Source organism: Sturnira hondurensis, unplaced genomic scaffold (genome assembly GCF_014824575.4).
Source record: "Sturnira hondurensis isolate 20B ecotype Veracruz unplaced genomic scaffold, ASM1482457v3 Scaffold0000648, whole genome shotgun sequence".
Lineage (NCBI taxonomy): Eukaryota > Metazoa > Chordata > Mammalia > Chiroptera > Phyllostomidae > Sturnira > Sturnira hondurensis.
In genome coordinates, this window is record NW_028073279.1 from 8,891,092 (window position 1) to 9,015,470 (window position 124,379).

General features: G+C 41.8%; 1 protein-coding gene and 1 long non-coding RNA gene across 4 annotated transcripts; both read right to left on the reverse strand.

Moving 5' to 3' along the window:
- Nucleotides 1-490: 490 nt before the first annotated feature.
- AK4 (adenylate kinase 4) lies at nucleotides 491-69,393 on the reverse strand. 3 transcript variants are annotated; one of them, XM_037043307.1, is made up of 6 exons: nucleotides 69,336-69,393; nucleotides 68,543-68,816; nucleotides 30,298-30,417; nucleotides 6,795-6,967; nucleotides 4,844-4,962; nucleotides 491-3,238 (listed from the first exon to the last, which is right to left on the reverse strand). In XM_037043307.1, exons 2-6 carry the CDS (start codon nucleotides 68,685-68,687, stop codon nucleotides 3,124-3,126), a joined length of 672 nt encoding a protein of 223 aa, XP_036899202.1. In that variant the 5' UTR covers nucleotides 68,688-68,816; nucleotides 69,336-69,393; the 3' UTR covers nucleotides 491-3,123. The 3 variants fall into 3 exon arrangements, with proteins under 3 accessions (XP_036899202.1, XP_036899210.1, XP_036899219.1); XM_037043315.1 differs by lacking the exon at nucleotides 30,298-30,417; XM_037043324.1 differs by lacking the exons at nucleotides 68,543-68,816; nucleotides 69,336-69,393 and adding an exon at nucleotides 67,916-68,291.
- A 7,488-nt stretch (nucleotides 69,394-76,881) lies between these two features.
- Nucleotides 76,882-84,770, reverse strand: LOC118985020 (uncharacterized). Its single transcript, XR_005066035.1, has 3 exons — nucleotides 84,760-84,770; nucleotides 78,229-78,234; nucleotides 76,882-77,132 (listed from the first exon to the last, which is right to left on the reverse strand). It is a non-coding gene; the product is annotated as an uncharacterized LOC118985020 (long non-coding RNA).
- Between the last annotated feature and the right edge of the window lie 39,609 nt (nucleotides 84,771-124,379).

Genomic DNA, 124,379 nt, shown 5'->3' on the forward strand with positions numbered 1-124,379 from the left:
AAAGAGCGGGGCATAACCTGGCTGAAGCTGGAGCTCCTCTGAGTTTGGCTCCTGGAGGGCGATGGGGAGTAACGCGGGTAAGACAGGAAGCCAGTCTCCCCGGTTCTGCCAGAACTGTGCATGAGAAGCAGCACCACCACATCAGATAGCAGGCAAAGGGGCGAACCTGGCATTGAGAATCATATTAATATGTGATGTAATATAGAGAGATGATATAAAGTCGGGGTTACCCTGTGTTAGGTGCACAATCACCACTGGTTCATCTGCCAGAACTTTAAGAAGGATCAGTTATTATCAGGGCCTTGTTTGGGGTGGCAGCGAGAAAGTGATTTGTTCTGATCTCAGGAGCTCAGACCTACGTGTGAGCACCATGGTTGAGGGTTGCTGAAGGGTAAAGGTCCTTTTAGAAGCACAAAACCATGGACACAAAAGGGTAAGTGAGGCACACGAGCTCACCTTCTCCACAGACTAGCCCAGACTCAAGCCAGCCTACATTGACAGCCTTTCATTTTATTCATAAATTAGTAGTTACAGAGAAGGGCCAAGGGCTCAGATTTTTCCTGTAGCAGCTTCCTTTGCTTAAGCGAAAGGAATAAGGACAGTATCATATAAACCTAGATGTCACCACAGGGAACTCTGTTACATTTGATGTGAGGCTGCTCTTAAATACAAGCAAAACCAAGCAGGTTTGTGCCCTGGGCTACATGGGACAGGAAACAGGAAGTTAGCATCCAAGAACAAACTCAGGCAGCAGAGTCAGGAAAACCTGAGTGTGGGTCCTGGCTATACTAGTTATAGGCAGCAGGAACCCGGGCAAATCACTTCGCATCTGTGACCTTGCTTCTTCCTTGATAAATGTGGGGCTGTGCCTATCTCACAGGATAAAATACAGGGCAGGGCAAAAGTAGGCTTCAGATGCAAGTATGCAAAAACAGTTTATTCTTGTATTATTATTTATTAATTATCGTATTATTTTCCACATAAGCAACTGTACCTACTTTCGTCCTGCCCTGCATTTACAAAGGTCCAAAAACTGCATATATCACTCCGTAGGCCTTTGATAAGTGGCACCTATTTTATGTTTGCAAGGGCATTAAACACGGCAACATTTTCAAGTCTAAATAAGCCTGTCAGGATAATGGAGAGCAAAATGAATTTAGACCTGGTTAGAATCACAGACTGCAAGGACAGGTATAAATCTTAAGAGATCACCCAAACTATTCCTACCTAACAGGGAAGGGACCACATGTGTGGCAGTAGAATGAAAACCAAGAAGAGCTGTTCCTGGAATTTTGCTTTTTTCATAATATTTACTTTTCTAAAAAATTTTAATCTTTTTATAAAAAGTTAATCTTTGTCAAAATCATTGAAAGAGTTTGTTGAAGAAAACCAGAATATATATATATATATATATATATGTATATATTTTTAGGCCACTGAACATGGAACACACATCGTCTTTCAAAGACCATGGAAAAGGTGTTTGTATTTTACTGGTGTCACCTAGCAAAGGGCGCCTCAGTCACTGGGCAATCTCAGAAACAGCAAACACTGCTGAGACACACGGAGTGACCCTGACACTGACTGAAGCTGTCTATTTTGCTGGAAGGGACAAGGCAGAGAGTGAAGGGTGGAGGAGTAGAGTACAGAATTGGGGATCGGGCCATTTCCCATTTACTACGCCTCTGCCCCAAACCCGAAAAGCAATGATTACACTGAAGTCACTCCCAGGAACAGTAAAGGACCCTTGCTGGGGATAACCTCAAAGCATGAAGAGGAATACTTATTTTTAAGGCAGCAGGAGTAGATTTCATTGTCCTTCCCAGAGGAGAGCAAGAATTAATTATACAAGGTGGCCACCAAGTCTGGAAACCAAGCAAATCCTTAATAAATGATTTATTGACATTACATTGCAATGAATGACAAAATAGTGTTACCTGTATTTTTAGACTTTATGGCCACCCTGAAGAATCTTTGGAATAAAAAAAAATTAAGATTTTGTTTTCTCATAATTGAAAAGCTGTACACTTGGTCTAGGCACAGCGAGTGCAACACGTCTCCTCAACTGCACAGGCTCCATTCCCTTTATGAACCACTCACAACAAGCGTGGGTTACTCATAGGAGAACACTGTCAGCATCTACATTTAGCAGCATTTTCAAACACATTTTCTTTATCTTGAGTAAGAAGTAAACTATTATTTTAGTCGGGTAATTCCATATGGCATTATTGCATCTATACAGAAAATACGAGCCTTTAACATTTCTGTAGGTGAATATTTCTTACTTTTTGAGGATTTAAAAAAGACTCTGAGGATTTTATTTTTGCACACGAAATAAAGGAATGATGTCCACCCACGAGCATCAGACCAGCAGTGTAAGGAGACCCTCCAAGAGCCCGGGTTCTGGTGCATGAAGTGATTTGACATCATCCCCTAGCTCTCAGTTCTTAGAAAGGAATTTCAGAGGGATAAAAGCAATAAGTATCCATGTAATTTAATAGCCTAGGAAGGGAAGAAACAGATGTAAAAAAAAAATACAGCCTAATAAACGTAGCAGAAGTCAAATCCTTTCACTCCAGGATGTCTGAAAAGGAAAGAGTCTACGGTGTGTGGACTCAGAAGAGGAGGCTCTCCTAACAGAAAAAAATATATGTGGGTACAGTCACTCAAAATCAGAGAACGTGGGACAAAGCCCAGGTTACAGCCCCTGGCATTCCCAGGCCTGCTGGTGCTATGGTTCAACAGCCTTTAGGGGATAGGGAGAAACAGAGAGCACCGCCATCAAGGGTAAAAAGGCTGCTGCTATGGCAACAACATGACTGTCAAAAATCAGCTGGAGCTAGGGATACACACTGTTTGGAATCCAGCCTGCACTTGCTTTCTTGTGAAGGGCTTGGCACGTGTGCAGAGCCATCTTCAACATGTCTAGAGGACCCTTGTTTTGAAAGTCAGAGAAGAGCCTCTTCATGAACTCTTTTTACTCATTAGTTTTTATATCAGATCACCACTTACACTAGAAAAGACGCAAGCTATCTCAGCTAGCTTCTAATTGAAACACGGCACCAGTACTACACACATAATTGAGAGAATGACCACTTCTCATGGTTCTTCCTCCAGGTGGGCTCAGTATGCTTCTTTGGACTGTACAGGTGTGATCTTGTTCGAGAAAAGTGTGTAAACATAGGGCCAGATTTTGTTAGTCTCCGTTCCAGAAAATTGGTGGAGCACTCCTCGGCTCCTGAAAAACAAAGTCAAAACCACAAAGGCAAGTTAGGCTCCCTTTTAAGATAATATAAAAGCCGATGAAGGTCCTGGATAAAATGCAAGCACAATCTTACAGTCTATATCACACACCACAAAGAGCCTAACTGGCCCCTTCAAATGCATCAATACCCCCCACTGGGTGTTATCTAAATAAGACCACAGCTTTTCAATCGTGGCACACTTGCCAGGGTGCCACCTTTTACTCTTCCCTCTAAAACATATCAAAGAAGGCCCCAGTGGCTGCTGTTGAAACCGGCAGGTTTATGAAACTCAGGAAGGTAGTGCTGGTCCTAGACGGATGCTGCTTTGAGTCATTGCAAAGAACACTGATGCTGGCCCCTCAGACCATCCCTACAGCCATACTCTGGTGGCTGGAATGGACTGCTATCCCCGCAAAGTGACAGCTGCCATGGACAAGGAGAAAACTGCCAAGATGACAAAGATGAAGTCTCTTGTGAAAGCTTATGATCACTTCATGCCCACAAGGTACTCTGCGGACATCCCCTTGAACAAAACTGCTGTCAAGAAGGACATCCTCAGAGACCCAGCTCTGAAACGCAAGGCTGGACAGAAGACCAAGGTCAAGTTCAAAAAGAGGTACAAGACTGGCAAGAACAAATGGCTCTTCCAGAAGCTGTGGTTTTACATCTTTTTTTGTTCCAGTCATTAAGAAAAATTTTTTTAAAGAACAAAAAATATATGACAGAATAACATTATTCTTTGAGGACAATCCAAAATCTGCCTCACCACACATTCCTGAAAACCAAATTACTTTCTCTAAAACCATTATTTCAACAGTGGTTGTAAAATACAAGATGAGTCACAATAATCTGACCAGGAACCTCTGATTCAAAGGCCAACTAAGTTTGGAGGTGACAAGGTCAGCAATGGACTATAGCAAAGGCTATAAACTGCTATTTGAGCGCAGATACACATGTGGGTTTCACTGGGCTGACACGCTGTTAGAATTTTAAAATTTGTGCCTAATATAAAAATTGGGATTACTTTTCTCCACACAAAGAGCCAGATTTCTGCTTCCCTCTTGAAAAACAAGGATCATTGGTCGCAATGAGCCTGAGTGCCCTGTGGTGATAACTGACGGGAGCTGCACAGAAGCTGCACAGTTCAACCGTCCCTCAACTGCCCCCTATCAGGCTTGACACTCCTTCCAATACCTGCCTGGCCCCCGAAGCCATTCAAATTTGTAATCTGCAGCTTACAGTTTTCCAGACACACGTAGGACACAAGTCCTGTCTAATCTTCTACCCAAATAAGATATTTATGTGTGGCAGTGTCAAAAGGTAAACCATAATTTCAACCACTTAAAAAAAATGAGAATAAATCTAGATGCAATTTACAACCAGAGATGATCAGGTTTCAGAGTTTATAGTTTTAGCATAAAAGTACTGGGCATTATCTCCCACGAACAGCATTTCATCTGACTTCTGGGAATGTGCTGGGGCTTTTAGGGCTCATCTGTCTGAAAGAAACACTACCCCTCCTCAACCCCAGGCCCTTCTCACAAAGCTCCACACCTTCCCATTGGCCGACTGTCGTGACAACACTGAAGCACACTCACTTGTACAGTTCAATGACTGGCTTTGCCACGTCCTTGTACTGTCTCAGCCTGGCAGCAACTGCTTCAGGTTTATCATCCTCCTGCTGGACCAACGGTTCCCCGGTGACGTCATCAACCCCCTACAAAGACCAGAGGAAACAGTTAATATGGGCAACAGTTGGGCCACTTCACCGGTAAAAACTGTGCAGTGCAAAAGCATGTGTTCATCTTTGATTCCTATCACATAATGACTTAGGCCTGGACAACCATGATAATCATGAAAGTATTTGAAGAAGAAAAGGCACTCCTAACAGCAATTTAACCTTATTTCATGAGAGCTGAGATCTTATTAACTTTCTAGATCCTTGCAAACATGTTCCAGTGCTTTTGATATATGATATCTCCAATTCAGTTTAAATTTTCATTGCAGCCTCCTTCCCCCAGTAAGCAACCTTCAAACAATGTCATTCTGGCCCTCTAAATATTCTTAAAACTGACATGCTTTCTAATGCCTGAGTTCCTAATGTAGAAAATTCAATGTGTCAAAGAACCAACTGGTTTATACTTAGGAAAAACACTAATCTAGAAGAAGATATTTCAGTCCCACCTCAGCTAACTTCCAAATTCTCTACCATGTAGCTTTTCCAAGGTTAATCCTACTCAGCTTATTTTACTATATCAAGTAATGACTTATCTAAAGTTGCATTAAAACAGGCATATCATTCACCCATGATAATCAGGAACAAACATTCTGAAAACTAAAAAAAAAATTTTTAAAAAAGAAAACCTTATTTTTGATATATTTTAACCTCCTAGGGAACCATACTTACAAATAGCAAATTCAACACATCAGAATTTTGCCTCCCAAGCCATGGCTATAACCCACCAGGGGAGATAATCAAAAGAAATAAATCTGTCAAAAGGCAGGCTAGAGCAGAACCAAAGGCTTAGGCAACTCAACTGGATAATCAGAAACTGGCTCTAAATTGGAAACGCACTGCAATTCCATTACAGCTCAGGGTCTCGGGTACATAATTTCCACTCAGGATTTATTGGTGAGCCACATAATTACTGTGTGTGTGTTTCATGTCTGTTACCTTACACAACAGGAGTGACAGGGATGGGAGAAGCTGTACTTCACCTATACCGCCCCCCCCCCCTTTTATTTTACTTTTGGCTGCAAAGTTCAGAAATCTCTCCTGGGACTTCAGAGCTCCAGCAAATACAAGTGTTCCCAGAAAGAGCAGAATGATGCAAGGGCAACTGCATCCTCCTTCTGGGGGAGCTAGACCACAGCGGCTGGTTGAGTTGGACCAGACAAGTACTTTCACTGCTGTCTTTGGGAGCAGCACTGTAACTACAGGTGTTCTTTTTGAGAAACCCACTCTTTGCAAAGCAAGTCAGTGTTAAAGCTTCTCAAATTTTACGAGAACCTTTTCAACGGCAGGTCTAGGCAGACCAAAATGTGAAGCATTTGTGTTGGGCTTCAGGGCATATTCAGAATCCTCTTTTCTACTGAGCTCATCCATTTCCCCCTATTCTAAACTTCTTGAGATGGCAAGGAGAAGAGATCTAATAAAGAATTTCAGATCTACTTACATTTTAAAAAGAAGTCTTCGAGGGGCCACTAATGCTCAGTTCAAATAGTAAGACTCACTGGAATTTTACTGAACTTGTGGCACCCAGGAGTCATCCTTAATGTTTGTTGCTAGTTGCTTTTTAAAAAGATTATTAATGTTTCATATACCTAATAAAGATGAGAATACCATTTTCCCCGGATCCCATCCAGGAATTGATGTTACAAATTTTAATTTACACTCCTTGACTACTAGCGAATGAGCATTTTAACTATGTGTTGGCTATGCATATTTGCTCGTTTTTTAATGGTCTCTTCCTATCTTTTACCCACTTGTCAACTAAAGTGTTTTACCCCTTTCTTGTCAGTCTGTGAGAGTGCATTGTATTTTCTTACGTGTACATTAGGTGGATTGAAGTCCAGGTTATAGACCCTTCCACTGGGAGGGTGAATCCAACGGCGGCTGAGACGATCTTTGAGCGTTTCAAATGGAATGTTCAAAGTGATCACGAGATCCAGGTCACAGATTCTGTCCAAGGCTTCAGCCTGAACTAATGTCCTAGGAAAACCTAAGTGCCAACACACAACAAATGCAAGACATTTCTCAATTCCAATTATTCAATGAAATGTTATCTAACCCCCATATTTAGTGTCAGAAGAAAATTGCTACTGCATAATGTGGTTCCAGCACTGGGAACACTCAGAGATTAAGGAGCCACATGATAAAAGTAGAAAGTGCACTAATCTAACAATCACGAGACAAGTCCCAGCTCCAGTCTCCTCTCTGCTCTTGACTACCTGTGTGAACTTGGACAAGTTATATCACCTCCATTTCATCTTCTTTCAAAGAAGTGAAGAGTCAAAGTTGTATTTGTGTCCTTTTTGCTCTATCAGTTTGAGCTAATATTATTCTTGGGTTGCCACAAAAAAATTGTGTATGCTTTTAAGAGGCTAAATCAATTAAAGTAGGATCCTTCGCTCAGGCTACTTTGGAGCCTGCACCTTAATGAGGTGGGCAAAAGTTCAACCCCAAAAGAACTAGTGACCTTAAAACTATCTCAATACTGAAAAATGTATAAACTCAGCCTGGTTCTCCACGTGTAGGGAAATAAACAGCAAGACTGAAATTGGGGCGCATGAGTATCTCTTCTTTTTTTTCTCTAAGTGTAAACTGTTAGTGACTCTGTTGTTCCCCCCAGGGATTAATCTGCTTTAAATGTAACTCCAAGTTTAGCTGGGATGGGACTACACAGTGGTGTATTTCTCTAAAAAGAATCATTTCAGGTTGTCTGCTCTGTTAGGAAAACCTTCCTGTATCGAATATCACTTTTTTAACAATGTCCTTTAAATCTTAGGAAAAAGTATCAGATAAACAGAAGGCTGGAAAGCTCATTAGAGGTATAACAGGAAGTGCAACACTCAGAAGAGAAACCTTTGAATCACCAACCTATCTCCACTTTTCCATCTTGGGAAATAATGAAGATGACAATGCAAAGATGGGTCTTCATGGCCCTAAAACCCTTCATATTCAAAGAACTCCTTTTTCTACTGCAAGAAGTCAGTTGTTCAAACATGAATGAACATGAATGTCCCATGCTCTGTGTTGAAATTCTAAAGTGGCATGAAGGTCAAATTGATTTCAGAGTGCTTGTCGAGTTAAATGTGACATATTCCATCCAAAGGCTATCGCCACGCCCCTGCTTCAGGTACCAACCACTGCTGAACACTCCCCAATACTCCCTTCCAAGTCTTCCTCATCACCTGTCCATGAGGCCGGGCCCCTCTCTCCACAGCCCATCCTTCCCAGGCTCCTTATCTTTTCCATAAAAAAAAACAGGCCTGGACTCCTCACACTGCAGGACTCTGGGCTAAGTCATGGAGGAAATTCCTGGTTTTCCTGGGTCCTGCATGTTACCCAGTTGCAACCCAACTCACCTATTTGCACAATTTCAATTTCACCTTCAGGCTGCCCATGATACCATTTTCTTGATCTACATTTCTCTAATTCATTCTTCTTTTATCCATTACCAAAAGACATGAAGCCCAAAGTTGACTTTGGCAGCATCAACTTGCGTTCAACACTGCTCTCTGCAGGCCTCATTAGCTCTTTTCCATCATGGAGCATTGGTCAGGTGCCTCGGGGCCTTGCACTTGCTGTTCTACACCCAGAATGCTCTTCCTGCAGATCTTTAACTATCTGACTCCTTACCATTTGGGGCATATGGGCATATGTAGCTAACTTCCCAGGAAGGAGACTTCTTGAACTAGTATATTTAAAATAGCCCCGCTCCCCTCCCATTTTCCATCTTATTACTTATTTCATTTTGTTATTTTTACTATAAACAATTTCTTAGTATTTACTGATTTTCCATCCCTACCTTACTTCCTGAGAAAAGGGACTTTGATTTGATCATTGCTATCTCCTTTAGCACCTAAAAAACATCGACACAGTTGGGCAATTTAGTATACGGCCTTATTTCCAAAGTTGATGCACGGATAAACTTGCTTATACTTTACATCTGAGCTTGCAAGCTCATCAGACATTATTTCCAACTCTTACAAAATTCAACATGGGGTCTGCTGTTCAGTGCAAGTCTGGGTCACAGAAAGCAAAGAAACAAGAAAAAGCATTTAGGAATTTCCTAGCAATTCCAGAGTAACTCTATGCCTGTTGAATCTAAAATTTGGGCTTCAGTTTGTTTTTTAATTTTTCTAGGAATTTGTTTTTATTGTATTTGACAAAAGGATTGTTTGGCAATGGATTGGGAAAAAATAAAACTGGACGTTCCCTACAGATGATTTGTTCTAGGTTTCCCTCGGAGCTTACTTTCTAATTTCTCCAACAAGGGAAACTATCCAACCGCCCCAGTATGTAACTTTTGATAGTGTTTATTACAGAAGAGGTATAAATTAAGTAGCATCTCCTCCCAAGAGGACACAAGAACAGAGAGAACTAAACTTACAGTAACATTTCAACTCTCCTCTTATGACCAGGAAAGAGAGAATAAGTTCAAACAGAGATGGGAAAGACTTATCTTGCAGGTAACATCTCAGTACAATGGCTATCACGTGCTCAACCTGAGGTATACACATGTTCCCACTGGGCAAAAGGATTGTCCCAGCATTACATACACATCAGAACAAACTGCTTTCACGTTGTCAGAGCTGGCCTCTTCTGATCCACTTTGCAGGCAAGCTGGTTTCAATGAAGAAATTCAACAAGGACTTCAGTATTTCTGATTTTGTAGTCCAGGCTCTTATGCTAACAGTCACCCAGCCACCCTTCCTCCCACACTCACTCTGGCTAAGCAGCCCCTTCATATAAAGGCACCCAAATGTTATGAAATTATACCAGAAAGTATGTTCATAGTGAATCTCTTTTGCAATAAAAGGATGTGTGATTCCTTTCTACTCTTCTATAGTTCATAATTTTTTTCTAATTGAGCACAGAGTTATTTTCAGAATGGAAAAAAAAACTTACCTTTAAATAAAGAATTGCTGACTACTAGATTTTTCCCCCAAATCTCAACGTAATTTCTATTACACTGGGTTTATGACCACTTGACATTTGGGGAAGTGAAATGTCTTATTTGCCCAAATCACCCAAGTATACCATAGCAACCTTGGCCTTGGCCTTCGAAGGCAGCAATGCCTGGCATACAGTGGGCAAACATTTAAATGTAACACTAGGGTAGTTATCTTCTAGTTTTCCATTCAGTGACCATATTTATTTGACTAGTCCACCTTATTTTAAAATCCAAGTTTAAATCCATGAAATTTATGACTCTTTTGAGCTCTATAAACCCAATATGTAAGCTTCCTTCTATTATGGAATGGCTTGATTGCTTTAATATCAATTTAGTAAATAAGCACCTTCTCTTTTGATCATTAAGTTTAAAAACAAACTGAATTTTGTAATTGCAGCTTTACAGCACTTCGGTGTATTCTTGAGCCCCAAATACATAATAGCTACCAGGTAGCTAACGATATGATGTTATCTGAGTCCCCAAAGAGCAAGGTTGGACCCATGTGAGCCCTCAGGGCTCAATTCAATATACGGCTACATAAAATGGAGGGTAGGAAGGAGTCTCAGGAGAGTTCAGATAGAACCATGCCTCTTTTATCTTTCCCATTAAATACCTTTAAAGTACTACACACCCGCAATCAGACCCTTTCCTCTGCTTCCCTTCCCCTAACAGCTCACTGTAGATCACAACCGGGCTGCGAGAGAGAGAATACTGGGAGCAGGCCTGGGCACTGCGCTGCGTCTATTAGTCGTCATTAGGGCTTACTTCCCCTCCACTGCACCAGAGCTTGGCCTAGAAGATGAACTTTCTGACATAAGATTTAAGGCATGCCTTACTCCCGTTGTTATCCTGTGCCTGGTACATTCTACACTGAAATTCCAGCAAAGACCGGGAAGTGCACCTTCCACATAAAGCCACTCTCTCACTGGGCACCAGGTGCTGGCCAACTGGAATTAGAAAGGTCCCTGCAGCCAAAACAACCCAAGATCAACCTCTGCTCTCTTCCCAAATCTTAAAAAAAATTGTTTTCTAAAGCAGTAGCTTCCAGAGAGCCTTACTGGAGCATACAAAACAAATAATAAACATCTATTGTATTTTGGGGGCGTTCATTCATGTTAAGCTTCTATTTTGGAGGATACATTTTATAATGTACATAATAAAAGTGTTGGCACACATAATATATACATAAATATTTATACATTGAAGATGAACACTCAACATTTTTACTGCTAAGTGTGTACAAAGAATTTTAGAGATCATGCCACACTGAAGTTCTTAGTTCTCCGCCACAGGCCCTAGTCTTGTATTCTTGCCACTACCCTAACAAGAGAACATTGTTCACTATCCTTGGGATAGAGGCTGGGAGCTGAAAAAAGTAGTAGGAAAGAACAGGAAGCTCTAAAAGAGAACATAACCGTTTTTCCAACAAATAAAAGCTCAAATATTATTATTGGCTAACATTTCCTTGCAAGCCAATCTGCTCAGCTTCCCAGATGCTTCTGAACTCTGGGGCCCTCTGGAGGAATGGGCAGAAAATGCAACCGTGCACAAAATAAGCTGAACTCAGAATGAAACTATTTTGGGTAGTCCCTACCTATTCATCTCTCACATACAGAGTTGCTAAGGGCCACAAAGAATAGTTAATTCCAGCGGCTTAAAGGTCTTCTGTTAGGACAATGGCTCTTAGCATGTCCTCCCAACCTCACAATAGGTTCAAGTTAAAAGAACCATGCAAAATGCATTAGTCCAAGGAAAGTTAAAATTAAAGAGTTAGATTGAAGATGTTCATATTGTTGGAATGCAACCATTTCAACAGTTTAGAACAGTGATTTCCAACCAGTGTGCTGTAGTACATCAGTGTGCCACAAGTATGTTTAAAACATGTAACATCTGACTGTTTAGTCAGGGCACTGACCTCTTTTTTCCCTTAGACTGTCAAATAAAAAAAAAAAAAAGACAACAGCAAACACAATAATAGCCATCCGGTGTGAATGAATCAAAATCATACCTGTTTTGTTGTCAGATCAGCAAAAAATATATTTTGTGTGTGCGACAGAATTTTAGTAATTAGTACATGTGTTCCATGACATACAGAGGCTGAAAATTGCTGGTTTAGAAGCACCAATAAATAGAAATCAGTCATTCCACATCTTTAAGGGTTTCCCAACTGATGTACTAAGTCAAAATTATCAGAGAAAATTTAAAGGGGAAAATAAGGGCTATGAGTGCCCAGAATCCATCCCAGATTTATCATGATGAGCTTTAATTTGAGTTTAAGTTCAACAGACTAGCAAATTAACAAAAAGACTCAGCCTTAAGTTGCTGATAGCACAAGAGTACCACAAGGCAGGAATGAAACACAACTTCCAGGAACCCGGGCCACATGAGCATCCAAGTCAAGAAAGGTATAGCTTCGCAGTCTTTCCCGTTCCTGAGTGCCCCGTTTTCAGGAACATTCATACAGACGAAGCAGCTCTGCTCAGGAGAAGCTGGACTAGATGGCTTCCAAGTCTGCCATTCAATAATAATTCAGCAAACACAGAATAAAGGTGAACCTGAGCTTTTACAGAAGTATGAAAGATCAGCAAGGGGCTAAAGATGGTTTATTCAATAAATGGTCTTGGGAAAACTGGACAGATACGTGCAGAAAAATGAAATTAGACCACCTTCTTACACCACACGCAAGAATAAATTCAAAATGGATCGAAGACTTAAATGTTAGACTCGAAGCCATAAAAATCCTAGAAGAAAACATAGGCAGTAAAACCTCAGACACTGTTCATAGCACTATTCTATCAGATATATCTTCCTAGGTAAGCAAAACAAACAAACAAACAAAAAGTAAACAAAAAGGACTACATCAAACTAAAAAGTTTTTGCCCAGCAAAGAAAAACATCAACAAAATAGCAAGACAACCCACAGAATGGAGGAACATATTCTCCAACACACCTGATAAGGGGCTATTGTATTTTGCTGTGTACAATCCGCATTTTTTGGCCCAAATTTTTGAGGGAAAATTAGGATGCACATTATACTTGGGTAGTATCTGAATTTCCTTGTATCTGTTCTTGTGTTTTATAATTATTTGTTGTATAAAATTTCCTGTACCATAATATGTTAAAAATAAAATGCTAAAATTACTTTACAATACAAAAATCCAGTATTTAAATATAAATAAATAAATAAGTTTTAAAATTAAAACAAATTTTTTTTTTGCTGGAAGTTTGGCCCAAAAACATGGTGCACATTATATATGGGAGCACATTATACATGGCAAATACAGGTAATATCCTAAAGTTTTAAGAACTTACAAAACTCAACACCAAGAAAACAAATAGCCCAATTTAAAAATAGGTGAAAGACCTGAACAGACACTTCTCTAAAGAGGACATAGAGATGGCCAACAGACATGAAAAGATGTTCAACATCACTAATTATCAGAGAAATGCAAATCAAAACCTTAACCACATATCACCTCACACCTGTCAGAATGGCTATCATCAATAGATCAACAAACAACAAGGGCTCATAAGGATATGGAGAGAGGGGAATTCTTTTGCACTGTTGGTGGGAATGCAGACTGGTACAGCCACTATGGAAAGCAGTATGGAGATACCTCGAAAAATTAAAGGTGGATCTGCCTTTTGACCCAGTGACCCACTTCTTCGAGTCTGTCCAAAGAAACCCAAAACACCAATTCAAAAGAACATAAGCACCCCTATGTTCATTGTAGCATTACTTATAATCTCCAAGATATGGAAGCAGCCCAAGTATCCATTAGTACATGAGCAGATAAAACAACTATGGGACATTTACACAATGGAATACTACTCAGCAATAAAAAAGGAAAAAGTCTTACCCTTTGCAACAGTATGGAAGGACCTGCAGAATATTATGCTAAGTGAAATAAGCCAGTCAGAGAGAGAGACAAGTACCATTTGATTTCACTCATGTGTGGAATCTAATGAACTAACAAGGAAAACGGGGACAGACTCACAGATGGAGAACAGGATGGGAGCCAGCACTGGGGCGGTGACGGGGGGTGGGGGGGGAGGTAAGAGAGTAGAGGGACTGAGCAAAAAGGAAAAAAGACTAATGGACATGGACAACAGTGTGGTGATCGCAGGGTTATAAGGGAACGAAATGGTAATGGGAAAAATACAACAAAAATTATTTGAAAAATTGTTTTAAAAAAGGAAGAGGCAGTAGGGAGACAGAATATCATCAATCACCATCATCCAACATAGGTTTTCATGTGGGAGAATGAGTCTCCTTGACAGCAAAAGAGATAAACAGCATCCTAAGGGGAGACCAGGCTTCCTTTAAGGCAGAAGGAGAGCATTCTGCATAGAGTATGTGGAGAGGAGGGTGGAAAAAAAGGATAAGGAAAGAGGATTGCAGAGATAAATGAGTCAAGAATCAGGGCAAAGGAGCAGCAGAGTCAGTAATAGAGAAAGAATTTTTTTAAAGACATTGAGGGAGACTTACCTTTCTGTTAATAACGAACCACCTCAGAAATGAAAGGTACATATAAAGTATTTAAATGCATTCCAGCTAAGAATTTATCCTTTCTTAGATTAAGTGATTTAGACTAGGCAGACTTTGATTACATTGATGGGCCCAAGATTTTGCCACTCTAGCTGTGGGTGTGTATTCTTTAAATACACTTGCTTGTAGATTCTATTAAAATCAGGAGCTCTCTGCGGGCTGGGACTGTGTTTATTCCTGAAGTGCCCAAGCAGACCGCGAACATTGTATTCCCGGTGGGCAAGGATTACTGACCAAGTGAGCCAGATGCACATTCAAATTCTACCAACAGGTGGCAGCATTAATAATTTTTCCTTTTACAATGAACCTCAACCAAGTTCTAGTATGCTTTTATTTTTACTGAAAGTAATCCTCAAAGACTTGCTTTTTTCATGACTAGCATATTCCAGCTTCATTAGATGGCCTATTCCAAGTGAATATATTCCATTAATTGTTGAGGAAACCAGAAAATGCAACAGGCAAAAGTAAAATAGAGACCACATTTTAAGCACAGAAAGCTGATTTTTTCTCTCCACTATAGACTCGAGACTGTTCCATCACTTGATTTCTCACCAGGAGTACAGAAAACCCGCCTCCTGCTTCTCCATACGAGCCTACCCCTACCTCTCGTCTCACAACCCCGCCTAGAAAAGCCGCTCTGTCCTGTTGAATCAAACAGCCGACCAACCCTGAAAGCCAAAATTTTATGTAGTTCAATTTCTCCCCAAATCTGGCATGCTATATCATGAACTGTGGTTGCCAAAGGTTGTTTTTTACACACACACACACAGGCGCGCACGCACGCACTCACCCTGCCACCCAAATAAGATTTACTAGGTGCAGGGAGATGTCACTGAATTCCTGACTGGTGCTGTGTTCCCAGCAGTGCGGGCCACTGGGCCTTGGCACCTGCTCCTCTCGGCCGTGCCAAGAGCCTGAGAGAGGGCAGCTGGTGCCACAGCAACAAGCCGTAACGGTGGCAGGGAACTAGGACGCTTCTGTTTTTGTCATTTGGAGTGCATTCACGCCAGAGGAAGGGCGCGGAGCCAGAGTCCACTGCCACACTCCCGAGCAGAAAAGCAAGCCCTCCACTTGATGAAAATCGAAGGGCAGCTCTGAAGGGCAACATCTGCCTATGACTGGCAGCTTATGAAAAGGCCACACAACACCAGGCCCCCTCTTACAAGCAACTAAGAATGAAATTTTACCATTGGTGCCAACATGGATGGACCTAGAGAGTGTTATGCGAAGTGAAATGAGTCAGTCGGAGAAAAACAAATTCCAGTATGATTTCACGTATATGAGATAGCTAAAGAACAATATAATCTAATGAACAAAACAAAAACACAGTCACAGATACTGGGAACAGACTGATGGCTACCAAAGGGGAGGAGGGAGTTGGGTAATCTGGCAAAAAAGGTGAAGAGACTGAGAAGTTCAGATGGGTAGTTACAAAACAGGAATGGAAATGTAGAGTACAGGATAAGAAATACACTTGATAACATTGTAATAACTATGTACGGTGCCAAGTGGGTACTGGAAATACCGGGGGAACATTTTGTAAAGTGTATGACTGTCTGTCTAACCATTATGCTGCACACCTGAACCTAATACAAAGTCACACTGAAAGTATAGTAAACTGTAACTGAGAAGAATAAAAAATGAACAAGATCTGGGGCCAACAAGGAAGCGATCATCTACCTCTTCCCAGTTTGTTGGGAAAGCAAGAACCAAATCACAAGTGCAAGCCATGGCGCATCAGAATTAGTCACTGAATGATTAATTAAATCTGAAGGCAGGCAGTGCCGTAATTCTTCCAGCCTTCCCTAATCCAGAGGCAGTCACACCGTCCATGTCATCTTCAACCAGAAGCCTCAACAGCAAGTTAAATCAATCACCAACAAAATCTGTTTCATGAAGGCCTTTTCTCTCTCATCTTATGATTACCTTACCTAATCTTTACACAGTGCTTATTTGGATGTGTATCTAAGACCCCCATATTGCACTCCAACCAGTTTTTATTGACAGACGGTGAAAACAGTAAGCAGCAGCTGTGGTCCAGATGTTGGCAGACAGAGCTGAGGCTACACCACATTGTTTTGAGTTCCCTATTCCCCACTGTGCTGAGAGCCCTTGGACACACCCCCTCCTCACTGAACCCTCCCTGGGACACTTGGAATTCCTCAACAGTATATCCTAGAGTCTAAGAGATTTGTAATAAATGGGTCCTGCTCTCCAGGAGCTTGTAGATTAGTGGTAAGTGATTTTAAAACCTACAGATAATCACTACCTTACTGATCCACTGATAAAGAGAAGAGAGATATTCCAGAAAATCTGGTTTTAAGCCATATGTTTGCCTCTTCAAAGTGCCTTTGTGAAATACAAGATAAATTCCTAGGAGGCAGACATTCTTGGGAAAACTTGTAAATGGCACTGAGATCCTCTGCCATCAGCGTGATTTTCCTGCGTAAGTGCTTTGCTTATAACCTTTGTTTTTAAACACGCTATGCTAAAAATCTCTGAGCCCTTTTCCCAGGAAGGGAGAGGCATGTTGCATTAAGGAAGGATACGTCATCTGCAAATTCCTTCCTCAAAGGCTCTTCTTTCTAAGAATTCTGCTTGTTTGTTACAGAAAACTCTATAAACAAATTAGGGGAAGACTGGTCCCCCTGTATCACGAAAGGAATTTATAAATAATTTTACCATAGGCCCATATATTTGCTCCAAGGAAAATACAGAGGCTGAGTATCCCCTACCTAGGTTGAGGAACAGGGTGCAAGGGAGACCTCTCTATCATCGGACATATTTTATCAGCCTTTTCTGTGTGTCAAACACAGTTGTGGCTGTACCAGCAATACAGCCACGCCCCAAACAGACGTCATCTGCTTTCTGAGGCCCACAGCAGGGGTGAGGGTATACGAAAGGTGGCAAAGATCAAACACGCAGATCAATGTGCAGCGCCACGTGATGGTGAGGTAAGAAGAGACCACGGCACGGGTGGACAGGACGGTGTAGGAAGGGCCCTCGGAGCCGACCACATCTGAGTAGAGACCTGAACGCAGCCACCCACATGGGTATCGGCAGGCAGAGGGCACAGAATGTGCGAAGGCTCTGCAGCATGAACGTGTGCGGCACACACAGACAGAAAATTACTAAGTAGCTATAGGATATAAACAAAGCTTTGCTCAGCCCTGCCCTCCAGTAAAAGATCTGAATGTGACAGAAGGCAAAAGGAAACACAGCAGAAAAATTTAAACGAAGTTCTGAAGGGCACAAGGACCATTCAAGAATATCTCAGTCGGCTAGACTAGCGAACAACAAAAAGACGTTTTCCAACATGCAAACTCCTGGAATACACAGCACACACCTCACAAGCCCTCTGCAAGGAGGGAGGGAAAGAGACAGAAGGGAGGAAAAACCACCTAAAACAAATCCAGTCAATCAACTGGTAAATATTACACAAAATTCACTCATTTATAAAGTGAACAATGCTGTGGTTTCTAGTAGAGCCACAGATGCACAACCAAGAGATTACTCAAAATAAAATGAAGAGAAATGGTAGGGGGAGGACCCTGCAGAAAACTCATTTAAATTTTTTAAATGTGAGATTAAAAATGGAAAATAATACACAAGAAAATTTATAATAAATATTAATAACAAAAGCCAACTAACATTAGGAAGGGGAGCGGAGACAGTGTAAGTATAAGGTATAGTCAGAGGTTCACTGTAGAAAAACAATATATCCTGTCTAACCTGAAATGTGAAAATTAAAAACGAAAACAAGTATGTCTATCTCCTAATGGCTTTCACAGTCTTAAAGAGCTCCCACCGGGATTAATATCCTGGTGCTAGAGAAAGGTTTACTGAATTCAGTAATGATTCTTTCAGGTTCACTTCAGCTTTGGCTGCTGAATTTGAGTAAAATTAAATATTTTTCAAAAGTGGGTAAAGTATGATGGCAATCTTATACATTTCTATCTGCACTTGTGCATGGAAATGTGTCTGGAATAATGGCTCTCAATGATTAATCCTGGTTATTTCTGGCTAGTAGGATTTGTTGCTTTTCTTTTCTTATTTCCATTTGCTTTGAATGTGTTATAGTGACTGTGTAGCCCTTTTATAAAAACAATGTAAAAAGATAAAACTAAATTCTTTGCATTTTTCTACAACATATTCAATTTTAACCCTAATCAACTTGTTCATCTTTCCAAAATCTGGATTTTCTTTTTGTTTATTTGGGTTTTTTTGTTTTGTTTTGGGGGGGGTTGTTTGTTTTTGTTGTTTTGGAAAGGACTAAACACTTTATTTTTTTTTAATTTATTTATCTTTAGAGGGGAGGGGAAGGGAAGGGGAAGGAGAGAAATATCAATGTATAGTTGCCTCTTGTGAGTCCCCTGCTGGGAACTGGCCTGCAACCCAGGCGTGTGCCCTGACTGGGAATCGAACTGCGATTGTGTGGTTCGCAGGCCCGCGCTCAATCCACTGAGCTACACCAGCCAGGGCAGTGGATTTTCTTATTAGTGATAGTACAATCAACACAAATTGATTTACATTTACATTACATTACATAAGATTTAATAAGGTGAGTGGCTTTATTTAGTTATTTTTCCCAGAGTGTACTTAAGAAGGTATGAACTCTTCTGTGACACTAGGAGCCTCTCCTGGCACCTCAACCCCATAAAGTTTTTTCTATTGGTGCTTTTAAGCTTTATTTCCTGGTGCTGGGGCCCTGGGTTGCTTGGTCTGTTTCACTATCCGTTTTTTCACCTGGTTTATCTGCGTGCGAATGTGTGACCGCGGTCAGCCAGCTGCCTTGCGTTCTCACTGGGTCCGCCTGTTGCCACCCCACACCTGGGATCTGCCAACCGCTGCCTGAGTACTAGGGTCAGTCCAGCAGCCACCACCTCCTCCTTCTTGGACCCCTCCACAGGCCGCCGACTCCTCCCCTCTTACCGGTCTGGATGAATGGTTCGTTGTTATCAGGCTTTGGTACAGTTCAATTTTCTGTCTGTTTTGGTTGTATTTTTGTTTCTAAATCTTTGTTTTCCTTAAATTTGGTTGTGCGAGGAGGTACAGTATTTCCACCTACACCTCCACCTTGGCCAGAAGTCCTAACTGTTCAATTTTAAACTAGCAAAGCATACCTCAGATGCTTTGTAATAAGCATTCATCTTTGAATGAAGCTTTGTAATAAATTTTCTTAGTTTACTCAATTCCCAAGATATCTATTTCATAAATTAGGGAAGCAGGCTCTTCTACCACCTAAAATTGGGATTTAAAGATAGTCTCATCTTGTCTTTATAGACTTCTAATTAACTAGCAATAACAAATGGTATTAAATGCAACTACAAGTATGTGACAAGACATGCTCCAGTGTCTTGGCCAGTGTGGCTCAGTTGGTTGGAGCATCATCCCATATGTCAAAATGTTGTGGGCTTGATTCCAGCTGAGGCCACATACCTAGGTCGCAGGTTCGATCCCCATTCAGGGCACTTGTAGAAGATGGCCAATTGATGTTTCTCTCTCACATATTTCTATCTCTCTCCTCTCTACCTCCCTTCCTCTCTCTCAAAAAAGAGCAATAAAAGGGTGTCCTTGGGTGTGGATTTAAAAAAAAAAGACATGCCCCAAATATAGAGAAACCACAGTTTAAGGTCTAAAGTGTATCTAAGTTTAAAATTTTAAATCAAGTTAAAAAATATATTCACCCTTTGAAACTCAAGATATTCACTCTTTTAAACTCAATGTTTTACATTTTAATCTTCCTTCTAACTCATATTTAATATTAACTTTAACATGCATGCAACTCCCTGTTTTTGAATCCGTGCAGTATTTAACTTTTGCCCCACCCACTTTTCTGGCCTCTTTGCTCATATTGTTGGTTGTAGAATTATCCGACTACTTATGGTTTCCAGAACACATCATGTTGGCTCATGCCCCTCTACCTTTTGCATATGATGTTCCCTCTGACTAGCTGTAATGTCGCCTTCTCCAGGGGGCCTTCCTAATATCTGTCTCTCTCCCAATATAGAGTCGCAGCCACTTTGTCCTCTGTGCCACCTCTCCCCTTTTGTCCCTTCACCTGTGCTTCTGAGACCCTATACTGCAACGGTATATACAGCATTGCTCCTCCTGAACTACGAGGTCGGGACATGTGCTATTGCCTCCAATTCCAAACACATCATGACACATAAAAATGTACACGCCATTCATTTTTTGATCTCTGAAACAAGTTTTTCTAGGGTGTGCTCAAATATCTGGATACATATGTTTTCCACATGGCCTTTAATGCTTACATATTAAAATCTAGTCATCCTCGGAAAAAGAACCAAATAAACAAAGTCAGGATTGTCTGCTATATTAAGATTGCTCCTCATCCCAAGGCAGCAGTCAGATCAATTAGAAGAAGTCTACCAGAAATGGACATGGGAACAGGGTCTCAGGAGGGAACCCAGCCAAATAAAGAAGAGACGCATACTCTTGAACGCATATTGACAACACTGATAAAAGAAAAAGAAAAGAAAAAAAAAGTTCCTATTGGTTGGATTTAAAGAAATAAAAAATGACCCTCACTGCCTAGGGTAGACCAAAGGTTGAATCATCACTAGACTCAAACTCCAAGAGGGCCAGGCCCTGCCCACTCTGCTGCTCCACTGTGATGTCTGGGCAGTGATCAGACCCACAACCCTTTGGTGTACAGGAGGACACTCCACCCAACTGAGCCACCCTGGCCAGGGCAGGAGTTGTCACACCTTTAATGGAATCAACAGCCAGACATAAAATCTGAACAGGCTATACACTTTGAATAAGGTAAACCATAAATACTAAATTTCAACTCAAGTGTCATCAAAATGACTCTTCATAACCTAACCCCACGGAGTAACTGTCTTTTTTTTGTCTAACTTAACCAACAGTGCTTTATTTGGAATACTTAGTCTAATTTAAATACAGACAATATTTCTTCTTTTTGCCCACCTTCCCCTGGGGAAGTCATGTGTTCTTTCTCAGAATACTATTCAACCTGAAATTAAATACATGCCCATAAATCCTTCCATTTAAGAATATCCAAATACTTAATCAATGTAGGAAATATAATCAAACATAGGCCTTAGGCTTTATATTTCTTCTTCTAAGAATATTATTTTAAAATGAGAAACTTATTTAAAGACGCACAAATTTAAAGACGCAAAACTTTTGGAGATTATTATGGCCATCTTGCTATAATAACAACTTTTTTAATCATCCAGACCCAATACACAGATGTTGATCCTTCACGAGGCCCAAACATACAATAAGCAAACACTGTGATCAAACTCAACTCTCAAGGCACTAAAATAACAACAGCCACAACAACAGCAATAACGTGCCCACACAGAAAATGAGCAAAACGACAATCATTTAAGGGCTGCTGCCCAAACCGTCTCTCAAATAAGAATTTGGGATGTGGAAAAAAAACAAAGAAAACATTTGTCAGACAGTCACACTGTTTGGGGGCACAGAGGGGGGTCCAGCGATGCGGCAATTAGACTGATTCTACACACACCCACCTTTGTCCCTGCTGTCACGTCACCGAGAATACCACTTCTTTCTTGAAGAACATCTTTCCACTTACCTCTCAGAACAGATGACATCCGCACCAGGACTGGCTGAATCCGTCTTCGTCAGGAGCTCCTTGATGAGCTACTCCGCCTCTGCTCTCTCCAGCAGCTTTTTCTCATTTTCCCTTCACTGACCCAGTGCAAAGTCAGTCATACGTACACTTTATTCATTTTAGAAATGCCCAGGATTTAACAGGTATTTAAGCCTTTTATGTAGGTATAATAAACATTGGTTGAACCAACAGAGCTACAATGAGGGGCAAGTCCTGAGTATGTCAGGAAGGACGAGGCAGCAAAGATTTTGATAGTTCAATCTCTGCTTGGCAGACCTAAGTGCCACAGTACCCTAGTAGAGTCCCACCAACTCTGTAACACTCTCCATTTCTGAGGAACCATTCCAACCGCCTTAAATCTTCCATTCAAAGTATCATACTATACATCAATGCCTTAACAAGGACCTAAGACACAAAGGTTATCTGGTAACATTTTTCAGAACTACACATATGAAAAATTTCTAAACTAACAAACCTGAGTAAGATGATCTATTACCTCTCACACATATGCATGCGCGTGCACACACACACACACACACACACGGAGTGAAAGAGGAATAAGCACAATGCTTTTTCCCCCATGGAGAATGTGTTCAGTGACCTTCCAAACAAAACTATCATACCTTTTATTCTTGAAACATACCCTACCTTCACAAGGGCAACAGAAAAAAAAAAACGCCCTTGGCATTTCTTAAAATATGTGATTCAGATGCTATGGGATTATTGGCTTTTTTCTGTAAACATATGCTGCCCAGTGGGATCTAACACTCTTCAGAGCATGTGGTTCAGAAAGAAAAATATGGAGGGGGTAAGGTCAGAGCAATTATGTGCCAGTGCAGGACAGCAAAATACACTGCAGAGTCAGTACAAAATACTCCACATCCATCCCCTGTAGTTTGTTTTCCCAGCATCGCCTTCTATTTAGACACCGAGGGCTCTAAGTGAGCGTGCACCCTGGAGTATCTCAGGTCTGCAGTCCTGTAACTCTCAGGGAAAACGATCACATGTGAAACACTGCACACATTCAAGCCACTCAGACTCCTGATTTTTTTTTTTAAATCCCAGATTTACCTACAGAAAGTGCCCACTAGCTTTCGACAGTGCTCACGATGCACCAAATGGAACACGCAATCATGGGCTGAATGATGGCTCTCATTCTAAATGTATCTTTATCGTCAATGAAAAGGCTTAAATTGCGGACTTCCGCCAAAATGGAGGCATAGGTGGAAACACTGTGCCTTCTCCCACAACCAAGTTTGGATACAACAAAAGTTTTGGAGAACTAAGACACACCCAGAGACCAGAAAACCAAATTATACGGAAGTCCGACAGCTACGAACCGTTCAACGCGGACGGTAAGAGAGGCGGAGCCAGCAGTGGAGCTGGGTTGGGCAGGACAGACCTAGGAGCGCAGGCAGCCCGGAACCAGTCGGGGTGCGGGGCGGACTGACCAACGTCGCACATTCGCGCGCAGTGAGACGGACCACGCAGGCCCCAGGGGGCGAACCCAGTGGTGGAGGGCTGACAGCAGTGGCACACTCGCGTGCCATGGAGCGAGGCTCATGGGCCTGGTGACGGTGGTGGCTGCGGTGCTGGTGGGGGTCGCAGCAGCAGGCGGCGGAGGGAAGCCATTGTCCCTCTTTGACCCCACCCCCACATACAACGTCACAACCCAGCAACTGAGTTGCCCTGCTCTGGTGAAAACCTAGGGCTCCGTTCCTGTTACTTAACAGGCACGAACAGCCCAAAAGATGGTGCAAGGAGAACTCAAAGTCCCAGAGCCAATAACTCTAAGCGACCAATAGATTGCCAGCCTCTCAGAAGCCCAATTTAAGACACTATTTATCAGGATGCTCACAGAATTGGTAGAGTACACTCACAAATTAGAGGAACATATGAAGGCTAAACTAATTGAAATGAAGGGAGATGTCCAGGAAACCAATAGTGATGGAAAGGAAACTGGAACTCAAATCAATGGAATGAACCAGAAGGAAGAACAAAACATCCAACCAGAAAGGAATGAAGAAATGAGAATTCAAAAAAATGAGGAGAGGCTTAGGAACCTCCAGGACATCTTTAAATGCTCCAACATCCGAATTATAGCGGTACCAGAAGGGGTACAGCCACAAGTGGAAAACGTATTTGAACAAATAATAAAGGAGAACTTCCCCAGTCTGGCAAAGGAAATAGACTTCCAGGAAATCCAGGAAGCTCAGAGAGTGCCAAAGAAGTTGGACCCAAGAAGGAACACACCAAGGCACATCATAATTACATTAGCCAAGACCAAAATGAAGGAGAGAATCCTAGAAGCAGCAAGGGATAAGGGGACAGTCACCTACAAAGGAGTACCCATCAGACTGTCAGCGGATTTCTCAAAAGAGACCTTACAGGCAAGAAGGGGCTGGAAAGAAGTATTCCAAGTCATGAAATCCAAAGACCTACAGCCAAGATTGCTTTATCCAGCAAAACTTTCATTTAGAATGGAAGGACAGATAAAGTGCTTCTCAGATAAGGTCAAGTTCAAGGAGTTCATCATCACCAAGCCCTTATTATATGAAATGCTAAAGGGACTTATCTAACAAAAAGAAGATGAAAAATATGAACAATGAAAGGACAGCAAACACACAGTTATTAACAACCACATCTAAAACAAAAACAAACCAAGAGGACAGCTAGATCAGGAGTGGAACCATAGAAATGAAGAACACATGGAGGGTTAGAAACAGGGGGGTGGGAGGAGGAGAAGGGGGGAGAAGGCACAGAAAATAGCATGGATGGTAGGTAGAAAATAGATAGGGGGGAGGGCGAGAATAGTGGGGGAAATATAGCATCTAAAGAAATTGAGACACGTGGTTATAAACTAAGGGGGGGGAATAGTGGGGGAGGGAGTGTGCGGGTGGAGGGGAATGAAGGGGGAATAGAACAATTGTAATGGTGTAATCAATAAAATATATTTTAAAAAATGAAAAAAAAAGAAAAGGTTTAAATTGCGTTCCACTTATAATTCCCAATTTTAAGGCGGCTTTCTGTGAAACCAAACTTTGACAACAAATTCAAAATATTTTGATACCTACACCTAAAATCATCTGGCAGACAAATCTGTTAAATCTTACTATCTGGAGATAAATTAGGACCAAGTTTAAGAACATACAGGTTACTGTTTAAGTACACAGGTTGGCATTCAAGTTTCGACATGAAAAATTTCTAAACAAACCAACCTTCCTACTGACCCCACCTTCTTTTATTTTTTTAAATATATTTTATTGATTATGTTATTATAGTTGTCCCATTTTCCCCCCTTCACTCTCCTCCACCCTGCATCCCCCTCCCACCCACATTCTCCTGCTTTAGTTCACGTCCGTGTATCATAATTGTAAGTTCTTTAGCTTCTACATTTCCCATACTATTCTTGCCTTCCCCCTGTCTATTTTCTACCTACCATCTATGCTACTTATTCTCTGTACCTTCTCCCCCCTCCCCCACTACCTTGTTGCTAACCCTCCATGTGATCTCCACTCTGTGGTTCTGTTCCTGTTCTAGTTATTTGCTTAGTTTGTTTTCATTTTTGGTTTAGGTGTGGCTGCTAATAATGGTGAATTTGCTTTGTTTTAAAGAGCTGGTTATTATGCCCTAGTTACTACTTCACCTTAAGATCACCTAGTAAGCAGTAAATGCCTTCTCTATGAAACAAAAAAAAATGGTTTCATAACAAATTTGGAAGCCTTGTGCATTATATTTCTCTGGTAGAATAATTTTTCCTAAAAATTAAAAAAACTTTAAAATACTGTTCTCACATATTAAACTTCCAAGGAAATCAAAGAAAGAAAAAAGGGGGGAACTATACACACACACACACACACACGTATTAACACATAACAGAGTGTTTCTCACCCAGCTGAAAAACACACTGTGAAGGTGAGGTGGTGCTCAACTTCTTTTTAGCAAGGGCACAGCCGATCAAACCACACAGCATTCCCCAGCCCCAGCCTCCAGCCCCAGCCTCCAGCCCCAGGCTCCAGCCCCCTTGGTGTTCCCCTGGCTTCCAGCCACTGGACTCATTTCCACCCATCATTTGCAGGATGCCTCTCTACAGCCATATGGACCAGGATGATGAGTCATCTGTCATCCAGAATTTTTCTCTTGACCTTCCCACACTCAATCACCTTTCACACACTCAACAGGCACATCGTCTGTGGAACACGTGCCTTGCACCTAAGGAGTTTAAAGCCGAACATGGAACTCGGCATTCCTGACACTCCTCACTTTGCCAGGTGGATGTATTCCAGAGCTTTAAAGAAAAATCAAAACTCCAAAAAGTGACCAGCTGGGCGTTCAAGGAGAAACACATACAAATTCAGTCAGAAGACTGACGTACTTTATTAAAAACAGGCCCACCATGTAAATGAACTTCGGTTATTTACCCCAAGAGGAAAAGTTGTGACGGAAGCAAAGCATTGAAAAGATACATAAAACGATCCATAACTGAAACTGACTTTTCAACTTTGCATAGTTAAATGTTGTGTTCACAACAACTTTTGAACTTAATTTTTTGCGCAGTCACCAAGAAAAAGAATAGAGACTTGCACATCACGTAAAACAAATAACAGAACCTCATCCTTACATAGCACTTACAATAGACAAGCATTCTTTTAAGTACTTTGCATACAGTCACTCAGTAGATCCTTACAAGCCCTTTTCTGACCCCTGATTCCCATCAGCAATAGGATGCACAAAGGTAAGGCGTCTGGTCCAAGGTCACACACACTGCCTGGAAGTGGCAGCACTGAGATTCAAAGTGGTCAGTCTGGCACTGCCTGGGATTAGTTACTATTATACTAACCACCTTCCCCAAAATGGGTAACATAGATGATCACTTTTTAAAACAGATTTTTAAATTTGCTTTAAAAAAGCTCACTTTATAAGTTGAGAAGCCTTACAATGAAAGAATTCAAACTCGGGGAATTACTGTTAGGTCGCAAAGCCAAAGTTTTTCAGTCATGGCCAACACCTACCGGAGAACTACCAAAGGGCTAACTTTTGAAAGTGAAATGTATAAAGTCTGGAGAAATCAACCTGGCTGAACAAGTGTAGGGAAGGTGGTAATAGCCAAAAAACACAAAAGGCTTGGGAGACAGTAAAACAAAACCCAGGACTGTGATACCTAACATCAGTCACAGTCCTGTCCATTCTTCCTGCTCAATCTGTTCTCTCCCAGATGATGTCTCCTTTCCATCACACTGCTATTGTTTAAATTCAGACTTTTAACTACTCTACCAATCTCTTATTTGGCTTCTTGTTCACCGCCTCCCTGCCCCCAGCATCTACTCTCCCCTCTGCTGCTAAGCAGAGAGTCTTTCTGAGACACAAATCTGAGCATGTCATGCCCCTACTTAACAAGTCCTCAATGGTCCCGACAGCCAGCAATTTCCAGTTCCACCACCTCTGTGTGGTATCAAATACCATCCCCTCTGGGATCTCTCTTGCTGCCTCCTGCCTGTAAGCCCAGCAAATACTAGGCTGTCATTCCTCTCTTATCCTGTTCACACTGCTCCTCTGCTGAGAAAAAAGTCTACCTTCCCAACGTTATTCATCACCCCACAAAACATCTCTTATTTACCTCTTCTCCAAAAGTTGTTCCAGTCCTTCCTACCACCAACACACCATGATTTTCTCCTTTAGATCCTCGGTACCACATACATATACTTCTATTATACTTTAGTGATTAATTTTTTACATACCTGACTCCCCTACTAAAATATAAGCCCTTAAAGAATAGCGACAATGTCTTACTTTTTTTTAAATGCTCACCCAAAGATATGTTTTTCTGTTTTGAGAGAGAGAGAGAAAAAAATAGATGTGAGAAACTTCAATTTGTTGCCTCCTTTACATGCCTTGACCAGGGATCGAACCCACAACATGTTGGTGCATAGGATTACGCTCCAACCAACTGAGCCACCTGCCCAGTGTGGCAATGTCTTACCATTTTATCAACAGCACTTAACAGTTTCTGATACACAGAAGATGCTTTATTCATCATTGCCAAACGAATAAACACATACCTTCCATAAGCCATTATAGCCTTTCTTTTAAAAAGTTTTCAATTCAGTCCATCGGTTCCCTCTAGCCCTATAGAACTATGTTCTAGCCCTAGAACATAGTTCCAAATTTTTTAAATGGGAGCTATTCTAATAAGATATGATCTACTTTACAGTCAACTTTGAGAACACCTACAAAGTGAGTAACACATTGAATAATAGTTCACAAAGAATGCGCCACAGAACAAATCCTGGAGGTTCAGAAAATACCTCATGATATCTATTAAGTCACATTATCGTATTAAATGTTTAACAAAATCCTAATGTAAAGGAAACTGATTAACTTCGGGACTTTCTAACTTTGGGCAGGTAATTGAACCCCACTTTGTCTCAGTTTTCTCATACAGTACCCACTTCATACAGTTATTATAGGGGCTGGTGAGATAATATCAAGTGTTCAGAACAATTCTTGACACACAGTATGTTTTTGTAATTTTTAATGTTTAAACTGACATTTTTCTAAACATAGTTGAACACAAAGTCTGTTTTGTGATCTAGCAATTATAAACATTGCACACTATACACTCTGAGAAACACTGATACAGAATAAATACTCCACCATGTTAGTCTTTCTGGCGATTCATGACTCCAAGACTTTTTAGCACAAATATAGGCAATCTGATAGTTTAAATGTAGGACAATGCCTCCGGTTTCTCTGTGGCTGGCAAACATCAAGGTTTCAACTGTCACGGCTTCCTGAGACTTCAGTTTCACCCAATTAAGACAGAAATGAGTGCACTGTGTGAACTAAAGAAAAAGTGCTCAGCACTGGGAAGAAGTCTATTACAGCTAAGTGTCACCGTCATATTTTTTTGTTCATAGAATGCAGTATGTTCATCAAGTTTCTATTTTCTTTGCACTAAAGAATCTTGCTGCTTAGCAAGACAAAGAATTCACCCAGTCTATCTCTTTCCTGTGCTCAATCAAAAGATTTATAGCCCTGGCTGGTGTAGCTCAGTGAATTGAGCACGGGTTGCAAACCAACGAGACCAGTTCGATTCCCAGTCAGGACACATGCCTGGGTTGCAGGCCAGGTCCCCAGTGGGGGCCATGTGAGAGGCAACCACACATTAATGTTTCTCTCTCTTTCTCCCTCCCTTCCTCTCTCTCTAAAAATAAATAAATAAAATATATATTTTTAAAAAAGGTTTATACCAGGCAAACTGAAAGTAGAACATTCTGAATTTCCGCTTGCTGAGCTACCAAAGTGTGCAATATTTTGTGTGTGAGCCTCTGTAGGCATTTTCTTGGGTGAAACGTCATAGTTGTCATCCAGGGATCCATAATGCCTAAAAGGGAGAGGAACCACTGGGTTTTTAAATCGGGTACCTATCAGGTACTGTTTAAATACATATTAAAACTCAAACAGTATCAAAGGGTATAAACGATCAAAGGTAGGTACAAGGCAACTAACTGCAAGGCTGATGTGCCCCGCCGTGAAAATGAGTTTGACACCCTGTATTATTCCAATCCTCCATTTTCCACATAAATAATAATACATGATACACACTAAACTGCCACTAGGTTTGCTCAGTTGGCAGTTTATCTTGAGATCTACCCGTATTAACACACAAGTACAGATTATTTGATTAATGAACATTCAAAAATTTAAAGTATCCTATGATAGATACTTAGCTTGTTACCAATGCCTTGCTATTTATAAATAATGCTGAAAATTAGCATTCTTAAAGCTATTATCTGTAGGCAAGAAATCCAGCACAGAATTGCTGAAAAGTATGAAGCCTTCCTTCTAAGCTGCCCTCCAAGGGTTGCCCATTTTGTACTCTCAAAAGCACTTATTTCCTGCATACTCCACAAAAGACTTTGTCTTTGTTAATCTGACAGGTGAAAATGATAACTCGTGGTTTTGATTTGTGTGGCCTGTTGAACGAAAGAATCTCCGGTTTTAGATGTGACACTTACGACAACTTAGTCATGGAAACAAGAGGCATCATCAAAACTGGAGCAACAGTAGAATTAGTTCAATAAAGGACAAACTTCACAGAAATCCAGCTTAGCCCTGGCTGGTGTGGCTCGGTGGACTGAGCGATGACCTGTGAAACGGAAGAAATCCAGCCTACCCACAGGTCGAACTCACCGTCTAGTAGCCAGTGCTGGCCACGCCTGTTCTCCAGCTCCGACATCATCAGGCGTGTGATCACGTGATCTGGAACCAAAAGGCCTTTCTCTATGTACTGCTTTGCCATCGCACCAACTTCTATTAAAAAGACAGGAAAAAAGAGACACTCAAAAAAAGCTTCCAAAAGCTAAAAAAAAAAAAAAAAGACACTCAAAAAATATAAAGCTTATAAACTTTTTTTCCCCACAGTTTTCCCTTCTCTCCCATTTTCCCTGCTGGTATGGGGGGAAAGTTATAAATAGATATTTTTTGAGTAANGGCCTTTCTCTATGTACTGCTTTGCCATCGCACCAACTTCTATTAAAAAGATAGGAAAAAAGAGACACTCAAAAAAAGCTTCCAAAAGCTAAAAAAAAATAAAAAAGACACTCAAAAAATATAAAGCTTATAAACTTTTTTTCCCCACAGTTTTCCCTTCTCTCCCATTTTCCCTGCTGGTATGGGGGGAAAGTTATAAATAGATATTTTTTGAGTAATGTTTTAAATATTGGATTCAATAATGGCACTGTCTCCCTATTGTCTCCCAAAGAATTATAAAAGCAGCTCGTGGAGATACACACAGGCAGAAATAAAAGAAAATATAAATTAGACATAAAGTGAAAATAAGAGTAGGAAACAAACTTGAAGTCTAGAGGGAAGATGGTATATAAAAGGCCAGGGAGGGAGTCCTGGGGACTTCCTAAAGGTGAGCCGTAAGTGGGTACTGAGCCTCCTGACAGTTTGTGACGCCAAGGAGATGTGGTCACCTACGTGGCTCACAGTATAAAGAAGACTAAAGGAGGCTGAGAAGCACCACCATCCTTAGAGACCAAGAGAATAAAAATTTCCACTGTTCTGCTAGAAAGAATACTGGATAATACAAGCAAAAGGTTTATTTCCTTCCATGAGCCTCAGTGTAACCAATGGCATCTGGTTGACATAACTGTAAAGCAAACTCGGTGTTACCAACAGACTGCCAAGTTCATAAAGGGAGGAGAATTTTTTAAAGATTTTATTTATTTGTTTTTAAAGAGAGGGGAAGGGAAGGAGAAAGAGAGAGAGAAACATCAGGGTGTGGTCGCCTCTTGAGCACCCCTTAATGGGAACCTGGCCCTCAACCCAGGCATGTGCCCTGACTGGGAATCAAACCTGTGATCCTTTGGCTCGCAGGCCAGTACTTAATCTACTGAGCCACATCAGCCGGGGCTGGGATGAGAATTTTTTTTTAATTATTTTCAGAGACAAAAATGCTTACATTTTAATTTAAAATAACAATTACTTGTTTATGGAAATTGTAAGTTGGGTTCAGCAAAACAAATTATTAGTTTAAATTGGTTACATTCCTAGAAACTGATTTTTTTTAAAAAAGCCAAGATGAAATCCTCTGCTCTCCAGGGAATTGAAGTGGATCAGAAAAAACTGCATTTTCAACAAGCCAATTAAATTCTTATAAAAACATAAAGCAGAATGATATTATTGGGGGGAGCTCAAGAATCATTTTGCCCCCACCTTCACCTTGAATTTAAGGTTGAGCCTTTCCTTCCCAAGACTGAGTCTACGCTAATTTCACCTTCAACAGAAATGTGAGCTGTGAAGCGCTCCGGATCACTGACTGGGTCACTACTGCTGGACAAAAGCAGCTCAAAGTTAGGGCCCCAGGACACGGATTCAGTAACTTGTTGCAAGAGCAGAACACAAAACACAGCCACGTTACTGGATGTGGCTGAACGAGAATGTGAACCAAACACATTCGTCCAGCAAGCACTCACAGACTGCGTGCTGTGCGAAAGGCAATGTCCTACAAACGTGGCAGTGAAGAGAAGCTGCTTACTGATATTTGAAAGCAGTGCTACTTTCCCTAAGAGCAACTATAAACCATCATTAACTGAGCATGTATCTATGTCCTAGGCACTGTGCTTTCAGCACTGAAGGATTATGTCATTTAATTTAATCCTCATAAATTCTCACCTTCACACAGAAGGTAACAGCCATTTTTGTGTGATAACTTTATTGAGATACAACACACAGTCGCCATTTTAAAATGTACAACTCAGTAGCTTTCAATACATTCTCCGTGTTGTGCAATCATCACCACTACCTAGTTCCAGAACATTTTTATCACCCCAGAAAGAACCCTGTACCAGTTGCCAGTCCCTTCCCATTCCCTCCTCCCTCTAGCCTGTGGCAACTGGTACCCTACATTCTGTCTTTCCAGACTGGCCTATCCTACGCACCTCGCATGAACAGAATCACACAATATGTGGTATTTTGTGTCTGGTTTCTTTCACTTAGCAGACTGATTCCAAGCTTCATTTTGTGTTGTGTGACATATATATCTGTATGTCATTCGTTTTTATGGCTGAATATTATTATTCCACTGTATGGATATATATTTTGTGTAGCCATTTGATGGACACTGGGGCTGTTTCCACTTTGGGGTTATACATGCTTCCGGCTCTCTTGGGCAACAGCTGTAGAATATGTATGTGTGTTTTCCATCTGAACAATCACTGTCACATAGTGCGCTTGGAGTAACTGAAAAGCTTGGTGCTGTCCTACTCAGCGATGGTCAGACCAACCAGCCCTGTGCCCTGTTCTAGTCCTATCCACCACGCTTTACACATCAACACACACACATCTTCTGAGGTGAGAGACCGAGATGTGAAATGGCTCCAAACGTCCCATGAGGAAACGGCGAAGGAGTGGAGAATGCCTTCTCCGGAAAAGAGAAGACCCAGAGAAGGACATGATAACAACTCGCCCGTGCCTTGATACCTTACACATGGGGAAGGCACTATCTACTCAATCCCCAGGATTTGGAATTATGACCAGCAGTGGGAATCACAAGGGGACAGACAAAGCTGCCTAAGGAAATGTTTGAATGGAGACTCGGAGGCTGTCTAGGAAGGAATTCTGTAGAGGGATTCTGACAACCGGACTCGGGATTGGGCAACGCACTCTTCCAACTATTTTTGGCAGCCTTGGCCCTTCTCCGGAGGACAGACATGTCATCGTTCTGATACAAAATCAAACTTGCACATCTCTCAATCCCCAGCAGGAGAATCTGAAAGATCAACAGCCAGAGCAAAGTGGATTTAACAACATGAATCCGAATGAACACGTTACTACAAGAACAAACAAAAATAAAACATGGATGAGAAGTTAGAGGCCCATTCCGGAAAACATGACCTTCACGGGCCCATGTTGCCTGCTTGAAAGAAAAACAGTATCGTTCAGCGCTAGTGGGCTAACATGTTTGGATAAAACACACAGCTGCTCCAATTCCTCAAGTAGAATTCCAAAGAAAGGCTACAGACAAACACGTCTTTTAGTTCTGATTGCCTATAAAAGTGGCTATAAATTGAGGGCAAACTGCATACAGACAGCAGAGCTGGAGAAGTGTCCACAAAGCAACAAATTCCCCAGGATGCCAGCCAAATCACCAGAAACAGACAACAAACTCAATGTTTGTTTCGTTGTTTATGCCAGAAAACACTAAGAACGAAAGACCCCAGTAAAAGAGCTTGATTTCCTCACCAGGCTGCCTAGCACGAGGAGGAGCTCCCAGGATGACCTCTTCTTCAAAAGGTCATCGAAGATGCCAAAACACACACTCGCACCACGCGAGGCACGATCAAAAGGAAGTGTTGCTTTGCGATTCTGCCAGCTACCATTTCTTTATCCCCCACTCCTGAGAACATTTTGGCACTGAAATAGTGTTCCTTTTAAAAAAATTAATAAAACAAAGAAAAACAATCTATACACTGTTTACCCTTGCTATCGCTTTGATGAATCTCTTCTAGTTACAAGAAGTAAGACTTTTTTAAAACGCCTTGGTTAAGAAACAGTTACCAAGGACCTTCAAGAGGTGAAAATTACGGAAGAAGCTCCTAAATTTAGGGCATTTTGGCACTCACCTCGGTGACTCATTTCAGACGTGCAGGATCCACCCTTCAGCTGGCTTTGCTCAAAGCCAGGCTTTCTCTTTCCTTCACACCCAAAAGACATGGTTTTCAAGCCCTCTGTGTCACTGGCTATCCACAGGTATGAAAGAAAATTCTGAATCTGGTGTGATGCTCAAGAACATAGGCTTTACGGCCATACGTCCTGGCTTAACATCCTGACACTGTCACTTAGAGGCTTGTAAGACTTCGGCCACATCGTGTGTTTCTGCCTCAGTTGCTTCATCTGTTAATTGGGAACAATGCCACCCAGCCTTGTATTGAAAGTTGTATGCGGTTCATGTGTGTACAGGACTCGGAATAATGCCTCTTTCCAAATTTCATTCAAGGATATGGGGGCATTAAGCATTTGCTCCTATGTGCCAGGTGTTGTTCTAAGTAGTTTCAACACGTGAACCCATTCAATCCTCCCAGAGATCTATGAGGTCAATGATATTATTTTCCCCACTTTATAAATAAATCAACTGAAGCACAGAGAGGTTAAGTAACTTGCCCAAAGTAGTTCAGCTAAATAAGTGCCACAGCCAGAACTCTAAGTCAGGCCCCCTGGCATCAGAGTTCCTTTTCTTAACCGCTCATCACACTACACCATCTCTTAGTGTTTATAAGCATTTCCTTGAATAGAGGCACTCTGAATGTTAGTGGACATGTGTAATTCTGTGATTTATAAGAAATATATATGGGGTTTAAAGTGGGGCTCAGAGCTCCCCAAACCCTTGGAATCTCCTGGGGGGGGTAAGAGCAATGGAAGCATCTTTCATGATAATGTTTGAAATCCTGAAAATGATCCAGAGCCCTAAAAGTGAACAGGTATTTATTTTGCCTTCATAATAACCCCCCTTTCCCATCTCGGTTTACATTAATGAGGTGACTGTTGGAAAACACCTGAGGGTAGGCACTGGTTGCCCGAGGAACCATGAACAGAGGGATCTATTTCCACTCCCACCTCCTGATTTCCTGGAAGGGGAGAAGGGCCGAAAGTTGATTCAATCCCCAGTGGCGGATGAATGAATCAATCATGTCAATGTACTGTGGCCTTCATAGAAACCCAAAAAGGGGGGGTTAGGAGAGCTTCCAGGCTGGGAACTACAGTACTCCAATGTGTCAGACCCCAAACTGCATGAGGACAGAAGCTCCTTTGCTCCAGACCTCTCTCTCTGCATCTCTTCATCTCACCATTGATTTGTAGCCTTTACTGATCCTTGTAGTAGATTGGTAATCTCGTAAGTAAATGGGTTTCCGGGAATCTGCCAGCTGCTCTAGAAACAGACCCCAAGGAAGAAGCTGTGGGAACCTCTGATTTACAGTCAGTAGGTCAGAGGCCCGGGTGACCGCCTGGGCCGACAACTGGCCTCTGAGCTAGAGGACGATCCTGCGGGACCTGTGGCGTCTACGGACAGACAGTATCAGAACGGCACTGACACGTGGAGCACCCTGCTGGGGCTGGAGAACTATGTGGTGATGTGCCAACTCCCCCACTCCCCGAACACACACACCTGCCAACACTGGACGCTGACTGTAGGACCTCTTAGCAGTCTTTTGGAATACTGCAGCCCCGGTGTAAAGGGACAAGAGCACAGTGAGAACTGAAGTTTTTTGGTGAACCTCTGGCAAAACCTACTTCCTTGGTGACGGTATGCCCTGTGGGGAAATACCTGATCCTGTTCTGTGTAACAACTTCCCTTTCACTAGACACTGATCTCCCGCAAAATAAATAAAATACTTACCAGCAAGTGTTTCTGAGCAGCTGCTTTCTACCCAACTCTAAGCACCCTCCCATCCTGTACCTTGTAGCCAGTCAACCTCCTCCTCTCCCCAGGGCCCTCTCCCCCCTCTAACCCATCTTCCACTCAATTCCACAGGAACTTCCCCAAAACACAAGCTGGCACAAGTCACTTCCTCCTCCAATACCAGCAACGCATTCCCTGACCTATAGGATGGCATGGAAACTCCTTAGCGTAGCATTCAGAATCACTCCGATCTCTCGCCGAAGGGCTCCTCAAACCTTACCTCCCACCACAGTTCCATTATGGCCTGACCCTAGCCTCCTGCTCTGTGCCAGGCACAATTTTTTTTTATTTTATTATTTTATTTATTTATCTTTCGAGGCGAAGGGAAGGAGAGAGGGAGAGAAACATCAATGTATGGTTGCCCTTCGTGCGTCCCCTGCTGGGAGCTGGCCTGCAGGGAACTGGCCTGCAACCCAGGCANTACCAGCAACGCATTCCCTGACCTATAGGATGGCATGGAAACTCCTTAGCGTAGCATTCAGAATCACTCGGATCTCTCGCCAAAGGGCTCCTCAAACCTTACCTCCCACCACAGTTCCATTATGGCCTGACCCTAGACCCCTGCTCTGTGCCAGGCACAATTTAAATACGGCTGTGCTCCCTTCCCTCAAGCGGTGTGTAGACTCATGGAGGAAAGGCAGGTCTGGAGAGAGGCAGCGCTCTGATGGAGATGTGCCCAGGACAGGGACACAGAGGTAGACACTTCAGTCCCACCTCAGACCCAAGGAACGCTTCCCACCCCGTAGCTGGGCTTTGAGGGGCTAGCAAAAGGTGGAAGAGCCACCCTTCAGGTTCTACATGCACGGGCCACAGCACAGCCATGAATTTTCCACTTCCTTCAGAAGAGTAATCCTCTCCTATACTCCACCAGAGTCTGGGTTGAAACTAGTCCCTAAGTGCCTCTGTACAGATGAGAAAAAAGATGCTTATGAGCTAACTTTTAAAGATTTCTGAGCTTATGAGTCTAAAATACTCTGTAACAAAAGCAGCAGAAAGTTTAGCGTGAAGTACACAACTTATTTTCAAACTTCCAAGTAGGTAGGTACTTGGAAGTCCCTCCAAGTGAGAGGTTATCTTAGACCAGACAACCAAAACTCTGCTGCCTGTCTCAGTGCCATCTCTCCTGGGCCTCTGTGTGACACAGGTGATCTTTGCCCTAAAGATTTTCTGATAAATCACAAGACAGGAGAGATGGCAAACTACTTCTAAAGAAGCTAAGAAAGCTAGCTTTATAATTTATTTAATATAAAATAATACAACACTTTGAAACTATAAACTAAAATTTTAATCTAATTCATTCTTTGTTTCTTTCGACACCAGACTAAGATTCCTACGGGATTAAGTCACTGATCACATGTTTCTCTTCCCTGAGGAACAGTGACTTCACACAGAGTATACCTGTCTTCAAACCTTTCTTTTGCTATTAATCTTAAGGCACAATACTTAGCTCATCACAAGGACAATTAAATGGGTATATTAAGCAAAGGAAATTGTAGCTAAAATTATTTGAATCTGTGACCTATATAACTAATCATTCCCAAAGTCAAAAGAAGGGGAATAGAAAAATTTTTTCTTGTAACCTAGATTTGAATCCAAATTTATATCAAGTACAAATGTGTATCTCTTTACCACTAATTGTGAGATTAAAATAAAACTATCATATGATTTCTCTTTTTATTAAGATACAATTGACAGATAACATCTCTGGACGTACAACATGATTTAATATTTGTATATCAAATGTGGAATGCTCATCACAATAGATATAGTCAGTATCTGTCACCACACAGTTACCAATTATTTTTTCTTGTGATGAGAATTTTTTATGACTTTATTTATTTTCAGAGAGAGGGAAAAGGAAGGAGAAAGAGGGAGAGAAACATCAGTATGTGGTTGCCTCTCATACGCCCCCTACTGGGGAGCTGGCCTGCAACCCAGGAGTGTGTCCTGACTGGGAATCGAACAGGAGACTCTTTGGTTCCTAGGCCAGCACTCAATGCACTGAGCAACACCAGCCAGGTCTTATGAGAATTTTTTAAGATCTACTCTTAGCAACTTTCGAATATGCAACACAATACTATTAACAATTGTCACCATGCTGTATAGTATATTCCCATGACTTATTTTATAACTGGAAATGTGTACTTTTTAACCACCTTCATCTATTTTGCCTGCCCCCTACCTCTGGCAACCTCCAATCTGTTCTCTGTGTCTATGAGCTTGGTTTTTCATCTGCTTTATTTTTTAGATTCCACAATAAGTGACATCACACAGTTGATTACTCTTGATATCTGCCTTTTAATCATGAAAAAAATACCCTTTTAAAAACACTAGAATGGCTTCATAATGAGGCAAGGAGTCAATGATACAAGGAATTACCCCAGGCTGAGAATCGACTGAGAATCGACTGAGAATCGAGTCTTAGCTCTCAGTTCTGCTTCCAAGTGACTGCTCATGAGACTAAACACGCCAGTGCACTTCCCTCATCGGGGCTTCAGGTTTCCTCCTCTGCATGAGAGAGCTGGACCTTCCTACCTCTGTCGTCCCAGAGGTGGAATTCCAATTCCCTGTGCCTGGCTTTGTGGCCACCGGTGAAGGTGAGAGGACTGGCTTGCCCAGTATGCCTCAAACCACGCTAGTGTCTGTTTAACCACCAACACTCCACCTCTGCAGTAGGGTTAGGAACCTCAGAGATTAAGGAGAATCTCCCTGCTTTCACAGGCGGCCAAGGCCTGGGTCCTTAAACCCACTCTAGATGTGAGGAGTGGAGTCCGGACCAGAACTCAGACCCGAATCATCTGTCCGTGTTCTGTGTGCCACACCTTGTCTGGAAAACTTTCTGGGAACAAGGGCCAATGCTTTGTTAGGCTTCTTGGCTTCTTTCTCTCTAGCCAGACTGGATATTTACATCCACTTACTCTAATTTTATAACTCTGGGTCCAGAAATATGTCGGCAGTGGGTGTGTTTCTATTATAGCCAAGATAAAAATACGCATGGACAAAAGCCACAGCAACTTTCGGAAGGGGAGGGGCTCGCATAACTGAGAAAGAAGGTGATACAATGCATAAGCACAAGGGACATCCAGCAGGCTCTTTATCCACAGCTTTCTCGTTCCATCAGCAGACCAATTTTGACCCTCCATGCTGATTCAAAGAACAAAACAGTGCAGTAATCTCATTTTTAAGACTTTAAGTAGATCGTGAAAGAAAAAGATGCTAGGACTTCATAAGCCAAAAAATACTGGATGTCCTATATGGCAGGAGTGTTTTCTTGGCCCAGAATGGGAACACATGCACTTACCATGAACATCTGGCACAGGACCAGGCGCTGCCTCATATAAGCAGCAAAGGAGAAAAAGCAGATTGGGGTGGAGGCAACAGAAGCTGGGCAAGGGAACAAATGGGAAAAGGCGAGTCATCTGAAAGGCTTGCCGAAACCATGAGTTTTGGACCCCATATGTTGAACCATCTCCTCAAAGCCCACGTTCTCCAAGTCGGCCTTGGAATCCACCATACCAGGCACTTTCAGCTCTGAGGAGTGGGATCACACTTCTTACCTCCTGAGCTCTCCAGATTTTCTCTGCCCACCCTACCCATAACCTTATCCCAACCCAGTTATTAGTCCCGTTCAGGGGACTGGGAGGAATTTCACTTTTGAAGCAACATAAAAAGAAATTCTTTCCTCTGCAGAAGGCCCGGGGTGTGGATCTGGCTGTGCCAGGCACCTTTTCAGCTGCCTCTCTGTGCAGGATCTTGGCTGCAGATCAGCACGAGGGAAGCTGCTGTTTCCTCCAGTACCATCTGCTCCAACAGGATGGACTGCTACTGCTGCCCACGGGGGACTCTCCCTCCTCCCTCCTCCCTCGCTCTGTCACAGCTCTCTGGCGGTGGTCTGGTGGAGAACTACAACAAGGCCACCAGAGATGTGCCATGCTCACCAGCCTCCCAGACCTAGCAGCAGACAGTCCTGAAAACAAAGGGAAAGAGAAGGAGACAGCTGATGTCCACAGCCTTTTCCACCAGGGCTCCCAGCGGGGTCATGAGATGCACTGAGTTGGGTGATATGCAATCATACTTTTAGTACCCAGCCAAAACAATAATAATACCAAAGGCAGCCACTATGAAAAACAGCATGGAGGTTCCCCCCAAAATTAAAAATAGACCTACTTCTGGGTATTTATCCAAAGAAAATAAAAAACATTAACTCAGAAAGATACAGGCAACCCTTTGTGAACTGCAACATCATTTATAATAGTTAAGATATGGAAATACATGTCCATTGATAGATGAATGGATAAAATATAATACATTTATACAATAGACTATTACTCAGCCATAAAAAATGAAATCTTGCCATTTGTGAAAATGAGGAATCTTGAGGGCATGATGCTAAGTGAAATAAGCCAGCCAGAGAAAGACAAATAATGTCATATAATCTCACTTTTATGTGAAATCTTAAAAAAAAAAAAAAAACAAGCTTACAGATACAGAGAACAGACTGCTGGGTGCCAAGGGTGTGGGGTAAAAGGGGGGCAAACTGGGTAAAGGTGGTAAAAAGATACAAGATTCCAGTATAAAATAAGTAAGTGTTGTGGGTATAATATATAGCATGGTTACTATAGTTAATAACACTGTGTTGCGTATTTTAAACCTGCTAAAAAAGTAAAAAGTTCTCATCACAAAAAAAAGTTCTGTAACTATGTAAGACTTACTGTGGTGATCATTTTGCAATGTATACAAATATCAAATCATTACACTGTACACCTGAAACGAATATAATGTTATGTGTCAATTAGTCATGTGCTCTTAACAAAGGGAATCCATTCTGAGAAATGAGTCAGTTGGCCATTTCACCATTGTGTGAACATCACAGAGTGCACTTACACAAACCAAGATGGTACAGTCTACCACACACCTAGGCTATATGGTATAGACATTGCTCCTAAGCTACAAGCCTGTGAGCACGTCTTTGCACAAAATTAAATCAAGCACAAGAGAAAATGGTGCAATCAAGAGATGTAGTAAGCACAGGTTGTAAGGCAGCAGCAGGCATAACACAGCACATGGTTTTACAGCAAAAGTCTTTTTAGTAAGTAAAAAGAGTACATTCTAAAATAATATTCCCTGCTGGTGTGGCTCAGTGGATTGAGTGCTGGCATGCAATCCAAAGGGTTGTAGGTTCGATTCCCAGTTGGGCCACATGCCTGGGTTGCAGGCCGGGTCCCCAGTAGGGGGCATGCTAGAGGCAACCACACACTAATGTTTCTCTCCCTCTTCTTCTCTTCCCCTCTCTCTAAAAACAAACAAATAAAATATTTTAAAAATAAAATAGTAGTTTAAAATCTATAGTGTAGTAAATATATAAACCAGTAATATAGCTGTTTATTATCATTAGTAAGTATTATATAGTAACGTATGTAATAATTGTGCTTGAAATGCTGGACCAGTGGTTGTTGACTGGTGTCAAAATCAGTAGGTATTTTTTTTAAAACTAAAAAGTTTTGTATGCAAAAAGGGAAAATATTGTAAATTTCAAAATATGTGTCAATTTTATATACTTGTATGTATATACTTAACTGCAAGGTTAAATTAACTGTTAAAAAATGGTCAAAGAAGACAATTTTGGTGATTCAAAGTTTATTTAATACTTCAGGAAGTAGACAGTCTCCTTAGGGAGAAATACAAAAATGGGGTAGAAGGCAAAAATTTTTTATAAAATTTTAAAAATAACAAAAAGAGAGAAAGACAGAAAATACCTGATTGGCTGGGGCCAATCAACTTTGTTTAGGGTGAGAAAACCCCAGAGCTGGTCTGGTGTAGGGATTGGCCGACTGGATATAATGCGTTTCTGGTCAAGCAGAACATTTACAGGTCATGAAAGCTACCTAAGTCCCAGCGTGGTGATGCTGCACCCTGGTCAGGAGCAGTGCCATCTTGGGCTGAGAAACTGATTTCGACACTATTATGGGTCACACTTTTAAAAATTAAACACTGGGCCAAGCACTACTCTAATCCTTATATGTGTTATCTCAATCTTACATTAAGAGGGTATTACCATTATTATCTTGGTTTGTAGTGGAAGAATGTGCAGATACAAAGTGCTTTAGCAACTTGCTGGCCAGCTTCCCAGACAGTGTGACCCCAGAGGCTGCACTCTTAGCACATGCCCTACAGTGGGGTGGCTTCCCAGGCCCCGCCTCCAAAGCATTCCTCCACTTCCTCCAGCAATTAGTCTCTTTCTCCCAGTTCCTCCCACACTGGAACCCTTTGTTAGACCTACCATCTGCCCTCTCCCCTCTGAATACCTCAGGAGCTGGTCTCGTTCCCCTGAGTGACTTACCCGAAGCCCCAGGGAGCTAAGGCTGCCTTCAATGGTTGTTAGGTTGAATAAGTCAATAAATAAAGATGGAATCCTTTTTTTAAGGAGGGAAGAAAAGGAAAATAAAACGTAGCAAATAATAATAATAAACCTTGACCCCGTGAGGTTCCATCCTAGGCAAAAGGAAACTAAGTTTTAAAAACACTCCTCTATTTCTTAGATACTTGAGGGGAAATATGACACTGTAAAATTTTGATTAGGTGAAACAATACACAGACTAGAGTATTAAAGCATCAGTCTATGCTTGTCCCAGGTCCTTTCTTCAGGGAAAACAAATAAGTTTGGGGCTAGGCAAAGGTAGGGCTAAGATTTATTTTAGGAGCTAATTGTGAAGAGATAAACTATTCAGGATAAGAAAGTAACAGGTACTGGAAGGCTGAAATCCAGGAGACAGAAAAAGAACAAATTTTCCAAAGGGAAAAGAGCAAGAAGGTAACAAACTGTACTCTGAGCTAGGGGAGGGGCAGGCAGGGCTAGAGGATCACCTAGGGAATGACTGACAGGTCTTAGGGTAGAGGTGTCTCACATACCATATCAAGATATTTGCCTGTGCCAGACTCTCATCCTTATCACCCACAAAACACTCAATACAATCAATCGCCTCATATTAGGGGTCCTTTAGGAGAGGAAAACAAAGGCAGTGTCCAACACAGGGTGAAACAAGGAAGAAAAGGGCAGCCCTGTACAAGACTAGAAAACAGAAGTGAAGAGTTCTAGAGAAGCATGAAATCTGAGAAAGAGGTAAGCAGGGAGAGAGTAAGAGACAGTGGAGTGTAATACTATGTGCCCACCAAGCAGGAGATGAGAACCCGTCTTTCTAACTCAACAGATAATGCTGGCGGAGCAGCCAAGTGCCACAGACTGTTACCCAGTGTCACCAATCACTCCAACTGTGAGAGCTCATCTGTTCCCAGGCAGTGCAGACAACTCCTCGCTACAATGACTCAGTCCAAAAGCAGGAGCGGCGGGAAGGAAGAGAAGAAAGCATTGGATTTCACCTTGAGATTCGGAAGTTCTACCTCACTAAGTAATCTAAAGATGAGCTGCTAAATTGCCCAAGGGGAAACATTAAGCCCTGCCCATTAAGCCAAGGATCACTTTCAGAGTGAGGCACACTTCCCACAGTTGCCTCTATTCAATATGAGTCCTACATACCTGAGAATACTTCCCTCGTAAATCAAGCTGCACAGGCCCCTCAATTCCCACCTCCAAGTTTATTCTGCACTCGAGTCGTCCTCGGCTACATACTGCTATTCCAAACAGCATATACATGAAACTGAATGCTCCACCAGATACACTAATTTTAGGCTCACTTTAAAACTTTCACTTTCTCCACCTGCCAAATGAAAGGAGGGAAACAAAGCCCATCCCTGTTGTTATTTTTATTATTACTTTTTTTAATGCCAAGCCAGAAGATACCTGGAGTCTCTAAAAATGATCAAATTTGTGCAACTGAGACACCTTGTCACAGCAAGGCAGTAATGTCGGGCAGCAGTCATCGAGATAAAGTTATGTTTTAAACTCTCGCCATTTCTCAAGTACATAATTGGATTCCACTACTTCACAATCTAAAAACAAAAGGATAAAATTTTCATAAATTTAAATTTAAGCAAAGCCAATGATAATTGCTATGGTGATTATTATTTTATTTATCTTTTATGTCAAACATCAACAACATTCAGTTCATGTAACTTTTTAAGAGCAACTCTCTCTTTATTTCATGCAGAAGCACCACTGAATAAAATGTGTCAAAAAGAAAAAAGACCAAAGAAAGAAGAGAGGGAAGAGGGAAGGACAGAGACAGGAATGGAGAGTGAAGGAAAGAAAGAGACTGAGAGAGAGACAGAGAGACAGACCACTGCAACAGGGGCGATGCCCCAACAGATGACAGCTGCCTTGCCTGTGCAACCCTTGGACTGCCAAGAACGAAGGTCTAAAAACAACAACCAAAAAAAAAGATTCTGCAACTTTTTTCTGCCTTTCATGGGCCACTAACTATGAAACAGATTTCTAAGGCATGTTTTGTAATCAGGTCTATATGACTAAAAGCAAATTGGAGCAGAACCAGATTTACAGAAAGATTCTATCATCATAATTTAACTTCTAAAAACACCGCTTCCCACCCCCACCCGGGGGTTCCTGGCTTCTGTCATTGAGAACATCTCGAGCCCATTAACAGAAGTTCCAGCTACGGCTCAGCCACCATCTGTGGCTGTCTTTCTCAATCCTGGCCATTAAGGACGAGCAATGTTTCAATGCTGTCTGGCTTGGCTAGGATCCTCTCGGCATAAGATAAGTGTTCACATTTTCTATTCTCTGAAGTTTAAGCTGCAGCAGTGCTTGAAACATGACATTCAGAACCTAAACTTGACCTTGATGCAATTTAGACTGGCACTCTGAGACAACATGACAGAAATATCAATGCTAGAAAAATAAAATACTTCTACTAGGCTCTTAAAATTCATTTCCTCTAAAAATATTATCGATCATTAGAACCAAAATGAACAAAACCTGCCACCCCAAAATATGCATTTTGGGATATTGATTATTTTACACTGGTTATTTTCAAGATACAAAAGGAATTTAGACAGAGTACTTTAGGAAGGGAACTATTTTTACAGGTAACTATAGTTACACACACATACACAGAGTTACATATAGATACAACCATGAACAAAGTGATAGACAGGAAGGAACTACCCATTGAAAAGATGCTCCCCACCCCCGCCCAAGAGCATTATTTACCAAACATGTGCATTTCAGTCTCCATTGCCTTCTCACCCTGTGAAGTCCCAAATCACAATCCCTTTCCACTCCCTCCTTAGCTCAAAAATGGCATATATGCCTTTAACTGCCTTATCTTTCCTTGGGCCCCATAACTTACGGGACCCCCGTTAAGTACATATGTAATCAAATTTGGTCACTTTCTCCTGTTACTCTGCCCCATATTTATTTGAAGAGCACATAAAGGTAGTTGGAAATCAACTACCAACAACTAACACCAACACACCACCTTGCTACTTGACACTCACCTTGCACAAAATAACTGAAGAGGGTAGGGAAAAAACACCTCTAGTAATCAAGACAAATAGTATTTTGTTGCAACATTTTAAAATATCACAGTTAGTATAAAAAAAAACATGATGAAAAGCTATGAAAATTTTAAATAAAGACAGGATCCAAGCCTGCACTTGCACAATTTACTAACCTCACCCTAACCTCAATCCTACTGGATCTGGTCAAAATGTTGCTGCCCCGGCTGGTGTGGCTCAGTGGATTGAGTGCCGGAATGTGAACCAAAGGGTCACCGGTTTCATTCCCAGTCAGGGCACATGCCTGGGTCTTGGGCCAGGGCCCCAGTATGGGGCATGCCAGAGGCAACCAGGCATTGATGTTTCTCTTCCTCTCTTTCTCCCTCCCTTCTGCTCTCTAAAACTAAATAAATAAAGTCTTTTTTGGAAAGAGTTGCTATGTGTGGTACAAGCTAAATTTATACAATGGCATACTACTTGTCCATAAAGAAGAGGGAAATTTTATCTTTTGCAATAGCATGGATGGAACTAGAGAGCATTAGGCTAAGTGAAATAAGCCAAGTCAGAGAAAAGACAGATCCCGTAGGATTTCACTCATATGTGGAATCTAATGAATAAAATAAACTAACAAGCAAAACAGAAACAAACTCATAAATACAGAGCGCAGACTGACAGCTGTGAGAGGAGGTGGTTTCAGGGGCTGCATAAAAAAGGTGAAAGGCCATGAACAAGTATAAAGGACACGTGGACAATAACTAAGGTGGGGGGCAGAAACGGGAGGGAGGTGGGGAGCACTGGGGGGCAGGGGTGGGAATATAAGACAGAAAACTGTACGTTCTTGAACAAGAATTTGTTTTTAAAGATTTTTATTTATTTATGTATCTTTAGAGGGGAAGGAGAGAGGGAGAGAAACATCAATGTATGGTTGCCTTTTGTGCATCCCCTGCTGGGAGCTGGCCTGCAGGGAACCAGCCTGCAACCTAGGCATGTGCCCTGACTGGGAATTGAACCTCGATCCTCTGGTTCGCAGGCCTGTGCTCAATCCACTGAGCTACACCAGCCAGGGCCTTTGAACAAGAATTTTAAAATCGGGGAGGAGAAAGTACATTTACAGTACTGTATGTATTTATTGAAAAAATCCATATATAAGTAGACCTGTGCATTTCAAACCTGTGTTGTTCAAGGGACACTGTACCTAGTTTTGCATTTAGGTAGGTTTTTAATTTATCATGGGTGAATATCTAGATATCTAATCACTAGTTTGTAACTAATTCTATGCATAACTTTCTGAGGAAATAGCAAACCTTTCAAAAGTGGCTGCACCATTATTTGTTTCCACCAATGTACGAAGGATTCAGTTTCTCCACATCTTGAACAAGTCTTAGTTTATTGTCTGTCTTTTTTATTACAGGCATTGGAATGGGTCTGAAGTAGTATCTCACTGTAGTTGTATTTTGCATTTTCTAATGGCTAGTGATGTTGAACATCTTTAAATATGCTTATTAGCTATTAGTTTATCTTCTTAATAAAATGTCTATTCAAATAAAAAAAAGAAAAAGGTGAAAGGATTAAGAAAAAAACAAAAAACTCACAGACAACAGTATGGTGATTACTAGAGGGAAAGAGGGGTGGGAAGAGGTAGACGAGGGTAAAGGGGAGATAAATGGTGATGGAAGGAGACTAGGGGTACAGCAGACATACAATACAATACACAGATGGTATTATTATAGAATTGTACACCTAAACCTATAATTTTATTAACCAGTGTCACCCCAATAAATCCAATTAAAATAAAACTAAAGATAAAATATAAAATAACAAAAATAAATTGTTGGTATTTTATTGCATTAAACTACCACTCATCTAAGTTATTTTCTTTTCGGTGACCTCAAATTTCTCACTCAAAGAGACCGCCTCATGAGCACTCACACCCTAGCCTCGGCCCTGCCACTAACCCCGTGAGGGGGCTCCACAGTTACTCTCATTGGTAAGTGAGCAAACAAAAAAGACCAGCTACTTTGCCTAAAACTAGAGCGAGGGCAGCCGGGCCAAACTCCAAACCAGCTAGAACCAATTCCAAGGGTTAGGATGGCTAAAGAATTAGGGACAAATAAGAAAAATGACAGGAGTTTGGAGGAATGACCTCAACATTGCAGGACCCTGATCAGCAACAAACAAAGTCATGACTAAATTTGCTCAGATTATCATCAATTAAAGTTAATTGGGATTGTTTTCTACATATTACTACTTAATATTCAGGATTAGATAGGTGTGTTGAATGCCTTAGCGATGATGCAAAGCTGAGAGGTTTTAGGAACACAGGCTCTGGGCCACCTCGCTGGTTTGGAGTTTGGCCCGGCCGCCCTTGCTTTACAGTTTTAGGCAAAGTAGCTGGTCTTTTTTGTTTGCTCAGTTACCAATGAGAAAAACCGTGGAGGCACCTCACGGGGTTGGTGGCAGGGCCGAGGCTAGGGTGTGAGTGCTCATGAGGCGGTCTCTTTGAGTGAGAAATTTGAGGGCACCCAAAAGAAAGTAATTTAGATGAGTGGCAGTTTAATGCAATAAAATGAACAAAATACCCACTATTTATCTTTGTTATTTTATATTTTCTCTTTTTATTTTGATTGGAGTTATTGGGGTGACACTGGTTAATAAAATTATAGGTTTAGGTGCACAATTCTACGATAATATCATCTGTGTATTGTATTGTGGGTCTGCGGCACCCCTAGTCTCCTTCCATCAGCATTCATCCCCCCTTTACCCTCTTCTAAATTTCCTCACTTAAAAGGACAGGAGTAGCCTGAAGTAGTCAGGTTCTGGGATGACCCTGGTATATATTCCCAAGCACCGTCAGTTTTACGAGGCTAACTGAGCTACATGTGCATTGCAGGGCAATGTTTAGAAATACTCCCAATTAATGATTCATTGACAAAGAGAGTAGAACTCAGAAGTACACCGGCTTAGCTACAATGGTCTCAGCACCTTTAGCCTGTTGTTAGTGGTGGTAGACACTGCAGGTAAAAGGGGTCATGATGAAACAGGCTGAGAAAGAACCTAGAAATGACACAGGAAGAATGGTTGTGGGAACTAGCGCTATTTTTCCGGGGGGGGGGGGCACAACTTAAAAGTTGGGGAAGTGGTGCCTAGCAACTATTTTCAATTATCTGAAAAACCAGTGGATTTAATTTATGTGACATCAAAAGACTTAAGTTGGATAAGTGGATGACAGTTTATGGGTAACAGCTTCAAGGCGCTGGCTTTCATCTCAGTATAAGGGAAAAAACCTCCCAACAATGAGACCTGTCCAGCAATGAAAGCCTCTGCCTCCAGAGGAGGCAGGCTGCTATAGAAAAGGATCCAGCCCAGAGTGGCCACTTGGATAGAAGACTTAAAATCCTTTCCAATTCCAAGACATTAAGAAACAGAACAAATAATGAAACCTAACACATTGATTGCTATGCATAGTGTTTAGTTCCTAAAAACCTTAGAAAACCAAAACAACACCACAAGCTTAGTGGAAAGGTCTTACACTTTCATTTTATTCCGAGCTAGATTCTTGGTATTTTTAATTACTAAGCCACTGAAGTAATGCAAGTTAAAAATCAATGTCCTTTTTGGAATAACTAAATTATGTCCTGAGACAGTAATTACAGCTACAATTTAAGAAAACTGAGACACAACTCATATATACAATCGATATTTTATAGCTACCCTGCATGCTACGTTGGCTATTCTTACCAAGATCTATAGGTATCATGTAAAAGAAAAAAATACAGAAGCAGTTGAGTTAGAATTTAGGAAAACAGAGCAAAGCAAAAGTCGAATCAGATATACCAGCAGCCCAGTAAATTAAAAGAGCTCAGGAAAAATATATCCAATCAGACAAATAGGTAACGTCCAAAAACAGTCCATCTTAATGATGAAATAATTTTTATTTTTTTAATCCTTACCCAAGGACATGTTTCCATTGATTATTAGAGACAGACGAAGGAAGGGAGGAGGGGAGAAAGAAAAAGAGAAACATCAATGGGAGAGAGAAATACCGAGGGCTGCCCCTACCCCTGTACCCCAACCGGGGATCAAAGCCACAATCCAGGCACGTGCCCTGAGGGACTCAAACTGTCAACGTGTTCATACACCAAATGAAGCTTCAACCAACTGAGCCCTGCCACCAGGGCAACACAATTTTTAAAAAGTAATTTTGCATTCAGGGAGTCTTTCAAAAGAGGTACAACATAACTTTAACGCAAATATTTTTGTTTGGACAGAAATGGAAACAAGACACATCGAAAGATAACTAGGAGAACAACAGAACTAATAAAGAGCTTACTGACAGTGAGTGAGGGCTTGTGGCCTTCGCTCCACACACACGCACACACGTGCACATGTACACTGCCCAAATCCCATGGGACTGTGCCAGTGATTCCATTCCATGCACTGCATTCCCTGGGGAGGACTTCAAATGAACTCAAGGCCCTGTGACTCCTGGGAAGAAGGGAACAAACCAGGCATTTTAGAGATGATTCCCCCCATCTGACCCTCCCAATACCCCTATGAGGTATGGATTGTTACAAAGGAAACCAAGTTAATTAACTCCCCCCCAAATTTACAGAGCCCGCTGAGCCTGACTCCAGAGCCCAGCTCCATTTTCTCTGTGCCACAGCGCCAACTCCTGCACCTACCACTTGCTACGCCAAACCCCACTGGATACCTCCGTCTGGAACTTCCCACACTCAGGTATGTTCAACTCCTTCCCTTCCCCAACTCTGGGCTGCCCTGTCTATGAAATGGGGACACTTCCCCCACAAGCACTGAAGTTCAACCCTACAAAGGGCTGCCGCTGGCTCCGCCCTTCCCACCATTCCCACACACGGTCATACTGAGCACTGCCTCGGCCTCTCCCAGACCCCCCTGCCCACCCGCACCCTATGCCTGACCTGAACTACTGTGACACAGCCATAGCCGTGCTCCACCTTCCCTTCACTGCAGTCCACTCCATAGCTGGCTATGATGAACAACAATCACGCTGCTATAGGAGTTTTAGGGAGACACTGGCTCCCACAGGCTTCCTATTTATCAACTCAATCTGGAATTACATGTAAGCCCCAAAGGACATTTCCGACTTCCTGCCTATAATTCCTCCAGCTTTGGGTTTCCACCCAAATACCCTTCATTTTGATTACCTACTCTCAGACATGGTACAACCCTCCTGCTCCCACTTTCCACCTGCCAGAATCTTACCCGTCCTTCAAGGCTCCATGTCAATACCATCTCTCCCTCAGCTTTCAGTTACTATGTCCTGCAGAGGTGTAACACACAACGTCTTTTTTATTTTTAAAAAGATTTTACTTAAGTACTTTTGGAGAGAGGAGAAAGAAGGGACAGAAACATCGATGAGTGAGAGATACATCGATTAGTTGCCTCTCACGTGCCCCTAACTGGGGACATGGCTGGCAACCCAGGCGTGTGCTCTGACTGGAACTTGAACCAGGGACCTTTTGGTCCACAGGCCCATGCTCAATCCACTGAGTCACACCAGCCAGGGCACAAACTATTAAACCCTGACAGTAGGTTAGACATTGGAGATACAAAAAAGAACTCAAAAGTTTATACAAGAAACTTCTCTCTTCACTGTTCTTATTAAAACTTTTTTACACTCATTTTTAATAGCACCCAGTATATTCTGACTTACAAAACAATTAATTTGGCATATGTTTTATTACTTTGTCAATTCCTTAAAGGTGGAGACCATTTTTTATTCCCATTAACAGGATGCTATTGCAATGCACTGGTTTAGCAAGTACTTACTGACATTTAACTCTACTCAGTTGTCTGTGGATACTGCAACACCCTTTAAACTGTTCTCCTTCATTTCACTGTAGAACCTCTCAATTCAGTTTCCAAATAGCCTGAGCCATTTACTAAAAATGTAAATCAGATTGTCAGTCCCATACTTAAAAGCAATGACTTCACCTGGACTAGGCAATAATTTATTATCTGTGACATCACAAGCATAATAAAAGAAAAAAGTAAACTGTACTTCATCAATATTAAAAATGTTTGTGCTTCCACAGATTTAATCAAGAAAAGTAAAAAGACAATTCACAGAATGACAGAAAATATATACAAGTCATATTATAGTAAAAGACATATCCAGAATAAATCAAGAACTCAACAATAAAAGGACAAATGAGCCCATTTAAACATAGGCAAAGGATTTGAACAGACATTTCTCCCAAGATATACAAATGGCCAGTAACACATGAAAAGACATCATTAGTCCTTGGAGAAATGCCAATCAAAATCACAATAAGATACCACCTCACAACTACTAGGTAGGTAGAATAAAAAAGACAGACGGTAAGTGTTAAGAATGTAAAGAGAATCGAAACGTCATTCATTGCTGGTGGGTATGCAAAATGGAGCAGCTGCTTTGGAAAACAGCTGGCAGTTCCTCAAATTGTTAAACATGGTATTACCACATGTCCCGGCAATTCTGCTCTTAGGTATGTGCCCAAGAGAAATGAAAACATGTACCCACACAAAAACTGGTATGTTCATAGCAGGAAACAACCCAGGGGACCACAACTAATGAATGAATAAAACAAAATGTGATCTATCCATACCATCCAATATACCTGGTAACAAAAAGGAATTATGTATTGATACACACTACAACACAGTTGAACTGTGAAAATACACTGATATATATTTTCACAGTGAAAAAAGCCAGATACAAAAAGTCACATATTATATAAACCTATTTATATTTAATATCCAGAATAAGCAAATCAATACAGTCAGTAGACTGGTGACTATCAGTCAGCAGAGCTGGAAGGAGGGGGGATGGGAAATGATCGCTAATGGGTTACAGGGTTTCTTTCTGTGATGATAGAAATGTTCTAAAATTAGACATTGATGATGGTTGCACGGCTCTATAAAATGTACTAAAAAGCACTGATTTATACACTTTAAAAGAATAAATGTTATTGTATGCAAGTTATACCTCAGTAAAGATGTTATACATAAAAAATAAACAAAAAACCCCCAGCAACACAAAAAAACCCCATCGCTTTCCCCCAGTTATACTGAAGCTCAAACTCTGCGTCACGCCTCAAGGCCCTTTGCCTCCCTTCCCAGCCTCTTCCACCACTTCCTCCTCACGCACAGGGCTCCACAGACACCTGCTTCCTCTCCTCTCCACTTAGGGTCTTTCCACATGTTGTTCCCTCTGTCCCCAAATCTCTACACATCTGGCTCCTACCCTCATGCAGAGTTCAGCTGAAACAGCACCTCACAGAGACCTTCTCCAACTTCACGGTCTAAAGCAATCTTCCCAGTCACCACCCATTATTGCACCGTTGTATTTATTCTGTAGCGCTTACACAAGATGGGAGGGATAAAACGTAAGGAATACAAGGTTTCCTTTGTGCCAGGCCTAGTACTGCTTGACCCACTGCAAATGTTAGTTAGGACGACCAGGCCTCAAGAATTACAAAAGGCGCCAGCATCACAGGTTGCTGGTCAAGCAAAGTGCTGAAGAACCGAAAATAGTTAATTGCTAGGTTCTTGGCAATTTGATGAGCAGGGGTGACTCTGCATTATTTCAATACTATCACTCTCACTGGCCAAGCAAGGGATGCTTGATTTGTCATTCATTAATATAAGAATTCTTAGAATTTAGAAGTCAAGCTGTTAAAATATAACACCAGCCATCTACTTGGACTTGGTGAAGCTACACAAATGAGACCTTCTGTACCATGTCTTAAAGGCCAACCTGAGGACTTAACCTCAAGGGGTTGGGGGTGGGGAGGCACAGAGTAATCCAAAGCCTCTACTACCTGCCCATGCTTTCAAAAAAGCAAAAACAAAAACAAAACTACTTTGCTGAAAAACAATCCATGGTTGATATATCTGACCCACCGTGAAAGCATAAAGCTTTACAAGAAAAACATAATTTCCAAGCCTTTAAATCTTCTCACAGTGCTAAAAAATCAGACCAGCATTATATAATATCCTTTAACAATTTACTCGGTAGATTCTAAAGGAAACTGGTAATTCAATATGTCCTTTATAATGTATAATGGGTATATTTTTATATAGCTAATAATCTGGTTCCCAGTTTACGAGTTTCATGATCAGGTGCTATCACTTGAGTTCCAGGAAATTTGACACAGAAGTTTAAAAGTCTCATAAACTATGATGGCATAGTGCTTGTATGTACCTTAAAAATGAACAAACACAAGCAATGGAACTGGAAAAGGTGATATGGAGCAGATAGTACCATCCTTCCTTTTGACACAACTTCGGCTCACCTGGAGTCACCTCACACAGCATCATCCCAAAGGTCGATTTTTAACGGGCAAATCCAAGCATCACTGTCCTATGTGAAACGCTTCGATAGCTTTCCAAAGCCATTAAATAAAATCTAATCCCTTCCAGGACCGGTAAGGCTCTACGTGTTCATCTTTCTCAGTGCACTCGCGTCCACATTTCCCTTGCTCACCAGGATCGCTGCCTTCCTTCCTGTCCCTTAGCAAACTGTGCTTGTTTCCACATTAGGGCCTTGGCGCTTGCTTCTCCCTAGAACACTCTGACCCTAGATCATTACACGTTCATTCCTTAGGCTATGTATGTCCCGGAGAGGTCTTTCCTAATCACACGACCTAGAACAGCTACCTTAGCCCTCATTATTAATTCATCAGCATTTTATTTACCTCACAACATATCTCTGTCTAATATTATCCTCTTTACTCCATATGAACTCATCTGTCTTCTCAGCCTCTTTGTCCCGTCAACTCCCCATGGACCTACACTTGTAAGAACAGGAATATTTGAGCAGGTAGACAAAACACATCTGCTAAATGAGTGGGACATTATATAGAAATTTAAAATGCTTTTAAAGAAGCTTTAAAAACAAAGAAAAATTATTACAATACATCTATCTAAATGGGAGGGGAAAAGTTATCAACTAATATAACCTCAAGTTAGTTCACTGGGGGTAGCAGGGCAAAAACACAGGGGAAAAAAAAACAAATAACGTATTAGAATTTTCAAGAGTCAGGCTGGTATTATGAGTAATTTTTATTGCCTCTTCAATTTCTCCCAATTTTTCCTCCAAATTTCTAAAAGGCATGACTTTGATCAGATAAAGCTACTTTTCAAAAATGACCACCCCGAAAGAATGCTCAGATCCAGCAGCTCCTGTGGCTACGGCAGGCCTACCGTCACGGAACACTTCATTCAAGTCACAAATAGTTTTCTACAAATAGGTGTGAAAACCCTCAAAGAAACCAGAAAAAAAGCCAAGGGGATGCACAATGGACCTGCAGACTGAAGAGATGCCTCAAAACTGGTCAGACTCCTTGACCTGGGCTGTAGCCTTGGTCTCACCAAGTTTGGGGGAAAAAAACGGAATATAGCATATTCTAGAAGTCTTATAACAAGCCCAGACCCTGTAGGATCTGCATAAAGGTTAATACAAAGTTGTTTTAGACACATTGCTGAACCCTGTCTCCCAAGTGTCTGTAATGGAGCTTCTTTATCCTTTATCCTCCAATTCTCAGAAGTGTTCACTTCAATAAAAAAAAAAGACAGACTGGAAAAAATCCCCCAAATCCCGAGCCCTCCAAACTAGGTCATCTTTTCAGAAAAGAGAGACACAGACCATTGTCTAATTTGAAATGCTAGTCCCATCTGCAAACCCAGCAAGAGCAGCAGTTAATATTAATTACAAGCATAAATAGGTTTATTCTTGAACATCTTCTCTCTCAGTCAAGTCCAGGATGCTTCCAAATGAAAATCTGCTAACTTTCCTGCACTTGAGATAGATCAAGTACAGAAGAATGTGATTTTTAAAAATACCACTGTTTGTCCAACTCATGACAGAGATTCCCAGATTTTTCAGAGGAAGGTTTCAGTCACACATCACTCAACAAAGGAGGCTATCACTGCGTGTAAAAAGTTTTAATGGGCCCTAGCCCCGTGGCTCAGCTGGTTGGAGCATTAGCCCATACCTCAAAAGATTGCAGGTTTGATCCTTGTAACATACAGGAGGCAACCCATCAATGTTTCTCTCCCCCATGGATCTTTCTCTCTCTCCCTCTTCCTCCTTCTCTCTAAAAATCAATGAAAATATATATCCTTGAGTGAGTCCATGTAGGTGTGTGCACTCACACTCACACACACACACACACACACACACACAAGCTAATGTTCCTTATGACAGAATGCAGGACCGAGCTCCTGTTGAACTCAGATAACTCTCCCTTCTATTTACTCACACATTAAGCTAAAGAAACTGTGAGCCAAAGATTTGGGGGATAGTCTTCAAATAAGGTATTTGATAAGCCTCAGCCTGCATTGCTTCAGGCAGACTAGGCACAGCCAACGTGCCACAGCTAACGTGCCACAGCTAACTTGAGACCAACCTCAGATCTGTAGTGATCTGAGTTTGCCACCCCAAAATATGCCTGTTCGGGACATTATTTTAGGCTGGTTAATTTTGAGAAACAGCAGACATGGGAGAAGCTCTGAAACACAAGTATAAGTTACCCTTTATAAAGTAGTTACAGTTGCAAGGGAAATCTCCATTTGTCAGGGTGCTTCCCTTACTGTACCAGGCTTGCCTTCACTATTAATGGAGAAGCCTCGGACTTAAATATGAATCTTACCCTGTCTACTGTGCTTTTCCTGATAAGTGATTCTCCACTGAGAACATCTTTTTTTATCTTTAGCTTAAGGTATTTGAGGTGACGGCCACTCACTTTTCTTGGGTCTCCCCCATGTAATCAGGAGGTACATGTAATTAAATTTTTTTCTTTTGCTAATCTTCCTTCTGCCAATTTGATTGTTAGTGTTAGACCAACCACAAGAACTTGAAAGGTTAGAGGAAAAATTTGCCTCCCCAAAAGGTGGAGAGTCAGTTAGGAGGTAAGCATTCTCACCCTGCCAGCCTCCCTAAACTCTGCCTTCCAAGCTCAGTGGAAGTTAGACATGGTGAGCTAATTTTAGACTGGCAGGAGAAAATATTGATGAAACTAGTTTCTGGGGCAACCGTGACTCTGGTCCAGACTTGGTTGGAATGTTCTTATTTTCTGTTGATCCTGTCCTTCCCAGAGATGGTGAAAACAGGGCCACTCATGGTTCTGGGTTTTTGTCAGCCAGAGGATACATATTCATCTGGCGGGAGTGGAGTAGGCTGTGGTTATGAAGATAGATAATTTTTTAAATGAAGTTACCCCACTCTGTTCAAGGTGGAGGTGGGGAGTAGAGAAATACATGGTTCCCTGTATCTTGCGATAGCTGTTTCTAACTCTGGTGGTGTAGAGTTAGGAATGCAACCAATAAGGGCTGCAGGGACGATCGAAGAGATAGGAAGACCAATACCCAACAGATAGATGCATGGCTTAGACTCAGCAGAACACCAGCTTGATGCAACATGGCAACTAATTTCACTTCACAGTGAGACCCAGCCTCAGTGCGCACCCATTGCAATACATTAGCACATACCCCACACCACCATAGGCACCGTGATCAGAAACAGAAAGCCCATATAAGGACACAAGATGGCAGATGGGGCTCTTTCCAGAAGTCTCCACCCCGTTCCCAGAAAACTCCTGACTATTCCTCCCTCGCATTAATGCCCTAGCCTTCAATTACATGAGCCTCAACAAAAGAAGTAAATACCACTAGGGAAGGACTGCTGTGCCTGTGGAGTACCCTTCTCTCTGTCCTCCTGCTTCACTAACAACTTTCACTCACGTTTGAATTCTTTCCTGGGTGAAGCCAAGAATCCACAATGGGTCACAGACCTCTAGATTCCCGGACCTCCAGACCGTCAGCATCACTGGGGCTGAACTTTGGCATCTTGCCAGAGCTGTATCCTTTGCACTCTCTTGTGGGGGCCTCATGCTCCCTTGGTTAAACCATGAAAAGCTTAACAGTCTGAGTTGCTATTGAGATTACGAGATCCTGCTACCAATGGCCAGATGACGGAGTCTTTGAAATGGAAAAACTCCTAACTTGGAAATTTTTTAGAGAGCTCTCATCATCAACAGCTGTTTCATGGCCACCTATGTAAAGACCAAATACAAAGAATATAATGGCTAGCCCTCTTGATTTGAGCACTCACTCTAGTGACCCTTTATATAAGTGGATCAATCTTCGGTGTCATTTAGGTGGTAACTCAACTCTTTGAGGAATTTAAAACAGCTGTCTTGTTCTACAAATCTGTCTTTACACGGCCAGAAACCAAAGCCTACCAAACCTCTCCTCTTCATCTCAAAAGGCTTGTAAATATAGGCCTTGGGAAACCAAAGTCCTTCTAAGAGGAAGTTATGTATTTCTTTCCCTTTGCCTTTGAGATGTAAATATCTGGCCTTCTCCAGGAATTCTTATGTAGGCCATCTTTACTACATGAACACTTCACAGAGGTAATTGTTCTCTTTTTTCAGAAATTTTGTCAAAGTTCAGCAAGCATGCTCAACTATTACATGTTTTTTTAACTTATTTTTATTTTAATAGAGGTAATTTTTATCTAAAAAAGGGAAGAGGAAGGTCACTTGGCTGGATTCCACTCCTTTTAAGGAAACCAGGAGGTCTGTTTGCATCAGTTTGTAAATTCCTGTATCTGGATGTATGTGTGTTGTAGATGTGTGGTATTTTCTACACCCAGGTGGTACTGATACTTTGTAAAAACAGTTCTATTTAACCGGCTTAAAAACAAACAAACACTTATAAATTAAGACTTGGGCCCTGGCTGGTGTAGCTGAGTGGATTGAGCGCTGGCCTGTGAACCAGACAATCGTGGTTCGATCCCCAGTCGGGGCACATGCCTGGGTTGCAGGCCAGTTCCCAGTGGAAAACACATGAGAGGCAACCATACATTGATATTTCTCTCCCGTTCTCCTTCCGTTCCCCATTTATTTAAAGATAAATGAATAAAATCTTTAAAAAATTGGGTATTCTAGTTGTGGAAGAAAAGGGGCCACATGCTAGGCCTGACAAGCTCAAGGGAAGCCTGCACGACAGCCTTGCACACTTGGGAGACCTAAAGTAACCACAAGGGGTGGTCTGAAATTTAAACATTATCTAGAAGTTGTTCGTGGTGACCAGTCATGCCCTAGGCTCCAATCTTCCCTGCCAAAAGTCAATCTTTATCTTAATTGAGCCTACTGTCTTTCTTAAAATTTGTATTCACTTATTCATTTATTTTTTAGAGGGAAAGGGAGGGAAGAGAGGGAGAGAAACATCAATGTGTAGTTGCCTCTAGCGCCCCCTACTGAGGACCTGGCCTGCAGCCCAGGCTTCTGCCCTGACTGGGAATCAAGACCCTTTGGTTGGCAGGCTGGCACTCAATCCCCTGAGCCACACCAGCCAGAGCTAACTATTGTCTTTTGCATCTATGACAACATACCTGTGCAACATCAAGGTAAATTTCACTTTTGCTCGACCCCTCTGGGGAAAACCACATCACCAGAGCAGAGGCCACAAACAACCTCATTGTTATTATTGTTGACTATTAACTATCCTCTACCCACCTGTGTAAAAGAAGTGTCTTTTTACTTTTTATCCAGTCCCAGAGATTCCTCCACCCCACACCCACTTTGCTTTCTCCCACCTCCCCAATCTATCACCAAAGGATTTCATGTAAGCCCCCTTATGCCGTCTTTGATTGTAACATAAAAAGATGCAAAACTGCCATTTTTCTGGTGTATTTTCTCAACTTGTTGAGATTTTGCTTGCCAGCAATTGTCAGTTTGGCTCAAATAAACTCACAAAAGTTCTCTACACGTTTGAATGTTTCTTCTGTTGACAGGTGTTCTCTCCCTCTCAGGGGCTTCCCTGCCCTTTTCCCCTCCTCCTCCTCTTCCCCCAGGCCCATTACCTTTGCCTTTCCTTCTCAATCTCCAAGGGCCCTTTTTCTGCCTTTGTAACTCTTTTCCTGAGCCTACACAGCCCAGCTGGCTCACTTTTACTACCTCTGTGAACTTTCTAAATAAACTTTCTCATCACTTGAAAAAAAACTCCGGTATCCTGAAATTCTCAGAAATAAGGAAATTAACTTAAATGATTTTCTTTCAGATATATGTGATTTGGGAAAAATGTTCAAAATTAAAAGTCATTTATTGCTTTAGTTAAAACAGGTGTAGAGCCCTGGCCCGGGCTCTGTTGTTTGGAGTGTCACGCCATACGCCAAAAGGTTGTGGGTTCGATCCCAAGTTGGGGCGAATATGGGCAGCAACCGACTGATGTTTTTCTCTCTCTCTCTCTCTCTCTATCAACAAACATCCTCAGGTAAGAATTTTTTTAAAAAGATGGAGAGTATTAAATATAATACTTTTATTTTGCCTAAGCTTATAAACTTGTCGGCAAAAATAACAACTCAGAATAATGGCGGACTTGGTCTCACATTTCAGAAACTTTTTGTGGGTAACCTAAACATAATTATTGAAAATAAGTAAATAAGTAGATGCAGGTGAAATAAAAAGTTTTTGTGAACTTCTCAGCAATATTTGTTTTAGTTCCCCCAAATATTTTGGTAACTTGAAACATTCAAGTTTTACTAAGCCGCATTAAATAATGAAAATTACTAAGTATGGAGTTCATCTCCCAAAAGAGGTAAAATACAGAAATATTAATTGTGAAATAAGTCTATATTTATCTACTTTGGCTCTTATGGCAGAGAAAGTAAGACCAATTTGGGTTTGCTAGTCAACACGTCCTGTGTCAGACTGAGAGACTGCAGTATTAAAAAGGGCATGTTTCCTGAAATTACCAAGTGTATTTGCCAGTAAAAGGGCTTATGTCTCTAGGTTATGAGACGTGCTCATAAACTTGGCAATCTAAAGAATGCTAACTGCCTAGTTTTCATTAGAAATCAGTTTTTAAGGGTTAAAAATCCCTGTATATGTACTGGTAGGAATAAGGGGGAAATCTTTGAATGGAAAAAAAGTAGGATGTGTTTCCAATTTTAAGAAGGGGAGGGATGGAGGCATATGAGATACGGAGACACACTTTTGGTAAGGGAAATGAAAGTATTTTATTTAAGCTAGAGTAAGGTTATAAGGGGCAAAACTAATATACAAATGTTGAAGAGAAAGAGAAAATTGTACCTTGTGTAATTAAACTGACCACAGTTGAATTGTTGTTATAAGGGTTTTAAAATTTAAGTTTTAATATCAATGATACACTTATGTAAAGCTAAAACTTAATTTTCTTTTATTTGCTAAAAGAACAAAGTTTTTTGGACTGTCAGTCGTCTCTTATAATCAACTGTAGAAGGTTTTCCTTTTCAGGTAATCTGTCCAGAAAGCAAATATTCTGTTTTATCAAACTAATTTTCTGTTGTCTTAAGCACATTATTGAATACTTAAAAAAACTGAATCTTCTCAATAGTAAGAGCTAGATTTGGCTAACAATTATGCAAACTCTGCCTTTGAAATCTTTTGTTGCCTTAGTTAAGTATTGTTTCATTTTGACCTATGATCCTATTTAGTCAAGTGTTTTAAAACCTTTTGATAGTTTTTGACAACTTCCCAAAATTCCAATTTTTAAAGTCTTTTTTCTAAACTAAAAATAACTTTGAGATTTTCCAAACGGGTCCTTGAGTCATTTCAAAGGCTATCTCTCTCCTTATACAAGGGGAATAGCAAACTAATTTGGCTTATTTGATATGTTGAATTGCATGGGAATGAAAGGCAAAATAAGTGAAGATACACTTCTAGGGTATATTGTATGGGTAAAAAATGGTTGTAAATTAAACCAATAGTTGGGACTGTGGGAAACCCAAGACGGCCAGCCTCTGGGTTCTTCTAGGCTCCCAGGCACACTGCATCTTTCAGTATTTTTGCATTCCTCAGCCTCCACAGGGCAATTCCGCTGGACTTCATTCCACTGCCACTTAGTATGTATTATCGATACATTCTTGTTGCCTGTATGTTTCCGGATGGGTTGAAGCCCTCCCCTGCTGCAAGGACGATACCCTCACAGTGACAAGCTGTTAGAAAAAGTGTTTCCCACTTGGAATGTATGTACCTTCCAGTTTCTAGAGTTGGAGGCACCCACTGCACTGGGTAAATCATCGGAGCCTTGATGGAGGACTTGCAAACTTCTTACAATCATCATCACCCTCAATTATCAGGCGGGATTGAGAGGACTAACGGAAAAACTGGATTCAAGTAGAACAAGTCTTATTTACATGGAAATGAATGAACTGATAAGGATGATTATAATGTTTATCTTTATGTTTGAAATATTGATTTCTTAAAATCTTTTGTTTTCCAGAGATAAAGAAAGCTGTTTCTCTTCAACTGTCTATGACAGATCATTTGGGAAATTATACCTTTACAAACAGAATTGAAACATTTATCGTTTCCTTCCTACCTGATCCCTCCAAAATTTGGGACCTCTTAGTGAATATTCTTATTTTCATGGCAATATAGTTGTTTGCATAAGTTCAGTAAGAATCTATTTTCCAGCCCTGGCAGGTGTAGCTCAGTGGATGGAGCACAGGCCTGCAAACCAAAGGATTGCGGTTCGATTCCCAGTCAGGGCACATGCCTGGGTTGCAGGCTGGTTCCCTGCAGGCCAACTTCCAGCAGGGGACACACGAAAGGCAACTATACGTTGATGTTTCTCTCCCTCTCTCCTTCTCCTCTAAAGATACATAAATAAATAAAATCTTTTAAAAAAATCTATTTTCCTTGTAACAGGACTCAATTAGAAACACTGGTTTTGGCCTGGGTGGTGTAGCTCAGTGGATTGAGTGTGGGCCTTCGAACCACACGATCACAGTTCGATTCCCAGTCAGGCCACATGCCTGGGTTACAGGCCAATTCCCAGCAGGGGACTCACAAGAAGCAACCATACACTGATATTTCTCTCCTTCTCTCCTTCCCTTCCTCTCTAAAGACAAATAAATAAAATCTAAAAAGAAAAAGAAACTTATAATAGCTTAAGAAAAAAAAGAACACTGGTTTTATTGCCAGGGCTTTGACTAGAATGTCATGTTTGAGAGAGATATGCATAGACTCAAATATGACCAGACAGTTTTATGGAACTACAATTGCCTTTGGGAGCCAATAAAAGGCCTCTTAAAAATACCGGCCTGACACCCCTCCTTAGAGTTCCCAACAGCCTACCTGGTGAGTGAAGAAGGTCACTTCATGGCAGGTAAAGAATCCTCAGGATATTTTGGGGACCTCAAAAAGAGAGGACTCTGTCCAAATTTATAGATACTATAAGTGAAGTAGAATCAAGCCCTTTGCTTGGCTTTTCTGGCCTCAAGAGGCTATTAAAAGTTCAATCTAGAGATTCCTTATGAAAAAGTCCAGCCCTGGCTGGCATAGCTCAGTGGATTGAGTGCGAGCCTGCAAACCAAACAATCGCAGTTCAATTCCCAGTCAGGGCACATGCCTGGGTTGCAGGCCAGTTCTCAGCAGGGGACTCATGAGAGGCAACCATACATTGATATTTCTCTCCCTTTCTCCTTCCCTTCCCCTCTAAAGATAAATAAATAAATAAATCTTTAAAAGAAAAGAAAAAGTCCAGCAAAGCAGATTTAAAGGGACCTATATAGTTAATTACTATTCTTGTTGAACTTGCACAAATAATTAGGCCAAATTTACTGAAACTAGACTTATTTTGTAATTAAATTAGTCTTAATTTGGCTATCTTTGGTAAAAATGAGGATGATTTTAGAGGGAAATATTTGTTTCAGTAATACACCTTTATGGATATAAGATTCTAGTACCCATTCACGATGTTTTGAGATTTTGTTCCTATCTGTAAACTGAACAGGATCCCAAATTACTCTAATTTCCTCAAATATTTGGCTGAGCTCTGCAAACTAATGTTTGAAAAATTTCATCCATTGACTTGGAACCACTGAGAACTGTAATTGTCCTTTTTCCAGAAGCCCTGTAAACTGCAACTAGACAATTTGATACAAACAAGAGAAATCACCAAAATTTACCACAATAGCTCATACTTAGTCAACCTTCGGACCTGGCATAAACCACTAAAAACATTTGCCTGGACACCTGATTGAAAGGACCAAGCTGGCATCATTTGCCTAGCTCATCTATGACCTTGTTATACGTGACGGCCATTCAACTCTTCTGAGCTTGTCCCCAGGACTGGAAATCGCTGGAAGCTAGAAGAGAACTGCTCCCTATAGCCACAGGCAGAAGATAACATTGAAAAAACTGCAGTCTCAGGTTACAACACAAAACAGCAATACCCCCTCCACCCTTTTTCAATCCAATTATAATCCAATAAAAGCTCAAAGCTTCCCCACCCCTCAAGGCTGGTGCTTCTCTCCACACCTTGCCCCTCTCCTTCCTTGGAGAGTGAATAAAAACTTTATTCTCTACCCTTTCTTCTCTTTGTGAATTCTTTCACAACCTGGTCATGGGATCAGTTTAACACTGTCGACATCAGAGATGTTTCAACCTGCAAAGGAAACCCTGAGCCTGACATCTAGAAATCTTCAGTGGCTCAGAAACAGATTTATCACTTGCTCCAACCTTTACCCTTTTTTTTTTGGTCTCCATACAAATGCCTTTTATTAATTATCTTGCCTAATTAATTATCAACACAGGCCTAATGTTTGGAGCTCACTGCAAGACCACATCCTGAAATGAGACACGACTGCGTTAAGTGAACTGACCCATTCTCAAGACTGGGGCTAGTTTAACAAAATCTAGAAAAATCTATCAACATTGCTTCTGGAATGTGAAACTTCTTGAGGTTTCAAAGACAGGACTCAAAGCGGAAATTGCCACCTCAAAATAGGCCTCTTTGGGATAGTGATTATTTTAGACCAGTTAATTTTAAGAAATAGCAGACAGGGGAGAAACTGAAAACCAAGGAGAAGTTACCCCTTGTAAAAACGAATCACATTTGCCCTGGGTGCTGGTGTACCTCAGTGGATTGAGTGCGGGTCTGTGAACCACACAATCGCGGTTCGATTCCCAGTCAGGGCACATGCCTGGGTTGCAGGCCAGTTCCCGGCCCCTGGCAGGGGACACACAAGAGGCAACCATACATTGATATTTCTCTCTCTCTCTCCTTCCCTTCCACTCTAAGATAAATAAATAAAATCTTAAAAAAAAAAAAACGAATCACATTTATAAGGGAAATCTCTATTCGTGAAGGTGTTTCCCTCACTGTACCAACGTACCAGGCCTGCCTTCACTGTCAGTGGAGAAGGGTTGGACTTAAACCTACGTAACAATTTTATCCTTGTTTATTGTGCTTTTCCCGGTAACCTCCTATAAACTGACTCTCCACTTCCAATCTCTCTTGTCTTTCGCTGAGGTGGTATTTAAGGGGATGACGTCTGCCATTTTAGCAAGCTGCTCAGTTTGCCTGGGTTTCCCCCATGTTCGTAGAAGGTAAGCATACGTGTTATTAAACTTTTATTTCTTGCCTGCTAATCTGCCTCGTGTCCATTTGATTATTAGACCAGCCAGAAGAACCCTGAAGGTGTTACAGAGGAAACCACAGGCCTAAAATAGCATCAATGGTGCTAAAAGCCCCTGATACCAAACCTAGACTCAATACCTGGTCTAAGTACATTTTCATCCTCTCTGTAAACATAATTAACCAGTCTGTACTTTTCTGGTCAACACCAATAATGTAATCTGTCACATGGGCCCTATACATCCCCAGAGAAAGAAGGGGCATCTCAGTTACATATATAATATCATATGTCAACTGTAACTAGAAAATGAGTTAACTCTTAAAAAATCAATCTCTTTTTAAATAAAGAATATAGGAATAAAAATAAAAAAGGAAAATGTGCATGATAAAAACCCTTCCCATTCTCCCCACTCCCTTCAAAAAAAAATGATGACCTGGCCCCAAAATAATCTTTTTCCTTTTATTAATGGCTCCTTTGCCCAAACCTTCTTACTACAAAAATCTTCCATTTTATAAAGCCCTGAACGCCCTGCTAGGTGCTGGATGGGATGTCGCCCCATTTGTGAATACTTAATAAAGCCAATCAGATGTTCAAATTAACAGTTAAAATTTTTCTAACAAAGGATAGAGAAAAATTGTTCCACCCCCCCAAAATTGTAAGTACAAACTTTTACCATAAAGCCAAGCTAATTAAACACAATGGATTTGATCACTGGATTTGATCACTGGATGCTGCTTCATTCCTCTGGGGAAGGTACAGATAGAATGCCTGACCCATGCCTTCAACACAGACTTATTGAACTCCTTACACGCATGTTACCCCGCTAGATGACTCTCCTCTATGTCTCTCAGTGCAAACTGGAACATGGTGAAAGCAGAAGGGACAAGGGGCAGGAGATAATCTTAAATTTTGATATAGTGCCCATCACCTAAGAGACTGACACATAGCAGGTACTCAGTAAGTATCTCTTGGATGAATCAGACAGACATGTGCTGCACTTCATTGTAACTGTATGTGACAGAAGCAACTGAACCAACAAGCTACCTGCAAAGGAAAGAGACAAATTCTGCCGGTGCAGGAAGGGAAGAAAGAGTCCCCCAAAGCTACGAGGAGCCCTTCCCTGAAGGAGCAGCTTTTCACCAGGCAGAGGCTGCATGCGGGGGAAAGCCGTGTGGACAGGAGTATGCCCTAATCAAAGCTGGAACAGATGGCCTGAGCTACTTTCCAATTCAAATTCCTACAAAGGTTTTACTTCCTGGGGTTTTTCTCTGTTTCATCGTCTCCTTCAAACCTTCAACTATAAAGGGGGTACATACACAGGGGTTGTTGTGCTTCTCTACCAGGAAGCTGGCTAAAGGCAAACAGCAGGTAACAGAGAAATAAATACTGTGGAATGTTTTATTTACTAGGCAGTAAGCCTGTAAGACTCTTAGGCCTTCTGAGAGAGAAAAATAATCTGAGAACACCCTCCAAGTCCACTAGAAACAAGCCACTTTAGAAACAAATTGCTACCCTTTATTTTTCTGCTCCTCTAAACGGGTTCATGAAAAAACTACTTGATTTCCAACAGGGCGGGGTTGGGGGGAAAGGTAATCTAAACATTTCACAGTCACTTCTTACTTCAGGGAGAAACACTGGGAAGTTAAGGGGGTGAGGGGAGGGAGTTTAAAGGTATCGGAAAGAGAATGAAAATTAAAATTCAGAACAAGGGAATGTTAAAATGAAATAAAAAATGAGAATAAGGGAAAAAGAGCAAGTGGAAAATTGTCAAAACCTCTAACAGCAGAAATACACTACTTCCCATCATATTCCCTTATAAAACAGAAAGGGCCACTAGTCCAGCCCCAGGGCGGACAGGGTGAAGGAAGCCCTTCATGCAGAAGGAAACAAGTCACCAAGCCAGGGATGGAGAACGCTAAGAAACGGGCTCCGTCCCACGCTATCATTTCCCGCCCTCACTCTGCCTCCATCTCCCCACCACGGACAAGCCCCCCTATCACAAAACCTGTTGGTGGGGAACCAGACTTCCCCCTCACATTGCTCTCCCTGAAAACTGAGAAGAACCATCCCAAATACCGAAAGAATAAAATACATTTTAATGTATTAAAATTAACCTAATAATTGATGTAATACCCCCCGCCCCCCCCCGAGGAAATTCAAGCGTAACCTGGTACACAGAACTGTTCCTTTTGAGAGATGGGCGTGGTGCCCCCCACCCCGAGAATTGTTGAAAATCAAAGTGAAAATCTGCTTTTAGTCCTGACCGGTGTGGCTCAGACAGCCGAGCGTCCTCTCGCACAACGCCCCACGGAGGGTCTCGGGGTCGCTGGTGGACTTCCCATCATCACACGCGTAGGTTGTGGTTTAGGACCCCCACGAGGGCGCTTACCAGAGGCGAGCATCAATGCTTCTCTCCCTCGCTTTGTCCCTCCCTTCCCCTCTCCCTAAAACTAAATAAAATCTTTAAAGAATAATAAAAACTTGCTTTTATTATCTGCTTAAGAGATAAGAAAACTCAGCCTTTGAGGCTCTTAATTCCCCGTTTTTGAGCCTGCTTTCCAGCACAGCCCTCCACCCACCTCTTCAAACTAACGTGTGCTTCTGTAATGAAGATCCCTAGGTAATAACCACCTTGGGCAACGAGAAGAGAGGCGAGTGTCAAATACCCCGTTGCAGTAACAAGTTTTCATAAAGGAGTTGCTAATTATGAGCAGCGGCATCCCTGGCGGGTTAGGCACCTCACGGCGGCACAACAGCCACCTCGCTCCCTTTAATGCCAGTTAATGAGCTGGTGTGGACGTGGGGCGGAAGAAGAGACAGCAAGGCCATTCTGCAACCCCAAGAGATCAGGCCATCTACATCCCCCAAATTCATCGTGCAAGCCAGGGGAGGCCTTAAATAGCCAGTTCCGGGGAACCTGGATTCAATGTGGAATTTATCAGATCGAGTCTCCTAACCGCCAGGCCCAGGCTTGGAGAGGAGCGGAGTTCGTGGTGACAATTTACCTTAGAAGAAGACAGGGAACAGACAGGCTTTTCAGAGTCACCCAGGGCTCCGTCTGGAGGCCCGAGGGGACTCGGAGGGGCTGGAATGGCGCGCGGCTCCCATCACTAGGGCGCCACAGGTTCCCCTTCGCAGCGGGCGGACTCCCACAGGTGGGCGGCGCACGGCCTTGGGGGCCTGGGCGAGACCGAGGGGGGCCGGGATGGGCCGGAGGCTCGGAGGAGGGGGCGGTCTTGCCTTAAGGAAGCAGGACGAGAGGGGAGCTTGGCGTTGCCATCTACCTGGTCCTCGCTCTCCCAGCTGGCGGTGCCGGCTTTTCCCCCAGGCGCCCCGGCAGAGAGAGGAGCAGCGTGCACCTTCCACCCTCCTCCCAGCGCGCCTCGGCCTTCTCCCCCGGCGCCCGCTCGGCCGCGGCCCACCGGCTGCATGCGCCCCGGCACGTAGAAGCCTGCACGACTGCGGGCGGGCGGGGGAAGAGCGCCCGGGGGCGAGGAGACCTGGCCCCTCTCCGGCCATTCGTCTGCCGGCCATTCGTCTGCCGGCCTAACTGGAAGATCCCGCTTCGGGTTCACACCCGCCCCTCTCCCCCACCCCCTCCCCCCGCCCCGCACCCCCTGCACCCCCCTCACCCGTGTCGGCTTTGATGTTCTCCCGCAAGAAGTGGCCACTGGAGAGATGCTGGAGGCCAAAGTTCTGGGCGATCCTCTGGCACACGGTGCCCTTGCCAGAGCCGGGCGGCCCGAGGATGACCGCGCGCAGGAGTTTGGAAGCCATTGCCTTCTCGAGGAGTGGGGCGGCCGCACAGGCAGCCCGGACAGCGGCCTTGGAAAAGCCCCGGGAACTTTGTTTCTTCGGCCCCTGCCTCCGACACCCTCCGCTCGCTCCGGGACTCGCCGGCTGCCCCTGCAAGGGAAGAAGAGACTTTTGAGACGGCCCCTCCCCTCAGCCCTGAGGCTGGAAGGCGGAGTGAGGCGCCACGCCGCACCTCCCCGCCCTCCCCGCCCACGCCTGCAAGCTCGGAGAAGTCCTCGGACCCGCCCCTGCACGATCCGCCTTTGCCTTCGGGGCTCAGAGGTCGGTGGCCGCAGGTCCCACCCAGATCCCTCCCTCCGCCTCTCCCCCCCCCCCCCACCTCTCGCCCGAGGAAGGGGTCGGGGTCCGGCATCCCTGCGCCTGCCCCGCACAGTGCGGAAGCCCGGTGGGCAGTCACTCCGGGTGCCCTCGCACGTGGGCAGTGTTTAGTTCGCGCCTCCGCTCCTCCCGGGCGGCTGTCACATCCCACGAAGTCGCAGCGGATGCCGTCCGCCCGCACAGATGACCCAGCGATCACCTCCGCCTGGGGTTGACGGACAGGCTTCCCCACCGGCCAGAGAAGCAGGAGTCCGGCGCCTCCCCACCCAGTGAAACCCCACAAACACACACCTTCGCTGGGATTCAGCGCTCGCCCGGACAGGCCTCCAGCCAGGATCCCGCTGGGCGGTGCCGCCTCCGCTCGCCCCCACCCCGGGTCACTGCCGGCCTCGCGGGGCCCGCGCCTTACGTAAGCCGAGGAGACCGGCTCCGGCTCCGGCTCCGGCTCCGGCTCCGGCTCCGGCTCCGCGCGAGACGCCGGCCCGAGCCCGCTCCCCTGCCCGCTCTCTGCCCCCCTCCCCGCCTCCCCAGGCCCACGAGCTCCCCCAAACCCAGTAGAGGCCGTGGGGCCGAAGGGAGGTAGAGAAGACTCAAGGGACAGAAAACCCGTTTTTGTGGTCTCCTGGGGACCCGATCTGCCGCTCAAGGGAAGGAGAAACAATTTACTGAGCGCCTACTGTGCGGCACGTTGTGGGCGAGGTGATTTTCTTACGCAACGACCATTCCTGGTAGGGTTTTCACAAGTGAGGAAAGGAGACCTGGAGTATGGTCATTTCGTTTCATTCATTGATTCATTCATTCAACGAACGTTTATTGGATGCCTAATGTGTGCAGGACACAGGCACTTGGCGTGTAGCTGCGAACCAGAGATGGAATCCTGCCCTCGTAGAAGCCACATTCCAGCGGGTGTTTTGATCCCTCGTCTGCGTGACTCCAAAGCCCAGGCTCCTTGGGGCAAAAGAAAGGAAGGGATGACCACTCACCTGTGCTCAGGATCTTATAACTAACTGATTCCAGGACGACAGGGCTGCACTGTTGACACGACACTTACAACTCTTAAAGCCCCAGTGGGTGCCAGCTCCTCCCTCCTCTTCCCTACACATCCGAATTCATATCACCTTAAATCCGTTCCAACCCCACGCAGCCTTCATGTCCCACTGGGACTGCTGTGATAACTGCCGTCCCATTAGTCTCTGGCTCTGTCAGCCCATCCTCACTGCTGCCAGAGATTCTGCGAAACTGCCAATCAATTTCTATTACTTCACCTCAGATATTAGTGTCCCTTCAGGATAAAGTTTTTTAAAAAATCCAGCCCAAGAACACAGATGCTTTCCATATACCTTTCCACCAGCTCCCCTACTCTGCATTTCCACAGGCTTCCTGCCTTTGTGAAATCCATTGCGAGGTTCTGAGTGCCACCGGCCACAGCTTTCAGATAGGGAAGGACAGCATGCGTAAGAGCCTCTTTCATAGTCCTGGCCACTCCATGTTAGGAGGCTGGGGGTGGGAGGGAAGAGCCTGGTACAGTATCCTTTCCCCACCTCTGGCAGCCCTTTTCCTCCACACACAGACAGCCAGGCAGCATCTAGTGTCTGGCTACCTGGGAATGCTCATAAGTCACCAATGTCAGGTCATTGGTGACTGTCGCATTAATTCTACAGGCTCATCCTCCTCTCTAAAATATCTGAGCCTCTGTAGATCTCAGGGGGTTGTTAAACTGACCCCTTTCAGCCCTTCACCTGGTAGCAAAGATGGGGTGGGAGGAGTGTAATATCCCTCTTCTTCCTGCCAGATACCCTGGAATGTATACCAGATACTTTGTGCTGGTTCTCAAACCTGAGCTTGCTTCAGAATCCCTCCACAGGCTTGTTAAAATGGATTGGTGAGTGCAACCCCCTTGTTGAGTGTCTGATTCTGTGGGTCTAAGGTGGACATTTCTAACAAGCTTCCAGGTAATGCTGTGGCTGCTGATCTGGAGACCACACTATAAAAGCCACTGCTCTAGTGAAATGAGCATTGAGACATAGGAGCTGGTGGTCCCTTGATTCCGCTGCCTGCTAGGAATGTTTGGCCCCCAAACTCTTCTCTTTCTAAAATGGGGTTGAATTTAGTACATCTCCAAAGGTCCCTTTGTGTCTATCAAGAATTGATTCTGTAAATTCCCACAGGAAATACAGCTTCTAGCCTCCACACAAACCTTGCCTTATCACCCAATTCTTTTGCCTACTTTTGAAATGTCTATACCAACAATACCTTACGGTGTCATGGAGTGATGTTGGCCACTCACAGGGTCCCAGGACTTTGTGAAGTCCTTAGAAGTTTAGGAGCTTATGTTGTGAAGTAGAAAGAAGAGTTGTGACATAGGTAAACTTAGAGAACCCCAGTGGGACTGGAACCTAGCATGTCACAAAAGAACACTCAAAGGGCCTTCCCCCTGGGCACAACCACATCAGGGCTGTGCAGCTCGGCTGCAGTTTGGAAGCTGGACAACCAGAAGAAATGGGTTTTGGAGCCAAACACCCCTGGGATTAGATTGCAATGGCACCATTTACAAAGTCTGCAAGCTCTCAACCTCTGCCAGCCTTTGTTTGCTTATCCGAAAAGGGAGATGATACTTATCTCATAGACTTATGGCAAGGCTGAAATGAGATAATATTTATAAAGGATTTACCACAGTGCTGAGCATATAATAAATATTTCATCATAAATATCATGGCCATTTTAACAACGGGGCAATTACTCAGCCTCTCTGATCTCAGTCCCCAAACCATGAGGAATAAATGAGCTATTGTGACAAAGAACCTAGCAGGTTCCCTGGCCTCAGGAAATGATAGCTATTCTTATTTCCTATACTCGTGTAGTCAACTTCTTCTGATTTCCTTTGCCTAAGGTTTTCGACCTGTTTACAATTTCTTATAATCTACAAAATAATATGCATCTATGTATTTGTTTCCCCTGTAAACAAATGAAACACTAATGGCAGAGGCCAAATTTTTCTATCATTCTATCCAAAATACACAGCACTTTGCCAGTAATGAGTGTTTTGTTAGTGTTGGCCAGTCTCCTGCCTCCTCCCAACACATGTAACACTAAACAGTGCAGTCTCTCTGCAACTTCTCTAGATGGTAATATGAAGTCTACACTCACACATTCCGTCATCAGATTCTTGCAAGCTTGCGTAGATGGTAATGTCCTCGCTCCTATGTTACAGATGAGGAAACTAAAGGCTCTCAGAGACGAGGTGAACCTCCCAAGGTCGCAGAGCTTGTAGGTGGTACAGCAGGGAGCCAATCCCAAAGGCTCTCATTTTGAGCATAGCACTCCTGTTTGTTCACCTTCAGTCGTTTCTTTACCACTTTCATAATTTTGCCGTAACCTTGTCTCACCTAGCTCTTAACTGCTCACCACGCTTTTTTAATATTGACTCAATTTGTTTAAATACTTTATTTGAAAAAGAAACTATATATGTCACTAACCGTAAATGAAAGGATTAACTAAAAGGAACATAAGAAAAATAGAATAGGGTTGCCATATTCCAACTGAGATGTTTGACCTGTTGAGTTTCTGGGTTTCATCTTTTTTGTTGTTGTTAATGGAGACTCTTTATTATTATTTTAAAGTAGAGATGGCAGTTGCTTTCCATTACAGTTCACATTCAATATTATTCTATATTAGTTTCAGGTGTACAGCAGAGTGGTTACATAATCATATACTTACCCAAGTGGACCCACCTGACTGAGTTTAATCTTCACTTTAAAAGGGCGTTCTTTACCAAGTATTAGGGAAGTACTTAAGGCATATAGCATCTAAATGAGACTTTGTGTTTACCTGTAATTGCATAGCTCAAAATGAAATTAGATGCATGCATTTTTCATTATAGCACAACTCATATACTTCAAATGGACAAGAGTAACGTCTTTTACAGTATCTTAAGATAAATTGTCTTTGAATGAGAGCTTCCTTTCCAGTATTTTGAGTTCTATAAGACGTATCTAGAAAATGTACTACGATGGAGAATGAAGACTGCTTAAATCGAATGGCGGAAGGGGTGGGCCTGTGTCTTTCTTTTTGATCAATTGCTGCAACCGTCCCTCAGGCGGCTGAGGGTGTTTCACATTTTCCTTAGACATCGTTAGGTGCTGGGGCTCCTGCAGGACAATTTGGTACTACACGAATTCTGCCATTTCAGTAGCACAGACGTGGCTCTGGGGTCCACCACTCCATTAGAATGGTTAACTGCATTCGTATTAATTTTTGTTACAAGTCATATAAAGTGGGGTTGCTTCCAGGCATTTGGGTCTACATTCTATTTTAAGGCTGTATACTCAGTTTTCATAAATTATCTAAGCCTCTGGTGGCTGCCATCTTGTGTGGAATATTTTTTAATGTTCAGTTCAATGTTATTTGAAACCAGATTCATGTATCACATAGAATCATCCGTAACATCATATTAAATTATCTTTTGCATCATCAGGCATGCATGTCACGTGCTCTTCTGTACCTCAAAGTGTAACTTTGAAGTGTAATTTACACTTCAGCATTTTTAAATGATGTGATCACCCCAACCAGGGTTTACAGATATGATACTGATCCCACATAAGTGAAACCCCCATTCTTCTATCACTTCTTGGTCCCTTTCTATCATAATTTCTGGCTTATTTCTATTGTCTTTGTTGTAAACAGTAGGATGTTTGAACATAGTGGCTTCATCTTTTTGATCACGGCCTCCACACAGGTAGATACACGATGGAGGCATAGAGAATAAATATTATTGAATGACTGACTGCTGCTGAATGAATGAATGGGTAGTTCTTTCTCTCTTTGCCCTCCATGAAGCTCCTCTGGATACACAGAAGGAAGGCTAGTGACTTGGACATGCCAAGACTGACAAAAGAAAGGTAGAACATAAGAAGAGGAAGAAATAAGATTTCAGTCTGAGTGTACTACTCCACTCCTTTCTCCCTGTAGGCACACGGCAAGTTCTCAAGAAGCCAAATGGTTCGTTGAGAGGATAAACACTGGATACATAACTAGCGTGGCATTATTTGTGAGCATATTGTGTGCTTACAAGAAAAAGAATCATTCCCAAATTTTTCTAGCCCACATGTTTATTAACCTATAATACCTTAACAGTTCATTGAAAAGAGGCAACATCATTTATTTTACAAGGCTGCTCTCTCAAACAAACAAAAAAAGTTCCCAGGTAGTTAAAAAAGAAAGAACTGAGAGGAAAGAAATCAACATTATTTGTATTTATCTGTCATGACCCATTATTCTCCATGAACAACAGACTATGTGCCAATCATTCCTGGAATAACAGTTGATATAGAGGTACGCTCTCAGGAGATGAAGATTAACTCCTACCCTTGATCTTTTCACCGGGAAACACTAGAAAGCAAAGTAACCATCCATTGTGCTCTACTCTTCAAATGAGAGAATGATGGTATATTGCTCAGAACTTTGCTCTGATTTGTACACCTGGTAGTGGGGATGAATAGGGCTGTGCCGTTCCCACTCTTCACCACATCCTTCTAACCACAATCACTAGCAGAATTCCTTCTAGAAGTTGCCTTGCATTAGTAGGCATATCTGGAGTCTGATGCCTTTGGGTGTGTTTTTCCTCTGTGCAAAGTTAACTGCCAGGGGACATACAACTCTCTTCTCCTCCCACTGAATAAAGGGACTGAAACTGAATACTGATTTTATTCTGCTCAAGTCAAGCTCAAGGCTGGGTGGATAAAGGGTATCCCACCTGTGGAAGTCTTTTAAGCTTGGTCTTCTGATAAGGGCAGTACAGATTATAATTAATATTTAGAGTATTTGCTATATGCCAGACTAGTTCACTCTCCTCTCTCTCTCTCTCTCTAACCATTGTGCTATGCTGATTCAGAGACTTCTGGAGTAACACTGTTATCTTTGTATTTTACAGGTGAAGAAACTAAGACACTAACAGGTTAGGTAATTTATCCTCCAGTGTCATGAGCCAGTTAGCAGTAGAGCTGGGATTTGATCCCAGGCACTGGGATCAAGCGCATAACTGCTACACCCTATCCAGTCTCCCTAGTACTTGAGTGAAGAGGGTTCTAAGAGTCTTGTCAGGAGATGCCATACCAGATTGTATGGAGAAATGCTAACAGGAGAGAGATAGTCACTCATATCCAGACTGGCTTGGCTACCTCGACCGCTAGGCGAAACAGCTAGTTCTATGAAAGGTTCTTGCCATGAGGCTCTCTCTTTCAGGAATCTCCACAGATTTTAACTAATACCTTCCTCCTGAACTCACCGATTTATCTGTCAACCTTCTGCTTCCAAGTTATTACTGTGTCCCCAGTTTTGGTCTTGATTCCAGACCCCTATGATATGATGGTTGGCTCACTGTTGATCTGGCTCTCAAACGGCATTAGCACTTTATTCCTCACCCATGACCACAGGGTAGCCTGCCAACTCCAAGGTCAAGCTTGAGTTGTCACCCCCCACCACTAGCACCGCCAGTCCCAAACTTGGCTCCATATCCCTAGCCCAGGTCATAGACCCACTTACCTGAGAGTTCACCATGGACAAGTCATTTTGAGAGACAAACCAAAAGGGTAGGAAGGGAGTACAATTCGAGAGGTGCCTTGTTGGAGAGTTGCCCAGAAAACCCAGAGCAGAACCAAATTTAGCAATGTGATAGCCAGTTGTAAGAAATGATTAACTAAGGGTTTCTAAATAAATCCCAAATATAGAAAAGCACAGGGGTCAAGAAGATAGACCCTAGAGACAGACTGACAAATTCAACTCGTGGCTCTACCGCTTACCAGATGTGCGACTCTAGCGGTTCCTTAACTGATGCCTCATTTTTTCCACCTTAAAAAGAAATGGAAATAGTAGTAGTTCCTATCTCATAGAGTTGTTGGGAACTTAAATGAGTTAGTATACCAAAGACTTGGAAAACACCTGGCATGCAGTAAGTATGACGTGACTGTAAATTTCACTGTTATTTGTTCTTCAATCACCACAAAGGTCAGTGTACTTCATGGCACTACAAGCAAGTAATTGGAAGAATTAAGTCATACCACACAAATATATTCTACTAGCAGGGCTGTCTTCTGAGGATGCTCATAGTATTTGTTTCTGCAGTTTGTTTTCACATAAAGACTTCCATATATCTGAAAACAGCTATCTTGTCACACCTGGAGTTTTTCTTCTTTGTGCGAAATATTCTGAACTACTCAGCCATTCCTTAAGTAATATGGTATCCTACTGAAGACTAGCAAAATAGTGTGTCTTTTGCTGCTTAAGTAAGAAATAAGTAAGTAAGTAAGTTCTTAAGTAAGAAAGTTCTGTTCACCCTCAAAAGATTTATAAATAGGTAACATACAGAAAGAAACTTTTCTTTTTAATGAAATAAAATAATAATAATAATAGCTAATTATATTGAATATTACTGTGCCATCTACTAGACTTCATTCTGAACTACACAGATCCTTGGGAGTTTTTAGATGGTACACAGAGGATCCCCGAAGAGGATGATGTAGAATTTTCTACAAGGTAAATTATGTCTGTCCATGAAATATAATGATTTCCCTTCATGAAATAGCCCTCCCTATCATGTTATCTCAGGAGCGACCATGTGAATTATTTTGGCAAATGAAAGCAGAAGCTTCACGCTTAAAGGAGCCAAGGTTCACCATGCCCCCTTCCTCTTTGTCACAATGGTCAGCAGATAAAAAACAGCGGTGGTGAAAATGAAGCCATGAGTGAAAGCTTCAGTAAGTTATACTTCTAAGTGTTGGTAAATTTTGTGCCAGCTGCTGTAGTCATACGATTAACCCTAATTAATAGACATCTGGTGTAAAGCATGTTTAAGATCACTTAAATAATACAGCTAAATTTTAGCTAAAAGTCCTAGCTACTATCAGAACTATAATGAAAGTAGCTTTAAACAACCTGAATATACAACAACCAAGATCCAAACTGGGATTAGACAGCCCGCTATGCTTAGCCTTAAACCTAAAAAATCATCATAACAAAACCCTCCTTCTCCAGAGCACTACTAGCCAAAGCTTAAAACTCAAAGGACTTGGCAGTGCTGCATATCCCTCTAGACTATGCCTTGAGGCCCAAAGTTAAGGTGACTCTACCTCCATAGGAAAAAAAATGGATGGATGTGCAACACAGGCAAGAAATATGTTTTTATTGTTCTAAGCCATCAGGATTTTTATCTATTTATTTTTTAAACTTTTTTCTTATAGTCTGAGCTTTTATTTATTTATCTTTAGAGGGGAAGGGAAGGAGAGAGGGAGAGAAATATCAGTGTATGGTTGCCTCTCCTGTGTCCCCTGCTGGGACCTGGCCTGCAACCCAGGTATGTGTCCTGACTGGGAATGGAACCGCAGTTGTTTGCTTCGGAGGCCCGCACTCAATCCACTGAGCCACACAAGCCAGGGCAGTTTTTTTATTTTTAAGATTTTATTTCTTCTCATATAGAATGCAGGCATGTGCCCTGACCAGGAATGGAACCAATGACCTTTCACTTTGCGGAATGATACTCAACCAGTCAGGGCAGCCACCAGGACTTTCTGAGGTCATTTATTATCATAGCATAAGCTAGCCTATCTTGACTAGGCCTCTTCAGTCTTTGATATTAAATGTTATACAGAAGTTTTATTGATTATATTCATATAATATGATGCAGAATCTTTTCACTATCTGGGTCTCTTTTGGATGAGTATATTTCTTCTAAGATGAGACACACAGCAACATGTAAGACATTCTAAATGTAGTCTGATAAGCAATCTCTTGACTATATTTAATCTATAGCAGGATAATATTGTCCCTTATTTTAAGCCACGGTCTTTCTCTCTCTCTTTCTCTCTCTCTCTCTCTCCCTCTCTCTCTCTCTCTGTCTCTCTCTCTCTCTCTCTCTCTCTTTGTAACAGCTAAGTAATATTATGTTCATTGCCTTATGAAGAAATAATTTAGCAAAAGAGAGTTTTAGGCTGGGCCCCTAGAAGAAAAAAAAATGTGTTTAGACAGTATAATTGATTTGAGAGTCTCCAAACTGTGGAAGGTTCTCTACTCCCCATACCTTGGACTAGGAAAAATCCCCTAGGCTAGGGCGAGGGAGGAGGCAAAGGTGAATTTAAGTGGAAATGGTTCTCTGGAAAAAGCAGGACCTGCCCATCTGTTTAATTCCCAGAACTGAGCCCTAAAGGGAGGATAAAAGGCACAGAAGGTGGGTTGGAAAGAGCCGGATGCAGGGAAGACTTGGGTCCTCTTTCCCAGGTAGCTCCTAGGGAAGTGGCGAGACCCCAGAGTGATGTGTGTCACAGAATGAATCTGGTCCACAAGCAGGTCTTATTGGGTAAGCACAGCATATTTAAACAATTTGATTTTGAGTGACTTTGAGTGGAGTGTGCCTTCCCTAGGTCCTCCCGTTCTCACTCTCTATTATCTCACACCTGGTCTACTAAACTGACTTGCCTCTGAAGACATTTGAGTTTAAAATCCCTGACTTACACAGGTCGACATGATGTAACTTCACATAGTATTCCATATGTCTCCGCAAAGTAATTCCACTTACTCAAGAGAGTGATAAGAGAGAGAGAAAGAATAAAACCAAGAGGATCCTAATAGTCAGGGGTAGGGAGAAGTCACCTGGGATGCTATGACACTTCCAAGATCCTTCTCTCCACCAGCTGGGAAAAGCATAGAAACACTGAATTGACTAAGATTAACTTTTTGCTACTTATCAACATAAATGTTTTGGATTGGATATTGTGGTTGTCTCCCCTGAATTTATTCTTTCTCTCTCATTGAGTACAGCAATGAAGCTTGGGGAACTGGCCTTGACTTAAGTGATATACCTAACTGGCCCAAGGGTATTTTAATTATCCCTTGCCATTAATTAATTCAGGAATGGATAAGTGACCCTATTCTGAAAAATTATGAATAAAACCAGTTTTATAGTAGTTTCTAGAGAGGTTCGTAGTAGCCAAGGGGAGCCATCAATCTTTACTTCAAACGAGATGCTTTGCAGCCGGACTGTTGTTGATGGCCACCCTACAGTCATAAGGGGGACCAGAATTAGTTTGAAGCCAAGAGTGTAGATGGCAGAGCAGAAAGATGAAAAAAACTTGGTCCTTAATAACATACTTCAGCTTCTAAACCAATCCTGAATTCTTCCCTACTTTTGGACTTCCTCTTACATTAGCCAGCAAATCCTTTATTGTTTAGAGTAGTTTGAGTTGGATTTTCTATTGCCCACAGTTAAAACATCCTGACATAAGCTTAAGATCATATTAATTTTAGTTATAGAAAAATTTAATAGTTAGTAGTCTTTTGTATCACAGTTGAAGGACTAACTTTTTTTTTTTGCTAAAATTTCATATAACCTAAAATTGAAGTTCCATTTTTTGGCAAACTCAGTAAGTATTCACTCATACTGACTTAACATACGAAAGACAATTTTAATACTTGTTTATGAATGATTACTCAACTAGACAATTTCCACTGTCTAGTTCTTCCTCATTCATTTCACAGTAATTACTAAATGCCTACTGAATGTCAGGCACTGAATTAACTCTGAGGACACAATGGTGTTTGAAGAGACCCTGTTTTCATTGATTATCATACAAGGAATTCAGGTCAGCAGTGGTTTGAATGCCTTCTCCAGGAACCCTTTAAATGAAAGGAAAAGATATGGGTTAAATTCTTAGATGAAGGCGAATTCAACGAGGAAGGCAGTTTTAAACACTAGGCAAATGGAGTCCAGATTGAGTTGGTGTGGAGTCAAAAATCTCAGGAGAGTTTTAATTAGGAGCCTCCTACAGGTGCCTTGTCCTAAAGGAGACAGTGTCCTGGGCCACATTCAAGGCTTTTCTCCAGTTAGCTCCAGAAAACATTATTTTTCTTTCTTCCTCAACATAAGCGTGAATAAATAAGCCACTTTTTATTTTACTCATTCAACCAAAATTACTGACTTCCTACCTACATTCCAGGTTCTAAGCTAAGTAGTGGGGATACAGAGTTGAATAGGTTTCCTACTTTAATAAACTTTAACTTTAATGGGGAAGTCAGACATACACCAACAAAAATGAAACAAAACAAAAAATTTGAAAGAACTGCTGAAGTGTCAAAGAGACCTTTAATCAGAACTGGGGCGAGCACTTACAAGCCAGGTGATTTCAATCCACTGGTTAACCTTAATTCCCTCCCACCTACAAAAAGAATAATAATAGTACCTATTCCATAAGGAATTTTTTGATGATTAAGTGATTTTTGAAAAATGACCATATATCGAACATACAGTGAGCACTCAATAAATATTAACTATTACTACTGATTCAACACTTTCTTTTTTAAAAAACTTTTTATTTGTTTATTTTCAGACAGAGGGAAAGGGAGGAAAAAAGAGGGGGAGAGAGACATCATTGCCTCTCCCATGCCCCCAGGTAGGGACCAGGCATGTGCCCTGAGAGGGAATCAAACCAATAACCTTTCTATTCACAGGCCACCAGCGCTCAGTCCACTGAGCCACACCAGCCAGGGCAACACTATCTTTCAGCCACTGTTCTAGACGCTTGCGATACTTCGGTGAATCAAAGGGATAAAAATCTCTGCCCTTATGCAGCTTACATCACTATTTTCATACGATATAATAAATATAATGAAGGTATGTATGAAACTCGCCATTATATCTCCAGAACCTGGCTTTCCTAGTTTGGTAGTCTCCCAGATCCAGAAAAAAGGAATTGGGTACAAGTCCTTTTTTTGAAGTGGCCCCTAGAAAACACGGTGAGAGAGAGGAGAGTGAACAAGGAAATGGAGGGAAGCTGCTACAGTACGTGTGAATTAGAGGGTCACCTCTGTGGGCAACTGGTGCTCGTTCCTATAGAGACCATCTGAACCACCGTGTAGAACCCACCTCAGCACTGTCCTGGGGTATTAGTTCACCAACTTGTTCTGCAATGGTAAAAGGTTGCTCCTGAGGCATCCTTCAAGCAGGAAGACACAGGAAGCCACCTGCATGCACGGTAATCCATCTGGGTTTGACCTTACCACAGGGTTAAGGGGATATGGGTGAGGACCCAACAGCTCTGCCATATTAGCATAGTACCAGACATGTGGTTTGCACTGGATAAATATGTCAAAGAAAGAGAAAAGGGCCCCGGCTGGCGTAGCTCAGTGGATTGAGCACGGGCCTGTGAGGCAAAGGATCACGGTTTGATTCCCAGTCAGGGCACATGCCTGGGTTGCAGGCCAGGTCCCCAGTAGGGGACGCATGAGAGGCAACCACACATTGATGTTTCTCTCCCACTCTTTCTCCTTCCCGTCCCCTCTCTCTAAAAAATAAATAAATAAAACATAAAAAGAAAAAGAAAAAGAAAAGGGGCAATCAGTTAAGCCTATCTGAGGGAGACAAGGAAGGCTTTCTGGAGAAATTCATAATTTCTGAGGTTACATTTTAAGGATGTGTCTGCTAAAGGGACAGAAGCAGAGTATATCCTGGGGAAAGGGAATAACATCAAGGATTTGGATTATGGGTGGAGAAAAAGATCCAGAACTACTAGAGGTTAAAAGAGTAAAGGATTAAGGATACAAAGGGCAAGAGAAAGGGGAGGGGCTAGGCCCCAAAAAGACCTCTAAACAGTCCTAACCATTTAGATTTTATGTTAAGGGAATGGAGAATCACTAAGTTATACAAGTACAAAGGCAATGCGATTGATTCTGAATTTTGGAAAGATAAATTTGTCCTTGCAGACACCCAGTAGAATGGATTGAGTCTAATGTCGGGTAAACTAATTAAGATGTTGTTAATATTCGAGGAGAGACCATAGCAGGAGAGAGAGAACAAAAGAGTCAAATATAAGAATCACCTAAATGTCCTGGTGGGGTAGCTCAGTCCTTTGGAGTGGCTTCCTAGTGCACCAGGGTTGCAGGTTTGATCCCTGGTCAGGGCTCATGTAAGAGTCAACTGGTGAACGCATAAATGAGCGAAACAACAGATCAATGTTTCTCTCTCTCTTATGTCAATAAATTAAAAAAATTAAAGTACATAAGAAATAGCATAAATTGGTTACATGTAGGGGAAGAGAAAGAAGTGAGAATGATGGTCAGGTTTCTGGCTTTCTGACAAAAGCCACCCCTCACTGAGCCAGGCAGCACGGAGGGAGGAGAACAGCTGAGGCGCGGGGGATTCTTTTCACATATGCTGTGTCAGGGGCCTTTGAACTTTTATGTCCACTACCTCCTAAAATAATTTAGAAACATGTAACCCTAACACATGTTGACACTGCCTGTTAAAATTGTATATCATAAATGTAAAACTGTCAAGGAGTATAATTTCCAGCCACTCTATCACACTGACATTTTTTTTTAAAAGCTAATACCATATTTATTTATTTATTTATTTATTTATTTATTTATTTATTTATGGAGGGACAGGAAGGGAGGAAGAAAGGGAAGGAGAGAAATGTCAGTGTGAGGTTGCCTCTCCAGCCCCTTCCTGCCCCCCGATTAAGGAGCAGACCTCAGCCCATGCATGTGGCTTGACTGGGAAACTAACCCACCACCTTTCCATTTTCCAAATGGCATCAACATCCAACCAATTGAGCCACACTAGTCAGGGCTATATCATTCTTTTAAATGTATTGGAATCTAAATACCATAGCAAGTTGATAGCCACAATGATCCTCTTGAAAATTACATGAACAAGTTCTTCTAGGACAAATTTTTATATCAGTCCTTTTGTTCCTTGAATGAACAACTCCACCCCATTTCCCCTCACATCCCTCTTTTATTGTGATGTAATATATTTTTATTCTTGAGAGTTTTTTTTGATTACGCTAATATATTTGGCAACATTTACATATATCAACTTTGATAATTTCCTGTGACCTTAAACTCTTTTTAGTAACTCAGTTCTACAAGAGCAAAACAAATCACTAAGAAATGGGCAGAGGATCTGGACAGATATTTTTCCAGACAAAATACACAGATGGCCAACAGGTACATAAAAAGGAGCTCAACGTCACTAATCATTGGGGAAATACAAGTCAAAACCACAATGAAATATATCACCTCACACCTGTTAGGATATTTCAGAAAGAACTCAATTGTCAGAATTAAGTCATCATAATTATTAGTTATATACTATTGCTCAAAATAAACAATGTGTGACTATTTTGATTAAAATTATTAAATAAAAACATTTCATTACCAATTCCTCCCTTACTAAGATAAATTATAATTGAAAAAATCACTTCATGTGAATATTGTTGCTAGACTGCAATATGGTTTAGTGTTAATTCCACCCCATTTTTCATTTTCATAGAGATAAGTGTTGAGAAAACTTATTCACATCAATCAGAGGTTGGGATAAAAGGATTTTGGTTGCAGCAATATCATTCAATTCTTTGAATTCCTTCCAAGTTATGTTCCAAAAACCACAGAGGGATTTATTATTAAAACGCATATTTTCGTCATCTGTTAGCTGAAACTTGATTCTTCCCTTCATTCTGTTGGAAAAAAAATCACAAGCGCAACATTTGCAAAAGGGTTTGTTACCCAGTCAATGAGAGTCACTCACTTTCTGGATTTCTGGGAAGTTTATCAAAAGGGCTTTCTCAAGAACTTTCAAATGATTGTTAAATCGTACCTGATACCTTTCCACCTAGAGTCATTTTGATTAACTTGCTATGCTCAGGAAGGATTAACAAATGAAAACATTGTTAATTTCAAAATACCTTGGCTAATAAAAATTTCGGCAAGGAGTTTTTCTCAATTAAATCATGTGATTTAAATACAATTTATTCAAAACTCGGTGCTGCATTTTTAGCTCCTTTGATTTATGCCAAATATCCACCTACCACCTAACTGCCCAAATCAGTCCTCACTGTCAAACCAACCAGCCAAATATCAGATTTGTTTTCTGTGTCAGAAAGGATCTGACTACATTTTTCTATTCAAATAAACATGTTAAGACACATCCCCATGACAACCATTTCATTTCTGAGTTCAAAGAGAAAGAGAGAGAGGCAGAGAGAAGAGAAACCTGCTGAGAATTTGTTCCTGAATGAAATGGAATATAGAAAATGCCATTCTATTTCTTTTTTTTTATCAATACCCCCTCTTGTTTTGTTTTGCTTTGTTTTTTTGTTCATGGGCATGTTTCTGCTGTCACAAGATTCTATGTCAGAAGTGATAGATTCTTTGATAACAGTCAGGGGGTGGAAAGACTGAGGTAGTTAAGTAAAAATTGTGTAACTCGATTCAAAACGTCCCAACAGGGGCCAAAACAGTCCATTCCAGATGTCACCTTTCATCCTTCACAGCCTGTGTGTGAGTCAGGAAAAACCACAAGCCCTACTTTGGGTGCGCGCTGCCTGGAACAGAAAAGGGTTAGCCTAGCCCAGTATTTTCAATGGTCTCTTTGGGGTTCTGGAGGTGTATACACCCTGTGCAAGGTATATAATACAACGAGGACAAGTAAAGCTCTTCGTGTTATCATATGGGGTATGGCTGATTATGAAAGTAGAGAAGAAAAACTGGCATAACACCTCAACACACAGCATCTTCTTAGAGAAATCCTTTCTGGCAAAATTACACATGGAAAACAAGATCCAGGAACTCATTCCCCTAAAAATTCTCTCTACTGTCATATCTCTTGGAAAGTCCTTCCATTTGTCTTTGAAAACCATTTGATTCATTTACATCATTTGATCCTCACAACTGCTCTGTAAGTTCTGTACTTGAAACAGCTAACATGTTAACATGACTCTCACTTAACAGATAAAGAAACAAAGGTGCTTTTGCCAATTACCCGCAGTCACTAGAACGCAGCCAAATGGACAGCCTGGCTTCAGAGCCCCCTGCTACTGCCCCAGGCAAGCGCATTAACACACAGCCCCTGCATTATGACCTTTGTACCTGGAAGGCTTCTGCCGTTCCATTCCTCTCTGCCTCTTCATAGAATGTTGGGCTAAAACAGTTTCTGTCGATTTCTCATTGAGGCTCAATTAGTGTTATATGCCTGGCTCAGCCTGATTTTTCCCTCCAACATTTTATTAACAACAACAACAAAAAGTACTTACAATACATCCAAATTAAAAAATATATTATATACCCACCTATATACCTATCACCTAGATTCTACCATTAATATTTTGCTCTACCTGTCAGGCTTACTGTTTTTCATTCTGGAACATAAAGCTCTTTTTAATTAAAGTATAGTCGACATACAATATTGTGTTAGGTTCGGGTGTCTAACATAGTGAGATTTCACATTTATATACCTTATAAAGTGATCACTACAAAAAGTCCACTGTCTATCTGTCACTACATGAAGTTACTGTGATATTATTGACTGGATCCCCTATGCTGTATTTTAAATCCCCATGACCTATTTAGGCTGTAGCTATACATTTGTACCTTTTAATCTCCTTCACCTTTTTTACCATACCCCACCCCTCAACCCTCTCCTGCCAGGCTTATTTTTAAACAAGCCTTGGGCAGCTTACATTTCCCCCTGTTACAAAACAGGCAAGTCCCCCCACATCTTCATCCAAGGTGTCTTCAGAGATTTAGCATTCTGATTCACAGAACACTAGAAATATACATTTTTTCATCTCCACTCTTGAGGCCATTCATTCAGTGCAGTGGTTCCAAACCTGGAGGTCCATTAGAACCATCTCAGGAGTTTTTACACATGCCAAGTACCCTGACCCTATCCCAGATCAACTGAGTCCGAACCTCTGGGAGCAGATACAGTATTTTAGCTTTCAATAACCAACAAGTAATTAATGATTAGCAACCCTGTAGGGCACCATTTTAGGCATCAGGATGAATATGGAAGGCCCTTCCCTCAATGAGCACTACCCTCTCACTTCGCCCCAGGTTTTTTTTCTGAACAATGTGTTCCAGTTTAGAACTTCCATCTAATCCTCCTTCCATCTAATCCTTCTTCCCTCTCAGACCTCCACATTTTTGTTCAGGACCCAGAATATTCTTTCCCTTCTCTGACAAGAGAGTGCCTATTCATGGTCAAGGTTCAGTTTACATGTCACCTCCTCTGGAGTCTCGCCTCAACAGTTCAGTTAATTACAGCCATCTCAAGAGTGAGTGAGTCCTAGTGCTGGTTTTTCGTATCCAAGTTAACACAGGGTGCAGCACACTGTGCTAGGGTTTCTGATTTCATGTCTGGGACTCCACTAACTGTGAGGAGGCAGAGACTGTTACATTTGACCTGAGAACCTCATTACGTGGAAAAGTGCCTAGATCATGGCAGTTTCAAATCGTTTTTCTTTTGTGAAAAAGGATTTTCTTTTTATTTTATTTTAATATTTTAAATTTAATTTAATTTTACTTTACTTTTTATCGTTACCTGAGAACATTTTCTCATTGCTGCAGCCTTTTGTTGTACGGGACAACACTCCAACCAACTGAGCCCCACCAGCCAGAGCCAGAGTTTCATAATTTTAAACAAACAAACAAAAGGTCAGTTTATAGTGTACTGAATCGAAGGCATTCACCACCACAGTGCATGGCATGTTTCCTGAGACTCATTCTGAATTCCTTCCAGATAACTTGTTTGATGTTGTGTGGGGACAGAAGCTAGGTTTTGCAGTGGACTGAATCAAGATAATGGAGGGCTTTGGAGGCTTACATATTGGGGTTTGTTTGTTTGTTTGTCTGTTTTGTTTTTTGGATTTTTCTAAGTCCTCCATTGCAAACTCTTCATTGAAAACAAAACCAACAGAATTTGTAGTGGGGAATGTCGTAGAAAAGACAGGCGTGAAAGCCACTGCTGGGCTTGACAGAGAGAGTGTAGGCTTTGAAGTCTCACCTCCACCCTTACCAACTATTTGACTTTAGGCAGTTTCCTAAACCTCTTTGAACCTAGGTTTCTTTACCTATATCATCAAACAGGTATTTTTGTCCTCTTCTCTCTGCATCAGACTGCAAGCTTCGTGAAGAATTACATTAATAGCTAACATTTACTGAGTTCTTACTGTGAGTCAGGCACATTGCTAACTCCTTTATAATTTAACACAGAAACCCTTCAAGGTACTATTATCATCCTTGCTTTATAGGTCACGAAACTGAGACACAGTAAGTGAGTTGTCAATGATTATACAACCAGCAAAGAGTGGATTCAAATCCAAGCCATTTTACTTCTAAACCTCCTTACTCCAAAGCCTGAACTGTTTCCTCTATACCTACATTCCATAAACGTTTTGGCTCATTTTGTGCCTTTTTGAATTGATATTTAGAGTTTTTTATCATTAGTTTAAATAACTGAAAATACTACAATTTCCTGGGTATTAGAAATATTGACATGTTAAAGCCACTATATCACTTTTTTTGTGCAATGGGGGGAGGTGGTTAAAACCCCTAACTTTTTTTATTCCTGCTACCACTACCACAATCTATAAATCAGGGCAATATATCTGAAAAAGAAAGAAAGGAGAGGAAAGGAAAGGAGAGGGGAGGGGAGGGGAGGAGAGGGAAGGGGAAGGGAAAAGAAGAAAAAAGCTGCAACTTATAGAAGATCACAAGAAGGCACATCTAATTGACACTACGCTGTATTTGTTATTAATTGCACGTTTTACAGGCTGTGACTATGACAGTCCTGAGCAAGAAGGGTCTCTTGTTTAAGTTGCAGCGACTTTTCTGTCTATGGATGATCACTACTCCCCTTGTGGCAGATTTTCATGTTCTTCTGGTGGCAGCTCTCTGAAAGAAACCTGCAACTTCCCTGGCAACCCTCTGCTCTCTCTCCCATTAAGAACTCTAGCCCTCCTATGCTGAGTTTTTAGGACCTCCTACTACTATATTCACCACTTCTACCACCAGACTCATACTCACCACCATAAGGACTGCCCCCTGTACTGGTCCATAATTTGATCGCTGTTGTCCACTATAGTTTCTAAAATCTTTATAATTCCTGCCTCCACCGTAATTACCACTGCCAAATTTTCTCCTTCACTGTAACCATTATATCCTCCAGACCTGCCACCATACCTCCACCTTTGTTTCCACACCCTGGTCTATCACCCCATCTGCTACTATAACCAGAAACGTATCTGCCGTAATTGCCACCATCACCCGCAAACCTACTAATATCTGCTATTATGTCCTTTAGAAGTACCTGCGCGGCCACCACGGCCATTACCATAGTTGCTCCACCGAAACTACCACTAAGTGGGACTTCCCTCCACACCCATACAATCGCCAGATCCCTCCGTGACCTCTTTGTGATCCAGAAGACTGCATGTCTTTTTAGAAAGAGCTTTTTTCACTTTGCAGTCATGCCCATTAGTAATAGTGCAGTATTTCTGAGCAATTGTATCAACTGCATCATAATCACCAAAAGTGACAAAAGCAAATCCTCTTTCTTCCATTCTGCTTGTCTTCTATAATTTTTATGGTTTCAGTCTTACCACACTTTTTGAAGTAGTCTCTCAAATTACATTCTTTTGTATCGTCCTTGATACCACCAACAAAAATTTTGTTTCAGTGTTAGGGGGGCACCAGGCTTTTGGGAATCCTCTCTAGAAATAGACTCTGGTTTCATTACACGCCCGGCAGCCTGGTCTGGACACGCTGCTACAACTACCTCTTCAACATCAGAGAAAGCTACAAAATCAAAGCCCCTGGAACATTTTGTTTAGGTGTCTCATCTGAATCCCATCCTCTCAATTATCTTCTCTTGTGTATTTTCCACCTCTCCCTCCACTGGTTTCCCATTCTGTTTATACATGCCTGCTCAATTCTGTCATATCTTGAGAGAATTCTCGTCTCTTTCTCCTTTCCTTCTAGAAAGAATTGCTTTCACGCCTTATCTCCTCTTCCTTATCTGCCATTCATGCTTCAGCCTATTTCAATCCAACTTCTGTCTCAACCACAGCATTGAAACTCCTTTTATCAAGATGACCCATCAGCCCTGGCTGGTGTGACTCAGTGGGTTGAGCGCTGGCCTGAGAACCAAAGGGCTGCTGGTTTGATTCCCGTTCAGGGCACATGCCTGGGTTGCGGGCCACATCCCCAGTAAGGGGCATGTGGAATGCAACCACAATTGATGTTTCTCTCCCTCCCTTTCTCCTTCCCTTACCCTCTCTCTAAAAATAAATAAAATACTTTTTAAAAAACAAAGATGACCCATCAGTCACTTCTCTCTCGGCTATATTTATTGAAGGCCTACTCTATGCCAGGCACTGGGAATACAGCCCCAAACAAGGTGAAATCCCTGTACTTACATATTTCCCATTCTAGTAAAGGTAACAGATGATTAACTAATAAATATTCTAAAGTCAAGTAAAGATATGTGCCATGATGAGATCATCTGGATGAGGGGCTGGAGTGTCATGGGATGCTATATTAGATAAAATGGTCAAAGAAGCCCTCTTTGAAAAGGAAACATTTGAGGTCGAGTTTTGACCAAAATAAGGGTGTAAGGCATGCAAATACTTGGGGGGGGGGGTAAGGGGAGTTGAAGAAAGGGGGACAGCAAGTGCCCAGGGCTAAATCAGAAGGAAGAAGGGACTTCTACTTCTTAAATCCAATAAAGGACACTTCTCAATATTAACCTTATTTGACTCTCTGCAACATTCACCCACTGCGGACTTCTCCCTCCTTCTCGAAATTTCTTTCTATTGGCTCTACCGTGCCGTGTGTCTGTGGTCTTCCTGCTTCTTCTCTGTCCATCCCACTTCAGTTTTGTGCTTGAGCACCTCATCTGCTGCCTAATTTTTAACTTTATTGAGAAATAATTGACAAGTATGATTTTATGCATTTAAAATGTACAATGTGATGATTTGACATATGTTGTGGAGTGATTACCAAGATTAAGATAATTAACACATCCATCACCTTACACAGTTAGCCCTTCCTTTGTGTGTGGTAAGAATGCTTTTAAGACCTACTCTCAGCAGGTACACAGTACTGTATTATTAACTGCACTCACCATGCTATATATTAGATCTCTTGTACCCATTCTTTGTACTTTTTGACCTGTGTCATTTCATTTTCCCCTCCCCCCAGCCTCTGGCCATCACCATTCTGTTCTTTGTTTGATGAAATTTATTGTTACGGTGGTGGTGGTTGTTTTTAAGATTTCACATATGAGTAATACCACACTTTTTTTTTGTCTGTCTCTGTTTGGCTTATTTTTCTTAGCACAATGCCCAGGTGAATCCATGTGGTCACATGGCACCTAATTCTTTTTTTAATATATTTTATTTATTTAAAGAGGGAGCGAAGAAGGGAAAAAGAAAGGGAGAAAAACATCAGTGTATGGTTGTCTCTCATGCACTCCCACTGGGGTCCTGGCCTGCATCCCAGACATGTGCCCTGACTGGGAATTGAACTTGCGACCCTGCGACCCTTTGGTTCACAGGCCAGCATTCAATCCACTGAGCCATACGAGCCAGGGTTTGCTTTTTATTTTTTAAAGATAGCCTAATTTTATTTATTTTTTAAATTTTATTTATTTACTATTGAGAGACAGGGGGGAGGTGAAAAAACATCAATGTGAGAGAAATACATAGATTGCCTTTCACATGCCCCCAGCTGGGGACCGGGCTTATGGCACCTAATTCTAAAACATGGCTACATATTATTTCCCTACAGCTTGTCTCTGACCTGCCCTTCTATCAATCTGTATTCTCTCACTGAGTGTTCTCAGCTGTGATTTGGGCTTCAACTATCACTCGCGTGTTGAGGAAACCAAGGTTCATATTTATTTCTCATGCATACTTACTTCCTAAATACCAGACTCATATAGCTCATGCCTGCCTCGACTATGATATATCTTAGGAACTTCAAACTCATTATGTCTAAAGATGAGCTCACCATCTTCTTTCTTAAAACAACTTCTTGTATAATATTCCTCCATAAATTGGTGAGAAGTATTATCTACCTAAATGTGTCTGGGATTCCTCCCACTTTCTTTCTCTCCGTGTTGAAAGAGCCACAGGGCCAGGCTACTCTGTCTGCTATCTAGTTCTCCGTGCCCAACGCCACTGCCTATTGCAGGTTCTCCCCCACTATTTCTTGCCATTTCTTACTGACTTGCCAGTTTCCCAGCTGGTCTCCCTGTGTCTAGTTGGTTTAGTTTGTTACTCCTGATCTTTTTTTTTTCATTCTTTCCTAGGGTATTAGTTCCTATGCCCAAAATTCCCGAATTCTGCATGGACTCCTATCTGTGAACCTCAGGCTTATGCATTCAGTGTGTATCCACGACTAAAATTCAGTCTAACTCTATGAACCAGAACAGTGAGGCTCATTCTTGACATTGAATTCTTTATGAAAGCCTGCACATGATCAATCATATGTCCACCCTGCCTCCAAATCTGCTCATTCCTCTCTGACCCAGCTTCCCTTAAACTAGCAAACCCTTCTTTCATGTTCCCTGACCTTATTTTCTGCAATGACTCTGAAAAGATTTTTATGAATATACACCCAATCTCGTCACTCTACACTTAAAATTTCCCCCATTTCCATTAGGGCAAAAAAACAAAACAAAACAAAAAAACTCCTTCGTGAGGAACATACAGTTTTTCAAGACCTAGCCTCCTACTTACCTCTTCAAGTTCATATTCCATTACTCCACAGAGGCACCTATAATTCTGCCACTCTAAATCAATTATAATCACAACTGTAATCTATTGCGTTCTCACTGATCTTCAGGCCTTTGCATATGCTGTACCTTTTACCAGGAGTGTCCAACTTGAGGTCCACAGGCCTCATGCAACCCTGAATGGCTGTGAATATAGCCCAACATAAAATTGTAAACTTTCTTAAAGCATAATGAGATTTGTGTGTGTGTGTGTGTGATTACATGTTGCACTGTATTTAATGTGTGGCCCAAGACAACTTTTCTTTTTCCAATGTGGCTCAGAGACACCAAAAGTCTGGACACCCCTGTTACAGGTAGTACTGGCAAAATTCTATTCAATCTTAGACTCAGCTTAATCTCACTAGTCTCTCCTCACTTCTCACAATCCTGGGTATCTCTGTGGTAGGTTCTTCTCTGTGTTCTGTTTGCCTGAGTACTTGCACAACTCTCTTCCCTCACAATTTTAAGTCTACTCATTTTTTTCCTTCCCCTTATTTATAAGCCCTTTTAGTCCAGGGTCTGTGTCTTTCCTCTTTAGCCCCAGAGCCTAGTTAGGGGTCTAACACACAGGAAGTATTCAGTAAATATTCTTTTGAAGGCATGGAAGGAAGAACACAACTGTGTTAAGGAGGATTGCAGAAACTGGGAACAAGATGAGGCCAGACACAGCAAACAGACCAGATGTCTTAAAATCCCTTCCAATCCTGAGCTGTGATGAATCTCTGGGATGAGAAAATCTGAAAATCATATTGAGAGAGGACATTTGGTGTGATTCATCTCATTCATCTTGCTCCTTTTTTCCTCTGGTCTACAAAAAGAAAGCCATATTCAGATGCTGAACAAGGATCAAGCCAGTGGTTTTACAGGGGCCATTACTGAACAATTTACCTATTAAAGCCCAGCAATGCACAACCTATCTTTCTTTGACTCGTCTTCCTCATTATCTGCCTTTTCAGGAAGAAAAAAAAGGAACAAAAGACTTACTGGAGGAATACAGAATTGTTTAATTTGGGCCTCTCTCGTATCCTGTAACAACCCAGCAAAATGGTGATTCTTCATTCTTGCTGGATTTCACAGGATGTGTTAGCCTTGCCCACCCTACTACAGGAGAACAGCAGTGTGGGGAAGGAAGAGAGAGGGGCGTTATTTTTCCAGGCCTTCTTCCCAACAAAGAGGAAGGAGGGAAAGAATTATTGCCAAAGGGCTATGTGTTTTGCTAGGCAATGAATCCTTTTCTCTGGTAATATCTAAAATCCTCTGGTGAGCCCAGAAATTCGACTTTGGGAAATCTCTCTACTAAACTAAAATTATGAATAAATAAAAACATAGATACATGACTCTTTTATGCAATATGATTTAAAGTTAAAGAGGCAAAAGACAAAAGTACTAGAATCTATTTGGATATTTATTATAGAGGAATATTGAAATAAAATATGGTATATGTAAACTATGAATATTGTGCATAAAATAAGGATTTTTTAAACTGATTTTTAACTTTATTTTTTATTATTGACACTATCACAGATGTCCCTATTTTCTTCTTTTTTCACTGCCCCCACTCAGTTCCAGCTCCCCACTTCCCTCTGTCCATCACCTAAAATAAGTTAAATCTATATTTATTTACCTAGAGTGGTTTTAATTAAACATAGGTGAAAAAAATTATCTTTATGAGTTTGTGACTCCATTTTAAAAGAGTATGACAAAAATCTCTGAATAAGTGAATATGTATACATATCATACATATATATGGAATATATAGCATGTGTATGTAGATATACATATACACACATAGATAAGGCTGTGAAAAGATATATACAGAAATATTCACATTTGTTTCAGGGGGCAGATTGAGCAAAAGGGAATACCATTGACTGATTTACACAACAGTATTTCCTTTGACCAGTATTATTTGCTTTGTTGCCTCAAGCAGGCATTAGTTTTGCATTTCGAAATGAAAATCCAAATTTTAAAAGTACACACACACACACACACACACACCTGGATAAAAAGGGGAAACCAGAGGCTAAAACCCTGTGTCTGGGCTCCATAAACCTTTTCTTAAATTGACCAGCCTACTGTGTGACAGCACCATGCACTGGAATCGACCATCAGAACTGTATGTTCTAGGAAAGGCGAAAAGTAAAAAAAGGCAGTTTGATTGCCTCTTGGCTCTGAGCCAAAAAAGTTACTAGGGGTGGGAGTGGAATTTTTCCATGGCAAAGGAAAAGGAAAAATCAAATCACATTTTCTACAGGCAGAGCCCTATTTATTCAGGAAGATCTTGGGGGCTAATACTGTTCATAACAGGAGGATGTTCATTGGGTCATGCCTTAATTTTCACTATTATAAATTTTTTCTTTCTTCCTTCCTTTCTCTTCCTTCCTTTTTCCCTTACTTCCTGCCTCTTCCTTTCCTATTATTTTCTTTCTTTCTTTCCTTCTTTCTTTTCTTTCTTTCTCTTTCTTCTTTCTTTCCTTCCTTCCTTCCTTCTTTCTTTTTTTGTTTCTCTTTTTCCTCTGCCTTCGGGTTTGAAAGTATTTCCTTCCTAAAATGCAAACTACAAAACTGCCCTAGAGAAGTGCCATGTGTGACCATTATTAGACTAAGTACATGGGGAAGTTGGGGCAAACCAATGTGAAGAACTATTGGTTCCGCAAGGAAAGTTACATCCTCCAATAGCAGCAGACTTTTCTCTCTTTTACCTCACAAAGCAAACTGCATCAGCAGTTCTGGGGGACTTGAAAGCCCACAAGAGGGGCCTTCTCTCCTTTACCTCGTTTCCCACTCTCTACCAGCCAGGGTACTTGGACAGGAATTATAGACACTCAGAAATCATTTCTGTGAAGTTTTACTTGGGAACAAATTCAATGGTAAGTGTGGATCTATAAAATCATGTACATGGAAGGGGCTTATTAGCCATCTACTCCCAACTCTACTGATATACTAGTAATACTTGTCACCATATCCTGAGGGTTTACTAGTCAGCTATGCATTCTCTCACTTCATATAATCCCCATAGTATTGCTAGGAGGAAGGGGCTTCATTGTCCCAGCTTAGATAAACAAACAGGCTAGGTAACTTATTGATGTCACATAGGCAGTAAGTTATTATGACTAGGCAACCAAGCTCCAGGTTCCATCCTCTTTGCCCAGGTACACGGTGTCACCAAATAGCGATCACAATCTCTACTTGGACAGGTAATGGCAGGCTCACTATTTTTACAGGCAATTCATTGCTAATTACAAAGAGTTTTTTTTTGTGTGTGTTGGCTGTCTTTAGTTCAAGTGCCACTCATAATATATCTAATCTCCTGATCTCTGTTACCTGTTCTTAGTTCTTGCAACTGTTCTTGTCCCTGCTTATTTCTCACCATTCTGTTCCTACTCTTCTTACGCACTCTCTAATTTGTCAGCTTCTCAATTAATTTTTGTGGCCAGAACTGAAAACAATGCCTCATTGTAAACTCCACGGTGGAAGAGAATGTACCTGTCTTATTCCCAAAATAGAGACAGAGTCTTGTCTCATTCTGGATGGTTTCAAAGTTGGCTAATGCAGTCCAGGTCACTGCTACTTTTATTGGCAGTCCACCCACCTCCACACTGACAACCCACCCAGATTTCACTGTCACTCAAATTACTAAGGGCCTTCAGGCCTCTGTTTTCAGCATCTGTAAAATGGGGGTATTAATGCCTCTTTCACAGAAACTTCTTGAGGATTAAATGAGATAATGCATGCAAGGTACCTAATACATACATAAGGAATGAATTTGCTCAAAATAAATTTCTATCTTAAGTTCTTACACTGTACAGGGTGGAGCAAAAGTAGCTTTACATTTGTATGCAAAACAGTTTATTATTGTATTGTTATTTATTACTTATTGTACTATTTTCCATACGAACAACTTAAAACTACTTCTGCCCCATCCTATACTCACTTAAGAACTGGGTGTTCAGTAGGAAAAGCAGAGAGAGAGAAGAATATGTGAAATTCCTAGTGTTATATGAAGAAAACAAAACCTAGGAATTAAAACACCTAAAAAAAACCAAAAAAACAGAAGGTCAAGGTTATTCTATAGAAAAGCACTCAGTCAAATACCTCCCTGGCGTAGTGTTAGGGCCAGAACAAACGACATACAGCCTGCAGTTATGAAACACTGAGGACCCAGAGAGCCATCAGGTGAGACAAGTGACATTGTGATGCCTTTGGGCCAGGCTTCCGTGGTGTCAGAAGGGTAAATCCAAGGCAACAAAGCACCAGCAGTCAGGAAAGAATCAAGGTGGGTTTTCTGGAATTGAATCCACTCCCTCTTTCAATAAACATAATAGCGTGCCCAAGATATGCCAGGTGCTGTGCTCAGCTGCTGCCCACCCAGGAAGGAGAAAGTCTAAGCTGCTGCCTTCCAGCAGCTTAAAGTCTAGCTGGAAAGACCGGAGCACAGATACCCTCAAGACCGTGGGTAAGACACAGATGTTTGTGTGAAGGTCAGTGGAGGCACAAGGGACTGGAGAAGGTGTCGATAAAATGCCTCTCTTGTTTCCGAAGTCTTACATCAAGCAGGGGGTAGTGATGTTATCTGAAAAAGTACTGAGCTGAGGCTCAGGAGATGGGAGCTCTCATCCTTCCTGCTTCTCACAGACTCTACACGAATATTTTCAACTCTCAGGGACGTAGTGTCCCAATTGAGCTACATGTTTCTTAAGGTTCAGGCAGTGACTTAAAGCTCTCTCTGTATGTCTGAGTTTCCTCGCTGAAAAATGGGAACTGCAGTAATACGTGCCTCATATGATTCAATGGCTTAATATTTGCAAAAAGTAATCAGAACAGGACCCGATTCACAATAAGCACTATACAACTGTTAAATAAAATCAATATAACTACCATAACTGTTTGTCACCAGGTCTCTATTTTAAACCTCTGAGGGAGAGAAATTAAAGGACTTTTTAAGGACCCTACCTGCCCCGCCCGTGGCTCTGATATCATCGGATGCACTGCCCATCCCCTTCCTTATTACCGTCATCTACCGACACTGGGACGGCGGACTTACCTCCTGGTACATGATGACTCTCCCAACGCTATTCCCACTATCATTCTGTGACTTCTTTGCTCACACAGACGATTCTTTTGGCTGCATGGCTTCTGCATCCCTTGACTTATCATGTTTACTTTCTAACCTGGGGGGCACGAGTCACACTCTAAGCACTGTCATTTTGACTTCTGACAATATACAGTTTATGTCTATGTTTCCTTGGGGAGTTCCTGTTTAATGCTAGTGTGTACAGAGCTATGCATAAAATACAGATTTTTGAATATGACGTTAGTTCTTCTGATAAAGGGACTAAATGGGTCATTACATAGTGAAGTTGAAATAACAGAGCTGCTTACTGAAAGATAAGAGCTGAAATTAAGAGAATCAATTCCATCCCTAAAACAAACATATTCTCTTTTAGATATTTCTTAGTCGAAGGTTGCAGTTCTTGGAGGTTATATAGGTAGTCTTTACTTAATATTACATTAAGTGAATGGATGGGGGTGGGGAAAGCCTTTGTAGCTCAAAAAGAATCTATGCATGCCTCAAGAAGGCTGTAGTTTTATTATGGCAAGACACAGGAAACCTGTTAAAATTTAAGGCTCTTTCTTCACTTCAAGGTTCTCTCCTTGTGTTTACCAAGTTAATAAAATATCACTCCACTCCCTCTCCCTCGTCTTTGCCAGGTCCCCTCACCCACCATCGTGAGCTGCTTCTCATGTGGCTTTGGCCATGTGGGTTTAGCTATTAGCATAGAAGTGGCTTCTCTAATCTCAGCCCTTGCTTTGTTGGGTCTGGGAATGTGGGATTGAACTGCTCCCTGAATCTGCTAGGAACCCTGGGCCCTTGCTCGAGTCCACTGTTGGATTCCAGCCTTCCAGAATCTTGATTTACGGACCCTGCCTCTGCAGCTACAGGAAGCTCCAAATATTTCATTTGTACTTGAATTCCCCACCAGGCTGAGAGCTCTTCTCTCACTTTTCTTCTACTTATTTCAGTTCTCACACCAATTTAGCTCTTGCTGTAATAGCAACCCCATCACTACCTGCGAGGTGGGGGACAAGTAACCTAAGCTTCCCGAAATGTCATTTTTCTTTAGTTAAAAATATTTTACTGATTTTCAATTACAATACTAAAGATGTATGCTTTGTTGCCTCTGTGATTGTTGGCATAAATTAAGACAACAAAAGAATATGTTTTTCTATGTAACTTTCAACAGGTCAATTCCTGTTGAAATTGCCTGTTGAAATCTATAACATAAAGCACATTAAGAACATGATGCTACTAGTGAAGTAACCAACTTATAAAACAAACAAAGTGTAATAAAAAAAATAGAGCAAAGGAGAAAAAGAGAGAGGGATAAAAAGGAAGGAAGGGAGGGAGGGAGGGAGGAAGAAAGGAAGGAAGGAGAAAGAAGGAAAGGAAAGGAAGGAAAAGAAAGAATCTCCATTTTCTGAATCTCCTCTGGGCTGTTGTGAGACAAAATGAATGTGGTGGATAGATACAGGTATGAATACAGATTAGGATATAAATAGAGATGCATGGATATTCAAGAAACATTCGTTTTCTTCTATGCCTGCCTTTCATGTATCTCAGCTTCAGGTACCATGTCCATTGCTTCTGGCCTCCTTGGACTCTCCATGAAAGTCCAAGTTTCCCACACCTTCAGAGACAGTGCTATGTGTCTACCTGCCTGTGCCATCTCCTCTCTCCTCATCTTCCTCCCCAGTCTGTGACACTGAGGTCTCTGCTTGCACTGTGGTTGAGCCAGCACATCTACCAACAGTTCTGTCTGTTCAGACCATCATCTTCTCTTCTTCCTTATCCTCCAATCCTCAAACCCATACTCTCCAAACATCACTGGTACTCACAAGTTTTGTCTAAGGGCCAGCAGCAGCATTAGCCCCTGTAGCTTCATAGAAATGCAAAATGTGCTGTTCCACATGAACCTACTGGATAGTTACTGCATTATAACCAGGTCCCCAGGTGATTGGTAAGTAAGTGCCCTGTGATTTGAAAAGCACAGCACTAGATTATTCTCTAGGACTCAACTCAAAGTCATCGCCTCTATGAAAGTGTCACTGACCTTCCTATCCAACTTGTCCACTTACCTCCATTCAACACTGTTATCTTCCTTCTTCTCCATTGGGATACCCACCACTCATCCATTCATCCGTTCACGTCTCCACCCACCCAAGCCTCCATCCTTCTGTGCCTCCACCCATCCTTGAATCTGCAAATACTCAATGAGGGCTTATCTTGACAAGACACTTCCCTTCCTGATAAAAATAAAAGGATAAACCCTACATTCTCCTTTCCCTCAGAGGTCTCACAGTCTTGTGGAGAAGGTAACTAGTTTATAGGCACTTACAAGATATTGATGAGTGCTATTTACTCAGCAGCCACAAATATTTACTTTTTTCTACCAGGCTAAGGGGCCCAAATAAAGAACACACCCCTCAGCCCAATGGGGTCAGAAGGGCTAACCAGAAACATTGACATCCAAGCTGAATGCTAACCTTTTTAAGGCTCAGCTTACACATTCCTCCTCCAGGGAGCCTTCTCTGATGTTTCTCTACTAGGTGAAGTACTCCTGCTCTGTGCCCTATCACACAGGAATCAGTCTGCCAAAAATGCCAAGAAAATACATCTCCAGCCCCGGGAACAGCATGTGCAAAAGTCTACAGGCTAAAAATATCATGGAACATGTGGCGTATACATATTAATATATCCCCTGCACTGTAACGATTTCTGTACACATCGTTCTCCCCTACTCATGCATGAGTTTCCAAAGGGCAGGAGCGATGACTTGTTGATGGTCTCTGCATTCCCAGCACCTGGCACAGTGGCAGGTCACCAACAAGAAGACGGGTTTGGAAAGAGATTTCTTCTGGGTTTAGTTCACTGTCCTTCAAACTACTACTTGGACCCCTTCTAGTGTAGGGGACCCCTACACTACCCTTCTAGTGTAGTAGGCTAAGACCTCTAAAAAAAAATAAAGGAAAAAATTACAGATTATAGAAGGTATGTGAATTCTGTGTAGGCAAAAATGATCCTTTAAAAAAACCTATCTCATTCATTGGTAACAGTCCAAAGGGTGGAGAGGAAAAAGTTCAGAGGCCAACTAGTAAAATATGAGCATAAGTTTCTGGTTTCACTGCCTCTCCACCATCAAGTCCAGGGGCACATATGTCCTTCTTCACTGGAGACTCTTCTGTGTGGCTCAGTTTCAGCCCCCATGTTACATTTCTTCTGCACACAGCACCCAAGTGGGTGCTTGTCTGCTCACTGCTGAGAAGGGAGGCTAAGGTCAGCTGGCTTGTTCTGGGTACCAGAGCAGAAGTTACTTCGCTCCCATGCCCTGTTAAAAATTCTGTTGGAATTATGAACTTTAGAGTCAAACAGATACTTAAAATTTTTTCTAGTTCACCAGTTTCCAACTTGCAGCTCTTGGCTCCATTTGAGTTCATGGCAAGTGGTCCACGAACTTATGCTGGCACTCTGCACTATGCACAGACTGGATTATAGTCACACTCAAATGGTATAATCGGTTCTGGTTTTCAAATCCCAGAGGATAGCAATGTAGAACCCTGGCTCTGGAGCCAGACTGCCTGGATTTGAATCTCAGCTCCGCCACTATCTGCCTTGTATCTTTAGGCAAGGCACTTTCTATGCCTCGATTTCCCCATCTATAAAATTGGTACAATTAACTATACCTCTTGTAGGATTAAAGGAGCTAATGTTTGTATAGTGCTTAGCATAGCATCTAGAATGTAACAAGCACTATGTAAACATTGGTTAAACAAAATAAAATAAATAAAGCTGGTTGCCGTGTTTATTACAACACAGATAATTATACATACAAATATTAAACATTGTCCATCTCTGCCTAGCCTGTAAGGCATAGGAGGACCATGTTGGGCTTTTTTCTTAATGACATTGACACTGCTGGTAGAGTAGCTGGCACATAGTGTTTAATAGATACCATTATACGGGATAAGCTTTTCACCTCTTTCTTCATGGTATCCCATGGCTCAAGAACCTACTATAGCTCCCTACTGCTTACTACACCAAATTCAGTTTTTGTGCCTGAATTTTAAGACCTTGGTAGCCTGGCCACTTTTGGTCTCTCTGTCCCATGCCTTCTCAACAAGGGCAATATTGCCCCCAAGGGTGCAAATATTGGTTCTTGAGATTGAAAAAAAAACTTACTCTTTTCAGAGATATAGTACATAAACAGATCTATAGTATATAACAAATGTATATCTGTGGTATTAAGATTTCATTGGAGGGGTAATTGGGAAAAATGACTAAAAAGATTCCTCAGGAATAATGAAAAAAAGTTTTAAAAAATATTCAACCATATTTCCCTCAAGAGAAAGAGCACTCACAGCATAAAGGGCCTGGAAATCATTTTGTTTTTTTCTATTGGTCATCAGTCTCCTCAGGAGTAAAATGAAGGAGATCTGCCCTTGACCTCTGAGACCCTTTTCAGCTCTGACAGTTTATGCCCCCATTAACTGAGAGCTCACCACAATGACACATATGTACTCACCTACCCTTTTCATAAGTGAATTTCATTACTACCCACTGGCCCTTATTTTCTCTTGCCATTCACCTCCCCCACACTCCCAGAACTTCTGTCTTTCCCTCCTAGAACTTCTGTCTTTCCCTCCCCTTTTTAAGACCCACCTCCTTCACAAGAAGTCTCTCAGAGCACTCCCTCCCACCCACCTCCAATCCAGACAGAGCTGGCTACCCTGTGTGAGCTAGGATTTGAGTGATGAATAGTTCCTTGAGCCCTGGGACATTAGATTTTTAGCTGGTCCTCAGCATGGTCCTTGGCATAGACAATGAGTATTTGGTAAGTCGATGAATGAATGAATGAAAAATATTTATGTATCTCTCTCCTTTCTCCTCCCCATCCCATTTCACTATATACAAAGCAGTAAATAACTCGTTGGACAGGGAAAGTTGTCCTAACTTGAGGTACCCCTAAAGCAAAGCATAAGACAAGAATTGAAGTGCAAGTTGCCTCTTTGGGGGGTGGCCCCAGGAAACACTGGTAGAGGAGTGGAGAACTAAGTTTGGGAAGTAACAGATACCAATAAAACTCGTGATATTAGCTCTGGCCAGGTAGCTCAGTTGGTTAGAGTGTTGTTCTGATACACCAAGGTTGCAGGTTAGACCCCAGTCAGGGCACATACAAGAATCAAGTAATGAATGCATAAATAAGTAGAACATCAAATAAATCAGTATTGTTGGGAACTGCCCTGCCTGGTTTCAGAAGCTGTAATCCCTCGTGGCTAAGACAGAGTAAAGGGCCTTGGGACCATAAGTCACTTAGGAGACAAAGCTTATATTTCTTGTAGAAGCACCACCTCTGCCCCCTTTCTCTTCACCCAGCTTGGCTCCAGCGGGATGACTGATTAACCAATGATGGGTAAGATTCCTCAAAAGAGGGACAACCTAAGACAGGCATGGTCGGGAAGGGGCCCTCAGGGAAGGACTTGGGGGGGCTATAGAAAAAGGGGTGGTAGGCCATCACCCCTCGGCTTTGCCATAACCTTAGTCCTCATTCTGTCTGCAAGAAGTCTCCTAATCGCTTGGCTGCCTTACTTCCCCTTCCTGATTTAAGCCTTAAACAATCCCTTAAGCCTGAAACAATGCTGGAGGTGGGTGTGGCCCTGTGCTGGAAAGGATAGGTTCCCTAGGGCAATGAGACCTAAGAAAGAATGCATACAATTCTATGAAACCTACTTTGCTAATATGCTCAATTTAAATAATAAGGGTCCCAGCAGGAAGTGAGTTTGTTCCCCAAAGTTTTATGGCCCTTTAACCATCTGACCCTGATTCAGAATAAACCCTCAGAGTTCTTTGAATGTTGTCTATTGTTTAATCATTTCTGCCTGATAATGATCCATGAGCTGTATGTATACACCCTGTATTCCTGTGCAAATTGAACCCAATAAGAGCCTGTCTTGAGAGAGTGACAGAGGCGCTCCAAGGCTTGCTCTCCCCTGGAGAGAGAAGCCGCACTGTCCCTTTTCCTCCATAGGACTTGGCAGTCCATGTGAATTTGCCTTGTATCTCATTCACAATGTCGCAGACCCCATGAGCTGGGGTCCACGTCACAGTATTTCTCTCTCCCTCTCTCTCTCTCTCTGTGTCTGTGTGTGTGTGCCCATGCACCTCTCTCATTCTTCCTCTCGATCTCTCTCAAATCAATTTCTTTAAAAGTTGTGATATTAAACAAGTCACTGCTATGGGCAACCATAATGTTTGTCTTGCTTAATTCAACTGGAGGGCTCTAGGAGCCTATGTAGTTACCCTACAAGAGAGGAAGGAGGTGGGGTACTTATCCCATTAGACTATGGTTGAGAGCTGCTCTGTAGGAACATCAAACCAATCATAGTTCCAGCCTGCTGCAGGTAAGGGCATACTAGCCACTGGCATCTAGAGAATGCCCTCTGGCAAAAAGACCTAGGCACTGGAGGTTGATATTCAGGTCAGTAACCAGGGATGCAATTAAGGTCAAGGGATATGAGGGGACACCTACAGCATCTGCTACAGGGATACAGGTGAGGAGCGAGGAAGAGAGGACTGCTCGAGACCTTTCCATCCAAACAGATGAAACATAATCCATCTCAAACAGATAAAAGGACAGTCTTGCATTTGTAAAACACCTTGCATTTTTACATTTTTCTTTTCACTTTTCTATCACATCACCCCTGAGAGGATATCGCTACAATGTTGCACAACTTTTGGGTGGACCCCATTGTCCCTCCCTGGGTGGGGATCCTGTAGTCACTGAATATCCTGCCTGAGAGACAGGGAGGACAGGAGTGCTAGTGATGGTAATGTTACCACTCTGTCTCCACTTGACAGATGAAGAGACCTTACACATCCTTTAATCAGGAACAGAATAGAATGAGAAGATAGGTAGAGGCCAGAGCTCTTTCCCCCACCTCCCCCACTCTGGGAAGCGGTGTGTTTAGAATGTTGTGGTCCAGTTACAGGTCTGGTCTCTACTTCTCTGGCTCCTTTCTGTCTGGTAGGACTGACCACACCTGAACCACTCCATCCCCAAGTTGTCCCTAATGCAGCTCCTTGAGCAAAGCCAGAGGCAAGAAAACAGCTGTGCTTGGCAAAGGGCCCTCTGATACTCCACCCCACTCGCAACTAGGAAGAATAGGCCCTGAGCTTTACTCGGCCACTCACATCCCTTAAGGCTGCAGCCAAGCCATTTAGCCTCTCAACCCTCATTTGCCTTGTGTGTAACATAGTTCCACTCTCTTGTTGACACTGAGAAATGAACTAGGAGAAAGTGTTTTGTTAGACTGTAGAGTGCTATAAAAATACAAGATATTATCATCGTTGTAGTTAATGTCTCCTTTCTCTGAACAAATGTGCTTGTGTCAGAACCACACAATAGCACTTACACTTTCAAGCACCACTGCATCTTGAACAACTTGCTGTTCCCTGCAAGGTGCTGTGTTCTTCCTTGCCTCCATGCCTATGTCTCTCTGCCTCTGCTCACAAGTTGACTGCTAGTTATCTCCTACTCATCCCGCAGGACTCCACTCCCAGGACACTAACTGCAGGCATTCTTTCCTGACCACCACCCTCTGCAGTCTGAACAGGTGTCCCATCTCTGGGTATGCCCATGGTTCCCAGGGCTCCCCTCTGTTGCTTGCGCCTTTCTTTGTTTCACCCACCAAAACAGAAACTCTGGCAGTGCAGGGCAACTATATTATTCCATTAGGGCTGCATAACAAAATGCTGGGTATGTTAAAGTACAGAAATTGATTTTTTTAAAAATTCAGGAGGCTGGAATTTTGAGATCAAGATCAAGGTATCAGTAGAACTGGTTTCTTCTGAGGCCTCTCTCCTTGGCTTGCAGATAGCTACCTTCTTGTGTCTGTGTCCTAACCTCTTCTTCAGAGAAGAACACCGGTTATATTGGATTAGGCACATCTTAAATGTAACAGGGTGCTGAGCTAGAGGTCCCCCAAATGGGGAAAACTCTCACTAACCTAGCATGGGGAAAGAGAAAGTGGAGCAGGGACATTTAGAGTTACTTTGCATATCTAAAGAACTTGGCCAGTGTTTTAGTAATGCTAATAGCTGTGTCTCCTGCACTTGGAGCCAGGGAGAAGGGTATGACTCTAACCCATGATGCAGTGCAGCAGGAGGTGGTCCCCTGGTCACTGTATCCCGGCTAGTAGCTTGGAGGTGATTCCCACATCAAGAGACCAAGCCTGCCTGGACTAACAATGCCAGCCTTAGAACGGCAAAAGAAACCGGAGTACTGTCAGGTGTACCCCTTTGTGGGAGAAGTCAAAAATGTCTCCTTATGGAGGAATGTCTTCCTCTTACAGAGGAAGATCCGCCCCAGGAATTTGAACCCTTGTGTGGAGCAGCCAAACTGGCTTAACTATGCAACTTGGGAAGGAGAAGGCATGGACCATGTGGCTTGGGGGCAGTGCTGGCCACGTGGTTTGAGAGGATGTAGAAGGACCCCCACAGGCCCACCATGAGGAAGGGCCATGCAGTTTTGGATTAAGAACAGGAGCCTAGCTGAGCATGGATGACTGGAAGAAGCTGGAATACAGATGGGAATCAGCCCAGCTAATCTACAGACCTCTACTTCTGTTCCTGAGAGACATGGTCCCCCAACTGGCTTGGTTTGGCAAGGGGAGGCAGGACTGTGTGATTATGGGTGTCTTTTGTTTCTAAAGGGAGTGGGACTTAAAAACAGAATTCCACTATTTTTCTGAACCTGTATACTTTTGAATAAATAATTTCTTTCCTTTTTATAAGATGCTGGCATTGGAAGTCACAGTTCTTGTCAGCAGCAGGCAGTAGAACCCGGAAGAATAGAACCCAGTGGTTCTGTTTCAGTCTGGTGCCCAACTCATGACTGCCATGATTGCCTGTGGCAGGCTGACCCGCTCAGGAGAGGGAGGGTGAGACTGTGGAATTTCCCAGTCTCAGAGGATTTCTCTGCACCCGTCATGAGGACATTGGCTGCCTACACACTCCTGGAAGGTGAAAAGGAAACGGATCTGGGAAGGGATCAGACAAGTGAAATGGTTTGGCTGAAAATTTGTTTCTGAACACTGTTTTGGAATAATGGAATTGTGGGTAATAGCTTTGGTTTATATGCTGCTTCCAAGTTGTCCTGGTCTGCTCGCTTATACAAAGACTCCACTTTGGAGTAATCACCTCTTTAAAGACCCTACCTCCAAATACAGTTACATTCTGAAGGACTAGGGGTTAGGGCTGCAACATATGAATTCTTTGAGGAAACAATCCAACACATAGCAGGCACCTTGGCTTTATGTCCCTATACTCTTTACTGACACAGAGAATGTGTGTAATAAATGCTAGTTGATTCAATGAATGAAGGAATGAACAGGTATGGATTAGACATATATTCTCAACCAGAGCACAAAGTTCTTCAAGACAATGAAAGCGCACTAGATTTGGGATTAGGGGACCTGGATTATTCTTTGCTTTATATTTGTAGAGGAGATCCTTCTGGCAAGAATCAAAAGATGCTCTTTAACCTGGAACTAACGTGACTGTTTCTCCCCGAAGGGCATTAGACATTCAGAGCATTTATTTTTCACAATGCCTGGAGCACTTGCCAAATTCCAAGCTCCTACAATTTCAACTTAAGAAAATGCCATTTGCTGCTCAAAAATTTATTGTTGGCCTCCCTTTGCCTTTTACATTCTTCCAGTGAAAAGCTACGTTTCCCTGCAGGGTGAGTGATTCTTCCTTAGCCACTTAGTAATCACTGGGGAATCTGTTGTTTTTCCTATTGTAGCTTGATTACTCCTTAGTGTTTATGCAGCCTAACAGCATTTTTGGAATTGGAAGGAGATTTAAAAATCATGGAATTTGGACCTTTAGACCCACGTTTGAATCTTGCCTCCTAGGACAAACTAAGGTTTCCTCGACTGTCAAATGCGGCGAATAATATTTTATATACATATTCTGAGTCTTAAATAGGATAACAAGGGCCTTGTACATAAGAGGGTTGAAATACTATTAGTTTTTTCCCTCTTTTCATTTTGTAGGTGAGTAAATAAAGGTCCAGGTTAGCAGAAAACTCTCAGCAATATCAAATCACCAGTCTTTAAAACAAGCCAGAGTTTGAATACTGATGTCGTTAAAAAAATTGTTTTTATTTCATTGTGGTAAGAACATTTAACACGAGATCTAAGTGTACAACATAGTATTGTTGACTCTAGGCACAGTGCTGCACAACAGACCTCTAGCACGTACTCATCTCGCTTCACTGAAACTTTATGCCTGCTGATTAGCAGCTCCCCATTGTCCTCCCCTCTGCCCGTGACAATCACTATTCCACCCTTAGATTTTAGGAATTTGACTATTTTAGGTATCTCATATAAGTGGAGTCATGCCATATTTGTCTTTCTCTAATGGACATGTTTCATCTAGTATAACATACATCCTCATTGTTCATCTGTGTTGTCACTTTATACAATTTCTGTCTTTTTTGAGACTGAATAGTATTTCATTAGCATCTATTATCCCTAATGTCTTGATTTCAAGTCAGAAACTAATTCTTTTACCCCCATGCTGGCTTTATAAAATCTCTTAATTGCTCACTAAGGAAAGAATTTTTTTTTCTAACAAGCAGATATCTCAGTTGGCAAGTCACCGAGTGAAGAACAGCAACCATTTTTAAAAAGAAGTGCACCAGTTTTCTGTATGAGATTGGCTTCCAACACTCAGGAATCTCCTGGACAGGTGAGGACAGCTTCCCTTGGAATGCTCTGCATCCAGGCTAGTCTAGCCGGTGATAGAGGTTTCGAATTCCAGCCTAAGGGTGAAATCATGCAAAAGGTGTTTCCCCATAGCATACACTCATTCCTTCTGCCTTCAGCATTATTCTCTGGATGTTTCTGGAACTTTAGGCAGAGGATTAGTGCCTCTCCTTGAGGACAGCAGCCCTATTAGATTTCCAGCCTCTTTTTAGTTCATTTTACTATTGACATCAGAATTCTCTTTCCAGGACACAGATCTGACCTTGTCACTATTCTGCTCAAAAATTCTACGTGGTTCCCAATTTCTCCAGGATAAAGTACAGACTTTAAAAAAATATTTTATTTATTTATTTTTAGAGAAAGGGGAAGGGAGGGAGAAAGAGGGAGAGAAAAATTGATGTGCCAGAGAAACTTGGATCATTAGAAACATTGATTGGTTGCCTCTCACATGTGCCCCAGTGGGGGACCTGGCCCACAACCCAGACATGTCCCCTGACCAGGAGTTGAGCTGGCAACTTTTCAGTTTGTGGAATGATGCCCAATCCACTGAGCCTCACCAGTCAGGACAAAGTATAGACTTTTTAATGCAGGGAAAAAAGTGTATATTTTTAAATGCCTATCTGCATCTGGCCAGATCGTACGTGTGTAAGATTGCTCTTGCTGTCATAACAAATTGCTATAGACTGGATGGCTAAACAACAGAAATTTATTTTCTCATAGGTCTGAAGGCTGGAAGTCCAATGTGTTGGCAGGGTTGGTTTCTCCTGAGGCTTCTCTTCTAAGCTTTCAGATGGCTGCCTTCTAGCTATGTTCTCACACGGTCCTTCCTCTGTGAGCACATGCCCTTGGTGTTTCTTTGTGTGTCCAATTTCCTCTTCTTATAAGGACACCAACCTAACACCCTCACAGTCACCTGGGTTGCTGCCACCACCACTGCACTGGGAAGGAAGAGAAGGCCAGAGCCCAACTCTCTTCCTGCCAAAGTGTCTATCGGTGTACTAATTAAAGTTCTACGTGAAGCTGAGGGTCACGCTGCTGCATGTGAGACATGCCAGTGAGGAGTATCGTGGAAGCTCAGCGAGGCAGAAGACAGCACGAACTGCCAGATGTCCAACATCACAGTCACAGAGATAGCTGAGTGGCATAGCTGGAGCAGGTGTACATCCGTGGGAGCAAGATCCCCACTTAACATGCTCAAAAATGCACCCATTTTGAGGAGCATGAAAAATAAAAACCAAGGGTCAGGAGCTGGTCAGGGAAAGTCTGGGATTGTGCGGTCCCAAGTGGCCGTGCGAGGAAGGGGACATGCAAACATCCTGTAGCCCTTGTTCTGCAACCTTGGGTTGACTGGGTTCCGTGGCAGGTGTGCGTATGTGCATGTCCTACTTTCTTCTGACATCTTTCTCTTTAGATCAGGGGAAACGTTAAACTAAATAATTTTTATCTTTTTGAGTAAAAAAGGGACACAGATTGGATTAGGACTCACTCTAATGGCCTGTCTTAATTTAAACACCTCTTGAAAGGCCTTACCTCCAAATACAAGCACATTCTGAGGTATTGGGGGTTACAGTTTCAAAATATGAATTTTGGGTGGGGATGTAATTCAGTCCATTACAATATATGTGCATTAGAAAGCTACACATTTTGGAGTTTGTTAAAATGGTATTTTACTATAAATTAAATTATTTGGTGAATTTTTATGGTTCAGAATGTACATTCTCTTTGATGGGAAGACTCTGATATCACTGAAAGTATAAATGATGTGAGATGGGCCCCGAGAGCCACCGTAGTGGAACTCCCAGAACTAAGGGGCTACCAGTTCTCCATGCAGGTTTCCCGATTCACTGTGACCTAACATCCCATCTTCACTTGGTATCCCCAGCCCAACATCTTACAAGCATTCGATCGTTGCTTTTTTTTTGTGCAATGAAATCAACCACACCAAAGCCCTGCCCCTTTCATACCCTAGTTACCGGTCTCCCTAAACCTCATTGTCTTCCCTAAGCACATCTCTCACTCCTTTGTGTCTTTACATGTGGTGTGGTATCATCCTTGTCCATTCCTTCCCTCAAAGCCAACATAGTGATTGAAACCTGATGTATGTATCGCAGACAAACTCTCCCTCCTTTATTCTCCCATCGCATCGGGTATGCATTAGTATTTAGTGACGATCAGCATGGGTTTTAAAGCTCAGTTTTCCTGTCTTCCTCACTAGACTTTAACTCCTTGAGGGCAAGAAAAACGTTCCATCACATGTTAGGTTGCAATTCTGCACAGTGGTATGGTTAGCAGTCATACACACGCATGGACCCAAGGAGAGAGCTTACCTTAGCCTTGGGTTTTTTTCTTACCCAAGAAAAAAGAGCAACTACAAGCCCAGCTTGACTCCAAGCCAAATAGAAGGAAGAGATCCTTTCATGATGAGGCCCCAGGACCTCAGGTCTATCTGCCGAGAGCGTCCAAATCAAAACACAGCTTTGGAACGTGACCACTCCACACCCGACTCCTCTACCTCTCAGTCCCTCTGCCGTCCGACTGGAAGAGCCTGTCAGTCCGGGTCTCAGGCTGCGATGGAAGATTAACAAGAATGATCTGTCCTCGACAAACGTATGTGACATTTGATAAATGGGGTCAGAAGAAGGAGGCAGATATTTTGTTATGTACTTGACTGGGAGAGAAAACACAAAAGTGTTCATTGTCTCTGGGAGGTGATATTATGGATAGTTTTACTAATCCTGCAGAATAGGTTGAATTGTCTTCACGTCCTACAAAGACTGTGCTTGCCTTGTGTAATTGAAAATAAAGATACACATTAGAAGGAGAATAAAGCCCCATCACAGCATCCTAGGGTCCATAACATTCAACTATGTAACATGTGGGGGTCTTGGTATTATGGGATTACCGAAGTGATCGGGGCAAAAACAAACCAAAGGAATCAGCCAGGGGGAGTCTGGGGGTCAGTTATCGCCATCCGAATCTGTTTCTGCCATGGCTGTGGTTTGGCACTTCCTACTGGGGGTGGACAACAGCAGCAGTTTGCAGACAATTCTAATTAGCTAACCCTCATGTTGTCAACCCAATGTCGGGGACACCGGGCACCTTTGTAATATGGAGCAATCTGCCTTCCTGTACACACCTCCTCAGAGGAAAGCTGGGGAGAGGCAGTGGGAAGTGGCAAGCAAGGTCAGTTGCCTCATCTCCGAATTTGTGCTCCCATCACCTTGGGAGTTGTGTCTACCACAGAGGAGCTTCCCTCAGATCCCCCTTAAAGGAAGGAGGAGAGCAGTCAGCAGGTGCCTTCCTGTTAGCAACACAGCATCTGCCTCGGGTTTGAGCTGAGGCCATGCTCTTTCTCAGCAGCCCCCAGCCAACGACTCAGCATGGGGAGAATACCAGGCCCCTGCTGTTTCTGCCCAGTGTGGGGCTCTTCTAACGGGCAGTCTCTGTTTCAGAGCTTCCCCATGGGGCATCCAAGGCTTGTCAGATCTACATCACGGCCTGAGCTCTTCCTGCCCAATCTTGCTTCTTCCCCCTTTCATCTTTTTAAAAATATTTTTTATTTATTTATATTTTTAGAGAGAGGGGAAGGGAGGGAGGAAGAAGGGGAGAGAAACATTGATCAATTGCCTCTCACATGCCTCCAGCTGGGGACCTGGCCCACAACCCAGGCCTGTGCCCTGACAGGAATCGAACTGGTGACCTTTCAGTTTGCTGGCCAGCATTCAATCCACTGAGTCACATGAGCCAGGGCCCTTTTTATCTTTTACAGGTATTATCTGTAACAAACCTCTAGTACTCATAACTCTGGCTCAGTGGACCCTACTGACAGAATTCTACACACACACACACTCACATTCATGGGTAGGGGACCCTTGAGTATCATTAACACCTAAGCCATCTATGCAGCCTGGAAGAACATAATCATTTAGCCAACATATGGTAAGTACCTACTTTGTGCAGGAACATTGTTTCCATACTTAACAAAGCCCTGTCTAATGGGGGAGAGAGAGGGAAATACATCAGCAAAATACATGGTAATATCTTTGTGCATGAAAGCATGCTTCTAATTGTTTAAGTAAATGAAAACCTGTAATGAGTTCCCAATGTTCTCATCCCACTATTTTCTGCAGTTTGGTAAACATTCCTCTTGCAAACTTGTTTATTAGGTTGCTTTGTAAAGCCTTTTCCTACTGACACAAGAAAGTTAAACCAGAATTCACATCCAACTGGGAAAATTCTAATAAATTCTAAGTTAAGGATTTGAATTCGTGAGTTCCTGAATAACAGAGTTGATTATTATATTGTCCTTAGTGTGCCAGTTCCTGGTGTTTTGTTGGTTTTGGGCCCTAAAATGACTAATGATCAGCAGACATAGTAATGACAATAAAAACTGAAGTCCAGATCCCTGGCTTGTGTGGCTCAGTGGATTGAGCACGGGCTACAAACCAAAGAGTCACCAGTTTGAATCCCAGTCAGGGCACATGCCTGGATTGCAGGCCAGGTCCACAGTGGGACCACATGAGAAGCAACCACACATTGATGTTTCTCTCCCTCTCTTTCTCCTTCCCTTCCCCCTCTCTAAAAATAAATAAACTAAAAAGATTTTTAAAAACCTGAAGTCCAGAAATAATAAGACTTAAGCCCATAGTCACATTAAAGCCAATAATAATAAGAAGCCTCTACACATATATTAAAGCCTTGGCTTACTAATTGTACCTGTAATCTAAAAACAACAACAAGCAACTTCTGAGAGGAAAACCAAAAACATGACCAAGGAGCCAATATTCTGTAGCATCACAGTGGGATTCTCTCTGTTCTAAGAAACTCTAAAAGGATTTGTTGCCACCCTGGGGGAGTTCACAGCAAGGTGGAAGCTGGGCCTGATATTAGCTTTCTGAATCACTTAAAAAAAGGCCAGAGTTGAATCTTTGTAGCTTTGATACTCAAGTATATGGTTATATATGTGTGTGTATATATATATATACACACACCCACACCTGTCCAGAAAAAGTCTAGCCATTGTCAATATAATGAAAATGGTTTGCATGACATCAGTGTATCCTGGCAGCCAAGGAGCATGGACTAGAATGCACATGTCTGAACAATGATGACTTCTCTATGCTAGTCCATGGGGGCAGTAGACACCACTGAGTGAGCATGTGTACTGTGTGGCCATTGCACATGAAATGACTGAGTGAGTAGAGCAACAAATCAAATTTTGTGTTAAGCGTGAACATTCCACTATGAAAATATTGAAATGATTCAGAAGATCGCAGCTATGGGCAACTGGTAATTGGCAGCTCACAAGAACATACCCATGCTCATGCATCACGTCTTATGCAGAGTTTTTTGCAAAACATCAAATCACCCAGGTGACTCAGCCCCCCTACAGCCCAGATTTGGCACCCTGTGACTTCTGGCTTTTCCCAAAACTAAAATCCCCTTTGAAAGGAAAGACATTTCAGAGTGTCAATGAGATTCAGGAAAATATGATGGAGCAGCTGATGGCACTGGGAGAACTGTGTGAGGTCCCAAGGTGACTACTTTAAAAGGGGCTGAGGTGTCACTGTCTTATGTAAAATGCTTTTTGTATCTAGTATCTTCTATGTATACACACACAAGCTCTGTCCACAAAGTATCCAGCTACGTACTATGAAAAATAGAGACATTTACTAAAGAAGATATGATATAAGAAACACTGTACATTATATGTATATGTATTTCATATGAATTTCAAAAAAAGTCAGAACTAATGTGTGGTGATAGAAATCAGAACATCTGTCACCTAGGATAGGGTGGGACAAGATTGACAAGAAAGGAACACTTTCTGGTAACGGGAAAGTTCTATATTTTAATTAGCATGGTAGTTATAAGAGGATAAACAATTGTCAAAACACATTGAACTGTAAAGCTAAGATTTGTGCAAATTTTTGTACGTAAATTATACTTTTTAAAAATCCTAATGTCTAGGCCATACAGTAGTCCAATTAAAACAGTCTCTGTGGATAGAATCTAGGCACAAGTATTTTTTTAGAGCTCCCTAACAGGGGCCTTATCTCCCACAACTAAAAACTGTACCATGCTGTTTTCATTAAATAAGGACAAAAAAACCCCATTTTGTATCTTTTAAAAGAGGTGACTCAAAGAAGAGCCAAGTCTTAAGTGATTACTGTTTCCACTTCCGACCAAGATGGAGGCATAGGTAGATACACTTTGCCCCCTCACACAACCAAAGGAAAGAAACCAACACATTTAAAACCAAAAAAAACCCAGACCTGCTAGAAAACTGAATTGCATGGAAGTCTGACAACCGAGGAGTTAAAGAAGAAACATTCATCCAAACCAGGAGGACGGGCAGAGATGGGCAGCCGGGGCAGAGAGGACTTGTGGCAAGGTGGTGGCTGGAGAACCACGTCAGAGAGGCGGCAGCTAGTGGAGTGGGCAGTCCCACATTTGCATGTGGATGAACTGGGAGGAACAGCCGGGGAGAGAGACAGACTGCACAACCCAGTTTTCTAGCACAGGGAAATAAAGCCTCAAAACCTCTGACTGAAAACATCTGTGGGGGTTGAGGTATCAGGAGAAACTCCCAGCCTCACAGGAGAGTTCATTTGAGAGACCCACCGGGTCCTAGAATGTACATAAAACCACTCACCAGGAATCAGCACCAGAAGGGTCCAATTTGATTGTGGGTATCGGGGGAAGTGACTGAAAGCTGGCTGAGAGCTAAGCAAGCAGCACTGTTCCCTCTTGGACCCCTCCCACACATATAGCACCACACGCATTGACGTATTGCCCCACCCCGGCAATACCTAAGGCTCCGCCCCTTACTACATAACAGGTGCGCCAAGGCAAAAAAATATGGCCCAAATAGAAGAACAGATCAAAGCTCCAGAAAAAAAAAACATAGAAGGCAAGAAACATAATGAAGGAGAACTTCCCCAGTCTGGCAAAAGAAATAGACCTCCAGGAAGTCCAGGAAGCTCAGAGTCCTAAAGAAGTTGGACCCAAGGAAGCACACACCAAGGCATATCATAATTACATTATCCAAGATTAAAGAGAAGGAGAGAATCTGAAAAGCAGCAAGAGAAAAGGAGACAGTTGCCTACAAAGGAGTGCCCATAAGACTGTGTCAGCTGGTTTCTCAAAAGAAACCTTGCAGGCAAGAATGGGCTGGAAAGAAGTATTCCAAGTCATGAAAGGCAAGAACCTACGTCCAAGATTGCTCTATCCAGCAAAGATATCATTTACAATGGAAAGGCAGCTGAAGTGCTTCCCAGATAAGGTCAATTTAAAGGAGTTCATCATCACCAAGCCCTTACTATATGAAATGTTAAAGGGACTTATATAAGAAAAAGAAGAAGATCAAAAATAGGAACAGTAAAATGACAACAAACTCACAACTATCAACAACCAAATCTAAAAAAACAAAAACGAAAATGAACTAAGCAAACAACTAGAACAGGAACAGATTCACAGAAATAGAAATCACATGGAGGGTTATCGGTGGGCAGGGGGAACCTCCTGAACAGGAGAAAAAGTACTGGAATAAGAAGCATAAATGGTAGGTACAAAATAGACAGGGGGAGGTCAGGAATAGTATGGAAATGGAGAAGCCAAAGAACTTATATATATGACCATGGACATGAACGCAGGTGAGAATGCTGGAGGGAGAGGGGTACAGAGCAGAAGGGAACAAAGGGGGGGGGAATGGGACAACTATAATAGCATAATCAATAAAATATATATTTTTAAACAATGATTACTGTTTCTCCTGCTCCATTTGTATTTTTTAATGTATCACCACTGACAATGAAAAAGGAAATTGGGCTAATATTTACTGAGCACCAACCGTATGCCAGACACTATACTCTGCACTTTATACTCATCATGTAATCTTTGGCACAATCTCTCTGGTAATTATTATCTCCATTGGAAAAGAAATTATGAGAGTCCGAAAGGGCAGGTAATGTGCCAAAAAACATTTTTCCCTTTAGGTCTGGGAATTCCTTTATTATTTCTTTGAAATGTCTGCAACTCCTTTTATTTGGAATAATGGACTTCTTAGATTGATCCTAACTCTTTCATTAGTCTTCTGTTAACCATCTCCTTCTTCTGTTTTCTGGGATATTTCCTCAACATTATATCCCAATCCACTTACCATGTTGTTATAATTCTTTCTTTTTTTTTTAGTTTTGGAGTGCTTTCATGTTCTGTTTTTTCTTTTCTTTAAAAAATGGTTTCACAATTTTGTTCTCTGGATTTTTGCAGTATTTTATCTTTCTGATGATACTTTTCAATTTAATATATACACTTTTTAAAGATTTTATTTATTTATTTTTAGAGAGAGAAAGAGGGAGAAAGAAAGAGGAAGAAAGATCTATTCGATGCTTCTTGCGTGTCCCCAACTGAGGACCAGGACCTGGGACTGTGTCCCACCTAGGCATATGCCCTGAATGGGAAACAGACTGGCAGCCCTTCAGTACAGGAGCCAGCACGCACTCCACTGAGCCACACCAGCCAGGACTCTCTGAGGATATTAATTTGAAATGTTCTTCTGCCTGTACTATCTCTGTTTCCTCTGATTTAATGTGTTCTGTGTGTGTGTGTGTGTGTGTGTGTGTGTCTTGTTTGTTTGTTTTGGTATCATGATGAAGACTTCCCTCAGATATCTGGTCTCCTTGGGCTGTCCATTCATATTCGAAGAGGAGGCAGTAGAGAGCCAGTTGGAAGAAGCTCTCAGTATGGGTTCATGGTAGGACAACTAGGTGTCTGGCTTTACTCTTTCACTGCGGAGCCCCAGATGTCAGTGTCAAATGGCACAGTTCGTTTTTTTTTTTCCCTAGAAAAGGATCCTTTAGTCTTGACCCTTCCACTTGAAGGGTTAAGAACCTGCCAACCCAGAATCCTAGAGCTGCCTTCGATATAGTAGTGACGAGAGGGGTGTGGCAGGCAGGCTGAGTAACACAATTCGAAATGTGTGCTCACTCCATTTTTTATTTCAATCCTCCTCTACACCCACCGTTTCTACAAAGTCCAGGGTTTTGGCATCTCCAGGATCTTTCTGTCTCCTGCATGAGTGGGGAAGGGTACACAATGAGTCACTTGATTATACTGACAATGGCTGGTTTCCTGACTATATAATGACTCTTTTAAAAGATCTTCAAACAGTTTCTGAGTTTTTAGACCCTCTCCTTCTGGTTTACTTGCTACTTCCAATTCATAATCTGGGCTTCTGAGAGAAGAGTCAGCTTGCTTCTTGTGGGTATATGCCTCTGGAGGTTTGGGGCCTGCCTCTCCTAGTCCAGTCTCCCATCTACTTTCTGATTTTATATGATGTGGTTCAGGATCTAAATGTCTCCTACTTTAGTAGGATATGGAGTTTGGGCTTGTTTCTTATTCTTGTCATTTGGGGATGATTTTTGAGAGAAAGGGGACAGAAAGGGCTTTACTCCAGCGTCTTGTGACCAAAGTCTGAGATGTCTTCTTGAGGTGGACAGCAGTGATGTCTGTGCCTGACAGTCTTAATCCTGAGTTCTGGAGGCTGGGAAGTCCAAGATCAAGGTGCGGGCAGGTGAAGTTTCTGTAAGGGTCTGCTTCCTAACTCATAGATGGCTATCTTCTACCTGTGTCCTCACATGGCCAAAAGGCACCAAAATTTTTTTCTAATGCATGACAGAGAATAATATTTGCATGTGTCTGTCTTGTAAGGTTTTATATTATGCTCACATAGACACTTTTTAGAATATCTGACATACAGTAATTTGAAAAAACTACATACAAAATCAAGCCTTGATTCTTAGTTGCTCTAAGGCATTAGCTTTTGCATTGTTTGTTTTGTGAAATCATACCTTTAAGACCTGGGATTTCTTGTTCCACCACACATAAGGAGTGTTGTGATTTGTCAAGCAGTCTGTGGCTCTCACCACAGTGAGTCCGAGATTCCCCATTTCAGCTGGTGATTGTGAGGCAGACTATCTTCCCACAGAAACAGCGTTATCATTGGTGGTTGCATTCTTGAGCTATGTTCTCACAACCAAATAAATCAAAGGAACAACCAGGGATAAAAAAAAAAACAAAATATACCTTCATAATCATTTTGAACAATCAAACTGTGCTTTCCAGGATACATGATTATCACAATCTTTCCAAAAGCTATTAGGGTACTCATAAACTGTACATACAGTATACATAACATACAAGTCTAGGATATCATAAAATAAATCCCAAACCAATAATCTAGCCATGACCTACATTAATTAAACACTTAAATAATTATTTTGTTGGTATTTTTAGAATTTTTAAAGGATTTAAAGAGATGATTTAAGGGAACCATAGCTCTGCAAACTAGCTTTCAGTTACCAAAGAGGCTGATTAGGGGAACGCTGTATCTATAAGGTTTTGGACATATCTGGGAAGAAATTAAAATGCGTACAAGATGAATGTCATTAAGAAGCATTGCAACATATAACCACTGAGTCATGCACTGCATCACAAATTTTACCTGTGTCATTTTATTTAATCCTCACAATTGTGTAAAGATGGCACTGTTCTTATGATTATTTTAAGAGGAACAAACTAAGGTTCAGAGAAATTAAGTAATTTGTCTAAGGATGCAGAGTTAGGAAATGACAAGATGAAGATAAAGGCCAAGCTTTTGATTATAAAGCCCTTGCCTTCCCAAATAATAATGACTCACTTTCTTGAGAACCAAGTCTGTGCTAGGCACTGTTCGAAGCACATCGCAGGTGTTTAATCATTTAATTCTTTCAACAGTCTTCTGAGTTGGGTACTATAATTACCCTCCTTATATAGTAGAGGAAAAGGAAGCACAGATAAGCCAACCTGTACCTAGCTGAGCAACCATTTCTAAAGAATGCTAATTATCGATCACAATAACCAAAGGGAAGGTCTTCAACGGCATGCCACAGGAATCTGGCCCTGCCCTGAACTTTTAGTTCAGATTTTACTTGGATAAAGACTGTGATGTACCACCCAAATATGGGAAAGCATAAATATGGTGAGATAAATTACAGTGAATGGCAGAAAATCAGTATGCAAAAAAAATCGCAGTAGTCTGAAATAATGAGCTAAGTCTACCAGGACGTAACTGTGGGAGTACTAGACATAAAGTCCTGAACAAACTCATAAAATTGATTGACCGGAGGCTAAAGAATTAACAGTGATCCATGTAAAGGAGTTGTATAGAATTTAATTAACAAAAAGTGTGACTTGAGTAATGGTTGATAATTGAGTGCTTCCCCTCAATATTCACTTCAGCCCTGCACATGCAGTTACACACACACACTTCATTTGGAAGTTAAAATAAGCATGTCCCTGCGGAGTAAAACACTAAAATATGGAATGGATCAGGGCAGACAAACACAGCATAAGTAGAACAGAAAATGTCCTGCAAAGATATTACTTTAATCTGGTTAAATGTATTCTCGTATATAAAAAGAAGAGTATGTCCATCAGTAGGATGGTTAGCCAATGACTGAAGCAAAGATACAGGCAAGTCATAGGGGCAGAGAATGAAAGTATCCTATGTGTGTGAACACAAGCATTTGGTTCCTGTGATATGTTTACCCTTGTACAGGGGATGAATGCGGAAGACTACCCTAGCTGGAGGTCAGCACTACTGTTAGCAGTGCATTCCTGTCTTTAGGAGGAATTTAAGAATAGGCCACTCTACCCACAGAGGAGGAGTAATTGACATTACCAAGGGTAAAGATATTTGAGGGCTATGATGTTGAGTAATAGAGAAACTGAGATGTAGTGAGCAAAGAATTGAAAAGTTATTGTGATTCTCAAGCAACATGATCTTGTATGTAGTTGATTGCAAAAGGAACTCTTGTACACTGTTGGGGGGAATATACACTGGAATGGCCACTATGGAAAACAATGTGGAGGTGCTTCAAAAGATTTCAAAAATAACTAACATATGATATAGAAATCCTACTTCTGGGTATATAACCAAAGGAGACAAAATCAGTGTCTCAAAGAGCTCTCTGTACTCTCCTGTTCATTGTGGCATTATTCACAATAGCTAAGACATGGAAACAACCTATGTGTCTGTCAAAGATGAATGGATTAAAAAAAAGTTACACAAATATAGATANAAGGGTAAAGATATTTGAGGGCTATGATGTTGAGTAATAAAGAAACTGAGATGTAGTGAGCAAAGAATTAAAAAGTTATTGTGATTCTCAAGCAACATGATCTTGTACGTAGTTGATTGCAAAAGGAACTCTTGTACACTGTTGGGGGGAATATACACTGGAATGGCCACTATGGAAAACAGTGTGGAGGTGGTTCAAAAGATTTCAAAAATAACTAACATATTATATAGAAATCCTACTTCTGGGTATATAACCAAAGGAGACAAAATCAGTGTCTCAAAGAGCTCTCTGTACTCTCCTGTTCATTGTGGCATTATTCACAATAGCTAAGACATGGAAACAACCTATGTGTCTGTCAAAGATGAATGGATTAAAAAAAAGTTACACAAATATAGATAAATGATGGGATATTATTTAGCCTCTCAAAAGAAGGAAATCCTGTGAGTTGTGATAACACGGATGAACCTGGAAGGCATTGTGTTAAATAAAATAAGCCAGACAAAGACAAATACTTCATAGTATCACTTACAAGTGGAATTTTTTTTTTTTAGTATAAACAGAGAGTAGAATGGTAGTTGGCAGGGACTAGGGGATGAGGGTAATAGGGAGAGGCTGATAAAAGGTCACAAACTTTCAGTTATAAGATGGATAATGTCTGAGGATTTAATTTATAACATGGTGATTATAGTTGAAAACACTGTATTGTATAATTGAAATTTGCTAAGGTAGTAGAGCCTAAGGATTTTTAACAAAAAAAAAGTAAATATTTGATGTGGTGAATGTGTTAATTAATTTAATAGTGGAAATTCTTTCATAACGTTAATTTTAATTAGTTATTTATTAATTTTCTTCTTCTTCTTCTTCTTCCTAAAGCAAGCCCCTTAACATTTGTTGTAGTCTTGGATTGGTGTTAACAAACTCCTTTAGCTTTTTCTTGTCTGGGAAGCTCCTAATTTCTCCCTTGATTTTAAGTGATAACCGTGCTGGGTAAAGTAGCGTTGGTTGTAGGTCCTTGCTTTTCATCACCTTGAATATTCCACACCACTCCCTTCTGGCCTGAAATGTTTTTGATGAGTAATTAGATGACAGCCTAATGGGTGCTCCCTTGTAGGTAACTACCTGCTTTTCTCTTGCGGCTTTTAGGATTCTCTCCTTATCTTTAAGCCTTGTCATTTTAAATATGATATGTCTCAGCATGGGCCTCTTTGGGTCCCACTTGTTTGGCACTCTCTGAACTTCCTAGACTTGTTCAACTTTTTCCTTCACCAAATTAGGGAAGTTTTCAGTTATTATTTCTTCAGATAGGTTCTGAATCCTTTGCTCACTCTCTTCTCCTGGTATTCACATGACACAGGTATTGTTAAGCTTCATGTTGTTCGAGATGTTTCTTAAGTCCAACTCAATTGGACTTAAATTCTTTTTCCTTTTTGTTACTGATTTTTTAACCTTGTTTTACAAAACATTGATTCAATCCTCTACTTTAACTAACCTCCTATTTATTCCTTTCAGTGTATTATTTATCTCAGATATTGCATTCTTTATTTCTGACTGATCCTTTTTTATGGTTTGTGTCTTTTTCATGTTGTTGATTATCCTTATAATTAATACTCTAAACTCTCTACCTGATAAATTGCTTATTTCCATTTCATCTAATTCTTCTGGAAAGTTTTCTTGTTCTTTCATTTGTAGTCTATTTCTTTGTCTTCCCATTTTGGCTGCTTCTTTGAATTTTCCATCTTAGATGTTAAACTGATCAGCCATTAAATTGATCAGATGTTAATTGAATGAATCATAATCAGCAGTCAGGCTTAAGCACAACAGGGTGGGGCAGAGAAATTCCTGCAGGCAAGGCTTTTGCTTTTCCTCAGGGTGGTGCCATTCAGAGAGGAGTGCTCTGCCTGAGAGAGACGGCTCCTGCAGTTTGGGGAATGACTCAGCACAAGGATCCTGGTAGCTGCTTCCTCAGTTCTCCCCCAGAGCCACCAACCCCAGACTCTCCTCAAGCATCTCTAGTCCACTCTGTCCTCCCTTTGCTGGAACCCAGGCTAAGTGGCTACAAAATGAAATTTTGTGGTTGGACCCTTTAAAAGGCCCTCTGAGTCTCCAGCTGTCTCTCCCCGGCCAACAGAACCCCTGAGGCTTCCCATAGCTGAATGTTATCTGGGTTCCTTTCAGGCTCTGGTCCTGTAGACTGGGGAGCCCAGCTTAGGGTTTAGATCCTACACTTCTCAGGGGCACCCCCCGGCTGCTGAAATATCCTTTTGGCACTTTAGCTGCCACCCATGGGAGCCCAGCCAGCCCACGGGCATCACTTATGCACTCCCTACCAGTCACATGTACAGGTAAAGCTGTTTCTTCTGCTTCTCTATGGTTGTAAGGCTTCTCTCCAGCTAGTGTTCAGCTGGTTATTCAAGATGATTTCTCTACGATTTAGTTGTAATCCCAGATTCATCCTGGGAAGAAGTTAGTGTAGCTTTCAGTCACTCCTCCGCCATTTTAGATCCCTTATTTACCTAATGTTAAATAATAAAATGCATTATAACTTTATGTGTTTATTACCCCTCAATATGGCTGAAAAGATTTAATTAAAAGAATCTACAAAAAAACTACTAGAGCCAACAAGTATGTTCCACAGGTTTGTGGTTGTAGAATACAAGATGAATATACAAAAACCAACTGTATTTTTGTAAACTCTCAATAAATAATTTTAAAATGAATTAAACTAATTCATTATAATGGCATCAAAAGGATAGAATACTTAGGAATAAATTTAATAAGAAAAGTGCAAATCCGTATACTAGAAACTACAACATTGCTGAGTAAAATTAAAGAGGATTAATAAAAATGGGGAGTTACACAATGAGTCAATATTGTTAACATGGCAAGGACCCCAAATTGATGTGTAAGATTTAATGTAATAGGTATAAAAATTTCATAGGCTTTTAGATGGAAATTGACCACTGTTCCTAACATTTATATGGCAGTACAAACAACATAGAATAGCAAAACAATTCTGGAAAGGAAATATAGAAAGTTAGAGGGCTATTGGTTTTAAAACTTACTAGAAAGCTACAATTATCAAGAAAGAATAGACAGATGGATGGGAGAAAATGGGAAGTCCAGTGACAGACCTGGTCCGGTGATTTTAAGAAAGATGCCAAGTATTCGCAATTCAGTGGGGAAAGACCAGTCCTTTAAACAACAGATGCTGGGACAACTGGACAACCACCAACAAAGAGATAAAGCCTGACCCTTACCTACACCACACACAACAACTTAAAGAAAACAAAAGATGAAATCTTTGCAGCCTTGGACCAGGTAAAGAATTCTTACGCATGACACAAAGAATAAGAGCAACCAAAGAAAATCAGCAAATTAAACTTTATCAAAAATAAAACTTCTGCTCTTCAAAAGACACAATTAAGAAAATGAAAATGCTTACAAAACATATATTTGATAATAAAGGACTCGAATCCAGAATATTTAAAGAATGCTTATAATTCAACAATAAGAAAACAACTCTATAAGGAGCAAAATATTTGAGTAATCGCCTCACTAAAGAAGATATATAATATGAAAGGCAAATTAGCACATGAAAAGATGCTTAACATTAGTCATAAGAGAAATTAACATTAAAACCAAAATGACATACCACTACATACCTACTAGAATGACTAAAACAAAAAAGACTAAGTGTTGGTAAGGACACAGAGAAACTCATACTTTGCTAGTGGAAATGTAAAATGGAACAGCCACTTTGGAAAACTAGCACTTTGTGAAAATTTAAACATACACTTACCATTTGACTCAGCAATTAAACACCTGGGTATACACCCAAGAGAAATGAAAATGTGTGTCCACACGAAGACTTGCATACAAATATTTATGGCAGTAATGGTCATAATAGCCCCCAAATTGGAAATAGTATCTATGACCTGCTGAATCAATAAACACGATGTTGTGTTATCTGTAGAGTAGAATATTACAATAAAAGTATTATACTAAATTGAAGGAGGCTGACACCAAGACAACATATTGTATGATTCTGTTTATTTTTATTTATTGAGAGAAAGAGGGAGGCAGGGAGAGAGAGAGACATCAACAAGTTGGTGAACATTTTTTAACAGATTTTATTTATTTTTTAGAGAGAGGGTGTGAAAGGGGGAGAGGGAGAGAAACATCTATCGGTTGCAAGCCCCCAACTGGGGATTTGCCCCACAACCCAGCATGTGCCCTGACAAAGGCTCAACCCGCTCACCTCTGAGTTTGCAGGCCAGCACTCCACCCACTGAGCCACACCAGACATTGCCGTTGTTTCATTATTTATCATCCATTCATTGATTGACTTTTGTGTACGCCCTGACCAAGGATTGAATTCGCAGCCTTGGTGTGTTGGGATGATGCTCTAACCAGCTGAGTTACTGGGCCAGGACCTGTATGATTCCATTTATATGGAAATTCTAGAAAAGGCAAAACTGTAGAGACAGAAAGATCAGTGGTTGCCTAGGGCTAGGGTGTGGGAAAGAGCTGGATTGTAAACAGGCATAAGAGACATTAGAACAGGCATTAGACACTTTGTGGTGATGGAGGTGTTCTAAAACAGAATTGTGGTGATGGTTGTGTAATTGTACAAACTCACTAAAACTCAACAAAGTTTACATTTAAAGTGGATACATTTTATGGTATCTAAATTAAACCTCAGTAAAGATGTTTTGAACAAAGCAAAACAAAACTATCGTGTCTTCTTGGCACCCTTCTTGGCTCACCTTTGAAATACCTGCTGCC

Coding starts and splice junctions, on each gene's coding strand:
- AK4 (XM_037043307.1), bottom strand. CDS start 68,687: ATGGCTTCCAAACTCCTGCGCGCGGTCATCCTCGGGCCGCCCGGCTCT. Junction 30,418..68,542: donor GAACATCAAAGCCGACACGG/GTGAGGGGGGTG, acceptor TCTTTTTAATAG/AAGTTGGTGCGATGGCAAAG. Junction 3,239..4,843: donor CCAGTCATTGAACTGTACAA/GTGAGTGTGCTT, acceptor TTTGTTTTTCAG/GAGCCGAGGAGTGCTCCACC.